At 50.1% G+C, this 139,783-nt stretch overlaps 7 protein-coding genes across 14 annotated transcripts in view; 1 reads left to right on the forward strand and 6 right to left on the reverse strand.

The window, feature by feature from the left end:
- Nucleotides 1-4,772: 4,772 nt before the first annotated feature.
- Nucleotides 4,773-12,151, reverse strand: TPI1 (triosephosphate isomerase 1). Its single transcript, XM_034787258.1, has 7 exons — nt 11,960-12,151; nt 7,211-7,334; nt 7,022-7,106; nt 6,766-6,898; nt 6,374-6,459; nt 6,160-6,247; nt 4,773-5,442 (listed from the first exon to the last, which is right to left on the reverse strand). The coding sequence occupies exons 1-7, from the start codon at nt 12,069-12,071 to the stop codon at nt 5,324-5,326; spliced, it is 747 nt and encodes a 248-aa protein (XP_034643149.1). The 5' UTR covers nt 12,072-12,151; the 3' UTR covers nt 4,773-5,323.
- A 2,042-nt stretch (nt 12,152-14,193) lies between these two features.
- Nucleotides 14,194-37,139, reverse strand: USP5 (ubiquitin specific peptidase 5). 2 transcript variants are annotated; one of them, XM_034787182.1, is made up of 20 exons: nt 37,007-37,139; nt 34,415-34,540; nt 34,030-34,096; nt 28,332-28,465; nt 27,958-28,103; nt 27,436-27,620; nt 26,027-26,121; nt 24,553-24,746; nt 22,936-23,007; nt 20,913-21,000; nt 20,591-20,716; nt 19,930-20,083; nt 19,300-19,474; nt 17,857-17,945; nt 17,475-17,597; nt 16,573-16,716; nt 16,271-16,416; nt 15,984-16,137; nt 15,034-15,118; nt 14,194-14,809 (listed from the first exon to the last, which is right to left on the reverse strand). In XM_034787182.1, the coding sequence occupies exons 1-20, from the start codon at nt 37,112-37,114 to the stop codon at nt 14,716-14,718; spliced, it is 2,505 nt and encodes an 834-aa protein (XP_034643073.1). In that variant the 5' UTR covers nt 37,115-37,139; the 3' UTR covers nt 14,194-14,715. The 2 variants fall into 2 exon arrangements, with proteins under 2 accessions (XP_034643073.1, XP_034643066.1); XM_034787175.1 differs by having other exon boundaries at nt 17,406-17,597.
- Nucleotides 37,088-43,531, forward strand: CDCA3 (cell division cycle associated 3). Of its 4 annotated transcripts, none has more exons than XM_034787234.1 (6): nt 37,088-37,225; nt 38,102-38,281; nt 38,562-38,697; nt 39,191-39,475; nt 42,372-42,493; nt 43,070-43,531. In XM_034787234.1, exons 2-6 carry the CDS (start codon nt 38,162-38,164, stop codon nt 43,211-43,213), a joined length of 807 nt encoding a protein of 268 aa, XP_034643125.1. In that variant the 5' UTR covers nt 37,088-37,225; nt 38,102-38,161; the 3' UTR covers nt 43,214-43,531. The 4 variants fall into 4 exon arrangements, with proteins under 4 accessions (XP_034643125.1, XP_034643108.1, XP_034643135.1 ...); XM_034787217.1 differs by lacking the exon at nt 37,088-37,225 and adding an exon at nt 37,462-37,596; XM_034787244.1 differs by lacking the exon at nt 37,088-37,225 and adding an exon at nt 37,462-37,596 and having other exon boundaries at nt 39,314-39,475.
- Nucleotides 43,532-44,385: 854 nt separating this feature from the next.
- On the reverse strand, nt 44,386-63,960 carry GNB3 (G protein subunit beta 3). Of its 3 annotated transcripts, none has more exons than XM_034787200.1 (10): nt 61,017-63,960; nt 60,306-60,407; nt 59,126-59,164; nt 58,834-58,940; nt 58,498-58,561; nt 47,441-47,603; nt 47,262-47,328; nt 46,228-46,429; nt 45,631-45,847; nt 45,116-45,254 (listed from the first exon to the last, which is right to left on the reverse strand). In XM_034787200.1, the coding sequence occupies exons 2-10, from the start codon at nt 60,360-60,362 to the stop codon at nt 45,148-45,150; spliced, it is 1,023 nt and encodes a 340-aa protein (XP_034643091.1). In that variant the 5' UTR covers nt 60,363-60,407; nt 61,017-63,960; the 3' UTR covers nt 45,116-45,147. The 3 variants fall into 3 exon arrangements, with proteins under 3 accessions (XP_034643099.1, XP_034643091.1, XP_034643084.1); XM_034787193.1 differs by having other exon boundaries at nt 60,541-63,960; XM_034787208.1 differs by having other exon boundaries at nt 44,386-45,254; nt 60,306-63,960.
- Nucleotides 63,961-68,553: 4,593 nt separating this feature from the next.
- P3H3 (prolyl 3-hydroxylase 3) lies at nt 68,554-95,928 on the reverse strand. The gene is made up of 15 exons (XM_034787272.1): nt 95,497-95,928; nt 91,487-91,639; nt 90,999-91,182; nt 90,715-90,846; nt 89,340-89,473; nt 88,975-89,064; nt 88,484-88,536; nt 87,868-87,926; nt 86,927-87,051; nt 85,697-85,792; nt 84,877-85,027; nt 84,523-84,640; nt 70,832-70,907; nt 70,167-70,307; nt 68,554-69,282 (listed from the first exon to the last, which is right to left on the reverse strand). The coding sequence occupies exons 1-15, from the start codon at nt 95,926-95,928 to the stop codon at nt 69,064-69,066; spliced, it is 2,163 nt and encodes a 720-aa protein (XP_034643163.1). The 3' UTR covers nt 68,554-69,063.
- A 2,634-nt stretch (nt 95,929-98,562) lies between these two features.
- GPR162 (G protein-coupled receptor 162) lies at nt 98,563-107,871 on the reverse strand. The gene is made up of 5 exons (XM_034787285.1): nt 107,410-107,871; nt 102,914-104,759; nt 101,541-101,730; nt 100,123-100,274; nt 98,563-99,875 (listed from the first exon to the last, which is right to left on the reverse strand). Exons 2-5 carry the CDS (start codon nt 103,778-103,780, stop codon nt 99,345-99,347), a joined length of 1,740 nt encoding a protein of 579 aa, XP_034643176.1. The 5' UTR covers nt 103,781-104,759; nt 107,410-107,871; the 3' UTR covers nt 98,563-99,344.
- Nucleotides 107,872-138,326: 30,455 nt separating this feature from the next.
- The window catches only part of CD4 (CD4 molecule), a 34,031-nt gene continuing 32,574 nt past the window's right edge, over nt 138,327-139,783 (reverse strand). For both annotated transcript variants that reach the window (XM_034787299.1, XM_034787306.1), the window contains one exon: nt 138,327-138,707. In XM_034787299.1, coding sequence (XP_034643190.1) covers nt 138,677-138,707 — 31 coding nt within the window. In that variant the 3' untranslated portion in view covers nt 138,327-138,676. The remainder of the gene's footprint in view (nt 138,708-139,783) is intronic.

Raw genomic sequence — 139,783 nt, forward strand, 5'->3', positions numbered from 1 at the left:
TAGCTGAGCTGAGTGGGCTGTACGCTTGCTGTGGTATGGCGAGACACAAGCAGGAGAGCAGAGTTGCAGCAGATGCCACGAGAATAGATATTTATTCAGAATGAAGAGAGGACCTGCAAGGTGGATTCATGGCACCAGGAGAGCAGAGTGGCAGCGGAAGCGGTTGTTCGATGACAACGGTTAGCAGTCCTACTGCACTGTCTGCTGAAAGCAGTATGGCTGTGTAGTGGGGCAGCTCCCCCACTCCAGCAGAAAAAGGGTTAAGTCAGCCCTGGGAGAAGGTTGTGGCTGAGAGCTGCTAAGCTGGGCTGATTAGGGAAGCCGCTGTAGTTGGGCCACGCCCCAATCAGGCCACAGCTGGCCTGTATAAAAAGGCTGTGAGCCAGAGGCCCAAGAGAAGTCTCTCTCCAGGCTGGGAGAGAGCAGGGCTTGGCTGCCAGCAGAAAGGGTACTGGGAGTGCAGGGCCGCCAAGAGCAGGTTTGGTCCCTGGTGAAATTTTTTTTTCGGGCCCCCCAGCAAGGGTGGACCGGCTAAACAGGGCCGATGAAGGGAGGAAGCCGGGCCCCCTTCCAGACCGCTGGGCCCCGGTAATTTGTACCAGCTCTTCCTGTGGGAGTGAAACAGGGCTGGGGAGCTCCAGGCTGGCAACTCCCCAGGCTGCAGTGCCTGGTCCAAGGCCTATAGGGGTACTGGGACTCTGGGAGGCAGAGGAAGGCAGCAGGTCTGAACCCCTTTGCCTGTGATGAGTGGCTTTTACACTGCAGTCTGCCCCAGGGAGTGGGGGCTTGGTGATGACTGGCAGTAGCCCAGACTGAGGCAAGGTGGGGATTAGAGGGTTGGGGGTTTCCCAGAGAGGGGAGACCCATAGAGACTGGTGGGGGGTATTGCCAGGCGGCAGCCCTCGGGTAAAGGGGCACCAGGGTCTGGGAGGGAGCTACAAGTGGGACACTGGCCTGCAGAGGGCACCCAGGCTGGAAAAGAGCTAATTCCCTGAGACGACCAGCAGGAGGCACCGCAGGGGTGAGTCCCGCACCTTTACAAGTGCCCACATGGAAAAAAGGCATGAAATGATTGTCTGCCATTGCTTTCAGGGATGGAGGGGTGACTGACATGTACCCAAACCCACCCGCGACAATGTTTTTGCCCCATCAGGCATTGGGAGCTCAACCCAGAATTCCAATGGGCAGCGGCGATTGTGGGAACTGTGGGATAGCTACCCACAGTGCAATACTCCGAAAGTCAACGCTAGCCTCGGTACTGTGGATGCACTCTGCCAACTTAATGCGCTTAGTGGGGACACACACAATTGACTGTATAAAATCATTTCCTAAAAAATCAACTTCTATAAATTCGACCTAATTTCGTAGTGTAGACATACCCTCAGCCATAACTCCATTTTAACTTAGATTTTGCCTGGGATTTCTCTCAGTGGTTGTCATTTTTCCTCTCCAGAAAGGCCATTCATTGTGTTGGTTACTAAAAAGAGGAATAAAACTTTTCTTCAGCATTCCCACTCCCCCCAATTTCCCTCTTGTGGTGCGCAGTGATAAAGGGCCTGAGTCTGCAAGCTGCTGAATGCCATCAGTTCTCATTTAAAAACTGTGGGAGTTGAAGATGCTGAATATCCCTGGGGTGTGTTTCTGAACAGTCCAGCAAGCAAAGACATTTTCTTTGTAGATATATAGAGAGCAGAATGCAAAGGGAAGGCCTGAGCCAGCTGGGTGAAGCTCACTCTGACTAATGCAGTGTTACTCCCTGTGAAGCCCAGAGCTCCGTTGCTTCTGGAATCATGTTTTTGGATTGAATTGGAGCTTTACACTGAGATTCGTGTTCAGGCCCTACCATCCATGTGGAAAGAAAGGCAAGGGGCACAAAACCTCCTAGGTAGAAGTCACAAACAGGTCTCAGTTACTGCCTCATGACCAAGGGGAAGCTGAAGAACTGTATGCGGGGAGCCCAGCACTGGGTCACAAGTGGGTATGAATCAGACACTAACTACTTTGTAGCAGAGGGGGATGGATATAGAATAAATGAAATTTGCTTTGTCTGCTTATCGCCCAGCCAAGGGCGCTCCAAGACAGGCAATCATCAGCCAGTTTAGGTCCACACTGGAGAGCCCATAAAATGGGGAGTGAATATAAAGGTGCATCCTGTCTATGTACAGCATTCCCAGCCCCTATTGAGCGGGCTGGGGAATGGAATGTATGTCTCTGACATGGCAGCACAGGCTCCTAACCCCCAGGTGGGAGATCCAGCTTCTCAGGGAGTAAGAGACCAGGACAGGGAATGGAACCTGGGTGTCCTGCACAGCAGAGCAGAATACCAGCCTCAGGGAGTGCTGGGTCAAACCACTGCAGCACTCCCAGCCCCCAGCTAGCAAGAGCCTGGGACAAGGAATGGAACTGGGGTTTCTTGCATGCTTCTGGGCATAAATACCCTCTTTCAAAAAGACCCATTGGGGTAGGGAAGGGGGAAATCTTACTGAATCATGTCAAAACCTTGAAGATTTAAGTAGATACCCCTTGTGGAAATGCAGGTGGCAGCAAGAAGAGAATCAGAAGAGGGTGAAGGAGCATACAGAGATTTCACATCAATCCTGACCCACAGAACTGCCTCTTATTCCAGGCCTGGGCTTCTTCCCACCTCTGCTAAAGCCCCCAGCCCTGCCCTGCAGCCCCAGATGCAGCTAGTGACTCCTCTTAACATAATGGTGCCTTCAGGACCTGCCACCAAAATGCCACCGAAGACCCGGAGTGAGTGAAGGACCCGCCCCTGAAGTGCCAACAAAGACCCGGAGCGCCGCCGGTGAGTACAAGCAGGCGCAGCTGGTGGCGCCTTTTTTTTGTCTGCCCCTCCTTGTTCAGAGTAAAAATTAAAAAGGCACCAAAAAATTAAAAAGGCGCCACTTGTGCTCAGTGGGGGAGTGGCTGCTCCCCCTGCTCGCTCCCTATGCTACTGGGTGCCTTCCAAATTCAGAGACAAGTCCAAACCTTTTACTTAGGGCTTGTCTACACTACAGGTTATAGCGGTATAACTTATGTCACTCAGGGGTGTGAAGTATACTGACCCTAAGTGCCGGTGTGGACAGCACTATGTTGGTGGGAGAGCTTCTCCTGCTGACATAGCTACCACCTCTCATGGATGTGGTTTTATTATGCCAAGGGGAGCTTTCACCTGTTGGCATAGAGCATCTTCAGCAGACTCCCTGCAGCAGCACAACTGCATCAGTGCAGCTGTAGCACATCTAGTGTACACTAGCCCTGAGGAAAAGGCTGGCATGCTAAGGATCAACACCTTCCTCTCCCCTCCTTTGGTACTAGATCCTGCCCCACCTGAGAGCACAGCCACTGCTCCAGCTAGAATTGGTTGCATCACAGTGAGGGAAGGATGGAGAAAGGGAACGAAGCAGTTGCCTCACTCTCCCAGCTGAGGACATAGCAGTCAGCCCCCAACTACAGCTGACCCAGGACAAGGAGAGGCCTAGCAGGGTAACACCCATGGACCAGAGGAGGAGCTCCTGCTTTCTCTTTAAGAGGTGCTGTGAAGTCTTGGAGTTCACCTGAAGGTGCGCTGCCTCCTGTTTTTCTCCAGACCCCTGAGTAAAGTGCACAAACATGGCTAAGATGTCAGAGCAAGTCCCTTCTGCCCATCATAGTGTGGGTGCTGAAAGGTTTTAAACACTAGGTGTGCACTTTTGCCTGTTTTCTAGGATTTCCCTGGACTCTTCCTCATCTCCACCTTAGATAGCACCACTCAGTTGAAGGGAACTGGGCCAGGTGGGCCTAAATATTAGTGGAGGTAAGAGGAACCCTACATTTGACTCAGGCTCCAGTGCAGGCAGCACTGGGTCAGATGGCAGTTGGTGGGGAAAGCCCCCAGCTCTCCCTGAGACTGGAATCGGCGTCATCCCTTGGGAAGGGTGAATTGGGGCAACTGCTCTGGACCTTGCGCTTTTGGGGGCTCTGTACTTTGACATCATGGTGTCAGATGTAACACTTTGCACACACCCATCAGAGTGAGTGTGTATGTGTTGCTTGGGGGGGTTTGGGGATCCCGGGAGCCATCCATTGGGGTGGGATCGTGGCAGTGGTTCTTGGGTTCGCCCCACAGCACTGGAGGTGGCAGCGATTGTCCCTGCATGGGCCCTATGGCCGGTTGTCTAGGAGATGGGGGAGGGCTGTGGTGGTGGTGGCGGGGATCAGAGACAGGAGGTGGCGCCAGAGGAGCCAGGGGTGAGTGTAGAGCTGGGGGTGGGGGCATCCCACAGGCTGGGACCTCCCAGCCCCATCTCTTGGGGGTCAGTGCTGCCTTTCTGGGGTCCCCAACCCAGGCTGCTGGCAGCAAGCTCAGGGGAAGGCCCCAGCTCAGGGATTCTGAGAAAACCAGCCATGAAGGGGCCTATTTCTGTGTGGGGCTGGTCCAGCCCACCAGGCCCTGGCTCATGAGCTCCCCGGAGGGGTGCGGAGCAGCTCAGGCACTGGCCCCCACCTAGGGGATCCATGCACAGCTCAGACGGGTGCCTGAGCTTCCCCAACAGCTGTGTCTCACCCAGTGGTAGTTCCAGCACTGGACACTTCTCACAGCAGTGCCTAGCTCACTGGGGAAGGAACGCAAGGGAGTATGAAAGAGCTCAGCACACTGTCCCTACCACATTCATCCTGCAGGAAGCCCACCCCCGAGCTGTGGCCTGCCTGAGGGAGGCACTCCATTTCTGCAGCACGCTCCTTACTCACCCCCCCCTCACCACAGTAATGACTGCACTGGGACACAATCCGGTGCCACATGTTTATTTCTATTCAGCGTTTGTTAAGGGACATGGAAAAGCTACAATGTCTCACAGGGATGTCAGCTGCCAGGCACTCCCTCCCATCCGGTCAAACCACAGGCTGCCTGGTGCAAGAGGTGGCCTTTCCTCCTCTCCTCTCCCCAGCTCAAGTGACCTCCTTATTGCAGCACTGGCACCACTGCAAAGGAAGATGGGTGGAAGGGAGGGACAGACAGGCCATGGACTCTGATTGGTTTACCAGGCACATGGGCACAGCCAGCCAGACCCACCCAAAAGCTTACACTGAATTTTGCCCACTTAAGAGGGTGGGAGGGCAGGCAAGAGGTGGAGACTAATAAAACCCTGCCTCTGGAAAAAGGCTCTCTGCCAATCAGAATCCAGCAGGGTGACAGCAGCTAGCAGCAGGAACAGTTACAGTGAATGGGGGGAGAGGAGTCATGGGTGAAGGGGCGAGGGGTGAGCTTCCTTATTAGTTTCTTTATTTCTCCTTCCTTCCCCTCCATGACAGTTTTCCCTTTTGGGATCTATGGATCGGTTCAGTGTTTTGCGTTGATAATGTCCAGGAATTCAGGCTTGAGGGAGGCGCCACCAACGAGGAAGCCATCTATGTCATGCTGGGAGGCCAGTTCCTTGCAGGTACCACCTGTGACTGAACCTACAAAGGTGGGCATGATTCCAAACAAGGGTTAGACACTCATGGTCAACACTGTGGGTGGGATGAGGAAAGGGACTGGTTAGCTAGGGGGATGGGGGCATAGGATACAAGAGCTTTTACCTATCTATAGGGCACCAGGCTGAGTGGCTAGTTCACTGCTGCCCCCCCTTACCCAAAAGAGGGGTCTTGCAGATCAGAACAAGAATGGGGGGGGGGGAGGTGGGAGTGGGGAAGGGAAGCATTTTCCTATCATTACAGTTCAATGGAAAGCTAGTTGAGATATTTAAGAGTCCTTCAAAGAACAGGGGGGCAGTTAATGATACAAGCTGGACTCAGAGTGTGCACTAATATGTAATAATAATAATATCCCTACCAAACTTGACTGCACTTTTCATCTGTATATCTCAAGTGCTTTCTAGAGGCAACAAGTTTCATTATCCCATTGTGCACATGGGGAAGCTGAGGCATGGGGTGAAGTGACCTGCCCAAGGTGACCCAACAGACCAGTGGCAGAGTGAGGAATTGAACCCAGGTCTCCTGAGTCCTAGACGCTCTGTCTACTAGGCCACACTACCTTAAGCAGCACAGTGGCCCCATCGGCCTGGCAGAGAACAAGAGAATAGCTGTACAAGTGAAGGGACAAAAGGCAGAAACGAGCAGGGGGAAGAGGGAGAATGACCAATGTTATGCACTGGAAAGGTGCCAGGGGCTGTTTACCTCCATAGATGATCCGAGTGGACTGAGCGACAGCTTCAGACACATGACTTTTTAGCCATCCCCTCAGCTTCTCATGAACTTCCTGAGCCTGTAATGAAACCAGAGCTGCATTACTGGAACACCAACCCAATTGAGGGAAGAGTGGTTTTTAGTTAGAGACCCTCTGAAAAGGGATGAGAGAGATGGACGCCTGGCTCCTTAACCCTGTTCATACCTGCTGGGGAGTTGCAGTTTTACCGGTTCCAATAGCCCAAACTGGCTCATAGGCAAGAACCACCTTATTCCAGTCCTTCACGTTATCTGGGTTGGGGAGAAAGAAGCAAGTGTTATGTGGGAGATGAGACATAGCACCATCTACTGGGGAGGGCAGAGCAGGGAGGCTATCCAGCACATACAGAGCTGTCTGTTATTGGAGGAACAGTTGGGTATTCAGACACATCTGATGCTGTTCACACAGGCCCCCAAACAAGCGCACACACTGTTGCCCTCCTGGCTTAAGTTACCAAGGAATAATAATATACTTACTTCCTTCTGAAGCAGAGGGAAAAGCGACAAAAAATATTTGGTTCCCCTGTGAACCAAAGGGAAAACCCCCACCACTCTTACCAGCAATCACTTTGGTCTGTTCAAAAACCACCTTCTCTGTGATGCCAGCTTCTCTCTCATCCAGTTTCTCTCCAATGCAGGCAATGACACCAAGACCCTCAGCCAGGGCATGGGCCACCTTCTGCCCAATCAGCTGGAAGGGGGGAGGGGAAGAGTTAGCCAGACACTCACAGGCCCACCTTGGAGCTCAGTCCCCCACCATGGGGATGTTAAAACCACTAAAACTGGTTTTTCCCTAAATTCCAAAGTAGCCCACCTCATCAGACTCCCCAAAAACATGTCTTCGCTCTGAGTGGCCCAGGATCACCCAGGTGGCTCCAATGTCTTTTATCATTGCTGGGCTGGAAGGGGAGAAAAGAGCAAGATTAGGGCCTTGTCCCTGTCCTGGGAAGAGCCCCTAAGGACTCTAGGTTCATTCAGCTCCCTCACCCCACGGTGGGCTCACCTTATCTCTCCCGTGAAAGCTCCCTTTGGCACCTTATAACAGTTTTGTGCTGCAACCGCAATCTTTGCATCAAGCTTCTGACGGGTGAAATCAAGGTAAATGGAGGGGGCTCCGCAAATAATCTCTGGAGGGCAAGAGAGGGCATTAACCTCATGGGGGTGGAGCAGATGTCACACCTGTTCCTCTTTCAACTGCTGAATCCTCTCTTCCCCCCCCCACTTCATCCCCGATCCTTCCTCTCCCTCAACTCCACCCCAAGTGCTCTGCCCAGCTGTAGGAACCCTTCCAAAAACAAACAAAAAACCACCCTTATTGAAACTTGGGGACCCACCAACACAGCAGGGACGTTTCCACTCTAGTTTAATCTTCTCTTAAGGGACCCATGGTGAGTATCATCAGAGGAAACTCAGTTCATTGTTTGTATAGACTAGAGGGGAGGGCACAGCTCTGGGATTCTACACCATAGTACAAAAGCAGAGCAAGGACCCCACAGAACTTTCAGACTGAGAAATTGGACATGGATTCTGTTCTTGTTGGAGCAAATTTAGATTAGCTGGGAATGAGAGGGGAGCAACAAATTAACTGAGTTTGTAACTGGGTAGGGCACAAGGTAGGCCAATGCAATTCTGTGGACTGCAGACCCAGAGGTTAATTCCCACCTCACATGATGTACTCAGCTCTGGGCTCCTCACTCCCAGAGAAGAGCCACAGAAATGCTCAGGGGGCTGCAAAGATTAAGCCTTAGGCTATGTCTACACTAGACCTTATAGCAGCACAGCTGCACCACTGTAAGGTCTCCTGTGTAGCCACTCTATTGCTTTTGGTGAAAATTGTGTCGGTCAGGAGTGAGTTTTTTTCACACCAGCAACTGACAAAATTTTTTTCCAAACAAAAGTGCTAGCTTAGACAAAGCCTTAGGGCAGTAGTCCCCAAACTTTTCAGGGTCATGCCCCCCTCCTTACCCATCTGCACCCCAGAGCCAGGGTTCATGGGCGGACGGGAGGAATGTGGGCAGGGGTAAGGGAACTGAGGCCGGGGCCACAGCTGGGCCACGGTCGGGGGCTGAGCGCAGGGCTGGGAGCAGAGTGCAGCTGAGTGGCGCTTCCTCCCCACCCCCCATGGGGGCTTGCTCAAGCCCTGCCGCCCCCTACCCCCGAACATTCCTCTGTCACCCCCTAGGGGGGCACGCTCCACAGTTTGGGGACCTCTGTCTTGGGGTAAATTCAAAGAGCTAAATCTAGCAAGCTCATAAAACCCACTACTGGGTTGTGTGTGCATGTGAGAAATTCATGAAGTGTCTGAGAAGGCAAGAGGCACAGTGAGGAGGGGGATTGTTTAGGAGGAGCCGTGATAGAGACCAACTAGGGAGACAAAGGAAAGTTGCTCAGGTGCTATTCCCCAGCACTGAGAGGTTTGGGAGACTGGGGGTAATCTCCCCATGAAAAGGACTTGGAATGCCACTAAGGTCACCAAGAACTAGGGACCCACCGTATTGGCCCCTAGGGAATAGACTAGAGGGAACCTTGTTAGGCTGCTTCACCAATCTTATAATTATAGGAGGTATCCACCATGGTGATGTGACAAGATACTGAGGAAATCAGTCTGGGAGCTCCCTAGGCATCAACTGAGGGCTTGTCTACACTACGGGGGCTACAGTGCTGCTGTGGCTCCATAGTTTAGATGCTTCCTAAAGTGATGGAAGTTTCTCCCATCACTGTGGTTAATCCACCTCTCTGAGCAGCAGTAGCTATGCCAATAGAAGCATTCTTCTGTTGACCTAGCCACAGCTACACTGGGGGTTAGGTCATCATAGCTACAGCACCCAGTGGTATTACACTGCTGAGCAACCATAGCTAGGTCAATCTAAATTCTAAGTGTAGCCCTCAGACACACTCAGTTCTGGGCATCCTCTGCACCCATCCTAGGCAGCTTGCCTGCCTGTCTCTGTCTTGGGCATGGCCGAGATAAGGAAGTGAGGGGACAAAAGTGATGCTGCCAAGTGAAGGAAAAACATGTAGAAATTAGGTGCAAACCAAGGCTGCTGCTTCCATTGAGCAGGTCTGGTCACATCCACTAAATGTACAGGCTTCCAAGCACCATTCCAGGCAGCTTAATCTATAAAGCCCTAGGGACCTGGATGCAGTAACCACATCATAAGAGCCTTTATGAACACACTCTAGGGCCCTGCCATCCTATTTGTGCATTGGGACTAGATGAGAGACCCCTCCTGGAGGGAGACTTTGCAGTCTAGCTAATGGCCTCCATTTGGAAGGGTACAGAACAATTTTAAGTCAAGAGGTTTATTTAGTTTGTTCATTTATCTGGTTAATGATTATGTGGGAAGAATTGTTGCATACTTGGTATGTGTGTGTTACTGAAGCTTTACCCTCTCTGCAGCAGGGAGCATTGTGACAGCAGAGGGGAGGAAGCCTGCAGCTGCTTAGTCTTGCCTCTCCAGAAGAGGCCACTGTTGTAGCTACTAGTACTCTCCCCTGCACATAATTATCTCATGACCTGGAGCTAAGCAGGGATGTGTGTGTGTGTGTGTGTGTGGGGGGGGGGGGGCACAGAGGGGCTGCCACCAGCACCCCTCCTCTCCAAGGCCATTTTGATCTTTAGTAGCCAAGGGAGATTTGGTTTCCAAAACCAAGTACAGTAGCTGGTATTTTTAGCCCAGTCACCACTGGATATATTTAGGTCTCAGCCTCCTGAGAGACCTTTGACATTTCTTCAGAGCACTTCCCCCAAAATAGCAGTTCCCCCTCCCACCTGCAGGACCTTCCAAGCCCTTTCTGAGGAGATGGGCAGCAGAAGATCCAGAGGCAGAGGATATTTCAATGGTGGTGGTGGCCAAAGGACAGCAAGGAGATGATGGTGGAAGAGAGCAGCTAAGCTGCTGCTGGAGGACACAGATACCAGCTGAAGCTGCCACAAAGGGAAGCTGGTGAACGTGAGATCCATCTGTAGGAGTACAAACTCTGGGGCAAGGAGAGATAACAAGGGCCTGGTCTGCCCAAACAAAAAGCTACACCAGCTAAAATAAGTGTGATTTTAAACTGATTTAGTTAAACTAGTGTGTATCTCATGTCAGTTTCAGTTACAATTTAAGGAGTCATGTTAAGCCTAGTTTAATTCAACTTGTGCAGTGCCCTTTCTTTTTCATCAGTTTTTAAACCTACAAGTTAAACCAGTGCAACTTGTGTGTTTAGACAAGCACAAGGGGAGACTAAGCCACCAGAAAGGAGCTCAGGGTCCATATCCTAGTACCTAGGTTCAGAGGTGCCTAGAAGTCATCTCACCTAATGATTGACTTGGAGGCCTACTGCTTGGAACCTAGAAGCTTCAGGGAATGGATAGAGATGTCTTCCTCTGCTGTCTGGCTCAGGTGGGGTGGAAGACCTCAGGTTACCCCCTCCAGGTTCCAGCTGGGAATCTCAGGAGGAAGGATCTCAGGAACTGTCACTTGCTCTGCTCCCCCCTTCCCCCCCGTTGGGGAGTAGCCATAATACACACAAAACTTGACTTTTCATACTCACCAGTGGGGAGCAGAACTGAGACAGAAGCAGCATGGTGGCAGACCAAGCAGTGGGGAGCACAAATGGGACAAGTGAAGTTTGGGAGACTAGATGGAGGCAGTGTGGGAGGGGGGGGTCACTTGCCAGGATTACCTGAGTATACCTCACTTAATCACGTCCCTGTCATTGCGGGGGGGGTCGAGGCATTAGCGCACCTTAGTCCCTCCTATTCTCTGCATGTGGCATACAATAGTCCTGTCTGCTGAGCGCTGTAATGCTTTGATCTCATTTTGGTATTGGGTGGCGCTAGTGGCCCATGATACTCCGGAGGGCAGAGTAGATCTGGTGGGTTCTGACTCAGGGGAGAGGGAAGAGATGCAAGAGCTCTAACCAAGTTCCCACCCCACTGTCTGGGCTCCTCAGAGAAACTCCTCTCCCATTTCTAATCAGTCTCCCGCCTTCCCTTCCTTGGTGCCTCGGGAAGTAATCTGCACCCCCTGGCCTCACCACACGAGCAGCCACCTCTCCCCCCTCCTTCCAGCGAGGCGGGGATCCCAGGCTGCAGCAGCCGCCCCATCCACATGACGCTTCCCGCTCGGCAAGCGCAGGCAGCAGCAGGAGGAAACGAGTCATTAGGTACGTGCAGGCGGGCACAACTGGGGGGGGTTGGGGGGGGGGGGGGGAGGAGGGGGATGAGCGGGGAGTGCGGGCAAACGACACCCGCCGAGGGCTCCCACAGCCCTACCCTAGGCGTGTGGCGCCTCCTACCCCCACCCCCCGAGCCGCTAACATCTCAGACGGCTCCACATGCGACTCCGCGTCCCTGGGCGGCCTGCAGGGCCACGCACTGTACTGTGGGGCTGCTGCAGAACAGCCTCTCGTTGCCCCGTCCCCTAGTTCCCCCCACTTTGGTTAGCGGATTAACTCAGCAGCCGCTTGTCCCCGCTCCTATAGCCTTAGCACGTCAGATTCCAGGGTATCGGAGGGGTCGGGCAGGTGGGGGCATATGGCTGCCGTAGTCAAACAGTATGCGCTAGCGGGGGGGGGGGGGGGAGCTATGCTCAGGGCTGAGCCAGGCTCCCACAATCTCCCTCATACAGATGCCAACCAGGGTAGCCAATAACAATGTCCACAGCAGGCAGAGACCCCGGAACAACCCCATGGAGACACTCTCCTACCAGCCTACCTCCCACTCCTCCAGTCCCGGTCTACACCCTTGCCCCCCTCCCCTCACCAGTGTCCACCGGGACCTTGCCGCTGTTTAGGGTGTGGATCAGCTCGCCTAGGCTCTTCTTATCCCCGTTCATCTTCCAGTTCCCCCCCACGAAGAACTTCCTTGGTGCCATGATGGGACGAGTACTGCTCTCTAGCGCAGACGCGAAGGAGACGAAAAGGTCAGTTCATCAGTACGCGAAACCCCCAGCTCAAGCCTTTTTATAGAGAAATGAGCCGGAGACACGCCCACATCTGTCTGAACGTTCCACATGCTCCGCCCCTAGAAGCGTCTCCGCGTTGCACTTGCTCCACCTCATGGAGTGACAACGTTCCTCTAGCTCCACCCCTCTATGTGTCACCGTTCCGTTGGTAGCGGGTCAAAGGGGGGAGGTCAAAACCGCAGTTGTGCTATCTTTACCCTTGCACCGCCAGGGGTAAAGGGACAGAGCAAGGCCACAATTGTCACTATCCTCCATGACGCTAATAGGGAGGGCAAATAAATACCTAATTATCTTCAATACCTGGCACCAGCAAGGGTCACAGCTGTAGGGTGACCAGACAACAAATGTCAAAAATCAGGACAGGGGGTGGAGGGGTAATAGGAGCCTATATAAGAAAAAGACCCAAAAATCAGGACCGTCCCTATAAAATCGGGACATCTGGTCACCCTACACAGCTGCCAAATATAAACTTGCCATAGGGCCACCTGCTGCCTGCTATTCCCCAGGTAGCCATGGTGAAGGGGCTGAGTAGGAAAGGACAGCCTTCCCCATCCCACCCTTTGTAAAGGAGCCTCCCATGAATTAAGAGAGAGGTGAGAGACAGGAAAGGGAGCTCCTTAACATCCATCGTTAAGCAGCCATGGATATTGGGAAATTAAGGGGGGGCTAAGAGGTTATGGCAGGGAACCCAGCATCCAGGCTTGGATTCTGCACTCAGCTCTACTACTGCCTTGCACTAGTCCGGCTCTGTTTCCACCACTGTGAAGGAGGATAATGACACTGTCCATGTCACGCTTATTATCCCAGCTAGAAGGCTTAATTATTTCAGAATTAAAAATATCTGAGCTGCTGTGTTCCACGGGCCCTGGAGCACCATCACCTCCAATGGAGCTCATGTTCCCTAAGGATGGAAGAGCAAGGAAAGTATCTTAGAGCAGATTAAGAGACTGTGATTTATGATCAGCTGCCTTAGCAATTCTTGCTGGGAAGCTGGTCTTTCCCTTGATGCCATGATTAGAATCCAGAGAGTGGACTTAATCCCAACTCTGATCCTAGCCATTTGCCTGCAACATAGAGGACAGGTCCCAATCTGCAGGAGATAAACAGCCTCTGTCCCTGCTCCGTGGGGCGTACACAAGAGGGCACAATGCCAGGAAGGAGAGGATAGCCTCATGTGACTTCCACAAGGACAAGAAACCATCCAGTATGTACTAGGCCGGTAGACCCATGACATTATGGGTAAGTAGAACACAGGAGTCCAGAACAAGTTCCCAGCTCCAAGTGCCTAGACCTCACTCCCAAAAAAGTAACTTGACTTTTTTTGTACTTTATTACGTGCACGCACCAGCACCCAGATAGCGCTTTCATCCTATAAAATGAGGAACAAAACAATCACATACCACCCCCAGCAACTGGTCAAGGAAGGGAAAGGGAATTGTTCAGACCCATCACATGTAGGACTTTAAATGAGAACAGAGGTTGACCTGGACCCTTTTCATTATCGCACCACTACAGAAAACAAAACCAGAGCTGTGTTCACCAGAAAGGCTGCTGCATTGTGCACCCAGTAATTGCTTAAGGGAATGCATTGTTACACCAATAATCAAGTGTGGAAAACATAAGTGAGTGGATCATCATAGCCAGAGCCACGTAGGATGGTTATTCGAGCCATGGCTATTTAGGCATGAACAACCCTAAGAGTTGCAAACTCACTGAACAATCCAGAGGCAGATACCTCCAGTTGATGGGATATTTATTAGGCACAGCCATCTTTAACCTTTGCTTTAACAGATACATCTCCTGCATCAACATCACTGTCCACATGCTAGGACAACAGGTGCTGACAAAGACAGGAGAGCATCTAGCTTTACAGTGAGGTCTCCCTCCAAGCTTCTTAGCACAAGGGCTCATATGCCAAAGTAGAGGAGAACTGCCATTGGCAGGGTTACATTGATCACTGCATTAGATGGGGAAAGAGTTCAGATACCCCAGCTGACAGGGCTCTCCACTAACATATGGGACAGACAGAAGCCAGGGGGTATTTAACTTTTATTTTATCCTTCGCGTATTTTGGCATTTAAGGGGCACACAAGGAGGAAGTGGTGCTACTTATGGCCCACATTATTTCCTGCACAGCCCCCTTGTTTGGGAGGGGGCATAAGGGAGAGAAGCCACCCACCCACCCATGATACACAAAGCCACACACACACACACACGCACGCCCCTCCTTCTCCCCTTTCAGCTTGAAAGGGGATGGCATAATTACACCAAGCAGCAAAGCACTAGAGGCTGTGCCTTGGAGTAGGGAGTAATGAGAGATTTTATGTTGAAACAAATCCATCTGCCCACCCCTCTTCACTCATGTCCATGGGGGCCCCAGCCCCCAGTTTTATTAACCAAGGAACACCTGCCCCCAGAGTTACAGCAGTGGCACAGGTGAGACATAGCAGGGAGTGGGGTGAAAGAATGTGCACTGCTTCTCTGTATTTGTCACTGCCTCCCCCTCCTCATGCCAGCAGCCTACTCCCCACTCTGCACACAGTAGGAGGGAGTTCTAGCTGGGAATCCGCTGATAGAAGTAGATGTAACCGAGATCCTTGGGTGGCTTCTCAGAGGCGCAGACTTTCTGGTCATTGTAAATCACCCACCTGAAACAGAGAGGGAGAGATAAGGGCCACCAGCTTGCAGCTGACCTAAAAGTCTGTCCCCACCATGTGGCACAGTGGCCTGTTCCTCTCTTTTCCCTCCCCCCGTGACAGTAGGTCCAGAGGGAGAATGGCACTAGACCACTGAAGTAAAGGGGGAATTATACTGGTTTATCTTAGAAGCTGCTGCCTTTAGGCTACTTCTTGTTCCCTCAAGCCCTTCTTACCTGCCATCCTTCTTGATGTGGCAGACATAATGGCCACACATGGTGGAAGTGCCCATGTGGCTGATGAAGGCAAAGAGCTGATACTCTGAGGGAGAGAGGAAAAAAGAGGTGGTAAGAGAGACACAGAGGTAGGGAGAGTTACATATCCTTGGATAACCCCATCCCGCTGAAGAACTCTTTAGAGAGGAGCTATTGTCCCATGACTCCCTAGAGAGGCCTTCAGGGGTCTGGGCCCCAATAATGGCTGAGAAGACATGTTTCATGGTGGAGTAGGTAGAACAAGGCAGCTGCCTAATCACAAGGCCAAGAGAATTTTAGATCCAAGCTCTGTGGAGATATTGGTGAAGCAAACAGGAGGAGAGATGATAGCTCCTTCAAGGCGGCCCTACCTGTTGCCTACCTCCCAGAGCTTGATGGGGGAAGTAGATGAGCGAGGAGGCCCTGGTTCACACATCTGCTGTGTGGGGCTTTCCACATTACAGCAAGTAGTGTAGCAGCTTGGGCATGAATTCCCACAAAGATTTAGCTGGCTAGAGCCCAGGTGTTTTGATAGGGAGACCAGAAAAGAACAGTCTCCGGAGGCAACACAGAGATGGGGTTCCAAAGAATGGGAGCAAAGTCCTCCTTATCTCCCTGGCAGGACACCCTTATTCCTCTCCTCCATCTGACTAGACACCACATCCCATTCATCCCTCTGATGATTCCCAGTAGGCACAGACCCTTTCCCCTTCCTCTCTGTTACATTGCCCCAGCAGCCAGATCAACTCTTGGGAGGTGCTAGAATCTCAGGGATCAGTGAGAGACCTGAGATTTTAGGGAGGCTAAAGCTCTGGGGAAGGCTGGGGCCCAACTGGTTAGAAACCACCACCACCACCATCCCCAGGAACTAAGCTGCCTCTACCGAAACCAGAGGAGGGCAGAACTCATGCCCTCCAGTGTCTGGGACTCACTTCCAGGCCCATCACGCACTTTGGGACCCACAGGGACAGATTCAGAGATGGACTCAGCCGCCGAGCGCCCCTCTGAGATGTCCATGGCAGCCTCTGCGTCCAGGTCATCAATGTGACTGAAGATCCAGTCCACAGCCCGCTCCAGACTGTTACTCTGCAGGGAGAGGGGGAAACTGTCAGGTCAGGAACCCCTCATCAATCTAAGCACCTCCCTTCCCTGAGGATGCCATTCCCAGCACAGCCCTATAAGGCTGCAATTCAACTGTAATCTCATCCTTGCTCCTCACCGTGGCTCTTAGGGCTTTCATAGCCTGATCTCGGGAGAAGCCCATAGAGACAATAGTGGCCACGCTGTCTTCTGAAGGGGGGTCTGGACAGATGATGGTGGAACCTGGCCCACTAGATCCAGAAAGAACCAGAGGGTTGGCAAAATCTGTAGCAGAAAACAGAACATAGTTCAGAGGGGCTAGCTCTGGTGGTGGGGAAACATTTTAAGGTCTCAGCCCTGGCTTCTCCAGCAGGAAGCGCTGTAGCATATAGCACATTGAACTGGGTGGGAGGGCTTTGTCATGGTCATGTGTTCTCATACCTGGATCATCCATGTGCGACATGATCCAGTTCATGGCAGCCTCAGCCCCGCTGTTCCCTGTGTAGTACACAGCTTTGCGGCAGGCATCCATGGGAAAGCCCATCTCCACCAGCTGGATAATCACCGATTCATCCAACATGGGGGCTGTGGGGGGGACAGAGATTAGAGGAGCCTTGGCAGCCCTGCTCCCACCCACCCCTTTAGTGTGATTTTTGTCCCCTCCCTCCCACACAACCTTATGCAAACCTCAAGCCTCCCTCCCTGGCTGAATCTCATGTAAGCCTTGCCCCTCCCTTAAGGCCCGGCTTGACAAAGCCCTGGCTGGGATGATTTAGTTGGGAATTGGTCCTGCTTTGAGCAGGGGGTTGGACTAGATGACCTCTTGAGGTCCCTTCCAACCCTGATATTCTATGATTCTATGAAGTCCTTACTCCCATAGCACGCAGGCCTCATGCAGGGGGTGGAGAGATGAAAGTCATGAGTCAGGCACTCCCTAGCAATGGCTCAGGAGCTTTGTCTCCTCTTCACCTCTCACCACGCCGCCAATCTTTGTGCACCAAACCTCTCTCCCAGCTAGACCTTCTGGATGCATTGTGCATACCCCATTTCCCACTCCTTCCTAATATGGGCCCACACAAACCTACAGCTGAAAGAGCTACTGGGGGTCAGCAACATCCTTGCACAATGAGCATGCAAGGGGGCACAGTCACTGGCAGAGGGACAGGAAGAGAGAGACTGAATGAGGAGGAAATCATTAGCCAGGGAGACAAGTCATGAGGAGAGTGAGGGAGTGAGTCAGGCACTAGGAGGAGGAGAGGAGAAGAGTCACTAACATGTTGGAGAGGAGAAGTGAGGGGAGCAGAAGGAGTCGTCGTCCTCGTTGCCATAGAACCCCAGGCTACCTTTGGGCTCGTCTGGCGTCACCAGTGGAGGCGCAATGTCTGGCATCTCCTCCTCACCAGCTTGCAGCCCTGTCCCCTGTAGCGCAGAGATGTCCAGCTCCTCTGGCATTTCGATAGAGACATCTGTAAAAAAGTCTGGATCAGACCTTCAGGGACGTGTTCAGTGAGCTCAAAGAGCGTGGATGAGTGGCCCTCAAAGATAAGCTGTTTGGGGTAGAGAATGCACATGGGATGTTCTGCAGCAGCAGTATAGCAACGCAGTATGGAATGCTCTCCCCTGTCAGTAGTGACCCCAATGCCTAAGCATGGGGGCGGTGCTACACAGAGCAGCATTGGGGACTCATTGACCCCGATGCTTCGTGCTTCACCTCACTCTCCTTACCGAGCTTTTTGGGTACCCAATCCAGGCCAAAAGTGAATTTCTTGATCTGGATCACCAGATAGTCTGGGAAGGAGGCAAACCGGGTTGTCCTGAAAGAGAGTGACACGTCATGTCTGAACAGGTTACCCTGTTGCTTTGTTAATGGGGGAGGAGGAGGGGGAGGGGAGACTGGCTGGCTCGGGGAGAAATCAAGGAAGGGGATGTGGAGTCTTGCACATTCCAGAGCTACTGCTGGAATACAGAGGGAATAGTCTGTATGGCTCTGGGTCTCCCCACTGTACTCAGCACTGAGCCTGCCAAACCCTGAACAATTCCCAGAGGAAGTGCTCTGACTGGAGGACAGCTTAACCTAGCATTTCCCAAACTTTTAAGGGTGGAGACCACCTCCAGGAAAATCAAACACTCCTCCCTCCCCTGCAAACCCTGCCATGTGGTACAGGCCACCGGAGATTTTAGAATTCTAATTAAATACAGGTAAAACAAACACGTATGGATGCATTTTAAACTATAGTTGAAGGAATGAGGTATATTCAGCACTGGATGTGAGGAAAGGTTTGAATATAAGTCATTACTCCAAACTGCAGTAGAATGTTAATAATGTCAACTTGAAAAGCAACATTTCTTTAGACCTGTTATTGCTAAGGGGTATCTTTCCGTTTTTCTGTAACAAAATATCTCCCCTCATGGGCTCTGCTAGGCTTCTTGGGCTTGAGTCCTTCTTGACTGGGAAAGGAGTGCCAGTGGCAGCAGAACAAACAGCCACTCAGCAGACATTGTAGCTCTTCATTACTGCCTTGAGTTACTATGATCTGTGTTTTGGATAGTGAAACAGTTAAAAAATCTGACATTCAAAGTATCACCACTGGCATTCGAGTTAGCCCTGCTGAAGTGACTGGGGCAGCTCATCCTTCACAACTATTGTTTCAGTCTTTCTGTAAACTCAAGGAAACTTTGGTGCACCAGTTGCGCTCAGTTCATGTTTTGAAAGTTTTGTTCAACTTTAATAACTAGAGACTTCTTTTAAAACGAAAGTCAGGGCTGGGGAGAACAACAGAGTGCTGTCCACATCTCCCTCCTAGGCTAGGCACACTTTAAAACATAACTCAAATTAAGAATGTCAGAACACTGATAATGGGGCATCAACACCACCGTTAATTTTTCTGGCTTTCCATTGCTTTGTTTTCTGTACCACTACAGAATGCAGTGTTGAGGACCCCACAGCCACCTTAACTCTGCCCACTGTAATCTCCATGGAAAATGGGACAAGACTGAGCCTAGAGGCTCAGGAACCACGCCCCAGGGCTGACAAGTCATGGATTTCTAAGAGGGGAACTAGCAGCCCTAGGAAACATTCCTGCCCAGTGTACTGTAGGAAAGGGGTTCCCAAGAGGGCTTTTCACACTCTGATCTCTATCCTAGATAGCGCCCCCAAACTACACTCACTTGAGAGCCACAGACTTGGCCTGCAAGGCTGTGCTCCAGAAGTCATCCACCTGCTCTGGAGCCCCGTAGGCCTCTAGACAGGAGCTGAAAGGCACCTTGGCTCGGACCAGCTCAGGCAGCGGCTGCTTCTCCTCTTCTGCCTGGTGCTTCCTCTCCTCATATTCCAGCAGCTCATCTGGGGACAAGTCAGAGGAGTCAGGTCCAGATTCCAGGTGCTCACAAGGCACCTGCTGTTGGCTACCTCCAGAGGCAGGACACCAGGCTAGATGGGCCCATCGGGACATATTCCCTAGAGTGGTGCATAGGGCACACAATCTCCTCCAGCCATCAGGATGGTTTCCATTATGCTGAAGTCCCACAGGCTAAGTCACAACCCTTGCCTTGGGTGAGGCAGGGGAAAGGTTTGATCCCTAACTTGAGTGACTGATACCTGTCCACAGCATCTCTGAGTACATCCACCCTGCCCAGCTCCATGGGGTGATGAAGGAGAAGGATTTGGCTCCAGAACACCTTGCTTCTTCAGGTCCTTGAGGGATCCCCTCAACCCCAGTAAAAGAGTACAGTAGGTAGAGTTTCCCCACTGATCCCAGTGCCTGCTGCCCCTTCCTCAGTCACCATCAGGCCACTGACCTTTGTTGAGTGCAGCATCCATGGGCACGGGCAGCTGCATAATGTAGTCCACACGCTGGGTGTATTTCACCTTCTCTGTGGCCAGGCACTTGAGCTTCTCCTCCACCAGGAAACGGAAGACCTCATTGGGATTTTCTGAGCTGCGGCAGTTCCTCTGGGAAGGGCAACATGGTGAAGATGTGTCATATCAAGGTGGCCAGATCAACCAATCACAGGAGCAGCAGCCCCATGCGGGACACAGACAAAGAACTGTCTCCACTGTCCCTGGTCCAAGTGTAGAAGCTGGAGCCCTTCAATCAGCACCACCAGTCTCCAGAAATCAATCCCATTCCCACCCCAAAGGAGAGGGTTCCATTTTTAGGGGGAGCTCTGGGTAACTCCAAGCTCCCCCAAAGTCTACACACAGCAATTTCATAGGGGCTAGGAGTGAGCCCCGAACAAAAGGCCCTGCAGTTGGGCACCCTCATCCCCTTTTCCCGAAGTGGTCACTCACTGATATCCTGAATGGTTAGTTCTGGTGAACCTGGTGCTTCAAAATACCTGCATGCCGGCCCCCTCCCTGCATTTCCATCCAGCCTAGGTGCCAACCCCCTACTTGCTGGAGCTCAGAACAGGAGCTGCCCCCTTCCCAGGATTTCAGAAAGTGTGGATCAGTCATTACCTCCACCATGTTGATGAAATGCAGGAAGAACTCCTGGGCATCTTGCTGCCTGTTGGTGGAGAATTCCGGGTGCCCTTTGCCAATGAGAGATTTAAACATGCGTGGAGCAATGCCATCCTGCATGCCCTAGAAGAAAGTAGGGAGGAGAGGAAGGAGTGAGCATGGCCTCCCAACAACTCCGCCCTAGGGTACATCTTTCCAAACCCTGCCTCTATTTAGGGTCAACGCCCTGTACAGTGTCTCCATAGAGGATCCCCACACCATCACAGACATGCTTTAGTGCATTCCCTCCCCATGAGGGTAGTGGGGCCCCAGTCCTCACCTTCTGGTTCTGGTCCGGTTGCTGTTCCCCGTCTCCAGAGGCTGGCTTCGAATACTCCCCAGAGAGTAGCCCATGGCCCAGCTTGGCTCTGGAATAGCAGATGATTCACCATCAAAGCTGTACCAAGCTGCTTCCAACCCAAACACTCCTGTCACTCCAGGAGCCAGTTCAATCACTCCAGCTTTGAAACTCACGTTGACTTGCCCCAGCTGACCTCAGCTCCCTCTTCCTACCCAGCCCCGACTCCTCTGTCTCATCCTGCTCTGCTGCCCCCAGCCCTGTCTGATATCTTCCATTTGAACACCTCACAGAACTTTAGAACTGAGCCTCAGCTCCTCCCTGGCCAATGGGTAAGGATTGTGGAGGGACAGCCTCAGCCATTCACAGAAAGGCAGCCAGCACTGGGCTGCGACAGTCGTTTACCAGCCACATCTCGCAGCAGCTTGGCACAGGAAGTGAAGCCCCGCAAGTGACTCTATACAGGAGTCTGAGGGAGGCAGAATGCAATCCCTCCAAATTAGTGATGGCTGCAGCCCAAGTCATGGGATAGCAGGAAGCAGACTACACCGCATTCCCACCAGCAGGTTGAACAGATTTTCCAAAGTGAGAGACAGACACTTTACTGCTCAGGGCGGGCAGGAGATAACATGAGATACCCACTATCAACCCTTCACTGTGCTCTCTTGGGCCCCACTTCTCCCCCACCACCTTCCTCTACTCCCATCTCCCCCACGCTCACATTCACACAGCCTCAATCACCAATTCACTCCCATTCCCTTGCACACAACCCTGCCAACCCAAGCCAGCACATCCCCCTCTCATTTTAGCAATTGGCCCAATCCCCACCTGCTTAGAAACATCCACATACCTATTCCTCCTCACCCCTAGATGGAGAACCTCTCCAGAGCTCACTCACCCCCTCCCCTGCCCCCCACAGCCTTTGAGGCTCCTACCCAAGACTGGGCTCAAGAATCACTTTTAATTGTCGCTGGCTCTGGAAAAGCAGAGGATACGTGCATACAATTAAAATATTCCCAGATAAGTCTGTATTCCCTGCTCCTCACACAGTATGCAGCCTCTGTGGGACTAGCCCAGCGTTTCTCAAATGCGGCCACCAAGGGGTTTTCCTGCAGTCACGACAGCCTCCTGGGCAGAGATGGGTGAGGGGGCAAAGCAGCGGCCGTTCCCTGCAGCCCTCTGCCCCCAGCTTCAGGACTCCGGTGGCGGGCTTCAGTCCAGGGTGGCGGGGCTTCAGGAGGGCTGGCTTTGCTGGGTGCGGTGGTCAAGAGGCAAGGAGCGGGATGAGCTTGGGGTGCTGCAAAAGGGAGCTTAGAGCAATGGCGGGGAGCAGCAGGGCCCAGGGACAGTGGGGGTCTGGGGAAGGCAGCAGCGGCTACAGGCAATGGGGGGAGGAAGCAGGGGCCAGATGCACCAAAATACAACTGTACATGATTTTTATTACTGAATCTGAAAAAAGCACCCTACATAAATCAATGACAATGATTTGGATGTGCGTATATGCATATTTATTTGTTTTTCCTAAAATTAGTTAAGTATTTCAGAAAAATTTGTCAGTTGGTGGCCGCACTCTCAGGCCACCACAATTTTTGTTATGAGAACCCCTGGACTACCCCCCACCTAAACCGGTATACTCTTCTCTCAGACACCTCTCTCTGGCTGGAAGTCTGTGCTGCAGAGCCAGACACCAGACACCCTCTGCTGACAGCTAGGGGTACTACACCCACCAATGGCAGAATGTCCCTGCAGGACATTTGCCACTCTATACAGTTGTGAGATTGAGGCTGGGGCTTAGACCCTTTAACCCATCAAGCCCAATCTCCTGGTCAAACCTCAACTCTTGGAAAGTTCCAGAGATCTTTAATGACTACAAGGGATTGGCATCTCAGAAGAAGTGGGACCTACTTGCAACACAATGCAATTTAAGAATGGTCTGGGACATGGGGCCCCCTACTGGAACACGCCAAATCTATACCACATCCCCTTTCTTCAAAGAACTACATACACTTGGGTGCTGAAGTCCTGTGTGGGGTCTGAGGGAGCACTTTGGAATATCTTCTCCAGCTTGTCCACATACCTGCAAAGCAAACCAGAGAGGCAAAGAGAGCTGCAGACAGAGCACCAGGCTGCATCCAGCAAGGTAACTGGCTTATACAAGCAGAAAAGAGTCCCATGGCACCTTATAGACTAACAGACGTATTGGAGCATGAGCTTCCGTGGGTGAATACCCACTTCTTCGGATGCATGTAGTGGAAATTTCCAGAGGCAGGTATAAATATGCAAGCAAGAGTGAGTCAGGCTAGAGATAACGAGGTTAGTTCAATCAGGGAGGATGTGGCCCTCTTCTAACAGTTGAGGCGTGAACACCAAGGGAAGAGAAACTGCTTTTGTAGTTGGCTCGCCGTTCACAGTCTTTGTTTAATCCTGAGCTGATGGCGTTGAATTTGCAGGTGAACTGAAGCTCAGCAGCTTCTCTTTGAAGTCTGGTCCTGAAGTTTTTTTGCTGCAGGATGGCTACCTTTAAATCTGCTATTGTGTATCCAGGGAGGTTGAAGTGTTCTCCTACAGGTTTTTGTATATTGCTATTCCTAATATCTGATTTGTGTCCATTTATCCTTTTACGTAGGGACTGTCCAGTTTGGCCGATGTACACAGCAGAGGGGCATTGCTGGCACATGATGGCGTATATTACATTGGTGGACGTGCAGGTGAATGAACCGGTGATGGTGTGGCTGATCTGGTTAGGTCCTGTGATATGTGGGCACATAGCTACACCAGCGACATATCACAGGACCTAACCAGATCAGCCACACCATCACCGGTTCATTCACCTGCACGTCCACCAATGTAATATACGCCATCATGTGCCAGCAATGCCCCTCTGCTGTGTACATCGGCCAAACTGGACAGTCCCTACGTAAAAGGATAAATGGACACAAATCAGATATTAGGAATAGCAATATACAAAAACCTGTAGGAGAACACTTCAACCTCCCTGGACACACAATAGCAGATTTAAAGGTAGCCATCCTGCAGCAAAAAAACTTCAGGACCAGACTTCAAAGAGAAGCTGCTGAGCTTCAGTTCATCTGCAAATTCAACGCCATCAGCTCAGGATTAAACAAAGACTGTGAACGGCGAGCCAACTACAAAAGCAGTTTCTCTTCCCTTGGTGTTCACACCTCAACTGTTAGAAGAGGGTCACATCCTCCCTGATTGAACTAACCTCGTTATCTCTAGCCTGACTCACTCTTGCTTGCATATTTATACCTGCCTCTGGAAATTTCCACTACATGCATCCGAAGAAGTGAGTATTCACCCACGAAAGCTCATGCTCCAATACGTCTCTTAGTCTATAAGGTGCCACGGGACTCTTTGCTGCTTTTACAAATCCAGACTAACATGGCTACCCCTTTGATACTTGGCTTATACAAGGCTCCCAACCCCAGAAGGTAAGCTCCCAGCATTAGGGATCTTTCATGCTGATCCCTGGCACCCCCATTCCTCTCAGAGTTCAGATAGGATTGGGGCAATTGGGATGGAGACCAGGACTAAATGGCCTAAGTAACCCACAATCCTGGAGCAGTGGTAAGTGGAGGGGGCCTTCCCTTAGCTCACTTACTTTCTCTGGAAGTCAGGGATGCTGAACAGCACCTGCACCACAGAATTGAGGTAGCAACTATTGCCCAGGTTTCGGATGCCAGTGTAACCAGGGCCATAGAGGGGTTTGAGCTGCACCCCAGACTCCTGGATCAGCTCCCACTCCCCAATGCGCTGATTCATGTCAATCTCCAGCTCGGTCATTGTCTTGTCTGTCTGTGGAGAGAAGAGATGGACCGGGGGAGCTCAGAGAAGAGCCACAGATACACTCTGGGCCATCCTGTTTGGTGAAAACTATGATGGGGGGGGGGAGGAAGAGAGAAAGATATGGAAAGGATGTGCAAATGTCTAAGGGATTCCAATTCCAAGGGCAGAAATATTTGGGGGGGGGGGGAAAGAAGGGGAACAGGGCAAGTCTGAGCCAAGGAAAAGGAGCTCAGGAACCATCCCCCAGCACTGAGGTGTCAGAGTCTGAGGAACCATCTCCCCAAGGGAGGTCCCATTGCTTGGAGTACGAATAGGAGCCACAAGGGAATGAATCTGGGGGGGTGGAGGAGAAGAAAGGGACACCAGTCAGCTTGAGAGGAAGTGGGGGCTGTGTACCCAATGACCTCTGCATAGTAACTGAGTTACAGCCCCACCCTGGTTGGTGACTGAAGACTCGGATCCAGCTGAGGACTCAGTGTGATAGAGGACAAATGCCTGCAATATCCTAGACAAACCTTATTGAATTAGATTTAATACATTTGGGGGGGTCCATTGTATTAAAAATGTAATTGATAGTGTATTATCGTAGGATTGTCTGTAGCTTGGGGAAACATTAGGAACTTCAAAGAACTGTTTTGGACAATATGTGAGAAGTGGGTTTTCTAAAAGGTACTTGGGTGTAGCTTCAAAAAAATCTCCCTAGGGAGAAAAACCCATTGTCTGCAGATTACCTACTCCTTGAAACTTCAGAGACCTCTGAACCGTATAAAGGCTGGACTAAATTTTTCACGAGTGTACTAGTTCTGAGCTGAGGTTGTTAAGAACTTGTGACCACAGATGACACCCCTCTGCTAGGTCTGAAGGGCTAATCACTGCCAGATCCCATGTCAGAGTTGGGGTGATCTTTGGTAAGCTTATTAGCCTGCGTACTGCTTCTTTTAGTGTTTTCTGAGTAATACTTTAGCCCTAAGAATAAATAAGCTTGCATAGAAAGAGCTGTGTGGTAGCTTAAATGGGGCAGTCACATTTATTAGTCTCTGAAGAGAAACCAAGCAGGTCTGCTCAGGCAGTTTGTTTTATGCTGGGAATAACACAGTGAAGGCAGGGAACTGTTCAGCCTGGAGATACCCCAGTCAGCAGGGAGAGAGACACGCATCTCCACCCAAGAGAGGTGACAGCTGGGGAGCCGGAACCCTGAGAGTGGTGCCCTTGCTGAACCCCTGAGGGGAAATACAGGTGCAATTGTGACATTCAGACCCCCTTGTTTTGATTGGGAGTTTCCCTCTCACCTTCTGCATCTTGAGCATGTCAATCCCAAAGTGAGCCAGGTGTTCAGCCAGGCTGGGATCCAGCACCATATCATCCTCATCATAGGAGTAAACGTCTGTGGGAAAACAGACGGGAAAGGGAAAGAAACTAGCTTATACCCCAACCACTCCCAGATCCCACCAACACCTACCTGTTCTTCCTCAAACAACCTGCTGCTAGGGGGAGGAAGCAACATAAAGTTCTCAGAGTTTTAAGGTCTAATAGACTAACTGTCTGAGCCAGTGGTTTTCAAACTGCAGGTTGCAACCCAATACTGGGTTGCGGTGGCTCTGATCAGCATCACTGACGGGCTGTTAAAAGACCCGGTCGGCGGTGCTGCCCGGCTAAGGCAGGCTAGTTCCTACCTGTTCTGACACCGTGCTGGGCCCCGGAAGCGGCCAGCAGCAGGTCCGGCTCCTAGGTGGGGGGCCATGGGGCTCTGCGTGCTGCCCCCACCCTGAGCACCGGCCAATGGAAGCTGGGGGTGGGGACCAGTGCCTGAGAATGAGAGCCGCGTGGAGCCGCTTGCGCACCTCTGCCTAGGAGCCAGACCTCCTGCTGGCCGTTTCTGGGGCGCAGCATGGTCCACGGTGCCAGGACAGGCAGGAAGCCTGCCTTAGCACCCCCGCTGACCGCTGACTGGGAGCCATCCGAGATAACCCCATGCCCCAACCCTCTGCCCCAGCCCTGAGCCCCCCCCAAACCCAGAGCCCTTCCTGCACCCCAAGCCCCTCATCTCTGGCCCCACCCCAGAGCCTGAAACCCCAGCCAAGAGCCCTGACCCCCTCCTGCATCCAACCTTCTGCCCCAGCCCTGAGCCCCCCCACACTCCTCATCCCCAGCTCCGTTTGGTCACGGTCATTAACAATTTTCTTCAACTGGGTCGCCAGAAAAAAAGTTTGAAAACCACTGGTCTGAGCAGTACTGTCCTAAGGTGGGAAGAATGGGGGACCCAAGTTCCCCAGAAGTGTGGGGTAAAGAAGAGGAGCAAACAACTTTGCCTTGGATTCTAGTACAAAGGCCCTGTGTGCCTGGCTAACAGAAGGGTGTTGCGCCATCCACCCCCCTTCCCTGTCCCAGACCACTAAAACAATGAGCACCCCCCATCCCAGGCTGGAGGGAAGAGGGAATACAGATAGTCTTTTCAAAGGCCCTCAAATTCCAACGAAGAGGGCAGGGGAAGCACAGGGTTTCAGCAATTAGCTCATTGCCCCCCTCCCCACAGGAAAGCCCAGTTGGTGGTGGTGGCAGCTATTGGTGCATGTCCTAGGCCACAGCATTGGCACACCCCAAAATCCCCCTCACTTGTTCTGTCAGGGGATCATGGTGCCCAGATTCAACCCATTCAGACGCCTGGCATCTGCAACTCCACTTGAGTCCCCCATCTCACCAGCCCCATCGGGGGTGATGGTTCCCAGTTTCACAGCCAGCGGGTAGCCAGTCTCCCGATAATGCTCAACTGCGTGGTTGTTGCCGCCACTGCCGTCGAAGTAGCGCCGGCCACACAGGATGGATCCATCAGTCATGTTGAGCCACAAGTTCTCACGCATGTCGCATTTGTTGCACTTCCAGCCACTGCCAGGAGGGGGAGAGAAAAGAAGCAGTCTATTCCCTGAAAGTACTCGCCCACCATGGCACAAGCAAAGGCTTTCGGGATTCCACTCCCCTCCTACTCCAGGAAGCAGAGGACCCGGGGAGACCTATAAGGCAGGAGTCAGTTGCAGTCAACCCACAGAGTTTTCAGGAATTTACCAGCTTGTATCACGGGCCACACCTTGATCAGGGAGAGGCCCACAGAAGAAACCCCCTCCACTGACAGAGCAACAGTCCCATCACAGCCTCAGAGAGGAAAGTTGTGTTGTGAAGTGTCCAGGGTGAGAGGGAACATGGCCAGGCTTGGTGCCAGACTCACCATGGAGGGATGCGGACGCTGTTCTGTAGCTGGTGCAAAGAGAAAGCATGTTTGGAAACACGTCGAACTTCTCCATCCCATGCCTGTACCTCCTGCTTTCGCGAGGCTGAATCTGCTGTCAGGATAGCCTCAACCGCACTGGCAATCTGGAATTGGGGAGCAGGAGAAATAGGGGGATAAGAGCTCCACAACACCTACCCTTGCTATTCCAGACCTGGGTTCCCCACAAGGCTCTGCTAATGCCACTCCATTCTGCTCAGCCACCCCCCTGCTATTCCAGTCCAGTCCCACAACATTACTGGATCCAATTTACAAAGTAGGAGAGTTCTACTCCATAAAAGCGCACTTCCTGCAGACAGAAAATAAAGACCTACCCTGTCTTGGACCATGTCTGGCAGCCCCTCCAGCCCATCCCGTGGGATCTCCAGGTGCTCTGGGAAAATAACTATTTTTACGTCTTCATCATATTCAAACTTCTCCTCTGGGATGTCAAACCCACCTTCTATGCCTACAAGAGAAGGAACACTGCAGTAAGAGAAAAGGCAAAGAATCTATAACCTAGCCAGCTTTCTTGCCTTATGGATGACAACCTGAGGGACAGGCTTTCCAGCCTTGGATATTATGTGAACTAGGGAACCGTAGAGCTGTGACTAGCTCTGTCTAAGTCTATAGCAGTGGTTCCCAAACTGGGGTTCGTGAACCCTTGGGATTCACGAAATGTTACAGGGGGTTCTCGGGGAAAAAAATTCCCTAATGGCGGACAGAGCTGTCCCTAGGGACCCCGGGCAGCATGGGGCCAGCAGCCCAGAGCCCCTGGACTTCCAAAAGCTAAGCAGATCAAAGCAAGCACATCACACTGAGATTTAAACTTCAAGATTCCTTGAAAGGAATGTAAAATTAAATAGGCAGCTAGTATTGTTTTTAAAATTATTATGAAGAACAAATTGAAGCTTTGTTGTAACGTGTGTTGTTTGCCTGGACTGCTCAAGGCCTGAATGCTTGTGTAGGAGGAACTCTTTGAGTTGGCTTCTTAAATACCTTCATGCTGTTTCACATCTGATACTTTTTGATGAAACATAGGAGCCTTGTCTTATAACATGCTTATTCAAAGTGATACAAGCTACTAAAGTGAGATCTTGGAAGAGTGTTGCCATTTTCATAATGTAATAAAAATACTGTAATGATAAATAATAATTAATAATAAATAGTGTGTAATAAGCATGTCATAAAAACAAACTTTATTTCCAAGATCACTGCTTTTATAATTTACACTCAGGTAAAGGAGAAAATCCCTGGAAATATTCATTTTTTAGGAGGGGTTTCACAAGACATGACATTTTAGTGAAAGGGGTTTTACAGGTTGTTAAAGTTTGGGAACCACTGGTCTATAGTGACATTAGCTAGGACAGAACCACTGGGGGGCATTCCTGCTTCTGATTCACAGATGTAAAGACAATTAACTGTAATTGGGGGACACAGGAAGAAATCCTTCCAAACCCAAGGGCCAGTGCACTCACTACCACTTCCAAAACACTTGGCTAAGGCAGAGTGCTCACTGCTCCTTGCACCCGCCACAAAGGGAGGCTTCCTGCTGTTCCAGTGTTTGAGGGCAGGATGTGGAAGTGCTTAGTTCAGGTCTCCCCCAGAAACGTTAGAGTTAGAAGAAGAAACCTCACAGACTTAGAGAAACTGGGAAATGCACAGTTCAAGTAGTTTCCCACACCCGCCCCTTTACTCCGTCCCCTTTGAGATGTCGGCAGACAGGCACAGGCACTCTGCATAATGGGGATTCCAGTGTTACTTTTGAGCAGTCACTGTCCACATATCAAAGAACAATGTTTGTGTGACTGAAAGCACCCCTGTATTCACCTTACACACTACCGTAATAATCTTTGTACAAAATATGCCCTGAGATATTTAAAAACTAGTAACATACTGATCATCAATATTCTTATGTAATGTATGTACAAAATGAATATTAAGAGTTATGCACATAAGCTGAAATTATGACTACAATGTGTTTACCAGACAAGTTGGCGGAGGGGAGCAAACTGATTTCTCTAAGGACAAGATGATGCTTCTAGCCAGTTGACATCAAAGTTGACTGGCAATCACTTGTCAAATGACCATTCTTTGGCAACGAAGGGGGCCAGGAACAGATTGATCTGCATTATAGCAAACAACATGGAACCTCTTACACCACGAGACTCCATGTCTCTGTCCACACAGCTGGAATGTACTTTATCTAGGAGTAACTGCAGGAAAATATTTTTCAAAGAGTGACTGGACTATAAAAGTGAGGGGCAAAAACACCCTGTGTGTGTGCACATTTTTTCCTCTCTCCCCTCCCGCCCCCCAAGATGACAAAGGAACCAGCCCTTTGACTTTTTTTTTCAGGGGGAGGGAGGGGGGGCAAAGAAGAGAGCCTGACTTGAGGATTTGGTCAGCCGTGTTGCTGGGAACCTGTGGTACACATTTTACCTTGAACCAGTTCTAGCTTGTTAAGTTTTAGCTAGGAAACGTTTTATCTGTGTCTTTTGTAACCATTTCTGACTTTAATACTTCATAGCTGTATTCACTTAAAATCTCTCTCTTTGTAATTTAATAAACTTGTTTCTAATCTAAACCAATCCAGTGCTGTGTTTAAACTCAACCGTTTGGTAACGCCAGTTAAAGTAGCAAACTGTTGAATATTGACCCTTTACAGGGGCAACAGACTTTTAATATCTGAACTGCCCAAGAAAGGGCTGGCCAAACACTTTTGGGAAAATTCAGGACTGGTAGTGTGTTTGCGTCACCTGAGATTAGTAACCAAGGCTGGTGGAAGTCAGAGGGTGACTGGAAGCCAGAGTGCTGACAGGCTGCTGGGGTCAGACCCACTGGATCAGGACTGCAGCTATACACAGACACTCAGGGTGTGACTTGCATGCAGTTAGGCTGTTTGTGAGCAGCCCAGGTTGGGAGCTACAACAGCAAAGCATTATGAGGCACCCATGGTTGCAGGGCACACAGTGACAACTCCTTACTGGTCTGAACTGCACCTTGGAATGTGACAGTTTGTTATGGAAAGATCAGATGGCCAAACTTTGACCTCAGCCCCCATGGAACTGTCATGAGGAATGTGCAGTTTGGACAAGGTGTGTAAGGGAGAAGTCACCCTAACTGAGCATTTCCTGGTTTTCTAACATTGGAGTTTGGGGATCTAAAGTCCTACATTCCCGAAGGGTACAGGGAGCAGACAGCACTTGGTTCAGGAACAACCTTAACCTGACCTTTTTTTGTAAGTGAATTTCCTTTGTTGTTGTTGTTTTTAAAGGCAAATGAGCTAGGCTGGTCGGGTTTCTAATGTCTCTCTCTCTGTCTCAACACAATGGTTCACTCTATTGTGACAGGGGCGTCTAGTCTTTGCAGTCAATACTAATTGTTACTTTGCTTGCCAGCAGGTTCAACTTCGCATCATCCTTGACCAGGACGGATTGATACAAAAAAAAATCAAAGTGATTTAAATCAGCAAGCAGAAAACCTTGGTTGAAAATCATCCATTTTAATCTTGTTTTTACATTTGTATTTTTTAGTTAATTTCCTAAAGAAAGATTGATTCTCATTGATTGGTAACCATTAGAAATATGTTCATTTGTAACTAAATATAACCTTTACCCTGAATTTGATACTTCTTTTTGCTAACCAAGAGAATACACTGTATCTATACATGTTCATTTAAGCAGTTATATAGCTTAACAGTTATTCAGAGTCTTAATTTTTACATTATGCATCATTTACCATTTTTAGCTTCTCTTTTTTGGTAGATTACTTTTTTGCTTGTGATTTCTGTCAAGTTGCATTTGGATGGAAGTTGGAATTCAATTTAATGGGTACAAAACCAGCATTTTAAAACTATTTTGTGCTAGTTAAATACAATTACCTTAAATGGATATATAAGAAAAAATAGGAAGTTTATCACAACACACTTTGCCTTTAAAACTGATTAAAGAAAGGAAGTATTATCTGTAGTTAATGAATTGAATGGACTGTTTTTGGTCACCATGTATAAGATTTTAGAACTAGTAGATCTCATAGACCTTAAGGCCAGAAGGGACCATCATGATCATCTAGTCTGACCTCCTGCACATCACAGGCCAGAGAACCTCACCCATCCATTCCTGCAATAGGCCCATAACTTCCGACAGAAATACTGAAGTCCTCATATCTTGATTTAAAGACTTCAAGTTACAGAGAATCCACCATTTGCTCTTATTCAAACCAACAAGTGACCCACCGTGTCCCATGCTGCAGATGTAAGTGAAAACTCCCCAGGACATCTGCCAATCAGACCGGGGGGAAAATTCCTTCCCAATCTCAAATATCCTCTCACACCATATTTTTATTCATAGATTGGAAGAGAGGAAACAAATTTTCTTGCTTTTTCAACTCACAATAAGTTTTTAAACTTTAAATGAAGTAGTTATTGAACTGGACTAGTTGAATAAATTGAAAAAGAAAAAATTCTCTCTGCACCTGCAGAAGAGGCTACCATGTCAAAAGCTGGTTTAGCACTTCAGCAAACTCTGGTCTAGGTGCTTAGCCAGTGACTTGCTCCAGTTCAGTGGTACGACTTTCTTTAAAACTTCAGCAGCAAATTCATAGTGCTTGAATATTTTTGTAATTTGAATTAATTTAAAAGATTATAGTACATTTAAGTCTTAACATAGGTTGCCAATTTAAAATTTAATTTGTAATAGGCATATTTTTAAAAATAACAAAATATTTAAATAAAATCTGATTTTTTTTTTAAATCATCCATTTTTACCCACCCTGTGGGGCAGGCCCTTTTACCCAGTGTTCTAGAAACAGCCACTATCTAAAAGAGCCTCCTTTCCACAGCGCTTCCAAGAGCCATCACCTGATTAAACAGAAGAGCCTAATCACTACTGACAATCAAAAATATACATTACAGTACACCAAGCACAATGCTTTCTCGCCCTCCACCTCCTCCAAATACCCCTTGAGTGCAATGATCTGATGATGCTGTTTCACCAGCATAGTGACAGAGAGCTACAAACCTTGGTGGGTTCAGAAATACTAGGAACATAGTCAACTGAAAAATACGAGAGTCAGCACACTATCCCCAGGCTCTCCACATACGCAAATATGCCTTCTCAGTATCTCTCCTGATGTATCTTTAGGGCTCCCAGTCCCTATAGAGAGTGCCATGCTCTTCCCCCACAACAAGGAGCGATTGGGAATGGGGAATCCCCAGAGCATTAAAAGTCCCCGAACCCTAAAACAAAATAGGCTACTAGGGTTTCAGGGTGGCCTTTCAGAGCTTCCTAAAACTCTGATGGGGTGGTGGACCCCCTGTGAGCTTCAGACTTGACAGGTGGGAGTGGCCCTCCAACAGCGTACAACAGGGATCCCAATGATCTACTGAGGTGCTTATAAGCCCCCACTTAGTACTGAACACCTCATAAACACTGATGGAATTATCCTACCCCCACTCCGTGAGGTAGAGAAGTCCTGTTGTCCCCCTGTAACAGATGGGGAATAGAGGCACAGAGACTAAGGCCTTGTCTACACTACGGGGGGAAATCAATCTAAATTACGCAACTTCAGCTACGTGAATAACGTAGCTGAAGTCGACGTACTTAGATCTGCTTACTGTGGGGTCCATACTACGCTATGTCGATGGGAGACACTCACCCGTCAACTCCCCTTGCGCTTCTTGTTCAGAAAACCTTTTGATCAAGCGACCTCAAAGTTTCCCCAAACTCTACCTTAGTCCCTAACCTTGTATAGCAGTGTTCAAGCTGATCTACGTATGCAGATTTTAGAGAGGATGCAAATTCCAACTGTCAACAGAACTCCATTGTTACAGACTTGAACATAAAGCAACTCTCATCACTGCAGCAGGTTTTTAAACAGCTATTCTTCTTGGCCATTCCCAGATACGTGGACATTGGACTAGAAGGGTCTCATCCAGCACAGGGACATGAAAGGCGAGAGTGAATGGCCGCCGGGCTAGACAGCTGATCTGGCACAGCAGGGAAACTGGGCTAGATGGAGTTGTTTTCTTACCAATAGCCAAGCGGGTGGGTTTCTTCCTGGGGGGGTCTCCAGCACTGGAGTTACTGTCTTCCTCCTTCTGTTTTAGAGGCAAGGAGAGAGAGGAGACAGTCAATAAGGAGGCCCAGCAGTATGAGGGTAGCCCAAAGCCTGTGGAACTGAGGCAGATACTGCAGGTGGAGAGAGATGGGGCAGGCAACCAAAACAATAACTAATTGAGTCAGAGTTCCAGAGTTGGGGTCCCATTGGGGGGGGGGGGGGAGAGGGACACCAGGTTGTGTTTCAGATGAGGGAAAGCCTCAGGTCTGAATGAACATGGAGCTGGATCCCTCTTCTCAGACTCAGAGCAGGTTTGGCAATGTAGTGTGTCCCCCAGCTCCAAGCACCCCATTCTTACCAGCTTGCGTGTTCTCTTGAGGTGCAGGTAGACCCGATGGCCTGTTTTCCCATAGTACTTCTCTACATATTGCTTCCCGAAGCCCAGGAACGTGTTCATACAAATATACAGGCCCCCATCTGACTCCTAGGGGAGAAAGACAGACTGATAGGGAGATACATCTCAGAGGGGCCAAAGGAAGGTGTTCAACAGAACAGAATAGACTTTTACCTTTAGTACGCTGGTTCTAATCCAGCTCCATTCAATGACTGCAAATCATGCCCATGTGTTAGCCATTCAGTGGCTGGTCTGAAAGGAGTTGTCAAGTCTCCCTCTAGTTGCCAGCAAGATATGTATCTCTCACCACTATGCATGATTTGAAAATCCACCTGCCCGTTTATCCACAGTAGGAAGCTGAATCAGGCCAGACCCTTAAACTTCTGAGGAGCTGTAGCCTCATTTAAAAAAGACTTTAGCACTTACAGTTGCAAAATATGACCCAGGCAAAACTGATGCAGCTATATCAACCTGTCTCTGCAGCTAGACGGATCTAGCTGCTACTGGTGCTGCCCGGAGTTTTGCCAAATTGTTGCAGAGTGAAAGTTAACTAGAATCTTGTTTTTGGTGTTATTTCGGAACCTTGTGGGCAGCTGTGAAACAGACCAGGACAAGAATCAGGTCAGTCTCACGCTGCTGTGCTTGGCAACCTCCCAGCACCTACAGCACTGATGCTATTTAAAAGTGGTGGGGGAGGGCATGAGAGACACCTAAACATGGAGGCCAGGAAAGAGACAGAATAGCAGAGAATACCCAATCTGTGTCTCAGCAATCAGAAGGCTGAAATGGAGATAGAAACAAAAAATGGGATTCCCAAACAGAATTCATATGCAGGGCTTGTGGAGGAAAAGAAGAGTCTTTCATTTCCTATTGCCTTGGACAGTGGGACCCAAAATCTTTTCATGTCTGTCTTTGATTAGTAGGTCTAATTCTTGTAGTGAAGTGAAGAGAAAAACAGACACTGAAGACAACATAAAAAGATCTAATTATATGAAAAAAAAGTGGAGTGAAGTCAGGAAGAGAGAAAAAAGGTAAAACAAAGTGAGAGACTGGCAGTAAGTTACGTTTAGGGTGTTAGAAATTTGGTTGACAATGTTACAATTTGATACAAGAAAACATATCATACAACTGTACTCATCCATGGAAACTGCAGTGGCAGTGGCAATGGCAATGCATGTATTTTTCATTCTGGTTAGTAGGCTTAGCTCTTGACCAGTGGTGTCAAGTAATTTTTGAAGCCCTGATAGTGGGCACAAGTCTTATAGCTGGAAGCCTCAACAGTGAGTGTAAGGATTGAATGGACCACAGAGGCTGAACTCCCCTCCCCAGGAAGTGTTTAGCACTTTATCAGGGTGTGTACAGGGAGAGAAACTTGTTCTACTGCTACTCGGGCTGTCCCCAGTCAGGGGATAGAGACCTCCAATTCCCAGGGGCTGCCAATCAAGCACTTTAACCAACACTCACTTCCCAATGAAAAAACTGAACCATGTTTAAAAATGCCTGAGGCTGTAACTCCATTGGGTGAATGTGGCTGGAGGGAAAGGGAGGGGGAGAAGGGACACTGTTCTTTTAATGACACAGTAAGTACTGGGGTATCCCTCAGCTTTTGGGGCCAGGGAGAACTTTGTGTTCCAAAGTAAGAGGATATAGGGTCCCTAAGACAAGGTGAGCCCAGGGAGGTTCTGAGGGACTTTTAATTTTGGAGCTTAGGGCTGGTTCAATCCCTTCAATTGCCTGGATGTATGTTCCACACCTTGGGAAAAGGACTGGTTGTGCCCCCAGGAGATGATGGAGACCTCCCCTGCAAACTGGGCCGGGGGTGTGGGTGTAAGAAACAGCAATAACTTCCTCCCCTCAAATCCCAGGAAGGAGAGCGTGCGCGTTCAAACCCGTCCTCCAGAGGGTGGGCAAGGGGATCAAGAATGAGGTCACCCCCTGTGGATGTTTCCGGGCCTGCGGGGTGGGGAGTGCTGGCAGACCAGCCGGGCTACGCCCACCAGCATGCACCGCGAGCAGCTCGGCCCGCCAGAGATGCCAACAGGGCAGCGGGGCGAGGAGCCCTCCGCGCCGCTTGTGGAGCGACTCTAGTCTCGGGGGCTGCAGCGCGGCTGGGCAGGCCCCTCGGACTCGCTCTGGGGAAGGGGTCAGCCGACTACAGTTCCCAGCATGCTCCGCACAGGAGAGCCGTCTCGGGTCTGCGCTCCCCAGCCCAGCGGGCGCTGAGGGAGCCGGGACGCCCCGCGGTGAGTCAGCAGGAGAAGCCCGCGTAGCCGCTGCCGGGGCGGCAGAACTCCGCGGGCAGCACTGGAGCGGAGAGAACTACAGCCCCCAGCACACCTCGCCCACAAACGGGGCCAGGACCCAGGGCTTGCTGTGAGTTGTAGTCCTTGCAGCCGCACACTCAATTGAGCCGAACAGAGCCCTTATCCGTGGAAGACTTCATGTCCCAGCATGCCCCACGCGGGCCGGTCCCTAGGGCCCAGGCGCGCTGAGGATCAGGCCAGAGAGCAGGCAGCCTCATGGGTCAAGGGGAGAACAGCTGCCGGGAGCGCTTACCGGTGTATCGAAGGAAAAGGCGCATTCCTCCTTATGGACCCGGTCCCCAGCCTTGGGCACGCGGATGGCCGGCAGTACCGATAGCAACGCCTCACTCAGCTCCGCCATGACAGCGGCTCCCTGCAGCACCGCCCGCAACCCCACCCTGACCAATCACAGACCTTCGTTGTCAGAGACTAGCTAGCCAATCCTATTCCACGCAGGCGCACAAGCAAAGAGGTAGGGCTACCGTTAACCGCTCCGCCCCCTTCGTTCCAAGGCCAGCCCATCTCATCCTATCAAAATTGCTCTTTGTATACGGACAGCCACCTGGGACAATCTAGGTAGAGACGTCTCAACCTCCAGCCAATGCAAGCGCAAGAGTCACTTGGGGCGGAGTCGCTTGGAGATTGACGGAGGGAAAGCCAATGAGCCCCGGAAGCCTAACGACCTCGCCAATAGAAGATGATAAAGTGCTAGTCCAGGAAATAGCCAATCAGATTGGAAAAAAATAGATTCCAGCGAATAGGAAACAGAGAGGAAGGAAATATGGTCTTTATGAATGATGTTGCACTAAGGTTTTGGCTGTCCCACCAATGGGAGATTAAGAGGTGGGATTACGGAGTGATTGGCAATAAGATTAGCCAATGAGCGCGCATCACAGGAAGCCTGGTGTATATTGGGGGCGGGAGTGCTACACCTTCGGGAGGCAGTGAACGGCAGCTGCTGGGGCCAATGGGGGTGCGGGGCTGGGCGCGGTTAGGGCGGGAGATTTGAATCACGGCGGAGACTGGGTCCGAGGTGAGGCTGGGCGGGCGTCGCCGGCGGAGTGTCAGCTCTTCCCGGGCTGTGTGCGGGTCCCCGCGGCGCTAGTGAGGGGAGGGGCCAGGCCGGTCAGCCGGCCCCCAGTAGTGGGGTCAGCCCCAGGGCCCGGCCGCTGCTGCCCGGCGTCCCTGCTGCAGGGTGGTGAGGGGAGATGTGGGAAGCTAGCCCTACCCAGCACCTGAGCAGGCGGAGGGCCGCCTCCAGCTCCCCTGCTCAGCAGCGCAGGGGTTGGTGTATCGCTGCTGCGGGTGGTGCCTGCCGGTAACTCCGCAGCATTTCTATTTTCTTCAGGGCTCCCTGCAGAAGGCGGACTCGGGTGTGGAGGACTCGTCACTCCTGGTGCCCGCAGCCATGGGGGCTGCTGAGAGCTTCCCTGTTACACCCACTTCGAAACCCTTCCTCAACAAACACCTGGCACACGTCAGCGATCCCCGGTCCCCCACACCTGGGATCCTGCGGACCCCCATTGAGGTAAGAGGCGATCAGGTTCATCCTGCCTCCCCCAGCCCTAGTCTGACTAAAAATAGGACTATCCAGTCTTGTGTCCTTACCCAGTCCTTCCCCTCCCTGCCCCTCTCACTCAGTATGTCTCACCCAGACCAGTGGGCCTGTCTAGTCCTCTGCTTTTCATCTGAGAAGGATCTGAACATCACAGTTCTGCTTTGTCTTTGCCCACTGTGCATCTGTCTCCCTGCTCTGGTCACAGTTTGTGAGCTATGTCCATTTGTGCCTGGCTCCATCTCTTTCTCAGGTGGAGAGCTCCCCTCAGAGAAGCCCCTTGGCTGAGTCCGAGGAAGCAGTGAGGGCAACTGAACAGATCCAGAGTTGGGACCCTCGATCGCCAACCCTCGGCATCTCACGCACCCCTATGAAGGCTGTGATGGCTGGTAAGTATATGTCTTCTCTTGGAATGTGGCTTGTTGTATGGACAGATCAGGGTTTCGGGCAGAATCATACTCTTCAGTCCATTTCTTGGGGGATCTGGACCTTTTCCTTATGGAGACCACTCCCCAGACTCCCAGATCCCTCAGGACTGGAGATGGTTCCTGAGCTCCTTTCCTTGGTTCAGTGTACCCTGTTCACATCCTGCCTCCTAACCACCACAATTCCCTCAGGTTTTGTGCCCTTCAGATATTTACAGATGATTCTTCTCTTATGTTCTTTATTCTTGGCTCTGGTGAGCTGGGTGAACTTAGCTCTTGAGGTCTCCCACCAGAATTTCACCACTCTGGCTCCCTGAGCATTTCTTAATTCTTCTCTGAGCACACTTCAGTTTGTCACTATCTTTCTGAGATTGTAGGCTCCAGAGCTGAGTACAGTATCTCAGGTGGGGTCTTGCCCAGGGTCTGATAAGGTGTCTTATCCTCGCCTTCTCCCTAGACACTATAAATTGTTTGGTGAAGCAGCTCAGCGAGGCCTTTGGGGCAGAGACCATGGAGCACGAGTCACTGCTGGAAAAGCCATTAGATCAGGGGCCAAATCTTGGAGCTGCCTGTGTTCCAGGGGAGGAGACAAATGGAAAGAACCCTCAGGGGGAAGGCTCTGCCAGGGATGTGTCTCAGGAAAAGATCCCAATGCAGGGTGAGGAGAAGCAGCCACCTTCCAACACTTGTGCTCAGCCTGTAATGAGACCAGCTCGCTTCACTGACCCACACCGCACCTCCGGTAAGTGTATGGGTTTGGGGCCTCCCCTGGTGTGGGGATTGGTGGTTCTGGGGAACTGACAGGGGCCTCTGTTGTGGTCACCCAATGGGGAATATGATTAAGGAGGTGAGAGGGGCCAGGATGTGAAGAGGGCCTCAGTGTGGGGTGAGGGGGGTCTAGAGCAAGTGAGAGGGATCTCCCTTAAAGCTCATAAAGGGAAGTAGTGTGTTTGCATGTGTCCTCAGGAAAAGTGAGTTAATTCTAGAAAGCAGCAGCATTGCCCCCCTCTTGCAGGCTGTGAGGGGCATAGGGAGTATGTGGGCAAGGAAATGAGCTTAAGGTTCAGCTGGAATAGTGGAGTCTTGCAGAGATATAAGAGTGGAAAACCCCAGGGTCCTAGTCTAGTTCTGAAAGGGGAGAACATGTGGACAGACAGACTAGTCCTGGACCCAACTCCCCCAGCCACCTCCCCAGAGCTTTTCTGGTTTGCTTCTCCAAAACAGTTTTGTGCATCTCACCCTGTCCTACAGACATCGGTTGCTGTCTTCATCACCCTACCCCTGCTTCCTTCCACCCCTTTATATTCCGGATGAAGCACACCCACCGTCTCCTTTCCCCGTCACCAGCTCCCTGTTGTTAATTCCCTGCCTCCCCTCCTCACTGTTGTGTTTTTAATTGACTGTTAAGTCACCAGGACCAGATGGTATTCACCCAAGAATTCCAAGGGAACTCAAATGTGAAATTGCAGAACTACTAATTGTGGTTTGTAACCTATCATTTAAATCAGCTTTTGAACCAAATGACTTGAGGATAGCTAATGTAATGCCAATTTTTAAAAAGGGCTCCAGAGGTGATCCTGGTAATTACAGGGAAGTAAGCCTGGCTTCAGTGCCGGGTAAACTGGTTGAAACTATAGTAAAGAACAAAATTGTCAGACACATAGATGAACATAATTTGTTGGGGAAGAGTCAACATAGTTTTTGTGAGACATTTACCAATCCCTTTACCAATCTACTAGAATTCTTTGAGTGGGTCAACAAGCATGTGGATAAGGGGGATCCAGTGGATATAGTGTACTTAAATTTTCAGAAAGCCTTTGACAAGATGTCATGGGATAAGAGGGAAGGTCCTCTCATGGATTAGTAACTAGTTAAAAGATAGGAAACAAAGGATAAAAATGAATGGTCAGTTTTCAGAATGGAGAGAGGTAAATAGTGGTGTCTCGCAAGGATCTGAACTGGGACCAGTACTATTCAGTATATTCATAAATAATCTGGAAAAAGGGGTAAACAGAGAGGTGACAAAATTTGCAGATGATACAAAACTACTCAAGATACTAGACTTCTGTCCAAAGCAGACTGTGAAGTGCTACAAAGGGAACTCACAAAACTGTGTGACTGGGCAACAAAATGGAAGATGAAATTCAATGTTGATAAATGCAATGTAATGGACATTTGGAAAAAACAATCCCAACTATACATATAAAATGATAGGGTCTAAATTAGCTGTTACCAATCAAGAAAGAGATCTTAGAGTCATTGTGGATAGTTCTCTGAAAACATCCACTCAATGTGCAGCGGCAGTCAAAAAAGCGAACAGAATGTTGGGAAACATTAAGAAAGGGATTGATAAGACAGAAAATATCATATTGCCTCTATATAAATCCACGGTATGCCCACATCTCAAATACTACGTACAGATGTGGTTGCCCCATCTCAAAAAAGAGATATTGGAATTGGAAAAGGTTCAGAAAAGGGCAACAAAAATGATTTGGGGTATGGAACAGCTGCCATATGAGGAGAGATTAATAAGACTGGGACTTTTCAGCATGGAAAAGAGACAACTAAAGGAGGATATGATAGAGATCTATAAAATCATGACTGATGTGGAGAAAGTAAATAAGGAAGTGTTATTTACTCCTTCTCATAACACAAGAACTAGGGGTGACCAAATGAAATGAATAGGCAGCAGGTTTAAAACAAACGGAAGTATTTTTTTTCACACAGTCAACCTGTGGAACTCTTTGCTAGAGGATGTTGTGAAGACCAAGACTATAACAGGTTTCAAAAAAGAACTAAATAAGTTCATGGAGGATAGGTCCATCAATGGCTACTAGCGAGGATGGACAAGGATGGTGTCCCTAGCTTCTGTTTGCCAGAAGCTGGGAATGGGCAACAGAGAATGGATCACTCAATGATTGCCTGTTCTGTTCATTTCCTCTGGGGCATCTGGCATTGGCCACTCTTGGAAGACAGAATACTGGGCTAGATGGGCCTTTGGTCTGACCCAGCATGGCTGTTCTTATGTTGGAGAAAAGGGGAAAGATGCATGATAAAAAGCATTGCTTGTTTTAAGTGGAGGGCATTTAACTGGTAAGGTTGACCAACTGCTACTGGGTTGAGAGGCACAGTTTGTGGTGTGCCTCAGCCAAAGATGGCAGTTTGCCCAAGGGAATGTCTATGGGGTGAGAGGTGAAGGGGCTGTAATATGGGAGCACAGTTTGGAGAGGATGTTTCTCCTATGTGTGGCAGGACCTGTGTCCTTGCTTATGAGCATGGGGAGAAGCTCTAGCAGGTGGCAATCACAGAGCAGAGGGACTCCATAGCCCTCAGGAGGGGAGAGTAGCAAAGGATCGGTGCATGTGGGAGATGACAGTAAGATTATTTAACCATTGGACCAATTTACCTATATGTGGGGTGGATTTGAGTCTTTTAAAACAGGACTGAGCTCTTTCTCAATAAGATGCTCGAGTTCACTCACAAGTCATTGGGTGGTGCAGGAGTCACTTGCAGAAATTCTCTAGCCTGTGCTATGCAGGAGGTCAGACTAGATTATCATAAAGGGCAGAAAGGATTATAAAATTGCTGAACCTCTAACTGAATTGCAGCTGCTATTGATTGCATCTTTCTCTCTCTAGGGGGCAAACCCACAAGACGCAAGGCCAGCAACAAAGTCTTGGCAGCCTCTGGTGGTACCGGGCGCTCTCCCCTCAGCATCCTACAAGACGACAATTCCCCGAGTACTCTCACTCCTCGCCAGGTGATGCTTAGTGGGAGTCTTGCGGGATGAGGCATTAGGACCCCATAAGGGGCAGAGTGGGGCTGGAGCCCCTTCAAGTTCTAAACATCCCATGAGCTCAGTTCAGAATTGTTTTCCCAAACAATGGGGCTCCAGGCCCTTTGGAGAGATGACTTGGGCTCACAAACCCCTCAGTGCTGAGGGTTGGTTTCTAAGTTCCTTTCCCCCTTTTCGGTCTTAACCTGCCATGCCCCCACCCCTCACCCCCCAGGTTTGAGCCTCCTCAGACACTTGCAGATGATCCTCTCACCATATCATGGCTTTGCCATGCTGGGTATACCTTCTCTTTGAATCTCTCCACAGACCCTGGCAAGGAGGTGATTGCTAGCCCCTGTGGGATGTATCAAGATGCAGGTGCAGCCAGGGGGATTTTAAAATGTTTGTTTTCCGCATGATCCCTGCATATTTCTGAGCTCTGCCTACCTTTAAAGGCCTAGAGCTGGGTGCAGTATCTCATGTAGGGTCTCACCAGAGCCCCAGAGAGGAACACTTCAGACTAACTTGCCTTTGCACTAAGTAATTTTCTCTCCTCTCCAGGGTAAGAGGCACCCATTGCTGGCAGAGAACCTGGGGGAGTGGAAGGAGGTGGCAGCAGATCCAGGGTGCAGCCTCAAATCAGGGGGCCATGCCTGGAATGATTTGAACAAAGAGAATCAACACTGTCATTTGGTGGAGAATTAAAGGGTTTGGGGAGTCCCCTTTCCCTTGGACTCCTGACAATAACCCTTTCTTCTATCTGTGCTTCTGGAATGGAGACTTCTAAGGACAAAGGATCCTGCTCTTTTGGGTAGGGACACCCTGGGCCTGTAGTCTCTTCTGACCCAATCTTTTCAGGCGGAGAGGATGAACAGTACTTCCTTTTCTCTCCCCTAATTTTATGCATATCTCTTTTCATGTACAGGCTTCTGTGCTATGTGGCTGTTGGTCTCTGAAACCTCACTTATACTGCCTCAATTTATAAGCCCATGCATGTGGTTAATAAACACACTTTAAAGACCATCTGGCTGCACCAGTGTCTTGCTGCATCCTGCCTGGGCTAGCAGTCACCTCCTTGCCCAGTGCCTGTCCAGTTCAGCTGTTGCTGAAACTTGGGCCCAAAACAATTTGGTTTGTATGGCAGGAATCCCCCACCAACCCTGAAGGGAAGCAGAGACTGATCTCCAGCATTCAATGGCATATGCCATTTAAGCCAGGGTCTGTGACGTGCTAAGAGCGGTAGTTACTAGTGGGGAGCTACACCTACTTTGAAGAGCTATTCTGGGGCTGGGGGGTACCTCCCTCTGGGACGAGAATATGGCATGCTGGGAGTTGTACCCCTCCACTCGTGAGCATTGCATGCTGGTTGTTGTCTCTTTGGTATGCTAGTTTCTGTTGTAAGTGTGGTCATAACCTCTTTATTGCTACCTCTGGCATCTCATATGGTTAGGTCCTTTCTTAGCTACAACAAACTGGGACCCCAGGAAGGTGTCTGCTGGCTCGCTGCTCGCTCAGAATTTCCTGAGCTTGATGGAGGGGCCTTCCCAAATCCTCAGCTCCCTGAGAGGCTTTCAGTGGCTGACGGAAGCAAATCTCAATCTCCTGCTCCCAACTTGACCCCTTGTGTACTCCAGAGGGAGCAGCCAAGTGTTTGGCATGGGGTGGAAGTAGGTGGGAGACTGCATAGTCCTCCCAAAGCACCAAGAGAGGGGGAGGCCCATGACTTCTCCCTCCCCTAGGGCCTGCCTCTGGGAGTGAGGTGCTAGAACTGAGTGCAGTAGACATGTAGGAGTTCCTAGATGATTATCCCCTGTGTTCCCAAGCATCATTTGCAGTAGCCTAGGCCAGTGTCTGGCTCAAATGATACAGCACATGCATCTCACTTGATCTTTTTATTTTGTCTGAAACTCCTGTATGATAGTTACATCTTGAAAGCAGGGGCTGAGGTGGTCTACAAGCTAATGCAAGAGCAATACACAGCACATGTGGATGAGGGGAAGGGGACAGCTACAGGAATATAAATAAAAATAAATTAACATTTCCCTGTCCTTGATGCCCTAGATGGGACAGTGAACTCCCCTCCCACATTTGATGCATAGATAAAACTGGGCTAACTGGTGGGGGGAGGGGGTCCCACAGAAATTAGCCCCTCTTAGCAAAGCTCAATGCAGAGTCCTAGCTGGCTAAAATTTCTCTCTACCCCCGTCTGCAAGCAGGAGGGTTTCTCTCTTTGGGAGGATTAGGGAAGGTGTGTCTGGAGCAATGGTTATAGTGGAGGGGGGTCCCTGCCTCAAGTAGAGGTCTTTTTCAGGGAACGGTGTTTGTCTTTCTGGTGGGTGACTGGGGTGGGGGGGGACAATGTAGGGATAAAATGGTGTGGAGTCAGTGGGTGTGCAATGCAAGGTCCTAAAGCTTGTGAAACAGTCTCACTTATCTGGGGTCCTACAACCTGTCCCAGGCTGAAAGCCTTATGCCATATTTAGGAATTGGGTTGGGGGGAACAGCTAATGGAGGGCTCCTTTCCCTCAGAGAGAGAGACATGCCTGTGACTAACAGGTAGAAATACCAATTGTGCTCAACTGACTGTGTTTGTTGTAAACACCCTCCTCCCAATAATCTCCCTCTCCCAATCATCCTCTTCAGTTCCAAATCTTGAGGAAGCTGTCCCAGGAGCCAGTAGCCACGGCCATGCCATCTGCTGTCACCCCCAGACAGCTCACCCTGTTGTCATGACCGGAGAGGATCCCTGAAGGGGAGAGAGAGCAGACATCATCAAAAGAGAAGGGCGGGGGGAGATGTGCTACAGTGTCTGTGGAAATGTGGCCTACATGCCCGTACACCACTATGCACCACGCCAGCTGTGCACGTCATCCTAGCAAGCGTCTTCTGCATACCTTAATGCCAAGAGGAGGCATTTCCCTCAGCAGGACTGTAACCTGCCCTTTCTAGGAAAAGGGTAACTTACATTCCACAACGGAGAGCCTCTAGGAGAATTGACTCCCCGGCTACTAACCTGCCCCTCCTAGAAAAGGGGGCTTTGTCTCCTATGGAGTGTCTTGCTGGGGTTCCCAGGCCTCCATTGCAGTAGGCAGCCTTTACAGGCAACTCCAGGACCCACTCACCCACACGCTCCCCCTTCAGGGAGTCCCAGATGTTGCAGTTGAAGTCGTCATATCCAGCCATCATGAGACGCCCGCTACGGGAGAAGGCGACTGAGGTGATTCCACAGATGATGCTCTCATGGGAATAGACGATGAGCTCCTGGTCTGCCCGCAGGTCAAAGAGGCGGCAGGTGGCATCATCTGAACCTGTGCAGATGGCTTCACCGTTGGGGAAGAACTGAAGAGGGAGATGGCACCATTCATGCAAGGGACCATAATCCTGCCCCACAGCACCTACTACACCAGCCTGCCCCCCCACCCCAGCTCTGTCAATGCCCCTGCCATTCCAGCCCAGGGCCCTTGTAAATGTTAGTGGTTTTACACCCCAGCGAGGTAGGGCAATGCTACTGTCCCCTTTACAGTTGGGGACTGAGGTACAGAGAGACTGAGGAGCTTGCTCTAGGGCAGGGAACAAAACCCAGATCTTCCAAGTCCCACGTTAGCACCCAGATGGGTAGGCTCCCCACACACAACTATGACAGTGCCCCCATGATTGTTTCAGTCCTGGGCCTAAAACACACATATTTGCTGTTCCCCCAGGCTGGACAGGGTACGTACACAGATGGCATTGATGTCTGACTCATGCCCTGTGAATGTCTGACGGCAGGTTCCCTCCCGTACATCCCACAGCTTGGCAGTGGCATCGCAGGCCCCGGAGATAAAGAGTTTGAAGTCTGGGGAGACGGCCAGGCTCATGCAGTCTCCAGTGTGACCCATGAACACAGTCTTCTGCTGTCCTGTTTCAATATCCCAGAGTGCGCTGTAAGGGGAGGAGAGAAGAGTCCTCAGGGCTACAGCAACAGAAGTGCTAGAGTCTTGTGGCCACGGGAGATGGACCAGCCTTAAGGCTACATTGGGAAGTTTACCCTATTTTAAAAGAAGGGGTGGAAACTACGGCCTAGGCTACTTTATGGAAAAAGATGTTTTTACCAATCAAGTCAGCTTAACGCAACTGGAGCCTTCTTATCACATTGTGTCAATACAGCTTACCACCTATACAGGCTACTGGTGGTGGTGTAGCCTAAGAGTAAGGGCTTGAGCTAACTCTGGCCAGGTCTATGTTAGAAACTTTTGGTAGCACAGCAATGTTGCCTAGGGGATGATTATTGTAATTTTACTGGCATAAACGTGCTGTTTGTCTGTGTAGCTTATTTTGCTCACTAAAGTGCTGTAAACTGTACCAGCTATACTAGCAAACTTTCTAGTGTAGACCTGGCCTCAGCTGGAAAGAAAAATACCAAGTTTATTATACAGAAGGAGAGAGGAATCAGCCTCCTCTTTGTAGCCCTCCCATACTTCTCTGTGCCTCAGAATTGCCACTACAAGCATTCAAAAATCGAGTCATGAGTTTCAAACATAAAAAACTTTGGGTTTATTTTTGTTGTCATCTGGTTTTTGAGCCTTTAAGATGCACTGGGGTCACATTTTCCAGTTTTTTCTGCAACCATCAGGGCTAAAAACTGAGATTCTGTCCTAATCCCATGACTCCTGGGGTTGGAGCTTTAAGATAAATGCCACATATTGGGGACTTGCAATAAAATCATTAGTTAGTAACACCAATGTCTGGTGAGAGGATGAAGGGAATCACTCACCACGTGGTGTCTCCGGAGCTCGTCACGATATTATTGTCATCCAGGAATCGGCAGCAGGAGAGGTAACCTGAGGGGCAGGAATAATAGATGACGAGAATAATGGGGGCAAGGGCGGGGGCAGGAAAGTGAGGCTCAGGGGCAGGGATGCCCTGGGCTGCAGAGGTGGGCAGGGTACTCACCTGTGTGGGCCGAGAGCTCCCTGCTCACTTTGACGTTGCCTTCACGAGTCTTGAGATTGTAGATAGAGCACATGTTGTCGAGACCCCCACAGGCCACAAAATTCCCTGAGGGTGCATAGGCACAGGTCATGACCCAGGACGAGCGGAGAGGGATGGCATGAACCTGGGGAGAAATGAAACAGTCCTGAACTCTCCCAGCAAGAGAAACAAGGGCAAAGGCAAGAGTGTTGCCTGTTAGAGGAGCCACTCCAGTCAGCCTCTCCCAGCAGGAGGCACTGTAGGAGTCAGGGTGAGTAAGCTGGCTGTAGGGGAAACTCCCAGTTTCAGCCTATCCCAGCAGGAGGAGCTTGTGGGTAATTGTACCTTTAAGAGGCTCATATTATGTAACTCAGAGGCAGTTGAAACTGAGATAGTGAATGAAGCAGATCTCTGTAAAGCACTTTGAGTGATCATTGAACACCAGGTGGTACTAGGAGTGAAAAAGCATTTAGACAATACCCTGAGTGGAAGAATGGAGTGGTTAAAAGCCCCCATCAGAGCTGAACTGCTCTGGAATTTGGAAGACAACTGGAGAAGGTTCACGCAGCCCTTCACTCCACATCTACAAGCCATGGGTGCCAATAGAAAGGAAACAGTCAGAAAGAAGCCTCATTTCTGACAATAGCTGGTTCTGAAGTACTGGATGTGTTGAATAGTTTTCAGTTAACTCAGGCAGAGGAGGCTAACTATGAAATCATAATACTGGCAGTGGCATTTGAGACTGCACTCCACCTAAAAATGAGACATACGAGAGATGTTTTTAATCAGAGAGAAGGGAACAAAAGGAAGATGAAACTATAGAAGAAGATTTTGTGTCTGATCTAAGGCTAAAGAGCCAATCATGCAGTTTTGGGAGCTTACCTGAGTCACTCGTAAGAGACCAGGTCGTGTTTGGGATCTGGAACAAAACACTTACAGATGGAGACTACTAGGAGACCAAGCAATTAGAATTTGCCAAGTAACAGATCTCACCCAGTCCAGATTGAAGCTCTGACACTGTAGACATGATAGAGAATCCAAAATACTGCAAGAAAAAAGACCTGAGGCCTAGAGGCATGCAGAACCCACAGTCCAAGTCAGAAACAAGAGATCAAAGCTAGTTCAGGCACCTCCATGTGCTGCAGTCATACCTCCCGACACCTTAGCATCAGTACACTCAAACAGAGGAGGCGGCTTTGGCCTGAGTCTATGGGGGTAAAAAGTTCCATGTCTTTATTTATGGGAGGCCAGTTTTAGCCGAAACTGACCTTAAACCATTTATTGCCATTATGAAAAAGGCCTGGCAACCCTCTTGCCCGACCCCCAAGAATACAGAGATTATTTTTTCAAATTGATTTGCAAATGGCATACAAACCTGGGAGAGATTTGGTGCTTGCAGACACTTTCTAGAGCATTTGGCTAAACTGGAGCTAGATTTTGAACATGACTGATAAAAAAAAACTTGCCTGGATGAAATGTGGCCAGTGATTGCGAGAGCCACTGCTCAGCATGAGCCCCTGCAGAAGGGGATTAAGGCTATTACCACAGGGTGCCTGGGATAGCATATGCCCAGATCCCCTATTATCAATTTAAAAATGTAAACATTTAATAAGTGGGCACTGGAGGCTGGAATCATGAGCAAGTGTCGGCATAGTGACACTGAATGAAAGGTGATAGGTAGGGTGGGGATTGATGGTGAAGGGCCTTGAAAGCAGCTTATGTTTGATGTGCTAGAGAACAGGGAGCAAGTGGAGGGATTCAAAGAGAGGAGTGACATCAGAGTGATGGGTTAGGAAAATGATCAATGCAGCAGCATTCTGGATGGATGTGGGTGGGGCAAGATTGCATTTGTCAAGGCCAAAGAGAAGGATGTTGCAGTAATCAAGGCACAAGATGATGAGAGTTGGGTGGATAGATAGGAAAAGCCGTATCTTAGGGCATGGCTACACTACAGCGGGGATGGACGCTATGAGATCAATCCACCAGCGGTCGATTTAGCGGGACTAGTAAAGACCTGCCAAATTGACTGCAGATCGCTTTCCAGTCGACCCCTGTACTCTACCCCTGATGAGAGGAGTAAGGTAAGTCGACGGGAGATTTTCTCCCATCGACCCCCTGCGGTGTAGACCCCGCGGTAACTTGACATAAGGTACGTTGACTCTAGCTACGTTATTCACGTAGCTGGAGTTGCTTAGCGTAGGTCGACTTACCGCAGTAGTGTAGGCATAGCCTTAGAGATGTTATGCAGAAAGAATCAGCAAGATTTAGACATAGCCTGGATGTGAGGACCTAGAGAGTGGTCTGTCACGGATCCACAGGTCCAGTGCTCTGGAACAGTCCCTGGGAGAACCCCTTCTGTGTGTCAGCCCCCTTAGGGTGACACTGTCACTGGGGTAGGCCTCTTGGCTTCACTGCCTCCAGGCAGGGCCATCCTTACCCATATGCAAAGTACGCAGCTGCGTAGGGCACCAGGGAATTTGGGGCACCACATTTCCTGGTGCGCTGCACAGCTGCGTGCTGCTCCAGCCCCTGCTCCGCCTCTTCCCCATGGCCCCCACCCCTGCTCTGCCCCAGCCATGCCCCCACTCCCCTGAGGACTGCTGCAGGGGATGGGCCTGCACTCACTGCATGGTAAGTGGAGCAACCTGGCCCCAGCCTACTCCGCTCCCCTGGCTCCCAGCCGTGCCACTGGCAAGTGCTGGGGGGCGGTTTCCCCCCTGCCCCCCAAGGCTGGGAGCCAGGGGAGCAGAGCAGAGCAGGCTGGAGCCAGGAAGCGGTTTCTCCCGTTCTCCCTGGCCCTTTCCCCATGGAGGCCTGGGGCCAGCCCCTCCCCCCCGGAGGCCTGGGGCCCCTCACAGCCCCCCCATAGGGGGGCTGCAGAGGCCACCGAAATGGCTAGGGACGGCCCTGCCTCCAGGGACTCAACCTTGGAGCCTTCAGCACTCCTGCTTCCCACCGTGAGCTCCCCTCAGCAAGTCCACCTGAATTGGACACCTGGGAAAGACTTGCACACCCAAATGGAGCAATGCACCCCCGACTTCCTGACTACAGTGACTCTCAGCCAGCGCTGAGTAAAAGCAGACGGGTTTATTAGCTGTCTGGAACACAGCATAGAAAGTCCTTAGTTAACACTGACACTGGCTCTCAACCTTCCTAGACCACTGTACCCCTTTCAGGAGTCTGATTTGTCTCATGTATCCCCAAGTTTCACTTCACTTAAAAACTCCTTGCTTCCACAATCAGACATAAAAATACAGAAGTGTCACAGCACACTAGTACTAAAAAATTGCTGACTTTTTCATTTTTACCATATAATTATAAAATAAATTAATTGTAGTATAAATAGTGTACTTAAATGTCAGTGTATGATATAGAGAGCAATATAAACAAGTTATTGTTTAGTTTGTACTAACTTTGCTAGTGGTTTTTATGTACCCTGTTGTAAAACTAGGCAAATATCTAGAAGAGTTGATGTACTCCCTGGAAGACCTCTGAATACCCTCATGGGTAGAGTACTTCTGGTTGAGAAGCACTGACAAAATGAAAAGTTACAGCAGAGTCCATCTGGGTCAATTCAGAGCTCAGAGCCCTCTGACCCCTTTGTAATCCGATTCTAGAAACTTCCCTCTGCCTCCAGCAGCCCTCACAATACAACCCCCGCCCAGCCCCTCCCCAGTTCTTTGTTCTTCAGTTCGTCGCACCCAGCTGGCTTCCTATGGAGGGTGGGCGATCCATGGTCATTTGTTGCTAGGTGCCAAAAATCCAGGCAATTGGAGTGGCCAGTGTCTTCTGGGACTCTCCACGGGCATGGGCCCCAGGCATTGGTCCTGCCTGTATCTCTGGGTTGCTGCAAAGAGTACACAACCTTTCCCCCCAACCTATTTAACTATGCACCATACAGGGGAAACAGAGGCACACACAGTAGTCATCCAAAATTAAAAATATGAAAAATTCCCACTCCATCACGTCTTCCCCCTTCGAGACAAACTGAGTGGGGGTCACTTCAGCCAGTGACCTGGCGAAGTTGGAACCCACCAATGTTACCCATAGGCAGGGCTGTCCCTAGACATTGTGGTGCCCTATCCAGCACCCCCGCGGAGTGGGGGGGGCTGGTCCTAGGCCTCCACGGGGGTGGGGGTGTGCCCAAGGACTGTGGGGGGCAGGAGCAGGCTTGGGGAGCAGGGGGGAAACCGCCCCCCAGCACGAGCTGGTGGAGCAGAGCGGGTTGGGGCCAGGTCGCTCCACTTCCTGCCACCCGGTGATTGCAGGGCAGGCCCGACCCTGCACTCACGGGGCGGTAGGAAGTGGAGTGCCCCGGCCCCAGCCTGCTCTGCTTTGCTTCCCTGGCTCTCAGCCTTGGGACTTGGGCGGCAGGGGGGACTGTCACCTGCCCCCCAGCACTCACCGGCCATGCGGAGCGGGTTGGGGCCAGGTTGCTCTACTTCCCGCTGTCCAGTGAGTGCAGGGCACGCCCAACCCCCAGCTGCAGTTCCCCAGGATGTAGCTCAGGGGAAGGGGTGGAGTGGGGCTGGGGCGGAGCAGGGGTGGGAAGAGGTGGGGTGGGGGCGGAGCAGGGGTGAGAGCTATGGGGAAGGGGTGGAGTGGGGGTGGGGCAGGGGCAGAGCAGGAGTGGGAAGAGGGGGGGGCAGGGGCAGAGCGGGGGCAGGGGCTTTGGGGAAGGGGTGGAGTGGGGGTGGGGCTGGGGTGGAGCAGGGGTGGGAAGAGGCGGGGTGGGGGCAGAGCAGGGGCTATGGGGAAGGGGTGGGGCGGGAGTGGGGGCAGCTTTCCTGGCCGGCTCAGTGGACGGGGGATCGGACTGGCCACTGGAGCAGCACACAGCTGCATAGGGCACCAGTGCCCTGCACAGCTGCGTAGTTTGCATATGGGTAAGGACGGCCCTGCCCATAGGTGCCACAGCATCTTTCCCAGTTCCTTGGCGGTTGTTCTATCAGGCACATCTGTGATCCTTTTAGCACCCTACTAATCCATAGCACTTACTGTTTCCAACACCCAGCTCAGAGCAGTTTCACATCCTCCCTTAGGACTGGTCTGTTTGATGGCACTCATAGGGTGCCCATGAGGAGCTCTCATGTGGCCCTCAGCCCTTTTGCCACCCCAAAACCTTTGGGTTTGAAACCGGGCTGGGATCCTGCCACTGCCTCCCCCCCTCATCTGCCAGGGAGTGAGGAGCACAGTGATCCCACATTCCTCTGTGTGTCAGCTGTCTTGGCCACAGTCTGGGGTGTCCTTACCCTTGATTGGAACCTGTTTACATTGGTTATTAACCCAGTCACAACTCTGTGGCTCTGGTGTCCCAGCGTCTGGTGAGGGATGCAGGATGCTTCTGCACATTGGCAGGCCCCCTCTGGAGTTCTGTCCCAACCTCAGTGCTGTGTAAATACAAGAAGCCCATCTCCCATCCCAGGGTCAACCCAAGTCTGAGTCCTCTCCCAGCCCCGTTTCATGGAGGGCTGTAATTTGGGCAGTGGTGCTGTTCTTCCTCATGCTTCTGTTGCTTCTCCTGGTCCTCTAGCTTCTGTTGCTCCAGCTGCAGCTCTTTTGCTCTCAGCTCCAACTACTTCAAATCTACTGATGGGAAACCAGGTTGTGAAGACCCGCCTGCTGGATGGGGAACCGGGTCTGGTGGGCACCCTGCTGCTGCCTCTGCTGCTCCCAGACCCTCTTGAAGCCCCACTTGGGCCTGGAACCTGCTTCTTAGACTAGTCATCCTTCACCAGCTGTGCAATCAGCTGCACCTTGTTGAGCTTCCCAACGCTTAGCCTGCTCTCCCTGCACAGGTTTGCAATATTCTTCTTAGGGAGATGGTTATACACCATTTCCTCCCTGTTTTCTTTAACTTCTCTTGTTTTACCGCTGCCAATACTTCTGGTGCCTTCAGCAGCCAATTGTCTACTGGTTGCATTCGCCAACCATCCTCTGCTACCACCTGTCATGAATCCATAGGTCCGATGCTCTTGAATGGCTCTGGAACAGTCCTTTCGAAGACCCCTTCTGTGTGTCAGCGCCCTTAGGGTCACACTGTCACTAGGGTAGGCCTCTTAGCTTCACTGCCTCCAGGGACCCAACCTCAGAGCCTTCAGCATCCCTGCTTCTCACCGTGAGCTCCGCTCAGTCAGTCCACCTGAATTGGACACCTGGGGAAGACTTGCACACCCAAAAGGAGCAATGCATCCTTGACTTCCTGATCTGCAGTGACTCTCAGCCAGTGTTGTAAAAGCAGAAGGGTTTAATAGCTGTCTGGAACGCAGTATAGAAAGTCCTTAGTTAACATAGGAAAGTTACAGCAAAGTCCACCTGGGTCAGTCCTGAGCCCTCTGACCGCCTCTTTAGTCCCAGACTAGAAGTTTCCCTCTGCTTCCAGCAGCCCACACAATACAATACCCCTGTCCTGCCGCCCTGCCACTCCCCACTCCCCAGTCCTTTGTTCTCCAGCTGGCTTCCTAAGGAGGATGAACAATCCATGGTCATTTGTTGCTAGGTGCCAAATGTCCAGGCAATTGGAGCAACCATTGTCTTTTGGGACTCTCCACGGGCATGAGCCCCAGGCAGCTAAGCGTCGGACTCACCTGTATCTCTGGGTCACTCCAAAGAGTAAAGGACATTTCCCCCAGTTAACTATGCACCACAGAAGGGAAATTGAGGCACACACAATAGTTATCCAAAATATTATGAAAAATTACCCTCCGTCACAAGCTCCAAATTAAAGATGACACCTGGGTTACAGGCCTGAGTGACAGGCAGGATGATGGTATTGTCCACAGCGATCAAGACAGGAGGTAGCAAAGAGGACTATTATTCTCACTTCCCTGAGATAGCTTTACTAGATTGAGTATATCAAATCTATTCTTAAAACACATGGTGTACCTAACCTCATGATATCTGACAATGGGCCACAGATTACACTGCTCTACAGCCAAAATGCTTCTGAAATAAATGTAGTCAAACTTTACTAATTCTGAGTCACTGAAAATGAAAATGATGCTTAAAATTGTTGATTGGCTCTAGTTTTCAAGATATGCTATTGGGTCAGTATATACGACCCTTGACTTGGGAATGGCAGAGGATAAGTGAATTATAAAGGGAAGGGATCTCAATTTAAACCAGAAATGACTAAAATACATCTTTGACTGGATCTATGAATAAATCTATGACTGGGTTTGGACAGTACTTGCTTTTTAGGCAAAACAATGAATGATACAATCTGAAGCTGGTATTGCGTCATACATGATATGAATTGCATCATATTATTCCTAGAAGTCATGGATGATGCAATCATAAGGAAGCTTACATCACTCTGCTGAACAAACTGCCCTATATCAGCTCTAGAAATCATACAGTGTCGTGCTCTCTTATTTGTCAGTGTTTGATTTTGCAAAGGGACACATTTCTGTTTAGCCAAAGTGAGCAGAGATGCCTCGTACTTGTGTGAACAGTGCAGATAACTTCTGCTCTGTTTGTGGTGAAGTGACTTTTGCATCACAAAAGCGCAGTATAACCACTATGGTTAAGAAAGCCTATCACCTTTATTTTGGCTGCAAAATTGGAGATCAGGACAAGAGGTGGGCCCCACACATATGCTGCAACACTTGTGCAACAAATCTTCGCCAGTGGTTGAACGGGAAAAGGAAATCTATGCCTTTTGCAGTGCCAATGATTTGGAGAGAGCCAACAGATCATACCAGCAATTGTTACTTCTGCATGGTGCCTCCAGTTGGGAAAAGTGTGTCAAAGAAGAAAAAGTGGACTGTGCATTATCCAAACATTCCATCAGCTATATGCCCAGTACCCCACGGAGAAGGACTGCTGGTTCCTGATGCACCAGAATCATTCTCACTTGAGTCAGACAAGGAAGAGGAAGAGGATGAAACTTCTGGTCCTGAACCATCAATGTCACAGGACCCACATTTTCTCCCATCCTCCTCCTCTGAACCACACCTCATAACACAAGGTGAACTGAATGACCTTGTCAGGGATTTGGAACTACCCAAGAGTAAGGCAGAGCTGTTGGGCTCCAGACTACAGCAGTGGAATCTCCTGGCAGGTGACGTTAGGGTTTCCATGTTCCGTGACCTTCAAAAGGGTCGTGTCCCATTCTTCTTCATGGAAGGTGATCTTGTAGCCTGCATCAACATCGATGGTGTGATGGCAGCCCTCAACATCGTTCACGATCCAGATGAGTGGAGACTGTTCATTGATGACTGTTCGAAGACGAGTCTTAAAGCTGTTTTACTGCATAATGGCAATGTTTTGTCATGCAGTCCATATGAAGGAAACCTATGACAACATGAAACAACTTTTGAGGTGCATAAACTATGACCAACATCAGTGGCAGCTTTGTGGCGATTTGAAGGTTGTTGCTCTCTTGCTTGGTCTGCAGACTGGATACACAAAGTACTGCTGTTTTCTCTGCGAATGGGATAGTCGTGCAAGAGATTCCCACTACATCAAGAAAGATCGGCCACTCCGACAGTCATTGGAGCCTGGGAGGAAAAGTGTTCAGCATCCACCACTTGTTGGATCAAGGAAGATTTTGTTACCACCCTTACACATCAAGCTGGGTCTGATGAAGAACTTTGTCAAGGCCATTGACAAAACACAAGCAGCTTTCAAGTACCTCCGTGGAAAATTTCCAAGGTTAAGTGAAGCTAAGATAAAGGAAGGTGTCGTTGGTCCTCAGATTCGTGAACTTCTTCGAGATGATGCATTTGACCATGCACTGCGTGGCAAGGAAAAGACGGCATGGAAAGCCTTCCAGTTAGTGGCAATAAATTTTCTCGGAAACAACAAGGCAGACAACTACAGGTTGTTGGTGGAAAACCTCCTCAAGGCATACAAAACCTTGGTTGCAACATGTCACTAAAGATACATTTTTTGCACTCTCATCTAGATTTCTTTCCACCGAACTGCGGAGCAATGAGCGACGAGCACGGTGAGCGATTTCACCGGACATTGTAACAATGGAGAAATGCTATCAGGGCAAATGGAGCCCATCAATGCTTGCAGACTATTGCTGGACAGTGACAAGAGATGCTCCATTTAATGAATACAAGAGACAAGCCAAGAATCGCCGAGTAGACACTGAATAGGACTAAACTATGTACATAATAGTTTTTTGCCTTTTGTTTCATAATAAATTTTATTTATATAACCCTTTTGCTGATTTTTAAAGTGTTACATAAACAGGACAGGTGAAATATTATCATGTAAGGCAACTATAAACACATGAAAAGACCTAGGTTTACAATTTATTATTAAAACTCTACTATCTACACAATATACATAGACATACAATGTAAAAACTTAAATATCTTAGAAACAGTAGCCACTCAGTTGTTTTAATTGTCATATTTGAATTCAGCACATCAAAATACATAATAAATAGCACATTTTATCTCTGAAGCAGACGACTTCTCAAAAATTGTAGACCAGTGTTAGTGGGCATAAGAGTAAGCAGTTTCAGTGAAGTATTTATTTAGACATAACTGCTAGTCCCCATCATCCCCATTCCAATGGGTTGGTGGGAAACAGTCAAAATAATAAAGTATCTACTGAAAAATGCTGAGGAGTCAGATTCTGATCCATATTTAACACTATTAAATTACAGAATGCCACCAATAAAGCACAAGTTGTTACCTGTTGACATTTATTTCACAGAAAACAGAACCAGAATGCCTGTAATGATAGAAGCTGATGTCAGAGAAACTGGGGACTTGCAGATGTATAAAGAGACAGAAAAGGCCAAACCAAAAAAAAAAAAAAAAAATCATTATGACCTAGGGTCCCAGGAGCTGCCAACACTTCAAGAAAATGACACCATGTATATCTATCATGGGAAACATTAGTTACAAATAGCAGTGGTTTCACCTGAGGTTGCCTCCCCAGACAGACACTTACTGAAGAAGAATAGGCAACACCTTCTCCAACTTCCACAAAAGAGGGAGATAAGGGGCACTGAGTTTGCCATTTTGCCCAAGGAGGTCTCAGACAAGTAACAAGCACAGCAGGTTAAGACAGATGAGTCCGAGCATTTAGCACTGACAGAATAAATGGACTCTGCCTTCTGACAATAGCAGTACTGATATTTCAAGGTAGACCTGCAAGTCCAAGCAGTGGTGCAAAGCATCTCAGAGATTAATTGCACATTGGTAGTAAATTCAGTCAGTAGATGGACTGTAAGTATTGGGAATTGTATGTTATGTAAATATTGATTGTAAATTGTTATCTTTAAATCTGGCTGGGAAAGGGAGACGTGGGGAACTGTACCTTTAAGAGGCTCATGTTATGTAATGCAGAGGCAGCTGGAACTGAACCATTGACTGAAGCAGATCACTGAACACCACAGTATGGCAGGGAGCATGGCAGAAGTTTGGCTGAGGGGGAGCTCCCAGCCATGGGCACCAGGTTTATATAATTTTTGGTGGTGCACAGAATGACTCCAAGCAGAGCCATCCTGTCCATAGGACAACTTCCCCGGGCCCCGCACTTTGGGGGGCCCCGCGCTTCAGGGGGTCCAGGGCAGCCTGGGCGGGTTAACGGGGGGCCTGGCGCCAGCAGAGCAAGCGACCTGGCCCCAGCCCACCCCGCTCTGCTCTGCCCCACTGGCTCCCAGCATCACTTGGGGGAGGGGGCGGAAGCCAGAAAGAGGCAGGGCGGGGGCTTGGGAGAAGGGGTGTAATGGGGGTGGGGAGGGGGCAGAGCAGGGCAGGGTTGGGACTGGGTCGCTCGCTGCTGCCGGTGGGGTGGATATAGTGGGGTGGGCCGGGTCGCTCGCTTCTGCTGGCACCAGGCCCCTTGCTAACCTACCCAGGACGCCCTGGACCCTGTGTCCCCCTGAAGCACGGGGGCCCCCAAAGTACAGCGACCCCAAACATTGGTGTAGCCGGGCCCACGTTTCTAAAAATTGGTAGAGCACAGGCACCACAGGCCCGTATAACTCGCCACCTATGCTCCCAGCTACTCCACTCCTGGCCTCCCCTAGCAGGTGATTCTGGCTACTGGTGTGTGCTCCTGACTCTTACCTTATTGGTTGTGTAAGTGTCCCACACGATCAGTTTCCCATCTTGGGAGGCACTGACCAGGAGTCTAAGAGAGAGGAAGCAGGCCCTGTTAGTGTCACCCCTCCCACTAGGCCACTCCCACCAGCATCCCCCTCCCCTCCCTGTCACTGCACCAGCTCACATTCCCTAAATAAGCAGCAGGGATAGGGTGACCAGATGTCCCGATTTTATAGGGACAGTCCCGATTTTGGGGTCTTTTTCTATTATATAGGCCCCTATTACTCCCCACCCCCCGTCCTGATTTTTCACACTTGCTGTCTGGTCACCCTAAGTAGGGGCAGCCAGCGTTTCACTCACTTGGAGTCCGTGCACCAGTGCATTGCATAGATCTTGGCCAGGTGCCCACGCAGGGTCCTCCGCGTACGCATCTGAATGCGTCCAACTACCTCCACCCCGGACACAATCTAGGGGGGTGGGAGATTCCCCCAAGGAGAGAGAGAGTTAAACCTCAGCCCTCTCCAACCCCCCACATTGCCACATGGCTCCATCCCTCATTCCCTCTCCAGGCTGTTCTGGGACGTGCAGCCTGGGGGTTGTGGCTGATTTGCACAGCCACACCCGGCTGAGGTTGGCTAACACCATCTCCTACCTGAGCAAGTGTAGTGTCAGCACAGGCTTTCCGTGCATCCTGCAGGGAGAGAGGGAATGGCAAGAGACAGAGCAAGCATGAGAGACGGGAGGCAAGGGCAAGAGAGACTCAGGTACAGGATTTGAAAACCTCTTTAGATTTACTTCCATTGTAAGCTCCTTGGGCCAGGGAACGTCATTTTGTTCTGTTTGTACAGCACCCAGTGCAACAGGCTCCTGGGCCGTGGCTAGGGCTCCTGGGCACTATGGTAATAACACAAATAATCATAAAGAATAAGTTGGGGCACAACCCCCACCTCCTCCCCCACCCCAGGCCATAGGCGCCGACTTCTGCTCCCGCCGGTGAGTGCTCAACCCCCCTCTAACCCCGGCACTGCCCCCACTCCACCCCTTCCCCCAAGTTCCCACCCCCACCCTGCCTCTTCCCACCCCTGCTCTTCCTCCACCCTGCCCCCATTCCACCCCCTTCCCCAAGTTCCCACCCCACCTCTTCCCCCCAAGGGCACTGTGTCCCTGCTCCTTCCCCTCCCTCCCAGATCATCCTGAGCACCACCAAACAGCTGTTTGGCAGCGGGCAGAAGTGCTGGGAGGGAGGGGGAGGAGCAGGAACACGGCGCACTCAAAGGGAGAGGTGGGGAAGAGGCAGGGGGAGCTTGGTTGCCAGTGGGTATTGAGCACCTGCTAATTTTTCCCCGTGGGTGCTCCAGCCTCAGAGCATCCATGCAGTTGGTGCCTATGCCCCAGGCTATACATCTACTTTTCTCCACACTAAGCCTCTCCACTGGGGTGCACCCCATGCACACCCCAAAGGACAGGGAGATTAAATCCTGGGGAGAGGAGAGGAAGGAATCAAATACTATGATGTGACACTCCTTCCCTGGCCTCGCAGACCACCCACCACCTGCCACTCATCCCTACCACATACCATACACATTTCTTCCTTATTTGGGAGGAGGGGAAGGAGGTTTAGTAGTAGCTTTCTTAGTAGGGGCTCTTGGGATTAAGGCAGGAGAGAGCTGAGCTCTCTCTGGGTGGGAATTCCCTGCTGTTGAGGGAGAGGCTCCTTCAGGATAGGATTATTTTGGGCGGAGTGGAGCAGCTCCCTTGGGCTGGGATTCCCCTGAGCAGATGGGAGCGGGGAGAAAGTGGGGCGCATGGACTGGTTCCATCTCCAGTGTTACCGCAATCTGCTTCTTCAGCTGCTCGGCCTCCTGCCTCATCTGTTCCATTTCACCCATCTCAATCCGCTAGTAATGGGTCCTCCACCCGGGATAGTCTGAGTCCTGGAGAGACCAAAATGGGGGTGGCTGTCAGAGGCCACTAGTTAGAAGGTCTCACCTTTCTCTCACACCTCCCATTGCTCAGCATCCCAAAGGGCTTTACACACTCCATGTGCACATGGAACACTTTACCCACCTGCTGAGATGCAGCATTCTCTGGGGTGGGACTTGGCAGCCATTTAACAGCTGCATTACAGGGCACTTTGGGACAGGAAGTGGAGTGCTGTATCTGGTTGAACCTGTGTGAGGACTATAGGAAGGAGGAATGGACTCATCTCAGTTGAGGTTTGGCCAAGAAAATGCAGTTCATTGCACAACTCATGGGGAGAGTGACAAATCTCAGGCAATCAGGACTCTAGTTTCATATTTTCTCTAAAAACATCTCTAGCATCACACAACACTGCGACCTGTGCTAACTCGGAGTGGAGAGGGAGTCAGCTACACAGCTCTCTGAAATCTACTTAAAATGTCCAGTTTTCCCCAGTGACTCTAGCTCCTCCCCCAGGCTGCAGACCCCATCCTGTCTCCCACACACCTGCTCTTTGTTAGTTCAACATTTCCCCAGTGATGGTGTTAGATTCCCAGATGGGCCCCATGTGATTTGCATCTCACCTGTTTGTCGGCAGAGATCAGCTCCCAGGTTTGGAGTTTCCTTAGGCCCAGCCAGCCCCGAGGTTAGTGACAGACCCTTCGCCAGGACCACAGCTTCCCAGGCGAGGAAACACGATGGGCTGTACATGCAGGATTTCTCCTTCCAGCACCTGAGGGGTTACTTTGGCCATTCCCACCAGGTAGGCAGGGGTTGCCTTAGCCCTGTTTGAGGGAATCCTTTCTTTCCACAGTCTGTGCTCTATCCATCCCTAGATCCCAGTTTCCCTGCCCTTGGGAGACAGCTCCCTGGGCTCACGGACCCCTCAGCACTAGGGAGATAGCTCCTGAACTCCTTTCCCTTGGCTCAGTCTCAGCCCCTTCCTTGTGGTTGCTCCTGCTCAGGCACATGCAGACAATTCTCAAGTCTCTCCTTTTATTCCTGGCTTTGCCAAGCCAGCTGGATTTAGCTCTTTGACTCTCTCCCCAGAACTCAACTCCACCACCCCTTGAGCGTTTCTGTGGCTGTTCCTTGAGTCCCCCCAACCTGAGCCACACTTCAAGGTTCTCAAAGCCCTGTTCGGGGGCGCCTTGAGATGCAATGCAGAATCTCAGCTTTCATTACACACAAGTTGGTTTCTTGCTCTTTTTCTTGCAAAGAGCCTTACAAATGCAATACAAGGATCGACAGGGGAGTTGTTCCTGGATTTCCCTAAAGCTTCCCCAGGACAGCCTCTGGAGTCCAGGAAAGCCAAGGTCACAAGCCCTTGGATTTTTGGGATGGCCAATGGCTGCATTTGTGAGAGTCAGTGACCCTTGGGCTGGCCCTGATGCTTGTAGGGGTGAGCCAAGACTCCTCTCTGCTAGTTGCCTGTGGCTGAGTGGTCAGGGTCACCTGTGGCCACCCAGAGGGGCAGCTCAGTAGTATTAGAGGCAGCATATTCTAGTGGACTAAGTGGAGTATGGCCAGCAAATCAGTAATCTCAACACTGATCCCAGCTTCCTCTGTGGCTGTACCCCAGGTCCCCCAGTTATGAAATAGGGTTAATAAGCATGACCCACCACGTGGTGGGGCTGAGACAACCAGCTGATGTTTGATAATTGAGGCACTAAAATCCCCTAGAATTCACAGGGAGGACTGGCTGCTTTCCCCCAGCTCCCAGCCTGCTTGGAGAATTGTTCCTCTAGTAAAAGTTGGCAACATGTTTCCTGTTCTCCTGCAGCAGCTGACTGAGTGGAGACAGGACCTAAAGATCCCTCCCAGCCCCAGCCCCACTAGTTCAAAAATCATGAGTCAGGCCCCAAGATCATGAGATTTAAACCAAAAATATATGTGCCTCCTTGTTTCTTTGCTGTCTGGTTTCTGGGCCTTCTCAATGCACTTAGGTCCCGTTTCCCAGCTCTTCTCCCCAGCAGCGAGGGCTAGAGCTGTATCTTTTTAAAATGAAAGCTGAGATTCTCAGGTAGTTACAGAATCAGGAGCAGGGGCATTAGGAAAAACATAAAATATCATGAGATGTGATAAAATCATGAGAGTTGGCAATTCTACCAGACACACTTTTTATAGTCCATTAAATTCTGAAGAAATGTTTTTTTTACCCACAAAAGCTTATGTCCAAATAAACCTGTTAGTCTTTAAGGTGCCACCGGACTCCTTGTTGTTTTTGTGGATACAGACTAACACGGCTACCTCCTAATACTTAAGTTCAGGGTGTATCCCATACTGCCATCCCCAACCCTGCAAATCCTCAGGCCAGACTGCTGAAGAACAATAGAGTCCCCCATAATCAGGAATCAATTACCTTTCAGGCATCGGAGGTAATCTTTCTGGACTCTGTTCTTCACCCTGCGTCCACCCTCCTGTGCATCAGCAATGTCCTGGAGACTGTGCCCAGCTCTGTTCAGCTGCCTCCACTCACATCAAACCAGATCATTTCCCTCTCACCTTGCATGGACCCTGTGCTACACTCCTGCCATTTGTTCTTGGTACCTCCTCACTGTCACCTCTAGGTAGTCCTCAAGCTGCACCTACCATCTTGCAGTGCGTTTCTCTCTGGCTCATCTCCTCCAGCCTCTGCTCCTGAAATCAAGGCCCCTCTTCTGAAATCCTCATCTCAGGCTCCATCTCCTCTGGCCTGGACAATTGCAGCCTCCCTACAGCTGTTTGGCTGTGACACCCCTCCAGAAGCTTGCTTAAGTTGACTTCACGGACTTCTCTCTCCCCCCTTTCCACCATGTGGGGCTGAGAACATCCTGCTACTTTGCAGCTCCTGCCACATTTGGAGCAGCCTCCTTGGATCCTCCACCTTACCCACTATCCATCCCATTTCCAGACTCACCCACACATGCCTTTCCTCCCTTGGCCTATTCAGTTCTTTCTCCCTCTCCTTGGCTGTGTTTTTAAACTCTGGAATTGGTTTGGGGTGCCAGAGTTGTAGGAAGCTGCTACATGGAATGAAGTTGCAGAAGATGAGGGGTTTACAGAGCTGGTAGGAGAATCAAAAGGATAGAGGCACACTGTTAAGGAGGGATAGAAAAGCTAAATATAGAGGGAGTGAGAGAAGCTATGTCTCAGCCTCAGGTCTCCATCAGAACCCTTAAATCCCTTTGAGGAAACAATCTAAATGAAGTTTGGGAATTGTTTCCAGCCTCAGACGGACAAGGAGCCACAGCTGAGAGATAAGAATAAGTCTACCTTCCCCATAGCCTCCACTGTGCCTCATCCCAAAGTGATTTGCAGAGAGTGAGTCACCTCCCAGCTCTAAAATGCAGCTGCCTCTGGGGAAGGACATGGCAGGTGCTTAAGAGTGATACTGCATGAAAATTTAGGACAGGAAGTGGAAGAGAATCCAGTCTCAGAATTGAATCAGCAAAGAAAACTAAAGGAAGCAGAATGGAACTACCCCAAGCTCAGTGGTTCTCAAACTTTTGTACTGGTGATCCCCTTTCACACAACAAGCCTCTGAGTGGGATTCCCCCCGCTTATAAATTATTTTATTTTTTTATTTTTAACAGTATTATAAATGCTGGAGGTGAAGCAGGGTTTGGGATGGAGGCGGACAGCTCCTGATCCCCACGTAATAACCTCCCCAGTTTGGGAACCCCTGCCCAAGCTGGAGATTGGCCCAGGACATGAGAGTTAACACCCTGACTTTGGGGGAAATACCCATGGATCTATCAAACCTAGCATAGATGAAGGGCCTATATTCTCAGAAGCAGCTAGTGATTCTGGGTACTTCCATTTTTGGGTGCTCAACCTCAGATACCTTAAAGGGACCTGGTTTTCAGAGGGTAGGTGCTCATCACTTTCCAAAAGTCAAGCCCCTTTAAGGTGTTTCAAGGTGGGTTCCCAAAAACTGAGGAACCCCAAGCCATTAGTACCTTTTGACAATATAGGTCAGTCTATTGATTAATGACTCAGCTGGAAGCTGATACCTTGAACAGCACAGCAACCCCTACCACTGTGCTAGGGCATCGGGGTCAGGAGTGATTTGGGGGAGATGATGCACCCTACTGAGTCACCCAGGCCACTGCAGCACAGCACCCCTAGCAACATGCTGGGGTATTGGAGCTAGTCTGCCCCCTTCGCTGAATCCCTCCGTTGGCTTCCCTCATTATACTCAATTTTCTTGTCTTCTCCACAGCTCTGCTCTTCCTGGTTTAACAGCTCTTGTCACGTTTCCCCTCCTCACCCCTGGGGCTTCAATGAAATCAACGAACTTTCCTGTGCCTCTTCCCAGGCTGCTCCTTAGCCATGAAAAGCCTCCAGCTAGGGGTGCTGGAACAATTTGCATAGTGGGGGTGCTGAAAGCCTTGAACCAACTGTAGATCCTGTACATGATGGGAACCACTTCAAGCCAGGGGCTGCAGCAGCACCCCTAGTTCCAGCACCTTTGCCTCCAACTGATCTTCCTCTGCTATAAGCAAACAGTCAAATCCCAGCAGGCATTTGATCTATTTATAATAAACTAAGCAAATGTATCTTTGTTTATAAAAAATGGGTCTATTCAATTATCTTCATGCCCTGCCTCCTTCATGTATCACTCATGTTCCTGGCCTGTAAGCTCTTCTGGCCAGGGCCTGTGTCTTTGTATGCGTTAGTACACCACTTAGCACCACTGACTGGGTATCTGGGTGCCACTGGAACAGGCGTATTAAACATATCATAAACCAACTGTAATGGCTGAGTGGAGAGCACCCCCCAGCCCTGCAGCACAGCCCCCCAGTACCACATTGGGGCACTGGAGGTCAGTGCTGACTCCGAGAGGTAAGAACGCCTAGGGCATCACCCACATCACCTCATCCTGTTTGAATGAGAAATGGAGAAAATCGTTGGGCAAGGGTGGCTGCGAGGGTGGGGGTTGAACCCTCTGGTTTATATCAGCCCATGTGGCCTCACCCATCTTGGAAAGGGGGCTGCAGCTCAGCTGGGGCTGGGGAGCCTTAAATAGAAAAGCAAAAGGCATGGAAGGGCTGAGGATTATCAAGGGATGTCATGGTCCCTGGGTAATCCATAGGCAGGTGCTGTGTACTTGCCCCGGTAACCCTGAGCATCTTCAGAGCTGGATAGAGAGATGATCCTCTTCCTCTGCTACGGAGATCAAAGGGCAAGGATAAAATTACCCTGATCTCGCTCTTTTTCTTCAAATGGGATAGGAGCTTGTTGCAAAGAGCCGGGTGGGGAGCACAATGAGTGTGTGGGGTCCTATTGGAGAGTCTGACTTCCAGTTCCCTACAAGGGGGGTTATACACCCCTGTGACATGCTGGAAACTGCTGTGATTTTGTCCTGCTGGGAAAGGGTGTCTGCATCCCATGTGCAATAGAGACAAGTTGATTTTAACCCCAACCTTCCTCCTATAGAAATATCCCCTTCCACGGTCTACACATCTATGTACAAAGTGAGACCCACACCCAGGGCCCCCCCAGACCTGCAGAGAGGGTCAGATAAGGCATCTAGGACCCACTTGGGCATACAGAACGCCCCAAATGCCAAGGAGAGGGAGGTAGGCATAGGGCAAGCAGCAGCAAAGGAATGTCCTTACCGTGGTCTGTGGGGAGAGGTGACTGCTGTCCCCTCCTGGTTGGCACTCCCTTGGTCCCCTGGGGATTTAGTCCCCCGTCAGGATGGGAGCCCCTGGTCACGCAGTCCTTCCCGTCTTGGCGCCAGCTATCCACACACTGTGTCCCTCTCTCACTCTTGGTGTGTCAGTCTCTCCCAAGACTGATCTCCCCATGGGGAGCTGGGAGGCTGTGTCGGGGGGGTGGGGGGAGAGGTGGGTTGGGGAGGGCTGATTCTAGGAGCAGCGTCAGGCAAATTAAATCAGACACCAGAGAGTTGGGGAAATCGGATTGGGACTTAATGCAAAGCAGGTGGTATGGGAGGGGATGGAGGGACAGGAGAGTGTGTGCTGCTTCTGAAGGGAAAAACACAGCATAAAGATTTGACTCACTTTGTTAGTAACAAAGTAATCAGATGAAGATTAGGCAGAAAGAGCTAGGATCATAAAATGGGGGGGCGGGGGGGCTGTGCCAGACACTGAATCCCAACACTCTCCTGAGAAAAAGACCCTCATAGGGATAGGGCTCAGGTCGTAACCCGACAGGCAGGGGAAGAAAGGCCTGTGCCCCTTGTGGTATCCTGGCCACCCCCAGATAGAAACCCTCATGTATGGGGGCAGGGCTGGGATCATGGCCCCAGGGGGATGCAGAGGTGGGATGGGGAATGGTATTGGGTGGGCTGGCAAAAGCATTTGCTTGAAGGCCTTTTGGCAGCTGCTTTTGCGGGATGCTGCTGCGGGGGATTATCTTGGCCTCAATCTCTTTTAATCTCTCCTGCAGCTTTGGCCCAATCCTGAGATAAATACCTTTTAACGGATCTCATCTGACGTCAGGAAGCATCAATCTAATCACCCGGGCCACCTCTGGGCCAGAGCTAGCCACCACAGCATTGCAGTGCCTGGTCACCTCAGACAGGACTATGGAGGCTGGTGAGAACAATCTGTCCCACAAGCGGTTTCCAAGTCCTCTCTGAATACAGGGAAGAAATTATATAGGAGAGATGTGACACTGCCAATGGATGGAGAGCGGGAACCTGAAACACACACATTGATTTTTTTTCTCTCAGCTCCTGGTCATAAAGTGAGAGTAATGGATAAAACAAGATAGGATGTTGCCAGGCGTGGTGGGGAATGAACAATTGGTTTCAGTAGATATGCATCAGAGCAACTCCTCAATATCATTAGAGTGTAAAAGGTGTGGTAGCATCAGCTCAACCTTCTCATCCTCCAAAGCTCACTGGGATGAGATTAACCATACACAGCAGCTCTGACTGAACAGAGTCTGAGAGCCAATGGCTGTGTATGGAACAGTGACCCAATCATTATATTACACTTGTATTTCTGTCCTGGGCTTCCCACACAGCTCTGCCAATGTCCCTCAGTCCTGCCCTGAAGCTCCCTGCTATTAGGCTGTCTCTGCCTTAGGCCTGTGCATTTCATGTAGCCTGGATTGTTCTCTGGTTCTAATCCCTCCCAGAAATGGGGTTATTGCTCTTTTCAATACTCCCGCTCTCTCAGCTCCATATAATCCCATCTCTGAATGCTAATACCCTGGGCAGTGACAGCAGATTGTTCTTATCCCAGCCTGGACAATGCTAAACGATACAACAGCCCTGCTCCTCCCATAAGTATTTGTGTGTGTGTGAGAAAGATGGTGGAGACCTTGTTTCAGGGCACCGAGCTCCCTAGAGGAGATCCTCAACCTCACAAGGGTCAGACCCAGGCCAAGCAGAGCATGGCTCTCCCTCCTGTCCACCATGTGTAACTGTTGGGAGGGGAGTGAGTCTTTGGAGCCTGGTTTGTTTTCCCTCTTCCAGGACTCAGTCTCTCTCCATCATTTGTTAATTAAATCCAGGGCTGGTGCAAGGATGTTTCGCGCCATAGGCGAAACTTCCACCTTGCGTGCCCCTCCCCGAGCCCTGCGGCAGCTTCCCACCCCCCCATCCTGAGGCGCCCCACCCCCCCACGGCAGCTCCCCACCCCCCCTCCGCACTGAGGCGCCCCCCCTGCGGCAGCTCCCCACCCCCCCAGATTGGGGAGCTGTGCGGCAGCTCCCCACCCCAGCTCACCTCTGCTCCGCCTCCTCCCCGAGCACGCCGTTGCTGTTCCAGTTCTCCCGCCTCCCAAGCTTGCGGCGCCAATCAGCTGTTTGGCACTGCAAGCCTGGGAGGGAGAAAAGCAGAGTGGGGCGGCGTGCTCAGGGGAGGAGGCAGAGCAGAGGTGAGCTGGGATGGGGAGTTCCCCTGCGTGCCGTCCCCCACCTTGTTTGCCGCAGGCGGCCCTCCCCGTGCCTCCCTGCCCCAGCTCCTTCTGCCTAAATGCTGGTGGCGACTGGGGCGGCCGAAGATCCGGCCGCTGCGGTGGCCACCGAAGAAAATGCCGCCCCCCAAATCTTAGTTGCCTAATAGGTTGCAATGGTCCTGATTAAATCTCCAATCCTTTCCCATCCACCAGGCAGAAGATTCTTCTCTCTCTCCAAATAGGCCCACAACTCCTGTCAGTCTCTGGTTGTTCATTCATCCTTTATTTCCTGCAGTCACACCCCTGACTCTCCTTCTCCCCATCTTGATCTTGGGACTCTCTGGTCTAGGGGAAGGAGGATGGCAGGTGGTTGGCCTGGGAATTCCAGATGCTTCTCTCATTTTCACCCAATCTCTGAAGAGTAAGAAAATCCCCCACCCAAAAAGGTCCCAAGAACCCTCCTTCCTCTGCTTTGCTCTTATATTAATATGGATGGTTCCACTGAAAGAAAGGACATGGGGGGAGCCTGGCTTCTTACTTCTGAGTGACTAAATAATTCTCAGGTCAAGGGAGTGAATACAGAGCTGGGCACCAGGGCCCTTCCTGTTCTGCTCATGATGCCATCATTTCGTTTGTGACGTCACTGAGAAGCAAGCTGCATCCCTCCCCGTTTTTGGGGCAAGTGCACTAATAAATTGCCCTAAAGACCTCCACCCCATGTCCCGAAGCTACCAGGTCGGTGTGTAGCCTGCCTCCAGCTGTCACGCCTTGCTCAGAACTCATCCCTGGCTCGCAGCTTCTGGGGTTGCTGCCCAGACTCTGAGCCTGACGTACGTCTCTGGCTTGTGGATCTGGCTCTTCCCTTGGGCACGGGGGGCTCTGGTGAGGCCCCACCACTGTGGTCAGTCCCCATATGCTCCTCGACATCTGTGTGTGACAGTTCCTGCTCCATGTCCCCCTGTCTCATCAGGTCCTCAGCCTCCATCCGCTCCTGCAACCAGAGAGTGAGAGAGATTTGGTACAACCCCTTTCCAATTGAGGTCTCCACCTTGCACCTCAGCACACATCCCTGCAATGGGATCAGGTACACTGTTCTCCCCAGTAGGACCCCAGCCCTATCCTGCAGGACTCACATATTGCCACCCTCAAGAGATCAAAAATCACGAGTAAGACCCTTAAAAATCATGAGATTTGCACACACACAAAAACCCAACCTCACAAAAACCCAAATCATAAAATTTTAAAAATATTTATTACGTTGTGTTTTTTCGGTCTTTTTGTTCTCTGCCTGCCCATTCCTGTGTGCATGTCACAAGCCGTGCTGCTCATTTCCCCACACGGATTGGGTTTTATCCCCTGCTGCAGGAGCTCTCACTCACACATCAGCCCATCCCCTCTCAGCAATTAACACTGTCTCCCACCGCACTCGGTTTAGCCTCCTTAGTCCCCATCAGTTCAGTCCCCGCAGCTTCACCTGTGCTCCTCCTGGGGTTCTTCACTTCCCCTTCCAGGCCTGGAGCTGCAGCAGGGTCCCCCTCCCCCTCCCCAGGCTGTGGGGGAGGCTCTTCAACCCCCCCCTACACCTTCCAAGGCCGGTTCTTTGGGGGTTGGGGGAGAGCCATCGGCCTGTCCTGCTGCTCCCTTCCCTGGGATTCCTACTGAGCTTGATAGGGCAATCCCTCTCCACTGCTCTCCCCAGTGGAACCTCACCCAGCCCTGGTGGGAGCCCTCACACACTGCTCCCAGCACTAGGCCCTGCTCAGGAGGAGGGGTGCGCTCACAAGCCATTCTCCACCATGGGACCTGACCCTGTCCTGGTGCAATCCCCCCAGGCTTCTCCCTCCATGGGCCCGACTACCCAAGGGGCGGCATTACCTGCTCTGCATGTTCCGGAGAAAGGGTATACCAGAGCGCAATGGCACAGCGCCTCCCATGGGTCACTGCCCATATGCCATGGGGATTCTCCCTTCCAGAGCTGAAGGCCACCAGCTTCCCACATTTGGGGCGCACCTGAGCCTGCCACAGAGAGGAGGAAGTGATAAATCCAGGGGTCTGATAGGCTACCTCCCTAGCCCTGTGAATGACCCTCCCCCCATCAGCAATTCACCTGGGAGGCTGAACTGGGGTATGGCTCCTGTAGCATTAAGGAAGTGGGCTTTGACAGGGACTCTAACTTCAACCAAAAGCTGCCCATGGACAAGATGGGCAGCAGGGAGGGGTAGAAAGGGAGAGAAAGAGGAAAAGGAAGAAAGAAAAGAGTGTTTGGGACAGAAAGAGAAAGACAGACACACAGAGGCTGGCAGAGGATGGGATACGGCAGCCAGGAAGGTGTTAACTTCTCCCCTGTCCTGAGATTTTCCTAAATTTGCCTTTGGCTGCCCCAATTTGAATCTGCTGAGTTGCTAGGGCTTTATAGGGATTATTTTGGAGTGGGTGGAGGGGCCTAGCACACAACTGGCTCCCCACCCCCAGCGTCTGCCCTCAGGGCTAATTCGCATCCCTTCAGCCACTCTCCTATCTTGGGCTAGACTCAGACTTACCGTAACGGTCACTGCATCCACTTCAGTGAAGAATAGGTCCCCACCAAGGAAGTCATCATTGAGGTAGAGGATCCCACTGTGGAAAGGAGGAGACAGCGGCTGGATAGTGAAGAGTCCTCATTCCCCAAATCTCCTGACCTGGCAAGGGGCTCCCTGCTGGGCTCAAACCTCCCACTCTCCAAAAAGGCTCTCGGGGTGATTGTGGAATTACAGCCCAGTGAGCTTTATGGCTCTGCCAAGGCAAACTGGTTGAAACAATAATTAAAAACAATAAGAAAACTCCTTGAAGTTCATGATCTGATGGGGTGCAACTTGCATGTATTCTACAAAGGAAAATTTTATTTCACTGATCTCCCAGAATGTGTCAGTAAAACAAAGGAGAATCAATGGACATAATTTATTTAGACTTTCAAAATGCTTTGATAAAGTTCCACATAAGAAGCTACTGAAGAAGTGAAGTCACAAGATGAGAGGCAGTGTTATCATGGAGCAAAAATTGGCTCCAGTATAGAAAATAAAGAGTAGGAATAAATGGTCAGTTTTCATCCTGCCTAAGGATTAAGAGCAAGGGCCTCAAGGGTCTGTACTAGGTTTAATGTATTTATTAATGATCTGGAAAGGGCCCTGGGTAAGCAATGAGGAAGCAAAATCTGCAGATGACACAGCGTTATTTGGGTCAGTGAGTACCAGAGGGGACTGGGAGAAACGTCAGAGACACCTAAACATACTAGGGGAATGAGCAACATGGTGGCAAATTAAATTCAGCATTGATGAATGCAAAGAAACACACAGTGAAGGAAAATAATTAACCTTGTATGGTTCTAAATTTACTGTATCACAGCTGAGTGACAACCTTTCCTCAATGAGGAGCTGTGGTCAAAAAAGCAACCAAGATGCTAGGATGCAGAAGGAATGGGATGGGTAATGACATGGAGAATACCATAATGCCTTTATATACATCACTAGTGCATCCTCACCTGGATACTCAGCACTGATCACCCCATCGCCAAAGGATACTGCAGAACTAAAGTAGTTCAGAGAAGAGCAGTGAGAATGATCAAGGGCTTGGAAAAACCATTGCATGAAGAGAGACTGAACAGACTGGAATCACTTGGGAGAGTTGCCTTAGAAAAGGGGGGGAATAAAAGGGGACTGGGATGGGGTGCATTCACCTCTTGCGAGCGCCCCCTGGTCGAGTGTGTGCGTGCCTGCACTTTTTTCTCAATTTCCTTTGCTCACAGTGCCCCCTGTTGGCAACTGCACTTGTCAGCCAGTTCTTCGGTGATTCAGCCCTCTGGCCAAGTCACACTCTGTCCATGTGTGAAACAAACCAACCCCTTCTGGGGTACACAATCCAAAAGTCCCCAGTGTCCTGCAGCCCTCCCTGGGCTCAGTCTTTATGCTCAGTCCAACAGGGCCCATCATGGTACCCTAGGTCGGTCCAGGCAGGTTGAAAGGCTCCTACTCTGGAACAGAACAGAGTCCTGAGGGCTTCTTCCCTGGGGACTCCTTGCCTCTACTTGAGTCTTTAGTGACCCCAGCCTTCCTGCTGAGCCAGCTCTCTTGGACTCAGTTTGCTGACCACAGCTCCCTGCTGGGTCAATCCCAGTAATGCAGCCCCCTTCCCTGGGATGCCATAGTTCTAATTCCCTTCCTTGGGGCATAGCCACTTCCCGCCAGTGGCTGTTGGGGGGGACCCAGTCCTACCCACTACTCCAGGTCCCGACCCAAGGACCCTTTAAGTATATCAGCCCTGTGATTGCTGCTCTATGTTTCCCTGGGCCACTTCCCTGTAGCCCATCTTAGTTGAGTCCCAGCAGCCAACCAGAAGCTCCTGCCTCACTATCCTGGTTCCTGCCAGTAACTACCTGCTTTGCCCCCTGCAGCCAGCCAGGAGCACCTCATGCTCCTCCAGTCCCTGTAATCAGACTGAACTCTTACGGCCCTGCAGCTCCTTTTATACGTGTCTGCTGGGCCCTCATTGGCAGCTCCCTTCAGTCCCTTTCCTGATTGGCTGCATCCCATGCAGCCACACTAGTCAGTTTGGAGGTCCTTTCTACTGCTCTTTTTTAGGGGAGGTGTGGCAGAACTCCTCCAGCAGGGGGCCTCAGGGCCTAGTTCACCCCCTCACAGGAACATTATGAAAGTCGATTCAATAGTGACTGGTCTAGTGAAGAGAGATTGAGAACTTCTGTTCTTCCTGTCTTGGAACACAAGAACAAGGGGACTGTGATGGTGTGTATAAACTTGGTGGAAAATGCGGGCATTTGTTCTGGGTCTGCTGTAAGACCTTGGGGGAAAAAATGGACATCAACAAATTGTTGTGCTGATGGACAGCCAACAACAGTGGGCGGCCCAACAAAAGCAGCAGTAGAACTAGCTGTTCCAGCAAACAGCTGCCCAACAACAAGAGCAGGCAGCCCAAGGGAAGGTGCCGGCTTCCTCTGGGCCCAGGGGATGCTCAACCCCTGCTCCACCCCAGGCCTCGCCCCCACCCGACCTCTTCCCCCAAACCCTGACCTCTTCCCATCCAGTTCTGCCCCCCCTGCATGCTCCATCCCCATTCCTTCCTCTCCCTGGCAGAGCCTCCTGCATGTTGCGAAACAGCTGATCACAGTGGGCAGCAGGTGCTGGGAGGGAGGAGGAGATGCTAATTGGTGGGGCCGCAGGCAGGCGGGAGGAGCTGGGCGGGGAAAGGAGAGACACTTGGCTGCCAGTGGATGCTAAGCTCCTACTGATTTTTTTCCATGGGTGCTCCAGCCCTGAAGCACCCATGGAGTTGGCACCTATGAACCCAACAACACCACCAGCAACATCAGCTCATCTGGGAGCTGGTGGTGTAACAGCAGGACAGCAACAACACTTGGTTCAACAAGTGGCAGCCATTTTACAACCCCACTGGGCAAGTGGGTGGCAACCTGTACAGCAATGACCATGAGATGGTCGAGTTCAGGATCCTGACACAAGGAAGAAAGGAGAGCAGCTACAGATGGTAGACTTCAAAAAAGCAGACTTTGACTCCTTCAGGGAACTGATGGGCAGGATCTCCTGGGAAGCTAATACGAGGGGGAAAGGAGTCCAGGAGAGCTAGCTGTATTTTAAAGAAGCCTTATTGATGGCACAGGAACAAACCATCCCAATGTGCAGAAAGAATAGCAAATATGGCAGATGACCAGCTTGGCTTAACAGAGAAAACTTGGGTGAGCTTAAACACAAAAAGGAAGCTTACAAGAAGTGGAAATTTGGACAGATGACTAGGGAGGAGTATAAAATTGCTCAAGCAGACAGAGGTGTAATCAGGAAGGCCAAAGCACAACTGGGGTTGCAGCTAGCAAGGGATGTGAAGGGTAACAAGAAGGGTTTCTACAGGTATGTTAGCAACAAGAAGGCCAGGGAAAGTGTGGGATTCTTACTGAATGGGGGAGGCAACCTAATAACAGATGAGGTGGAAAAAGCTGAAGTACTCAATGCTTTTTTTGTCTCGGTCTTCACAGACAAGGTCAGCTCCCAGACTGCTGCACTGGGCATCACAGTATGGGGCAGAGGTGAGCAGCCCTCAGTGGTGAAAGAACAGGGTAAGGACTATTTAGAAAAGCTGGACATGCACAAATCCATGGGGCCGAATCTAATGCATCCGAGGATGCTGAAGGAGTTGGCTGATGTGATTGCAGAGCCATTGGCCATTATTTTTGAAAACTCTTGGCTATTGGGGGAGGTCCCGGACAATTGGAAAAAGGCAAATATAGTGCCCATCTTTAAAAAAGGGAAGAAGGAGAATCCGGGAAACTAAAGACTGGTCAGCCTCACTTCAGTCCCTGGAAAAATCATGGAGCAGGTCCTCAAGAAATCCATTCTGAAGCACCTGAAGGGGCAGAAGGTGATCAGGAACAGTCAGCATGAACTCACCAAGGGCAAGTAATGCCTGACCAACCTGATTGCCTTCTATGATGAGATAACTGGCTCTTTGGGTATGGGAAAAGTGGTGGATGTGATATATGTTGACTTTAGCAAAGCTTTTGATATAGTCTCTCACGGTATTCTTGCAAGTATGGATTGGATGAATGGACTATAAGGTGGATAGAAAGCTGGCTAGATTGTTGGGCTCAATGGGTAGTGATCAATGGCTTGATGTCTAGTTAGCAGCCAATATCAAGCGGAGTGACCCAGGGGTCTGTCCTGGGGCCAGTTTTGTTCAACATCTTCATTAATGATCTGGATGATGGGATGGATTGCACCCTCGGCAAGTTCGCGTATGTCACTACACTGGGGGGAGAGGTAGATATGTTGGAGGATAGGGATAGGGTCCAGAGTGACCTAGAAAAATTGGAGGATTGGGCTAAAAGAAATCTGATGAGGTTCAACAAGTACAAGTGCAGAGTCCTGCACTTAGGACAGAAGAATCCCATGCACTGCTACTGGCTGGGGACTGACTGGTTAAGCAGAAAAAGACCTGGGGATTACAGTGGATGAGAAGCTGGATATGAGTCAAAAGTGTACTCTTGTTGCCAAGAAGGCTAATGGCATATTGGGCTGCATTAGTGGGAGCATTGCCAGCAGATCAAGGGAAGTGATTATTCCTGTCTATTCTGCACTGGTGAGGCCACATCTGGAATATTGTGTCCAGTTTTGGGCCCCTCACTACAGAAAGGATGTGGACAAATTGGAGAGAGTCCAGCAGAGGGCAACGGAAATGATTAGAGGGCTAGAGCACATCACTTATGCGGAGGCTGAGGGAACTGGGCTTATTTAGTCTGCAGAAGAGAAGAGTGAGAGGGGATTTGATAGCAGCCTTCAACTACCAAGGAGGATGGAGCTTGGCTGTTCTCGGTGGTAGCAGATGACAGAACAAAGAGCAATGGTCTCAAGTTGCAGTGCAGGAGGTCTAGATTTGATATTAGGAAATAGCTATTTCACTAGGAGGCTGGTGAAGCACTGGAATGGGTTACCTAGGGAGGTGGTGGAATCTCCATCCTTAGAGGTTTTTAAGGTCCAGCTTGATAAAGCCCTGGCTGGGATGATTTAGTTGGGGTTGGTCCTGCTTTGAGCAGGGGGTTGGACTAGATGACCTCTTGAGGCCTCTTCCAACCCTGATATTCTATGATTCTATGATAAGTGTGAACCTAGTTGCTGGGACCTTGAGCCTCACCATGACTATGAACCTCCCAGTCAAACTCATGAAGATGGGGCCAGGCGATGACCCTGAAGCTCTCCTAGTCACTTTTGAGAGGGTTGCCACAGCAGCTCGATGGCCAACTGATCACTGGTCTGTTTTGCTGTCACCAAATCTTACCAGGACAGCTCAAGTTGCATATCAGAAGCTTGGCACCACTGATGCCCAGGACTATGCCTACATCAAGGCGGCTATCTTGGATATTTTTGATAGCACGGTAGAAACCCACTGATAGCACTTTCACCAGGAAAGATTTCCCCAGGGGGTCCTGCCCTGAGCAGTGCCCCAGAGTGTTTAAGGAACATTGGTACCAGTGGCTCCAGCCTGAAAAGCAGACTGGGGAACAGGTGACCAAACAAGTGGCGCTGGGACAGTTAATGCAGATTCTCCCAGCTGGGGGGTCAGAGTGGCTGTTGTGAAACTGGCCCAAGACGTTGGCTGAAGTCATCAGGCTGTCCGAAAATTATTTAGCAGCTGCGGGCCTGATGGCGGGAACATCCAAGACAGAAAATGCTCGCCCCAGGGGATCAATGACTGCAGACCACAGTGCCTGCTGTGGTGGCACCCTCCAGGGAACCAAATGCCAGGTCCTCCCCAACAGGCGAGCAGCATTATGACAAAACCCCATAAGCCTGGCCCCAAGGGGAGGAAAGGGGGTGGGGAGCCCAGTCCCAAAGAAAGGCCCTCCCACAGGCATCCAATTTCCCCAGAGCAGGCCAGAGATGGAAAAATCCCCTCAGCCAGGAGTTGCTTCTCATGTGGACAATGAGGTTATTTCAGCCCACGACTGCACCTTCATGGATTGCTCCTATGGGTAGGCATTGCCAGCAGTCACCCGGGCTATAGAAAGAGGCTCAGCCAAGATGTTAGTCTCTATATGGATCCATGGAGTAGAAGTGCCAGACCTAACAGATTTGGGGTGCAGCCACACACTGATCACAGAGCAATTAGCAGGACTCAGAGATAACCCAGGGGAAACCATCTCCCTCCAGTGCGTGCACAGCGATATCTGTTCATATTCCACGAGGGAGGTACAACTCACAATAGGAAGCCACACAGGAAATGTATGGGCAGGGGTAGCCTACCCAGTTAATTTAGGCAGGGACTGGGAATTCTTCCAGGAGGTCAAAAAATTATGAGGTAACAAACCCCTGAAAGGGAAATGTAGTAGAAATAGAGAGCCTGAGACATGAGGCCTTGTATAAGGGTCCCTGGTATAAGGCGTAAGGCCTGAACTAAAGTCAGGCCCCGTTACAAAACATGCCTACTTGCAAGTTCACTGAATGTGGCAAGAACAGGGCTAGTATTGCAAAAACACAAACACTGGAAGAAGTGCTAGGTTCAGGACACTTGCATAAACATATTCCAGAAAGATTGTACCAGAACATCCCGATACCAAGTTAAGGTATAAACACTCTCCCCAAAGATGATACAGGGACACAGTGACCCCTCCTAAAGATAAAGTCAGGATGACAGGGTGATGAATAGAGATGTTTTGATAGAATCAACATGTAAAAGGTAAAGGGTGGTAACTAACCATGACAGAGGGGCAATACGTAACTTGTATGTATCAGTGTAGAAAAGAGGGGTCACAGAGGATGTGTCTTTGTCCAGCCAAGGAGGGAATGGAAAATCCCACTGCTCCCTAAGCTGGTCCATTGTAATGGCCATACATGTGTTAGTGTCCTGTAGACACTAGGATATTAGGACTGTGCTTCATTGACAATAAGTAGCCTTCGCTACTGAACCGAGTCTGTGGTCTTCTTGGGCAGTTCAATCAGAGCCTGCTATATGGGCTATCTGGCCAGAGCCAGTGCAGCACACAGACAGAACATACACCAGCCACTGACTGACTACAGAAATGACCCTCAGGGAGGGGCCCTCGAACCTCAAAAACCTGAAAATCTAGCCAGAGTTGGGGAAGATAGAAGATCCTGGTGAAGGGACTCAGACTCATAGACTTTAATGTCAGAAGGGTCCATCATTATCATCTAGTCTGATTATATGCACAGTGCAGGTCACAGAACCTCGCCCACTCACTCCTGTGATAGACCCCTAACCTCTGGCTGAGTTACTGATGTCCTCAAATAATGATTTAAAGACTTCAAGTTACAGAGAATCCACCATTTACAGTAGTTTAAACCTGCGAGTGACCCGAGCCCTAGGCTGCACAGCAAGACAACCCTCCATCCCCCACGGTCCCTGCCAATTTGACTAGGGGAAAATTCCTTCCCAACCCCACAAATGGCGACCAGTTAGACCCTGAGCCTGCGGGCAAGACTTACCAGCCAGACACCTGGCAAAGAATTCTCTGTAATAACTCAGAGCCCTCTCCATTAGTATCTCATCTCTGGCTGTTGAGGATATTTGCTACTAGCAATCACAGATTGGCCACATACCATTGTAGGCAGTCTCATCATACCATCCCCTCCATAAACTTATCAAGCTCAGTCTTGAAGCCAGTTAGGTTTTTTGCCTACAGTGCGCCCCTTGGAAGGCTGTTTCAGAATAGAAACTTTTGTCTACTTTCAAGCCTAAACTTGTTGATGGCCAGTTTATATCCATTTGTTCTTGTGTCAGCATTAGCTCTTAAATAACTTCTCTCCCTCCCTGGTATTTTTCCCTCTGATTTATAGAGAGCAATCATATCTCCCCTCTGCCTTCTTTGGTTAGGCTAAACAAGCCAAGCTCTTTGAGTCTCCTCTCATAAGGTAGGTTTTCCATTCCTTGGATCATCTTAATAGCTCTTCTCTGCACCAGTTCCAGTCAGAATTAATCTTTCTTAAACATGGGAGACCAGAATTGCATCCACTATTCCAGATGAGGTCTCACCAGTGCCTTGTATAATGGTACTAACACTTCCTTGTCTCTACTGGAAATACTTCACCTGATGCATCCTAGGACTGCATTAGCCTTTTTCACAGCTGCACCACATTGGCAGCTCATAGTCCGTGATCAATCAATATACTCAGGTCTTTCTCCTCCTCTGTCACTTCCAACTGATACATCCCCAGCGTACAGCAAAAATTCTTGTTGTTAGTCCCTAAATGCATAACCTTGCACTTCGCACTATTAAATTTAATCCCATTTCTATTACTCCAGTTTACAAGGTCATCCAGATCTTATATGGTATTCCGGTCCTCCTCCATACTGGTAATACCTCCCAACTTTGTACTGTCTGCAAATTTTATCTGGGATATTTATTATCCTACTTTTTGTGCCAAGGTCAGTAATAAAAATGTTAAATAAGATTGATCCCAAGACCGATCCCTGTGGAACTCCACTAGTAACCTCCCTCCAGTCTGACTGTTCACCTTTCAGTATGACCCGTTGTAGTCCCCCCTTTAACCAGTTCCTTATCCACCTTTCAATTCTCATATTAATCCCCATCTTCTCCAATTTAACTAATAATTTCCCATGTGGAACTGAATTAAATGTCTTACTGAAATCCAGGTAGATTAGATCTACTGTATTTCCTTTGTCTAAAAAAATCAGTTATGTTCTCAAAGAAGAACAGGTTAGTCTGGCATGACCTACCTTTTGTAAAACCATGTTGTATTTTATCCCAATTCATTTCTATGTCCTTAACTACTTTCCCTTTCAAAATTTGTTCTGAGAGCTTACAAACAACTGAGATTAAACTAAAAGGCCTGTAGTTTCCTGAATCACCTTTTCCCCCTTCTTAAAAATAGGAACTATATTAGCAATTCTCCAGTCATAGGGTATGACTCCCAAGTTTACAGATTTGTTAAAAATCCTTGCTATTGGGCTTGCAATTTCCTGTGCCAGTTCCTTGAATATTCTTGGATGGACCTCCTGACAGGAACAATGCCCCCCCACCCCCGCAAAAACAGGGGAAATAGACAACCTAACCATCTCCAGATGAAGACTTATTAACGGCTAATGTAGATTTCATAAGTGAATAAAAAGATGACCTGACCCTGAGCAGGGCATATGGACAACTTGCCAACATCAATGGAGAGGTGGTAGATCTGCAACGGTCCTGGTCTGAACTCATGGAAGAGAGACTGCACCAGCTGGCCAAAGATTATCAAACCAGAGAGGTAAGAGTACAACTTTTAGTCCCAAAGAAAATCCAAGGGACCGTATTACAGCAGGCACATGCGGTAGGTTGTTGGAGACACTTAGGGCGAGAAAAAACCCTTGAAAGATTTTACTGACTGGGAGTACATAGTGAGGTCAAGGACTACTGCACATTGTGCCCAGAATACCAATGGACAGGACCCCAAAAGACCCCAAAGGCTCCGTTAGTCCTCTTCCTGGTGCCTGGAGTACCCGTTGAGAAGATTGGTATGGACCTGGTGGGATCCCTGGAAAAGGGTGCATCCAGTACCAGTACATTCTGGTGATAATGGACTATGCCATGTGATATCCAGAGGCCATCCCCCTTTGTTCAACCACTGCAGTAACATTGCTACCAAACTGATGAAGGTTTTTGCATGGGTAGGGATACCAAAAGAGACACTGACTGACCAGAGGGCTAACTTTATGTCAAGATTAATGGGGGAATTATGCAACCTTTTGAAGATCAAGGCCTCAAAGATGTCTGTCTATCACCCTTAGACTGATGGGCTGGTGGAGCGCTTCAATAAAACATTGAAAGAGATGTTTAGAAAATTTGTGGTCTCAGACACCTGTCATTGGGATCAGCTACTCCCACCCCTCCTTTTGCCATCTGTGAGGAGCCCCAAGCATCAGCCAGGTTCTCCCCATTCAAACTATTACATGGGAGGCAATCAAATGGGATCCTAGACCTCCTTTGCGAGATGTGGGAGAAGAGCCCCTGAAAAACCAATGTGGTGCAGTATATGATCTGCCTGAGGGAGAAGCTGGTGACACTGCTTTTGCTGGATTGGTATCCATGGTGAAGAAACACAGCCTGAACAAAAATAACAGTTACTATGGCTGATGGAAGCTTTCCCCCAGTCTTCTCAGCACTGCCAGGATGCACCCACCTGGCCTACACATCATATGGACACCCAACAAGGAAAAAAGTTCCAAGAGAGCCTCCAATTCCTGCCACAGAAGATGTGGGAGATGGTTCCCCAAGAACTACAGGCCATGTTAGACTTAGGGGTGGTTGAGGAGTCCCATAGCGAGTGGTGGAGCCCCCTCGTGTTGGTGCTGAAATCTGACTCGTCAACCTGATTCTGTGTCAATTTCCAGAGAGTAAATGCTATATTGATGTTCAATGTTTATCCTATGCTTAGAGTAGATAACTTGCTAGACAGGCCTGGGGCTGCCAAGTACATATCCACTTTTGACCTTATGAAGGGTTACTGGCAGATACTTCTGACAACCATTGCACAAGAGAAGACAGCATTTTATACACTGTTTGGTCTCTACCAATTTCAGATCATGCCCTTCATCCTTCATAGAGCCATGGCCACCTTCCAACACCTGATGGACCATGTACTTTGACCACATGGGCAGTGTGCCTTGGCGTACATCGACGACATCGTCATTTATAGTTACGACTGGAATGATCACTGAAGACACCTCACCATGATACTGCGATCCCTCAAAGAGGCAGGGCTAATGGCCAACCCAGCCAAGTGCAGACTGCCAGCCAAGAGGTGATTTTCCACAGCTATCTGGTAGGGGGTGGACATCTGAAGCTGCTAGTGGGTAAAGTACAAGCCTTGGAGCAATGCCCCATACAAAAAAGCAGGTGCGTCAATTCCTGGGCCTTGCTCGGTACTACAGACGCTTTGTACCAGGGTTTGCCACCATTGCAGATCCCCGGATAGACCTGATAAAGTACATGAGCCCTAAGAAATTTTGATGGTCTGAAGCTTGCGACAAGGCATTTAAGCTGAAAGAACAGCTAAGCCGAGAACCAGCGCTCTCACTCCTGGACTTTTCCACATGATTCACTTTGCAGACAGATGCCTCAGATGTAGGTCTTGGGGCAGTATTTTCATAGGCGTTGATGGAGGAGAACACCCCATCCTATACCTCAGCCAGAAGCTGTTTCATTGAAAAATATCCTACTTCGTCATTGAGAAGGAAGCCCTGGCTATGAAACGGGCTGTCGACGCATTATGATATTATTTGTTGGGGAATCCTTTTAGTGACAGATCATGCTCCCCTTCTCTGGCTGAACTCAGTGAAGGATATCAACCGAATGATCATGTGGTGGTACCTTTGCTTTCAGCCCTATCGTTTTCAAGTACTTCACTGAGAGGGAGGGTCCATAAGAATGAAGATTTTTTTCACAGGCAGAGGGAAAATGAGAACCACCGGGGAGTACCCCAGCACCAAACTTGAGGGGGAAGGTGTGTGATGGGGTGTATAACTCCTTCAGTTTCAAGAGCAACTCTGGGCCCAAACGACCCCATGCTGGCGCACCTGCAGAGCATGCTCCACTTGGAGGAGGGAGCTTAAAAGGAAGCCAGACAGCTTAGAAGGGGGCTGACCAGGCAGGGAGAAGGACCTGCCTTGGGAGCCCCTGAGAAGGGGAGCTACAGGAGCCTTCTGTGACATTCTATACCTTGGGGGAGCATACTGTAACTCCCATATTCCTCATTTTCATATAATCGCAATCTTACATATAAAAAGCATGCCTTGTAAGGTATCAGGGGAAAGGTTATGATCTGCTGAAAGTCATTTCTCTATCCATATATGTGTATCATTAATGCATATGAAGTTATGAGAATTGTGTTGTATGGTGGTTACTAAAACATGCTGTAAGTTGGGGAATCAGCCAGATATTAGCTCCCCAGAGGCAACAGCAAGGAAAGTAACCAACGACCAGGTGGGGTGTCAAACCCATTGTCCAGCAAGGGAGCGACAATGCAATAACTCACCTGCATGAGGCCACACCAGGGGAATTGCTCAACTGCTTGGAGAGATTCAGCAATGCCCCCCAGACATGCCTGGACTTGTGCTCCCCAAGCATGTGGACTGAGGGTATAAAACAGACAAAGCGGACACATACTGGGCCCATCTCCTGCCCCCACCTATGCTGCAAGCAACCAAGACACTGAGAAGAAGACAAGACTCCAATACAGGAGATTGGCCCACGTTTAAGGAAAAAACTTGTATATAAAGGACTACAATATCCAGTGGGGTGAGAAAAACAGCTTAATCTAGTTGCTGCCCAGTCTAATAGGGTTGAGAGTTTAGACTGCGTGCTTATATTTTATTTCTTTTGGTAACTAACTCTTGACTTTTTGCCTATCACTTAATATCACTTAAAATCTACCTTTTATAGTCAATACATTTGTTTAATTGTTTATCTTTACCAGTGAGTTTGAATGAAGTGTGTGGCAAATCTGCTCAGGTTTGCAAAGGCTGGTGTATATCCACTTTCCATTGTTGAAGTGGTGAACCAATTAATAAATTTGCACTGCCCATCTTGAGCAGTGCAAGACGGTATATTCCTGAGGTACAGTGCTGGGAGCTGGGCGGATTTGACTCTGGTGCCTTTCTCTGTGTGATTCATGAGTAGCTCTGGGAGCATTCATGCAATATAGCTGGGTGTGGGGCTTCATATGCGGTTGTGCTGAGTGATCACAGCACCTGGAGGGGCTTGCTGCTGGTCACTAGCAAGGCATTGTGAGAGACAGCCCAGGCTGGAGACAGTTAAGGGGGCACAGTGGTCCCACAGTCCCAGGCTGCAACCCGGGGATCCCGTCACACCTTCCTCTGGAAAAGAGGAGCCTAACTGCTCGGCCCAGACAGACTGAAGGTGCTGTTAGTACCTTTCTCTGTTACCTGCTCACAGCAGACTGCAAAACTTGGACTAGACAGTGGGTGGTAGGAAGTGGCCCAGGGAGGGTGGCCTTAAGATGGTGGGTTTGTGGTAACCTTTCCTGGGTTCTGGGTTGGATCCCGATGGAGTGGAAGGCCAGGGCTCCCCTACCAACCCCTCTCCACAGTAAGGAGAGCATGGCCCAGTAACCATTAGGCAATGCTTCCAACAAGCACTGACCATCACAGGGACACTGTGACACTGAAAGGTGGGAAATTCAGAGCTACAAGAGGAAATACTTTCCTGCCCAACTTGGGATTACACCGTGGACATCACTGCCCCAGGAAGTTGGTGAGGCTATGCACTTAGCAAGATTCAGAAAGAGACTGGACATTCCTATGGATAACAAGCTATCCAGAGTTGTCATAGTTAATGACCACAAACATTTTGGAAGGGATGTTAAACCTCATGCTTCAGGGTTTACACCAATCCCTAACAATTAGAGACCAGAGTGAGACCTAACATGGGGGGGGCAGATTATCCCACATCTGCCTATGGGGTGTTCCGCTCTTCCCTCTGAAGAAGTTGGTCCTGGCTACAGTCACAGACAGGACACTGGACTAGTCAGATTCATAGATTCCAAGGCCAGAAGGGACCAGATGTCAGGTCTGCTCCAGTCTGGCAATCCCTCTATTCCTGTGTAACTCTGGGGTCCCTCTCCCCCTGCAGTGACCGTGCTCTCTGGAGCTGGGGAGATATTCTCACCACCCACATTCTCAGCTCTGGGTTCCCCTCTAGTCTTACCTGAAGTCCCTGTACATGTAGGCAGGTGGTTCTCTCCAGCATTCTTTCCCCTCAGGATCCAAGAGACAGTTATCAGCGTGAACTGGGTGACTGAGATCCATGCGACCATCCTGGTCCCCTAAAACGGGACATTGCAGAGGAACATTCACACCTTAGGAGGATACAGCAGGCAAAGTGCACTCTGAGTGTGAGGGGAGGGGACACCGCTGGGATTAGGGGTGAGCAGGAGCACGGAGACTGAGCATGAGGGGAAGGGACACAGCTTGGATTGGGGTGAGCAGGGACAGGGGGATCCTGAATGTGAGGGGAGGGGATTCTTTAGGGGGAATATGGCTGGGATTGGGCTTTCTTTACCCTCTACAGCCGTGCGGCACACGAGGTGCGTGAATGAGAAATGGAGCCTTTTCCCAGGGGTGAAATAGGACTCTACTATTTTCCGGGATTTCTCGCTGGCATGCAGGAGCAGTGTGGCATCTCTCCAGTTCACAATCCCATCTTGTGCCAGCTGGAAGGTAAAAACAAGCTTGTGAGAAACCTCAAGCGTAAAGAACATATCTGAGAGAAACAACATGTGTGTGCAAGGGAGCAGCATGCCTGTGAGAAATCCTGTGTTCAAACACATGCATAAGCAAGGATATGAGTGCGAAACTCCTGTGATTGTGCACTTGCAGGAGAGAAAAAAGCCATGAGAAATATCACCTCCATGCAGGTGTATACAATGGAGAAATAGGGCCATGAAAAACACCCACCTGTGTGCCAGTGGGAAAGAAGCACTCTGGGAAACAACAGAGGAAACAAAGCCCCTGAGACAGCCACCTGCAGAAGCAGGATAGAAACACACAACCTGTGCCTGTGTGAAACAGTGCTTCCACAGAAGCAGCCTGACTGTGCTCACGGGACGGTAAGGAGACCAAGAGAGGCGCCCCAAACGGACCCGTGGGAGGGGAGCGTACATGTGAGAGAAATGTGCCCTGGGAACCCCTCACCCCCACACGTAAGAAAGCAGGCCTGTGAGACAGCACATGGACATGGGCCAGAATGAAGAGAACACTCCTGTGAACTCTCACCCACCAACAGGCAAGTGAGCAAGCAGCTGGAGCCCTAGAAACTCCCTGAGACAAGCCATGCCCATGGGATGGGACCCTAACACATGCAGAGGCACTAAGCCGTTTACCTGCAAAGCCTTTAACACTGTTAACCCTTCAAATCTCTCATGGGGGGTGTGAGGGGACTGTCTGCCCCGGTAACCATCTCCCGTGCCGCCAGCTGCCTGAAATAGATTGGAAGGTAGTTTCAAACCTGGTGTCCCTCCTTCTCCCCTCCACCCTGATGTTGTAGCATCTCTGCTGAGGATGGCAGCACTGGGCTAGTGCCCCTGTAGGCTCCAGGGGTGGTGAGTTATATGGGCCCATGATGTCCAGGCTCCAACAATATTCAGGGCCCGGGGGCCCACCTCCACCAATGTTTGGGGCCCAGATCCGGCCCCATCTGCCGCCCCTACACATTCCCCCACGGGTCCCCCAGCCCACACTTGTTGCCCCCGCATGCCTCCTCCGGGTCCCGGAGCATCCCTGCCTCAAGCCGGTGGCTGCCCCCTGCAGCTCCTGGCATCAACTACCACCACAGGGTCCTAGCGCCGCCCCCCCATCCACTAGTGCCAGGGCAGGCTGACCCTAACTCTGCCTTCTGCCTGGGACCCTTCCGTTTTCTGGTGGGACCCTCCACCAGCACAGGGGGCCGCTCCGCCCACAGTCACCATTCCTGCCCCACGCTGGGCAAGGGGCAGCCCCACCCCCAGTGAGGCTACAGTGAGGGGCGGCAGCAGGGGAGGAGGCGCACGTGATGACAGACACCCCCCCCCAACACCCATCACAAGGGAGGCAAGGGGGCTTCCTGGACCTGAGAGGGGCCCTAGCAGCACGTGCAGTGACAGTGGTGTGAGGTGAGTGTGCTGCCGGGAGGGAGAGGGGGGCCCCTCTCCCGGAGCTCGCTGCTGCTGGCAGGGAGAGGGCTGGGGGGGAGTCCTCCTCTCTGGCCTGCCTCATCCCCTCATCCGCAGCCCTGCCCCACCCCAGAGCCCGCAACCCCAATCAGAGCCCTCACGCCCCCACACCCCAACTCTCTGCCCTAGCCCTGTGCCCACTCCTGAACCGTGAACCTCTCATCCCCGGCCCCACCCCGCAGCCCTCACCCCTGCACCCCAACCCTCTGCCGTAGCCCTGAGCCTCTTCCCACACCCCAAAACCCTCATCACCATCCCCACCCCAGAACTCTCACATTTTTACATTATTTAAAAAAAATACATTGGCTTACAAGGCAGGTGTGGGGGGCGGGACTTGGACTTGTTCTGGGCACCACCAAAAATTATACAAACCTGCCACCCCTTGTAGGCTCCTGTCCTCACCTTTGCCAGCCGGAGAATGTCCTTACATTCAGAATCAGTCAGGACTCTGTCAAAGACGACCCGCTGGGATCCATTCAGCTGGTGAGAATCCATGGCGACGGTGATGCCCTCAAAAGAGAATGGACCTGGGCGGGGGAGAGGGAGAATGGGCTCAGCCTTCTTGTGGGTTCTGCCTGGATCTGCAGAAGCAGCTGAAAATCCAATAAGGTCCCTAGACTACACCGCAAGGAACAAAATCTAGAAAACACTTAAATCACTCTCAGATCTTGTCCCCACCGCCTACTCCTAGAAACACAGTGTTACTGATTTCTGTTAGTAGTTTGCAGGGTCGGGGGGGAGGGAGGCCTTGTTTCAGAGTTATCAGCCCCCTTCATTCCCCATATCTGATCTCCGGACAGGAGAAATTATAAACATGCCCAAGATCTCCTGCATGTTACCACAGAGCAGCCTCGGTAGCCAGGCCTGGCCCAGACTGAGCCCTGCAGGAGCTGGGAATACAGGGGTCTGTGCTGGGCAGCTTATAGCTGTAGTAATGTAATAATATATTTCCAAGCTTAGCAAAGCCTCTATCTCCTCTTCTCTCCCCCCTGCAGAACTGATCCATCTGTAACTGAGCCTGTTGGACTGACATGGCTTAAGCTCAAACGATTCAACAGGTCCACACTAGCTGCTGAATCATGACAGGTTTGCTCTACAACTACATTCGCACTGTGCTAAGTTGTTCCAGCTGCAATGCCCTCAAGGCTCCTACTCCACAGTTCCCAGAAGGAGTGTATACTTGGAGATTGGCAACCTGTGCACTGTTGGGTAGTGATGGGAGGCAGTTAGTCTGCATCCCCACTGGCATTAAAATCATTGAGCCTGGAACAGTAGAGGCTGGGGTAATATTTAGCCCTGCCTTTCAGTGGTCTCTGTCTCCCATTCCAGGCTCTTTTACTCACCCCTCTGCTCCTGCTCTCCCACATCCAGATTCTCCAGCCTCTGCTTCTCCCGATTCTCCCTCGGGAGCAAAGAAGAGACACAGACAGGGGCTGTCAGTATCCAGAGATATAGTCCCTGTCTCCCTCCTCAGTCAGACACTCAGTAATAAGTTAGAGTCTAAGGCTAGGTCTACACTACCCGCCTGAATCGGCGGGTAGAAATCGACCTCTCGGGGATTGATTTATCGCGTCCCGTCGGGACGTGACAATCGATCTCCGAATCGGCGCTCTTACTCCACCAGCGGAGGTGGGAGTAAGCGCCGCCGACAGAAAGCCGCAGAAGTCGATTTTGCCGCCGTCCTCACAGCGGGGTAAGTCGGCTGCGATACGTCGAATTCAGCTACGCTATTCACGTAGCTGAATTTGCGTATCTTAAATCGACTTCCCCCTGTAGTGTAGATGTACCCATAGATTCCAAGGTCAGAAGGGACCATTGTGATAATTTAGTCAGACCTCCTGTAGAACACAAGTAATACACCCCCATCTCTGCTAGTTCACCCCTTTCCCTTCCAAGCATCATCACTCCCATACTCAGCACGCCTCCAACTCAGTCCCAGTAGGCTGGTTTGGCTCTTACCTGTGTTTCTGCTTCAGACTTCCAGGAATCAGCTCATCAGGGGTCCAAGGGTCCTAAAGAAACAAAACCAGGGACTCAGTCACCCAGCAAACCACTCCCATGCTGGATCAGACAAATGGACCTGCCTAGTTCAGTGCCCCATTTCTGCCCAGGACAGATTAGACCACTGGGCCTGTCTAGTCTGTGTCCCTGCCTCTGATGCTGCTCAAAGGGATGCATAAAGTCCCAATATTGCCCCACATGGGAATTCCTTCCTGCTCCTTCACCCACAGCTGGGGCTTATCTCGGGTCCCAGGAGCAGGAGAAAGGAGGGCTTTGAGGATCTTCTTTTCACCTCGGAGGTCATTCTCACTCACATCAGTGTCTAACCCTTACAGTGCCACGATAATACCTTGCTGTAATGAGTTCCACAGATTAATGAGCAATAAATTGCCCTCATGAGACTAGGGTAGGGAGAACTCAGCCCTCTGAAAGAAGATGCAGCTACTTACAGGGTCATTAAAAGTTCCTCCCAGATGCTCCACTGCATAGTAAATCAACTTCTTCTCCATCAGAGACCTCTGCACATAGTGATGAATATTCTGGAGATGCACACAACTGTCAAACAACTGTCCCACAAAGGGGATCCAACCCTACCCTGGGGAGACCCCCATCTATACCCCAACCCCACACAAGCATGCTGATTCTGCCCTGATGATCTGTATGTGGGGGAGTCACTCTCCATCTTCATTCAGCCCTGGGCTCTGCACACCCACACATAGAGGCATCTCTCCCCAATAGGACCGCAACGATGGCCCAGCCATAGGGGGTGAGAGGAAATTCAGAGAAAGCAGAATTGAAGGAGTGTTGCTGGTACCTCTCTGGCTGTCATTGATGCTTCCTCTCCCAGCTCCGCCTGATACCTTTTCATCTTCTCCAGCATCAGTTCATCCGAAGGATAGAAGAGCAAGTAAGAAGCAGCACATTCAGCAGCCAGTGCCTGGTTCCCAACTGGGACAGAGGCAGAGAAGGAGATGGGCATAGTAAGGCTCTGCAACTATGGCTCAGATCCTCAAAGGTATTTAGGCATTTAACTCCTATTGAGATCAATGGCCATTAGGCACTTACATACCTCTGAAGATCTGGGACTATGAAGCTATTGTTATTAGTAAATATTTTATAAAATGGCAGCGTCCAGAGGGCCCAGTCAGGATCAGGGCCCCATTGTGCCAGCTGCTGCAGATGCACAAAAAGACGCTCCCTGCCCTGACAGGCTTATGATCTAAAGGCAGAAACTGATGAAGGGTGGGCGATGGGGCTACAACAGACAAACAGTGAGCCTGGGGAAGAACTGGCTCAGTTTGCTAGCTCCAAGGAGCTTTCTCAGTGGGGTTAGAAGGTTGTGGGGGGAGGGGGAGGACAGGAGAAGGGAAGGATGGGAAAAGAGACTGCCACAGCTTGTCACCTGCCTGGCTGTGATCAGCAGGCTGGGTTTGGGAGGCCTCATGGCATGGGTCAGGGGACTGGAGGAGGATGAGGCAGTGGCTGTTTGGATTTTACCCGGGTGTTTTCCCCATGCACAGGGGGCAGCATGGGAGGGAGCATGCGGGGCTGAAGGGAGAAACTGACTGGTGGTGGTGGGAATACTGGCAAAGTGACCATGGGGATCAGTCTCACTAGATCAGCCAGGCAGGGCAGAGTTAATTCACAAAGGGCTTTACTGGGAAAGCCAAGGGGTTTGTATCTGACAGGGAGATGTAGGGGGAGCCGGCAGAGGGAGGCTGACATGGTCAGAGCCCCAAGAAGGTGATTTTAACAGCAGCGTTCTAAACAGACTTGAAAGAAGGAAGGGCTGGAGAAGAAGAGGTCACCATAGTCAAGATGTGAAATGAGGGGGGGTGGGGCGAGAGTTTTGGCCATGGGGACAGAGAGGAAAGCCCAGATTTTAGAGAAAAGGGGCCAGATTAAAAATGATCTGAACATGTGGGTCCAGTGAGAGCGGTAATTCAAAGACGGACCCTGGCTTACGGGCCTCAATGCCTGAGAGGATGGTGAGGCTGTCCATGGTGATGAAGAAAAGGAGCAATGGGGATGGGCTTGGAGGAGAAGAATCAAGAGCTGAGTTAGGCTTGCCCATCCACCTGGTATCACACTGCCCCAGCTGGGTACAGAAGAGCTGGGCAGCTGCAGGGGCTTCCTCTCTCTACTCGCTAGTGTCACAGCACCACCTGCTGGCCTGTGTCTCTGCTTACCTTGATCATAAGCAAACTGCAATAAATCCAAATGGGATGGTATGAAATCGTCTGTGGCTGAAATCCGTCCTGGCTTGGTGGCAACTTCAAGGACACAGTGCTGCCTGCACTTCAGGACCTGAATATAGTGGGCTGAAATGGAAAGAGAGGGAATGAAGGGCAGCACCTCCAGCAGTATAATAGTTCCCCCTCTGCCAGGCCAGGATGCTGGGAGATGGAATGTGTCCAGAGTAGGAAGAATGACATGTCCAGCAACACAGCACCCCTCAGTGCCTCTACATTACCTGCGATGGCTTCATAAAGGCCAGGTTGCATCTCCTCCTCTGTGCCATCCTCCTGGGGCCCCTCGCACAGAGCTCGACAATCCTCCAGTGCCAATAGTACCTCTTTGAGTGACTCCTCCAGCTTCACAGCAGCCTGCAGGTACTCTTCCACATTGTACTGCTGCACCCCAGTCTCGTATGCCTCCTGCAAGGAACAGTGCCGTGTTCCCTGGTTAATGTCTGGGCTCCACCCTTCTTGCTCAGTTGGTAATGGGTTACCCAGGACTTTGGGTCACTCAGAGGGCAGCGCTGCCATCTAGGGGCCTGTTTGGATAATACATTGTTTGTATTGGCTATGGAAACCCCCAGGTCTCAGGCTGTGACCCCTGTGGGGAGATGGAGCAGGGGTGGGGAAGCCAGGCTTTATCTTGGGCCCTGACCACTAGGAGTAATTTGGCAGGCTTTGCTGAGGTGTTCCCCAAGTGTACAGATCTCCATGAGGAACTCACCCAGTATAGCGTGGCCTGCAGGTCTCGGAAACTCTCTAGCTTCACCCCTGCCATGCGCTGATATTTCTCCATGTCCTCACGCATCTGTAAGTGCTGAGGATTGGCCACGAAAAACGTGTGAGCTGCTGACACCGCTTCATCCAGCTTCTTCAGCTGCAAAGACAAGACAGTCCAGACAGAGCAATTGCCATGTCCTGGGCAGACCCTTCACATATCTAAAAATCCCACCCCACCAACCGCTTCCCACATGCCTTTAGCTGTCCTTGCATTGGAACTGTTTTTGTAGAATAGGCCTAAAATCAATGTGCCATGTTGAACCCTTTGGATATGATGAGATGCGAACTCATCCACATACCTCCCTCATTTCCCCATCTGCCTGCCTGAGCCTCCCACCCTATTTTGTGCCCCATCCGTCTTCCATGTCCGGCATTGTAGTTATTATTGTAGGACCTACTTATAAACAGTGTCATGCTGTCCCTTGCTAGACGTGATGGGATGAAACCTCTACTCTGGTGTTCCCACCCATTCCTGATTTTCTTTCACTCTTCCCCAGCTGATTGCCTAATTCTCGAGGATCTACACACAAACAATACACTATCCTGCTTGCTGGGTGAGTGGTGGTGGGCCAGACACAGGCTGTTCCCATTGTCAGATTGGTGTCTCTTTGCTGGGTAGCCTAAAAATCACAGGGGGCAGGTGTGGGAATGTAAGAGTCACTAACACCTGTGCATATGCACAACCCTAGCTTGACAGTGGCACTAGGGCTGGAAGCTGGAGAAGTAGAGCCAAGACTCCAGGGTTTTCCCCAGGAATTGAAATTAGGGGGGGTGTTTGAATTTACAGGGAGGGGGTCAGGGCCGATGAGGGCTGAGACCGTGAGGGTGAAGGTGGGCTGTATGGCACCATAGTAAAAACTGAAAACTGACCATTTTATTAGATTTAACTCATGTTTTGAAATTATCACACAAATTAAAGTTGGCTACTCAAGCATTCTATGAAGCATGACATCTACATCCTTCTTGGTTTCTTGTTATCATTTTGTATAACTCTGTTAATGAACTTCTTGAATGCAACGCGTTCATCTTTGGTGGCTTCTCATGTGTCCAGTACTTCCATTCCTTCAATTGATATGCTCATTAGTTCATTCACATGATCAGGCAGAAGACGACTTCTTTCAGAACACAAAATTCTATTCAATGATGAAAGAGAACACGCAACTGTAGCTGTTGTGACTGGGAGTGGCAAGAGATGAATTCCTACTTCTTTCATCCCAGGAAACATAGCATAAAGATTGGGTCGAGCCACTAGTGATGACAAAAAAGAAGTTGAAGTCAAATCTTCATTCATTTGTCATATGATATTCCACTCTGTGTTCAAATTTTCTATTCTGTCCTGAGCACATGGCAGCCTCATTGCTGGTAGTGCCTCACTTCATTCAACTGTCAGTGTTTTATAGGACAGGGATCTGTAAAAGCTACGTAGAGGTTGAGTAGAATCTAGAAGTCACTGTTGTAGATTTTTAAGAATAAAGTCTGTGTACTTTTTCAGTTGTCTTAAACACTTCTTGTCCTCTTCACTTAAGGATTCAATATAAATGCCTTCATTAGTCAACTTCTGGACTGAAGTCTTTGCTTCTTCCAGTACTTTTTCAATGGATAGATCTCTGATTGATTCAAATGTAGCTTCTATTGCTGGACAAAGATCTACTACTGTTGTAGCAAATGCCTGGATGGCCTTGTTTAATAACCCAAGTGGTTTCAACAGTAGACTTACAGGAGAGAAAATGGCAATAGTCTTCTCTGAACGTAGAAGCAAAAGTAATCCACCAGCCTCACTACTTAGATCCATCCCAGCTTGGTAGATACTTTCAAAGCCAGTAATAACAGCTGGAGTAATTTTAAGACAACAGCCAAGGATCGCTCATGAGAAAGCCAGCGGGTTTTCCCAGATTGGAATAATTTGAACTTCAGTCCCAGTATATCTTCTATATTTTCCAAGATATTCAGTCTTTTTGGACTCTTGCTGAAAAAAGAATATAATGAAGACATTCAATTTATAGCTTTAAAAATGTCTTTTGAAGAGTCTGCAGCTTGTACTAGTGCAGTGTGTATAGGAGAGATTAGGGTTACACTTTTTTCTGAGCAAAATTTGTACTCCACCATGTCTTCCAGAGAAGTTTGCAGCTCCACCAAATGCACATCTGTTTGGGGTCCAGTTGACAAGCATTTAACTCTTCTAAGATGTGGGTTGTCACAGAGGGAGCCAATGTGTTTTCTATAACTTGAACATGTAGAAATGCATCTACTGGCCTACCACTGACATCAAGATAATGTACACAATGACTTAATACTTGCCCATTTGCATCAGTGCATTCATCAGCCATGTATGCAAATTTTTTGAATGTGGTGAGCGAGGTCTTCACTTTTTCAACTGTTGAGTCTTTCACTGTTGCACTATATGCTTCTAGCCCGTCAGTTGAGTTTCTTGCAGAAAGATAGTGAACATTTGCTGGTCTTGTTCGGAACCAGTGTTCAACTTCAGGATGAACAAGTGACAATGCACTTAAAATTGGCCTCCAGTTTGTAATGTGTGGTATCTCTTGCTTAAATAGAAAGTATGATGCCACACCCATGTTTGTTCACATGTCTCTTGAGGTTCCACCCAGCTCACAGTGATTTCAGCTGAGCTCTCAGTGAGGGAACCTTGCTACTAGTGCAGACTAGACCCTATCTTCCACTTAGACCTGATTATCAGTGATTTCAGGTGTAGTGGTCACTTAACAAAACAAAAGACAATCTATGGAGCCTAATCAGCTCTGTCTTTAAACAGTGGAGAGGGGAAGGTCAAATAGCACTTGTGACTCAGGCAGGGCCGGCTTTAGGCCGATTCCCCAGAATTGGGCCCCGTGGGTAAGAGGGCCCCGCGCCTAAGAGGGCCCCGTGCCTTAGGCTCACCCAGCAGCAGTCCGCTCTGGTGGCATTTTGGTGGCGGCGGCGGCGGCGGCGGCGGCGGCGGCAGCGGCAGCGGGGGGGGGGGGGGGGGGGGGTCCGCCCCGGGGTCTTCGGTGGCATTTCAGCGGTGGGGGCTCCTTCAGTGCCGTGGAAGACCCCCCCGCCGCCGAAGTGCCGCCAAAGACCCAGACCGCCGCCGGGTATTCAAATCGGGCACCACAGGTCCTAAAGCCGGCCCTGGACTCAGGCAGACCTTCAAGCAAAACCACCTGTCCCCACCCTCTCTCTTGATGCCCTCAATCAGCACAAGCTAAGTACAGTTCTACTGCCCTTTACTCATACAATAAGAATAACATTTCATTCCCCACCCCCACATTCAAGTGATTTGTAACCCAACCCCAGCCAAAATCTATCACTTGGGCAACACAGCTCTGTTTGCTGGATACCTAGGTAGGTGTGACTGTACATACAATCTGGTCCTGAAGCCTTTCCCCTCAGCCCCAGCTCATCACTAGCTGTCAGGGAGAGCTCATTTAGACTTTGCTTACAAATCATAATTTGGCCAATGTCACCGAAATGAATGCACTGACATCGTCATAAAAACAAAAGCTGTATAAGGAAGCTAGTCTATGTTCATACTTTTCAAATCTATTATACTTTTTCAGATACACATTTTATCATACACTTTATATGCTTTTAAAGTGTGTATTAAGGTTTCAATTTCAATTCAAATTTCCAAACAATCCCTAAATTGGCAACACTTCATATAACTAATTAAAAAAAAAGGGGGGGGGGAGCGTGTTGGGGAAATTCAGTGTGTGTGTGTGGGGGGGGGGGGGCGTGTAGGGAAATCCCTGAAAGACCCTGACTGTACCTGGGAGGCATGGGGACTCTGATTCCTCCCAGGGACGTTCCCCAAGCCTTCCTGTCACAGCGGCAGCCCTCCCACTGGGCCCCTCCCCAGCAGAGGGGTGCAGTCGGGGGAAGGAAACTAGGAGACAGAAGGATGTCGTGTAGCCACATCAGCAGCGGGGATAGGACCTTGCTCCCTCCCCTCACCTGGAATAAGGCCACCTGGAGGTAGTTGTAGGGCTCCCTCTGCTCGAAGTCCTCCTGGATCTCCCTGCTGGCCCTGTGAAGGGAGGGCTCCGAGCCCAGCCGGCGCCCCAGGCACTCCCCCAGGCACTCCGCGCGCTGCAGGAACTTGTCGAAGAAGCGGGTCTCCCAGGAGGGAGCGGCCAGCGGGTCCGCGAAGCCGGCCTCTTCCCTGCATCTGCCCTGGCAGCCGCGCCGCGCCACCAGCAGCTGCGAATAGCTGTGCAGGGCGCGCTGCAGCAGCTCGGCCGCCCGAGGCCAGTCCCGCGCGAAATAGGCCCGGACCCCATCAGCGTAGAGCAGATCGTAGGGGAGCAGCCGCCCCGAGCCTGGAGAGAAGACGGACGTGCCCGGGCCAGAGAGGGCGAGGAGGAGGAGGAGGAGGAGGGAGGCCATGACAGAGCAGGGGGAGAGGGCTGCAAAGGGCTGGCTGAGTGCAGGGGAGAGAGAGAAGACGCACCTAAAGGAAAGGGCTCGGGGCAGAGGGACCCCACCGCGGGGCTCGCTGGAAGAAGGAGGCGGAGGCGCTGCTCTCGATGCTGTTTGGCTCGGATGGGAGAGGGGAAGTTGGATGCAGAGACCAGGGAGGCGCTAGGGGTTAGAAATTCTTCCCAGAGCTTCCCAAGTGGCGAGCCAAGGCAGCGGAGCGGGGCCTGGGCCGTGTGCGTGGCTTGTTTGGAGGGAAGAAGTCTGTAGAAAGGGATTCCCCTCCCTGCTGGTCCCTTACACCCGGCCGGCAGGAATCAAATCTGGATCGAGCGGGGTCAAGCAGAGGGGGCATTTTAGCGTTCGCACCCAACCCACTGTAATGTGTAAACCACCGCCCCCTCTCCCCTGGACCTCCCACTCCCAAATCCCCTGCCTGGAGCAGAGGTTAAAGGCTGGCAGCCAAGCAATTACGGCGGACACTGGTGTCTTGATTTGCAAAGGTACCAAGTATCTGCAGCACCATTGACTGCAGTAAAGGTTGGCTCAGCACCTCTGAAAATCAGGCCAGCTCCATACTGTTGCCACCCCTCAATTTTATTCTGAGTCTGGGATGTTTGGGGCATTTCTCAAATCCCCAGCTCCTTGAGTCATGTGACAACAGGAGACTCAATTTTCATTTTAAAAAATGAGTAAATTTCTAGCCTTCATAGGCATGGAGAAAAGCTTGAAAATATGACCCTGAAGCCTCAATCCCCAACATTTATTATTTGTTTAAACTCTCATGTTTTGGGGTCCTAACTCATGATTTTTTAATGCTTGGGGTTTGCAATCTACTATGACCTGATGATCTTGTGGATGCTCAGGCCAACCCAATCCCCACTCCGTATGGACCAACAGACCTACAACACTCCCTCCTTCCCCAACTTGATTGTTTCTCGTGATCACATCCCAATATTGTATTTACCATGGTGCAGCCTGGCTTAGCAGCCATAAACTCATGGGCAGCTGGTGAATGAGCATTTGGGGGAGGCTAGCCCCTAGCCCCTTCCCGTCTGCCCAAGGCCCTGCCCCTCCACTTCTACACCCCTCCCGCACTGGAGCCCAGAGCACACACACCCCCATGGCCACCCTCCCGCACACTCTCAGCCCCAGGCAGGCGGTGCAGCCAGAGCGCGCCCTGCTCCAGAGCCCTGGGTGGGCAAATTGGTCCAATGTCAGGTGGGTGGATGGGTGGGCAGGCAGCATGGCATGGCCCCAACCGCGGGCCTTTTGCACACTGGCTGCAGCCGACCTGCCCCAGCCTCTTGGCCACAGAAGAGCGGGAAGGGAATTGGAAGTAGACAGGAGGAGGTCTGGGGGCAGAGTGTGGGTGGGGCCACGCAAGACTGTTTGGGGAGGCACAGCCTTCCCCTGGGCCCTGCCTATGCTACCCACTGCCCATGAATAAACTAGACCAGATCTGTAAGGCAACCTCTTCTCAGGCTGATGCCCCTTTTGTTTGAACTGATGCCCCATGTTCATTCTCTCAGAATACACCTGAGAGACCGTCTAAGCTGTTACTGGTTAACATACTCTTTGGATTCCACTGCTGCAAGCAGTGCCCCAGTGATAAAGGGCCCTGTATCCTATTCCCCAGTCCCTCTGGGCTAGCCAGTCTCTTCAATCTGGGGCAGAATTGGAATGATGTCCTACAGGTGAAAGGCTCCATGAATATAAGAACGGCCATACCAACAGTCCATCTAGCCCAGTATCCTGTCTTCTGACAGTGGCCAATGCCAGGTGCCCCAGAGGGAATGAACAGAGCAGGTAATCATCAAGTGATCCATCCCCTGTCACCCATTCCCTTTGATCCATTGACAGACACACTAGTCCACCTTGGTATGAAGGGGAAACCAGCTATGGTGTGTTTTGGTTTCCATCATGGATGAAGTTCAGCAAGTGCTGTCCCTGGGGTCTGCATACAGTAGAGGCTTCTTTGTGCTCCTCTCCAGGATACCCTGGTTTTGTTCCTGAATCTGGGAGAAAAGCATTGGCAACTCTGTGAAGTGGGAAGGTCTGCAGCAGGTGCTCTACAGGCAGTAGGTGAGGGTCAGCTGGATGGATGGAATTTTGGTGTCAGGGTTCAATTATAAAGCCAGGTTGCATTATATGTCTAGGACAGCTCCTGCTGTTAACCACTGGAATGCGTTACCTAGGGAGGTGGTGGAGTCTCCTTCCTTGGAGGTTTTTAAGGCCCAGCTTGACAAAGCCCTGGCTGGGATGATTTAGCTGGGAATTGGTCCTGCTTTGAGCAGGGGGTTGGACTAGATGACCTCTTGAGGTCCCTTCCAACTCTGATATTCTATGATTCTATGAACCCCCATCTTTGAACCTCCTTACCTGTCTGTCCTTCCCTAATGTCCCCTGAACACCTCGATCTAATGCTGTCATGACAGTATCTTTACTCATTCCTGGGGGCTGAGAGTCCAGGCAGCCAAGATTAATCCTAATGCCTGTAAACAGGCTCCATAAGCAAAATATTTTTTTCCTTGTCTTCATTCTCATCATCTCCAGCAGATTTAACCACTCTCTGAAACAGGACTGGTACAAGGTGGTGGTTTTTATTCTAGTTGAGATATAAAAACACAAGCAGCCACCGGTGCCTTTTTACACTAACACTCCCATTCTTGGTACCCTGGTGAAACTGAACCAGTGGTAGAAAGGGTGGAAATTTTAGGAACAAAGACTAGTGTGGATAAAGCCCAAGTCACCCCTGAGACTGACAACAGAACTATCCCTCTTGTGTCCTGAAAATCCTCCCTGGTACAGGACTCGCCTTCACTTCCTGCCCTGTTGCTGTTAAATATCTGCTGCCTCCCACTCTAATCTGCGGCACTGTTAAGATGGGTGGCAGTGGGAGCTTTGCCTGTTCCTTATGTCCCTCCCTGGCAGCCTGGGAAACTTCATTAAACATTTTGTCAATCACTTTGTTGCCATGGAAATGAGGTTATTATTAATACAGCATTTTAAAAACACACACATTTGACACTCCAAATATAGAATTTTAATACTATTCTGTCCCCACTTCTGCTCTCAGGGGCATTTTCAGTGATGAGTGGAGCTAATGAGAGCGTGGACCTAACAAGGGGTGGAGCTAACAGAGGGCAACCCCCAAGTCATATTTATAACCTGTGAGCAGGCACAGGCTGCTCATGTCCCTGGCTCCTTCGTGCAGACCTGTTGCAGTTGTCCCCCAACCACTGCAGCATACATGGAGGGTGCCTTGTTTCTGCCAGCTGTTGAGAAATATGAGAACATAAATTATCCATTGGGTCCCAGGAGCAAGGGAACATTGAAAGTTTCATTTAAGAATCCCAATGGCAGTGTATGTCTTTGATGCAATCTCATAGGTTGAGCTCCCTGAAGGTATGTGCCTCACAGGCTTCAAGGGTCCTTTCATGTGCCTGCTGTCTGTCCTGCAGATGCCAGTCTTCGCTGCCAGACAGTGAGCAGCGTCGTGCTCGATCAGGACCCTCTTCCTCCTCCTCAGCACCCCCCAGGGAGAGGCGGCGGTCCCGGCGCAATGTGAGTGGGAGGCGGGAGTGGCGTGGACTGCAGGCTGGGGAGGGTAGAGGTGTCTCATCGATGAATGTGGTAATCTCATCCCTGAAGAAGCAGGCGCTGGAGCTGGATCCTCTGGGGAGCAGCCCCCCCTCAAGAAACTGCCGGAGAGTTGTTAGCTCATTTTCAGGGGGCCGCCGGCGGTGGTGGTAGTCACGCAGTTCAGGAGGAAGGAAGCCAGGGCCCCCAGGCTTGCGGGGAGTGGCGACTCGGATGTCATCAGATGATGACCACTTGTGAAGAAAGGATGGAGTGGAACGGTGGGAGGAGAAGATGTTAGTCTCATCATGGGACATTCTCCGGGAGATGGGGACCTGAAAGAAGGTAAGAGAAGATGAAGGTGAGGGAAAGGGAGATACTGCGAGGCTTGGGGAAAGCCTCAGAGATAGAGTGAAAGAAGGAAAGAGTTTCAGAGAGGGGAATCCTTGGGTTATACACATATGGGAGGCTAGTGACCCCTTAACACCCCAATAGAGTTCCAGGGAGGGGAATATCTGGGTGCGATCCACAAGGGAGATGGGACTGGAGGGTATGGTGCCCCTTGCAGTCCCTACAACTCACCTGCAGATAGTGCACCCTGTCGTGGGGCAGCAGCATGTGATTCATGGGCAGCAGCTTGACGTCCCTGGGATCCCGTTTCACAGCCGCAGCGCCATTGGCATCAAATCGCACCTTACAGATCCGCCCATCGCCGTACTCCTCACAGGCCCCATCTTGATGGGGAGAAATGGTGCACAACACTGTCAGCTGGGAATCTCCTGTCACTGCATGTTCAGGGAGCCTGCATACCCTCCTTTCAAATGCCCTTGTTTTCAATGTGTCCCATAGCTCCTGCTGTCTGCCCTCTTCCCACATGACAAACCCCTCTTTCCAGTTATCCCCCTCCACACTGATCTAGGGAGTATTGGGTCTACCCTGTCCCAGCTCACATCCCCAAATGTTTTGCCACCAGAACAGAGAGAAATATGGATGCTCAGCTCACAATGTGGGGGGTGGGGGGGGGTCTGTGGCAGGGCAGAGACTCACCAGCACGGCACCTCCTGCTGGTTGTCCAGGGAATTAGCTCTTTTCCAACCCAGAGCGCCCTCTGCAGACTGGTGTCTTCCCTGCTGCTGGCCCCTGTGTCCCTTCTGGACCCCAGTGCCCTTTGCCCAAGGGTTCTGCCCACCATAGCAACCCACAATCTGGGTCTCCCCACCCCAGGGAACCCCCAATCCCCTATCCCCACCTTGCCTCAGTGGCTACTGCCAGTCTACATTTAGCCCCCGCTCACTGGGGCAGACGGCAGTCTGTAAACCACTCATCATTGGCAAGGGGGGTTGGACCAGCTGCCTCTGCCTATTCCTGGGCTGCCCCTCTGCAGCCCTACTACCCTCTCATGGGCCCTTAACTCGGCCTGCAGCGTGGGGCTTTTCTAGGCTGGAGCTTCCCAGCTCCCGCTGCCCTTCCCCAGCACTGCTCCACCCTAGGTACCCTGCTCAGCTCCCCAGGCAGCCAGCTAGAGAGAGAGTGTTTTTCTTCCTGGCCCACCGCCCTCTTATAAGGGCCAGCTGGGCCCTGATTGCACTGGCTACAGCTGTGGCTGCTTTCCCAATCAGCCCAGCTTTTCCCCTGCTACAGCCCTCTCCCAGGGCTGTTTTAAGCCCTTCTGGGCAGGAGTGGGGTAACCACCCTGCTACAGGGTCCCACTGTGGTTTGGAGGTTTACATCCTGTGTCTTGCCCCACCATCATAATTTGGGTGTCTGAGTAATTCTGTTCATCCTTTGGTTAGTGTGGGAGGGTGCATGTATTGCTCCAGCACCCACAAAAGGTGTTGTCCCTTTCCCATTTGTAGAACCCCAGCTACAACCCTGAATACATCCTAGCCCTGCCAAAAGTACTCTGGCCGGACACTCAGTGTTGCCAGGCCCACTTTGCTGTCTGTCCCAGGGGCAGGGTTTGTGATTAGGGAGATGGTGGGAATATTGGGGGGGCTCACCATCATCCCCTTCTTCCTCTGTCATGATGGCCACACACTGCTCCCACACGGTGCGGACATCAGCTCGGTAGCGCTCACAGGACCATATGAAGGAGGGGAGCAGCAAGGTCTGCACCATGGAGCACCAGAGCACTGCCAGCACCATCCAGGTGGGGGCGGTATCATAGCGCAGGCTGAAAAAACTCACCACCTTGGGGGTAGGAAGAAAACAGACAGTGAGTGGGAGAGAGACATACATGGTCACAGAAAGAGAGAGGGGGAAGAGACAGACCGCATGGGAGTGAACTGTGCAGTCAAATGACTGATTGGCAAAGGGTTCTTAAAATAATTGGTTTGGGGTTTTTATTTTTTCAAAGTCTCCTTGTTTTGTCCCTTACAGATGTCATGAATGTGAAGGCTCGGCTGCCCTGGGTTTGCGGGAGGACTTGGGGGCTCTGAGAGCACCTATTCTGCACTCTCATATGTTAACTGAAGGTCTGAGCCCTATAACAGCCATCCTTTCTCAACAGTGCTCATTATGCACTGGAGTTAAATAGGTGTCTGCAAAGAACACAGAATTTGAAACACTCCCTTCTCTTAATTGCTCCCTTTCAGTTTTGTGAATTTCAGCAGTTTGTCACCTGTCCATAGAATCTTCCAGGATAGACCAGAACTGAATTTCTACTAAGAAAATACATTCAGATGGAAGAAACCAACCCAACCCAAAAACAAACCTTCAACCCCCCTAGCAACTTTCAGGCCTTTTGTATCATCTATACATGAGCAAACAATGGACACAAACCCTGGTATTTATTCCTGTGCAGGTCACCTTTAAGTTTGCAGCACAGTTTCTATTCCAGCCCCTTGGTCTCGGTAATTCAGAGCTTTGCAAGCCTTTCAACTGTGGGGTTAGCATTTTTTAAAAAAAGTTTGAGCAAAAAATAGCTTGTCCATTTTGAGAATAAGGCAAACATATTCCTGCTGCAGAAGAAGCAAATTCCTGCACCCTGAATGCCTTTAGAAACTACACAGAGCCAAATATAGAGACCTCTTGTTTGGGGAGGGAAGGCAGGTGAGAGAGTCTCTTATCTAAAGTCTCAAGCAATAAGGAAGCTGGATTAATCGTAGGCTGATCTCAGTGTGGAGCTAAAGGGACACAGAAAGGGGCTTCCATATCCCTTCTCCAGTGGCACTCAGACTAGGGCTAAACCACTCCAAAAATGCAGCCTGCAGTGGGGCAGACTGAAGGGGCTAGCTGAGCACTGCACTAAGCTGGAGACCTCTTTACTACATTCTCCACCCTCTCTTGGCCACACCCACCAATCCCTTGAGAAGAGGATTGGGGAGTGAGTTGGTGGCCTACTGGGGTGGAGAAGGGGCAGCCTGCTCCTTACCAAGATGGGTACCCCGGTGAGTGTGTCATACAGGAAGACAATGGCGCTGATGAGGTTGGTCATCTGCATGGAGGTCTTGGCTGACTCTGAGCCATCCAGCGATGACCTCCTCTTGCCCCTGACATCCTCTACAACGATGGCCGGCACATTGAAGGTATTGTGTGTTGAGGCGGGGAAGGAGGAGGAAGCTTCCTCTGTCTGCCGGTGACGACATCTCTGGTGCCTTTGGTGCGCCCACAGGGTCTGGTAGAAGGTGATGCCCACACACACCAAGCCCATGACGATTCCTCCCAGGAGCAGGAGGCTGAAGCAGACACCAAATCCCAGCCCAATCTTGCTGACGATGAACTGGCAGCCACGGGCATAATAGCGCTCACCATTGTTGTGCCAGCCAATGGAGGGCAGAGTGGAGAGGATGAATGATACCATCCAGATGCCCATCACTGCGTGCAGAGCCTGCTTCTTGGCATTACTCAGCCGGTAGTTTACTGGCCACCTCACCATCCACATACGGTGATAGGACAAGGAAGCCACTGTGAAGCAGGTGGCCAGGGCGAGGGTATAGTATGTGGAGACAAAGACTTTGCAGATGCTCTCATTCCAGTCATAATCGGAGGACTCACGCCGGAGCTGCACCACGGCGTAGGTGGTGAGGGGTACAGCTGCCATGAGGATGTGGGTCCCAGCTAGGAAGCACAGCAGCAGCTCCAGGGGTTTGTGCTTCTGCTGCTTAGCTGTGATGCTCAGGATAATCCAGGAGTTGGCCAGCAGGGCTAGCAGTCCACATGCCAGCCACCACAATGAATTGTTGTGCAGGGTCGACTCTGACAGGTCACCCACGCTGCTGCCCCCGCCACGATGCATCATGCCTCCCACCTTGGGAGCTGGAGACAGGGTAGGAGGATCAAGCACAGGGACCCCGTACAGGGGCAGACAACTCTCACATCATCTGCTCCAGACAGGAAGCAAACGGCATGCACAGAAGGGGTCACCAAGAAACATTGCTACAGGGCATATGGGAAGAGCTCCCTCTTTTTCTCTATCCCTTTCTTTGTGCAACCCTTTTAATCCGTCGCTCCTGCCCTCTTTTGCTCTCTTGTTATGTTTCTTTCACTCTTTTGATCACTTCCAATTCTTACTCGCTCCCTTGTTCTCTTTCCCTTCTCGTTCTTTTCTTTCTGTCTCCCTCCTTTTCTCTGTCTTTCTCACAATCACTTGTTAGAGCTTCCCCTCTCTCTCCCACACATGCTTTCTTTTATTTCTTCTCCCTGTTTCATCCTCTCTCCCCCTTTACTCCCTCCGAGATGGATCCCCTGCCTCATGCTCCATCCATATATGCCCCATCTCTGAGTGAGACCTGCTTTTTCCTGGGGCCACCAAGGCAAACAGGTGTCTCTGGGGCTCAGACCTGTCCAGATATTTCAGTGGGATGCAACTATGTGCCAGATCTTGGCATCTCAGTTCTGGTGTCTTAAGGGTTGGTGAGGGGGCTAACAGAGGGGTTCAGAGAGGCTGTGGGTGTAATGGTGGGGTTGGCACATGCACAGTGCACAATCCCCCAGTCACCAAACACCACAGTCTCAGGGAGCTAATGATTTCTGCCCCCCAGCCCTGTTGAATCTGTAAAAGGGTGGGGGGAAAGAGAGGCAATGATCTAATCTGTCCAGGATGCCCCAACCACCAGGCCTGCACAGTGTCCTTTCTGCCACCCCTGGATCCTTGTTCTGTTCCTACAAGCCCCCTCTTCTGGATGAGGTGCAGGGCTCAACCAGTGAACAACTGGGGGACAGTGAGAAGGGAAGATCCTTTTCTCAGACTCCCTTGGAGATTCAGGGATCAAGATTCACTGCAGAAGGGTGAGAAAAGAGAAAAGGCAATTTAAGATATATCCATCTCTCCAACTCTCTCAACACTCACACACACAAATAGAACATTCTGATCTAGGCTATGCAGGGTTCTCCCCAGTGACTTTAGATAATAGACTATCCAGATGCATGCCTGTCCTGACCTGCAGCCCCCGTAGATCCAGGTTTGGCTCCCCTGTACTTGATCTCAGTTCTGCTGACTCCTGACCTGCTGCCTCCCTCAACCCCTGCCATCCTGGTCCTGGATCCCCACACACAACACTTCTGCTGACACACCTCATTCCTGATCCCTAAGCCCCTGCCCTGTGCTTCCAGTTGTGAACTCTTTTGTACAAAGCTGTAAAGCACCTCAAGTATGTCTTAAAAACCCTCTCCCTCCTGGATTTCAGGCCTCAGATCCTCACATCTCTGCAGGTGCACTTCTGTTGTGATCCACAGGACCTATGCTATTTCAGACTTGGGTTCTCCACCCAAAGCTTTGCTAATGCCCCTCATTTGAGATGTATCCTCCCATCCCCCTAATATTCCAGTTCTGGGTCCAGCTATGCCAGTGCCCTCCTGACCCACAGACATCCTGCTGTTCAAGACTTAGCCCAAAACATTTCTGCCATGGCACCTCAATTCTGATTACTAGCTATTCCAGGAGGCCTGGATCCTCACGCAAAACTCTACTCATGGCCCTCAATCCTGACCTGGAGGACCCACAGCTATTCCTATCCTTAGTTCCCTGCATATCTCTTATGGTGGCCCCTGGTCCTGCTCTGCACTAGCCTCATACTATTCCAGCCCTGGGCTCCCCACAAAGCCCTGCCAATGCCTCTCTGTCCTGCCCTGCAGCCCCCCTGCTATTCCAGTCCTTAGGTCACATTATTTCTCTGCCAATATCCCCAAATCTTAATCCATAGTCCACTGTACCATCTCTGTTCACCTCACAGAGTTCTTATGATGCATTTAAATCTTGACCCACACATCTTAAATTCAAATCCTAAGCCAATATACACAGCTCAGCTAGTGCACCTAAATCCTGACCTGCATCCACTTGCTATGCAAGTCCTAGACTCCTGATACACAGCTCTACTGATGTACCACAATCCTGACCTGCAGCACCCACAGCTATATCAGTCCTGGATTATCTGCACATCTCTGCTGCTTCTCCTCAATTCTGACCCACACAAACACCTACAGTGCCATTCCAGGCCTGGCCTCCCACATTGCCCTGCCAATGCCCCTCACTCCTGTCCTGCAACCCCCCTGGCATTGCAATGCTGGGCTCCCCACACAGCTCTGCCAATGCCTCTCAATCCTGACCTATTCAGATCTGCTTTTCCAGTTCTTAGTTCTGCGGATGCTCCTCAATTCCTGACCTGCAGCCTCTCTTTTTATCCTCAGCCTCACATTTCATCCTCCACTCTTGCAATCTGAGGCCCTGTAGCTCCTTTCACTCTGCCAAGGTGCTGAGGCATGTTACTGGACCAGCCTGTCCTCCATGACTAGATTTAAAGAGCCCCAACTCTGCCCCACTTTGTGGGCTTTTTTTAACATACCATCACCCTTGCAATTAGGCCTGTGGCCTTTGGAGACAGTTATGAAACTAAAGACCCCCTAGTAATCCAAGGAGACAGGAGGGGGAATTCCCAGCCCCTACTGTCTCACGCACCCACCCACACCTGTCACTAAACCAGCCAGGACCCCTCCTGTTTTCCTTGGGGTCCAAATCTGCTCCCAGGCACTGGGTGGGTGGTTCATGGTGTCTGGGTCTCAGAAGCTTTCTGCTGGCTGATCCCTGCCCCTGTTCCTTCGCCTGCCTGGGCTTCCTGTCAAAAGGCCACCCTCCCACCATCCATCCTGCCAGCTGGGAAGTTCAGCTCATGGACTCGTGACTCAGGGAAAGGCAGAAGAGGAAAAGGTCTGAGATGAAGATGACCCAAAAGGAAAGAGAGTGAGTGAGAGAGCCCTAAAGCCTAACAGAGATGGAGCAAGGAGGAGTATCTGTCTGGCTGCGCTGTCTGGGCTAGGGGAGGAAAGGTGCAAGGGCCGGAGCTGCAGGGCCTCTTCCACCCACCTTGTTCTTTTGTCTCCTGTCCGAGGCACAGAAACTGGAAAGGGTTACAAAGAAGTTGCCATGGTTATTACTAAGCAGTGGAGGGGTACTGGGGGCAAGGGATGAAGGGAGCAGTGTGGGGACAGGGCAAGCTGGTTTCCTTTTCCCCTTGCCTTGCTGTGTGGGCAGGGGGCAAAGCCATAAGGCAGAGGGATGCAGGGGGGAGCACTAAGGAAAAGAAGGAAAAAGTGGTGGCTGAATAGAATAAGAGCCAGGGAAAGAAGGATAGAGAGGGACAGGGACAAGGTGCAGAGGGCCCCATGGCCAGGAGAATGCTGACCAAAAGAGTGATAAGGCCTTAGAGCACAAGCCTCTGTATGTGGAGGTGACAGTCACCTCAAGGGCAGGAGATGCATCCCTATGGGCTGAGAGCGAGACGGGGGAGTTGGAGGGGGCGACACTTATTGATCGCTAGAGAAGAGGGAAGGCCGAAACATGGGGAAAGGAGGAAAAGGCGAAATGCAGCGAAGGGCCAGCCCCCTCCCCCCGGGCCACACACTGGCGTCTGGAGCTGAAGGGACCCATCTTACCTCTCGCTGGTGCTGGCGCTGCCATGGCGACCGGAGCATCTCTCCTTGTGTGTGCGTGCGGCTCTGCCGTCGCCCGCCTAGCTCCCTCAGCCCACATGCCCCAGCCACAGGGCGCCGCAGGCAGCGGGGATCGGCCCCGCCAGCCGGAGTGACAGTAAGCGAGCGCGAGATGGAGGGAGCGAGGCAGGGAGGGAGCAGAGAGCAGCCCGTAGCGCTGGCTCCGGATCAATGGTGCTGGGATCTCTTGTGCTCAGCAGTGGGGGGCGGGTGGCGGGGCGAGGAGATAAAGGGCCCAGGCTTAATGGCTGAATCGATCGTCTATTAGTGTGTGTGTGTGAGTCCCTCCCCTCCGCACTCCCCGAGGCGGGTGTTGTTCTGCTGGGCTTCCGAGCGATTTGTTTCCTGTTGGGAGTAGGAGGAGTGTGTGTGTAGGGTGCTGTGTGTGCGCGTTAGCCTGGGAGAGGCCAGGCTGGTGTCTGTGTGCCCTGCAGGTGTGCGGGCATGTCTAGATTACGGAGCAGACAGGCTGATGCGTTACAAGTGTCAGTTGTGTGTGTACTCAGAGAGAGTAGGAGGGTGTGTATTACAGGTGTGAGATCTGTGCATGTGTGTAAGGGAGAGGGAAGACTGGCCTGTGTGGGTGACAGGTGTGTGTGTGAGGCAGAGGGTATACTGGGTGTGAGTGGGGCATGTGGACAGGAGAGGGCAGGCTGGGGTGAGTATGTGTGTATAGGCTGGGGTGTATGTGTTACAGCTACAGAGCAAGGTCCAGCCCTGGTTTCTGAGCTGGTTCTGGGCACTGTTCAGCTGTAAGGGTAGCTAAGGACAGGCTGGGTTCAGCACTCATTCCATTGCAAATACTGAAGACACCCACTGTCAGCAGCAGGTAATTTCCCAGGTGCAGCCAAAGCATCCCAGTCTGGATGGTGGGGTCAGTTAGCTGGTCTGGGGCCTTCCCCCACCATCATTCAGCAGCCTGGTTCCAGGTCAGGGGTATGGGGAATGCTGGGATAGAGGGAGACTGGGGCAATGCCCAGTCAACGTCACCTCTCAGACCAGAAGTGCGAAGCTCCAGGCCCCATTGAATCCAGTGGGACTAGAAGGTTTTCCCAGGACAATGGACACCCACAACTCCCTCCTCAATGTGAGGGCCCCTTACTGAGGTGACTGCACCAGCCAGAGTCCTCATGTATGCTATTTTTAGAAGCTGGCATCTCCTTCTATTAGAATTATTATTATTTATGCAGGGTATTTCCAAGACACCAATTTAACCATAAATTCTTTTATTAAATCCAATGGCTGAACCGTATTTATACATTTGCTTTAAATATGCCTCAAAAGCCTAAATAATAAGCAATTTATTACATCCAAACAGCAACAAAACATTGATAAGCATTTGATCAAGATACTTTAAAATGGGCTAAAGCAAGTGGTGTTTAGACCCATATTGGTCATCTCCAACTTGGCCAGGCAGCTATTACCAATGAACCTTTTAAGAGTTTATTTTTTTATACCGTTTAGCAAACAAGTGACATCATTAGCAGACCTTAACTAAGGCCAGATAAAGAAGTGTCTTAGATAGCCAGTTATTTACTATACCTGGTAGATAGACAGAGACAAACACCTACAGAATCTCCTACAAATACCAGACAGAGACAAACACGTACAGAATATCTATCAAGCGTTCTTAAAACTGCAATACCCACCTAGTGAAGTGAAGAAACAGATTGACAGAGTCAGAAGAGTACCTACTACAAGACAGGCCCAACAAAGAAAGTAAGAGAACGCCACTAGCCGTCGCCTACAACCCCCCACTAAAACATCTCCAACGCATCATCAAGGATCTACAACCTATTCCAAAGGATGATCCCTCACTCTCACAGACCTTGGGAGACAGGCCAGTCTTTGCTTACAGACAGCCCCCCAACTTGAAGCAAATACTCATCAGCAACTACACACCACACAACAAAAACACCAACCCAGGAACCAAACCCTGCTACAAACCCCGGTGCTAACTCTGTCCACGTATCTATTCAAGGGATACCATCATAGGACCCAACCACATCAGCCACACCATCCGGGGCTCGTTCACCTGCACATCTACCAATGTGATATATGCCATCATGTGCCAGCAATGCCCCTCTGCCATGTACATTGGGCAAACTGGACAGTCTCTACGCAAAAGAATAAATGGACACAAATCTGACATCAGGAATCATAACATTCAAAAACCAGAGGGAGAACACTTCAATCTCACTGGTCACTCAATAACAGACCTCAAAGTGGCAATTCTTCAACAAAAAAAATTCAAAAACAGACTCCAATGTGAAGCTGCAGAACTGGAATTAATTTGCAAACTAGACATCATCAGATTAGGCCTGAATAAAGACTAGGAGTGGTTGAGTCATTACAAAACCTAAACTTAATTTTCCCAATACTAATTTCCCCCTACTGTTACTCACACCTTTTTGTCAACTGTCTGTAGTGGGCCACTCTCTTACCACTTCAAAAGTTATTTTTCTTCCCTTGGTATCCTGCTGTTAATTGATTTATCTTGTTAGACTGATTTAACACTTGGTAAAGCACCCCACATCCTTTCGTGTATTTATACCTGCTCCTGTATCTTTCACTTCATACATCTGATGAAGTGGGTTTTAGCCCATGAAAGCTTATGCCCAAATAAAGTTGTTGGTCTCTAAGGTGCCACAAGGACTCCTCGGTTTTTGTTGTTGCTGATACAGACTAACACGGCTACCACTGAAACCTGTCACCTGGTACCCCGTTAACCATGTTTTATTTCTGTTACTTTAGACCAGACCTTAAAAAGATAACACTGGTATTTTGAAAGGTCCCTACAAGTTTAACACAACTCTTCTTTCTCGTGATCTCATTCTTTCTGGTTCCATGCTTTGAGTTTATATGCTCATGCTAATATCAGAACTAAATTTAAAACTATAATTCGCCCATATCTAATGAGGGCCTATATGTCTACATCCTTCCTCCATCTGCGCTAAGGATGGGATGGGAGTCAAGGGTTCAAGATACATAGAGATCCTGTGGTCCTCCTAGCTTTGCTGTGCTAACTCAAAATGCAGTGCTCATGCCTGACATGAGACCAGGGCACCAAGGGATTTCATCTGAGCTCGACTGGCTGGGGAGGGGTTGGGTCCCAGATATAGCCATCTGCTGTGCTATGGAACCTTGTGGCTTTTGGTTGTGTAGAGTGATGAAACAGCAAGTTAGGGGAGGCGGGGCTGGTAATTTCATAAGAACCAAAGAGATCCGCTCTCAATCAAGGCATTTTTGCATCTCATTAGCGCCTGGGAATGTGGCCCATTTCAGAGGACGTGAGCAGATATAGGACAATATCAAGGTAAAAATGGCTTCACGTCAGGCAGAGAGACATAGACAGAGTGAGATGAGCAGGATAGAGGGCCCACTTCATTCCTACCCTTTACTCCAAAGAGTCTGTCCTGGTTCCTGGCTTGATACCAGGTTTTCTCAGTTGGCATTGGCAAAAGGGATGTGCTAGGGGCATTCCCAAAATGTGAGAGTGGCCACAAGGCCACTGTGCTCTAGTCATTTCTAGGGACATAGGAATTGCCAGACTGGATTGGTCCAGAGTGGTCCATCTAGTCCAGTCTCAGACAATGTTCTATAGCAGATGCTTCAGAGGAAGGGTCAAGAAATCCCACGGGGACAAATTATGGAATAACCTGCCCCTGGGATTAATTTTTTCCCAGTTGCTGTCACTTAGTGGTTGGTTTATGCCTTGAATTAGGAGGATTTGTATCCATAGTTGCCAACTTGTGTGCAGATCTATTTGTAACATTTAAAAAAAATATTTAATGAGACAATTTGCATAATTTCAAATAATTTGCATATAACCATATACTTCATCTTAAAAATATGTGTGTGCTTAGTGCTGGTGAAAGGTGTTGGCTTGACTGTTCTGTGGAACGAAAGCCTGTTTATCTACAGGATATCAGCAGGGGAAGCTTTCCATCCACATTGCCTTGCCAGCCTACCTCAACTCTCATCTGGGGTAACTTCCTCTAGGGGTAATGAGTATTTCATGGTCCATGCAGCTTTTGGCCTTGCTGCTGTGCCTGCTAATCAATGCAAAGCACAGTGGTAAGGAGAGCTGGGCAGGGAAAGGTCATGCTGTTTCACGGAGAATTCTGATATTTCCAAGTATGATTTTGTTCCCATTTGGAATGGAACCGCACAATTTCAAAATTCTCTGTAAACGGGAAGGGAGTTCCAACTCCAAGGCAGTGTGCCTGGCAGGCTGCCCTGAAACCCTGAGCTCTGTAACAGCCTGATGGCTGAGCTGCCAAGGAGCTAGGCAGGTGAGCTGGCAGGAAATAGGCAGGTTTCTAATGGGACCTGGCTGGCAGGCCAGAACCCTGCCTGGATTCCAGAGGAACATGGCCAAAATTGAATCATCTCCACAAAATGTTTTGATTTCAATGAATTGGCAAATTCTGACAAAAAATATTTCATCAGCATTTTTCCGACCAGCTCCAGTTGAGTTTGTAACAGGAGAGCTGGAAGTCAGCTCCTTCAAACTCATCTCCTAGAGGGGCCACCAAACATCTGTTAGTTAGGAACAACTTAATTCCTACTGAGCTGGGCTGGGTTCAAGTTGATGATTTAGATGCAAAAGGCTCTGTAGTGCATTAGCAATGCCGAGAGACATCCAGTCCCCCAGTAAGTGTTCATGTTACACTTTCAGGGATAAAGCTTGCTTTCTGGAAAAAGAAGCGTCTTAGTTCTGACTTTTCGGGAACTGACACACAGGGTATGTCTGCACTGTGATAAAAAACCTGAGGGTCTCAGTGCCCAGGTCAGCTGATTCAGGCTTGGAGGGCTGGTGCTCGGGGCTAAAAATTGCAATGTTGATGTTCGGATTCAGGCTGGAGCCCAAGCTCTGAAACCCTTCTCCCTTGCTGGATCTCAGAGCCTGGGCTGCAGACAGAGCCCAAACATCTACACTGCAGTTTTATAGCTCTGCAACTTGAGCCATGTGCACCTGAGTCAGGTGGCCTGGCCAGCTGTGACTGTGCCACAGATCTTGTATTGCAGTGTAGATGTACCCACAGGCAAAATCTTCCACACACTGCTCTCAATCTCCTTCAAACACATGCTATTATGAAATGCCCTATCTTGTTCTTAAGGGGACAAATCCTATTAACAATTATACGAACATTAAAAATACAACAAATATTGATGCAACGTCCAAATTCACATCTCAATATAATCTTTTGCTAAATAAAATAATTTTAATAATTCTCCAGGGCTCCCACACTAACTCAAAGAGGGTCATAGGTATAGCTATAGCCAAAAGTCATCAATAGGCCTTGAATCCATGACCCTTCACTCCCCAGCACAGCTATCAGCTATTTGAACAACTGCTAATGGAAGCAGGCTATTAACTTCTTTATGGAGCAGGTCACAGAGGTTCCCTACAACACACACTCTGCCAATGGATTACACAACTATTGTGAGACAGCACTAGGATGCTGAATATCAGGATTCCTGGGTTCTCTTTCTGCCTCTGTGAGCAGAGTGTGGTGTAATGGTTAGAGATAGCACAGACAAGCACGTGATTTGGCATGTTACTTCTAAAAGGCCGTGTAGCTATAATGTGGGCCTGTCGTAATAAAGATTGAGAGTTTATTCTCAGCTCTGTCTGAAGTGATTGAGTGAAGCCACTCATTTCTCTTATTTGAAAAAATGGATGAATGATAGCTGCATAAGGTAAGAGGACACAAGGCCTTGATTAATATGGGTTATTATGACCCGCACAGAAATACTAACAGCAGGTAGTGCAAGAGTTAGGATTAAAACTTCCATATGCTTGGTTACAGGCTAACACACATTTTCTTAGACAACTGGGTACCTTATGAAAGAAAGATTTTCTCTTTCTCTCTCTTTTTCTCATATTATGTGTGTGACATTTTCCTTGAGATAGGGGAATATACGACAGTCCTGCCAAATGCGTGAGTGTACATGACGTGGCAGATCTGTACTTCCCTCCTGCTTTTCTTCTGGTCTAATATAATGATGGGGATGTTTTCATCCTTTTCTGAATCCTAGTAGCTCTTGACTCCATGATATCCTGGAGCAATGAGTTCCACAAGTCGGGTAATGGTTAAAGAATATTTCCTTTTAGCAATTTTCAATGTGTTCTGCTTTCAATTTCATTGAACAGCCTCTTGTTCTTGTATTAGTAAAAAGAGTAAATAGGAGCCCTTGATTTACCTTCTCTTGCTATCCATTATTTAGCATTCATCTCCTCTCTATACTGAATGAGTCTTTTCCCTGATTGGTTACAGTTAATGTAGCACCCAGTAAGGTGTAGGGGGAGTTCAGATTATTCCTTGCAATGTGCATCACCTTGTATTTGTCAGTCCAGAAATCTACCTGCCATTATGTTGTCCTAGAGGTGACACAGGGGGCGTAAGGGGGGTGGGAGGGGGAGATGGAGGTTTCAGGTGACTCAGCTTTTGGGAACACTACTTATGACATTCTGGCACATGCAAAGTTGGTGGTGTGAGCATGTGGAGTGTTTTGATGGGGTAGTGTTTTATCTCCACTTTGCACAGGTGTAAATGACCAGGCAAGGCCCAAGACTGAGATTGCTCAGTAATTCATGAAGCTCTTTTATGTTTTCCTAGTGAAGCAGGAGCTGCAGATGTCAGGAAACAACCTCCTCTCTCCATTCTCCTTCCCTCTCCTTTGCCAGGACAACAGCTGTGCCCCTTGTCCCACTAAAGAACCTGCTGGAGGGGTGGAAGGTCCCTCAACTCCTCTCTGTTCTCTAAACCATCCCAGCCAGGGCTGGACTCTGGCCCTGGCCTTCCCCCATCACAATTCTACTTAATGCAGAGACCCCCTCAGTGGTGTAGCCCTCACCATGCAAGCACTACTCTTATTCACTTCTGAGGCCACAAAGAGTTCCCACCCTGAGTTGCTTTGTTGGATGGAATTCCAGGCTTGGACAGAGAATGATTCAGTTCCTTGCTAGCCTTTCAAGGGTCACCGTGGACTGTGAAACTAGGGCACAGGAACAAAATGGATCCTCCAAATCTGAACACGGCCTCTGGCAAGTTGGGGTCAGAGAAGGGACCTCATGAGTCCAGCGCAAAGAAAATTGGAGACCAGTTGGTCAATGGGTGATGAGTAAGGGAGCTGATATTCCTCCTCTTTCCCCTCTTGATTTACTCCTGAGGCAAGTTCTACCTCTGTCACAAGACCTTGCCCTCCCAGTTCTCTTGTCCTCTTGTCTTGCATCTGAAGAAGTGAGGTTCTCACCCATGAAAGCTTATGCTCCCAGTACTTCTGTTAGTCTCAAAGGTGCCACAGGACCCTCTGTTGCTCTTGTCCTCTGTATCTTGAGGACCTCTGGAACTCAGCGCCTCTAGGCTCAGCTAAGCTGGTACAAAGTTAACAGCCATGACTGAGAAATTTGTTCCAATCCAAGGCCCAGCCCTTGCCTTGGGATTTAAAGCAGAGCACTTTCTAATGGTGAACAAGAGGAACAGAAAGAAAAGAGTGAGTGGGGAGCTTTAGAGAGAGGCCTCTCTGGGGCATACCTACAGGAGATCTGGCAATCCTATAGAAAAGGGCTGAGAGCTCTGGAGCAGAGATTCCTTGAAAAATATACGCAAAGGGGATTTAGGGGTACTCAGAATGACAGGCTCCTACACCCCTATAGAGAGGGGCTTAGAGTTCCAGAGAAGAGACATCACTAATGATAATTGCAAAGCTTTGGGGAGCCCTGTTCCCCTCCCTCTGTTTGGGGGATACTAACAAACCAAGGGAGCAGAGGTACTGGAGCAGACAATGGAAACCTGTGTGGAGGAACCCAGCTGTTCCAGATTCCCATAATCATGGGAAGAGGGTTGGATGCAAGCACACGTACAACCTGGGGGTTTTCCTAGCAAATCCCCCATTTGCAGACATTCCCCATGATAGGTGTAAACCTTAAGAAAATAGCCAGTGCAGAGCTCCCTGTCTCATGCACCATCATGGTGCCCTCTACCACTGTGGAGGCCAGAGCTGGGCAGCAGCAGGCTGCTCCTTCATCACTGTTGAACTTGGCTGATGAGCCAGTAAAGTGGAAAGCAACAGCTGGAGACATTAAAATTTATCTGTGAGATAAAGAGAAATGAAAAGAGGTGTTGGGTGCCTTCCCTCAGACCTCAGGAATGTAGGAAGAAATTAACAGGACCAGAGACACTGCTGAGGAACAGGACCACTGCCTTGCACAGGCCTTAGGGAGGATGAGTCATGCTGGGCAACTGAGCAGATCAGGTCTGACAGACTCCACCAGAATCACAGCCTCACGTTGTTGAGTTGAGGGACAGAAATAAACTAGGACGCAGAAGGGACCTGGAGAGATGTGACCATGAGCTGGGGTTATCTTGGCACACATATTTCTAGCTCAGCAGGGCTGGGCAGCACAGTCTAGTCACAGAACACACAGCACTGCCAGTGCCCCTAAAGCTCCTCCACGGTGTTCCAGCTCTCTCCATGTTTCCTTCTGGAGCTGAGGTGGGGCACAGTCTCTGGGGCCTCCCAGGGGATGTGGGATGGGTCCTGGGGCTTGACCCAGCTACTAGAGGAAGGGATATGAGTGTGTTTATGGAAATGCTGGTTTCTCACTATAGCCCAGGAGCTGCATCGATAATAGTAATCCAAACAATTATGGAAAGCCTACAACACGTCCAGCTTTTTTTCAAAACCATTGCCTTTTGTGGTCATGTGGCATTGGGCAGCGTTCTAGATGTTGTAATTGTTTTTTCATTGCAGATACTGTTGTGCGTTGTTTATTTGGGTCCTTTTGTGCAATTTCATATCAATGTGGTTTCATTTTGCTGTTATTCCTATTTTTTAGTGGTGTGTTATCAGTGTGGTGCCGTCATTCCGTGTGATGGTTCATAAATTGTGGTGGTTTGTCATTGTATGTTGCAGCTTTTCAGAGTTGGGTATAATGGTTGTTATCACTGTGTTTGTGGTTGTGTACTATTGTGGTGGTCTGTCAACTATTTTACACAACTATTTGGCCATTGTATGTCAATTTGTTTGAGTTTTATTGTGGATTATTATGGTTGTTTTAAACATTGTGTATTGTGTTTTTAATTTACTGTGGTTGTGTCATGTATTTTGGTGTAGTAACGTGTATTTATGCTTGTGTTTAGTGTTGTGGTTGTTTAACATCACTATTATGATTGTTAAGGTTGTAGTCAGATTTTCATTTTAAGAGAGGTGAAAACATTCTATAAAATCTGTTTTTGGAGTTAGAGGAGCAATTTCAAATACAACATTGCAGTTTGAGAACTGCTGAATTTTCTAAGGAATCTTGAAAGTGGGGGGGAAACCCAACATGAGATCATTTTGAGGTCAGTGTTAACCATTTCAAAAAGCACTATGTGACTAAAAATTTCCAATGTCTACCTTTTTTTAAAACATCTTTTTACAACGTACCAGAGCAGTCTGAGATATGAAGTTAAATACATTTGAGTCGGCTTTGAATAGTTGGGAAGAAAGTGAGTTAAAAGTTGCTACATATTTTGTATGTTTATAGAGGAAGGATTGGGGAGGTAGCTGGAAGCTTAGTTGATATGGGTTTGATTCCCTGATCTGCCACATATTTCCTGTATGACCTTGGATGAATCATTTAGAGAAAATTTTCCAGAATGATTCAGGGTACAGTTACACTGCAAAAAAAAAAAAAAAAGACCTGTGTGAACTAATAAGGATAAATTATGTTCCAAATAATAGAATTTTATTCAGTAACAAGATCAGTGAAAAGAAAAATCTGTACAATTTTAAAGCAAATAACATTTTTACTATATTAAGTTTTTAATGTGTTATCTGGCATGTTGGGGGAATGGGGGATGCCAGTTAGTCAAAAGTTCCTGTTAACTAAGAGCGGGTGAAGGCTTCAGCTGGGGGTGCAGGCTCTGGGGTGGGACCCGGGATGAGGGGTTTGGGGTGCAGGTGGGGGCTCCAGGCTGGGGCCGAGGGGTTCAGGGGTTTGGGGTGCAGGTTGGGGCTCCAGGCTGGGGCCGAGGGGTTCAGAATGTGGAAGGTGGTGTGGGATTTGGGCTCTGGGAGGGAGTTTGGGTGCAGGAGGGGGCTCAGGGCTGGGGGTTGGGGCACGGGAGGGGGTGCAAGGCGCAGGCTCTGGGAGGGAGTTGAAGTGTGGGAGAGGGCTTGGAACAGGGAATTGGGTCGCGGGAGGGGTTTTGGGGTACTGGATCCAGGCAGCGCTCACCTCGGGCGACTCTCCTTAAGCGGCAACATGTCCCTCAGCTCCTAGGCAGAAGTGCGGCCAGGTGGCTCTGTGTGCTGCCTCTGCCTGCAGGCGCTGCCCCCACAGCTTCCATTGGCCGTGGTTCCTGGACAATGGGAGCTGTGGAGCCAGCACTCGGGGGGTGGGGGTAGTGCATGGAGCCCCCATGCCGTTCCTCCACCTAGGAGCGGCAGGGGCATGTCACCACTTCTGGGGAGCCACGCGGAGCCAGGTAGGGAGCCTGCTGGCCTGGCACCAACTGAACTTTTAATGGCCTGGTCAGCAGTGCTGACTGGAGCTGCCAGGGTCCCCTGGTCGAAAACCGGACACCTGCCAACCCTATTGTATTGGGAGATACCAGAAATGCCCGTTTCTAGAGCTTTCCGGTGGGTAAAGTACTGGATAATACAGCTTTTACTGTAAAATAATAGAACAGAATTATCAAGGGGAAAGAACATTCATGTCCAATTTAGCTACACGCACCCCAACCGTGGCTCTCGAAGGTCAGCGTATGTGGAGCTGTGGTTGTCCTTAATGTCCCGCAGGGTGGAGTGTTGGGGTGTTGGTCCCTGATGCCACATGGTATATTGCTGGGGGTGTAGGGAGGTGCTGCAATGGAGTTCTCCATGGACTGCAAAGGATTGTTGAACTTGTAGGTTCACAAAGAGTCCCAGCACCTGTGTTTGCTGCCAGAGCTGCCCCATTACGTCCAGATGCATCTCCCTCTCCTTCTGGGACTCCTGGGCTTCTCTCTTGTCTGCTCTTTCCTTCTCCAGGCTGTCTGCAATGTTCACCCTCTAGGCTCTGTGCTCATGGGGGGGGTGGGCTTTAAACTAGGTTCACCGGGGGGAAGGAGACCAAAGCCCTGAGGTAAGTGGGGAAATGGGATCCTGGGAGGAAGCACGAGCAGGAGAGCGCAAGAGGGGAGGACTCCTGTCTCATACTGAGAAAGAGGGATGATCGATGAGTTATCTTAAGTGCCTATACACAAATGCAAGAAGCCTGGGAAACAAGCAGGGAGAACTGGAAGTCCTGGCACAGTCAGGGAACTATGATGCCATTGGAATAACAGAGACTTGGTGGGATAACTCACATGACTGGAGTACTGTCGTGGATGGATATAAACTGTTCAGGAAGAACAGGCAGGGCAGAAAAGGTGGGGGAGTTGCGTTGTATGTAAGAGAGGAGTATGACTGCTCAGAGCTCCGGTATGAAACTGCAGAAAAACCTGAGAGTCTCTGGATAAAGATGAGAAGTGTGAGCAACAAGGGTGATGTCGTGGTCGGAGTCTGCTATAGACCACCAGACCAGGGGGATGAGGTGGATGAGGCTTTCTTCCGGCAACTAGCAGAAGTTGCTAGATCGCAGGCCCTGGTTCTCATGGGAGACTTTAATCACCCTGATATCTGCTGGGAGAGCAATACAGTGCTGCACAGACAATCCAGGAAGTTTTTGGAAAGTGTAGGGGGCAATTTCCTGGTGCAAGTGCTGAAGGAACCAACTAGGGGCAGAGCTTTTCTTGACCTGTTGCTCACAAACAGGGAAGAATTAGTAGGGGAAACAAAAGTGGCTGGGAACCTGGGAGGCAGTGACCATGAGATGGTCGAGTTCAGGATCCTGACACAAGGAAGAAAGGAGAGCAGCAGAATACGGACCCTGGACTTCAGAAAAACAGACTTTGACTCCTCAGGGAACAGATGGGCAGGATCCCCTGGGAGAATAACATGAAGGGCAAAGGGGTCCAGGAGAGCTGGCTGTATTTTAAAGAATCCTTATTGCGGTTGCAGGAACAAACCATCCTGATGTGCAGAAAGAATAGTAAATATGGAAGGCGACCAGCTTGGATTAACAATGAAATCCTTGCTGACCTTAAATGCAAAAAAGAAGCTTACAAGAAGTGGAAGATTGGACAAATGACCAGGGAGGAGTATAAAAATATTGCTCAGGCATGCAAGAGTGAAATCAGGAAGGCCAAATCACACTTGGAGTTGCAGCTAGCAAGAGATGTTAAGAGTAACAAGAAGGGTTTCTTCAGGTATGTTAGCAACAAGAAGAAAGTCAAGGAAAGTGTGGGCCCCTTACTGAATGAGGGAGACAACCTAGTGTCAGAGGATGTGGAAAAAGCTAATGTACTCAATGCTTTTTTTGCCTCTGTCTTCACAAACAAGGTCAGCTCCCAGACTGCTGGACTGGGCAGCACAGTATGGGGAGGATGTAACCAGCCCTCCGTGGAGAAAGAAGTGGTTCAGGACTATTTAGAAAAACTGGATGAGCACAAATCCATGGGGCCGGATGCGCTGCATCCGAGGGTGCTAAAGGAGTTGGCGGATGTGATTGCGGAGCCATTGGCCATCATCTTTGAAAACTCATGGTGATCGGGGGAGGTCCCGGATGACTGGAAAAAGGCTAATGTAGTGCCCATCTTTAAAAAAGGGAAGAAGGAGGATCCGGGGAACTACAGGCCAGTCAGCCTCTCCTCAGTCCCTGGAAAAATCATGGAGCAGGTCCTCAAGGAATCAATTATGAAACACTTAGAGGAGAAGAAAGTGATCAGGAACAGTCAGCATGGATTCACCAAGGGGAAGTCGTGCCTGACTAACCTAATTGCCTTCTATGATGAGATAACTGGCTCTGTGGATATGGGGAAAGGGGTGGATGTGATGTATCTTGACTTTAGCAAAGCTTTTGATACGGTCTCCCACAGTATTCTTGCCACCAAGTTAAAGAAGTATGGGCTGGATGAATGGACTGTAAGGTGGATAGAAAGCTGGCTAGATCGTCGGGCTCAATGGGTAGTGATCAATGGCTCCATGTCTAGTTGGCAGCCGGTTTCAAGCGGAGTGCCCCAAGGGTTGGTCCTGGGACCGGTTTTGTTTAATATCTTTATTAATGATCTGGAGGATGGTGTGGACTGCATTCTCAGCAAGTTTGCAGATGACACTAAACTGGGAGGCGTGGTAGATACACTGGAGGGTAGGGATTGGATACAGAGGGACCTAGACAAATTAGAGGATTGGGCCAAAAAAAACCTGATGAGGTTCAACAAGGACAAGTGCAGAGTCCTGCACTTAGGACTGAAGAATCCTATGCACTGCTACAGACTAGGGACCGAATGGCTAGGTAGCAGTTCTGCAGAAAAGGACCTAGGGGTCACAGTGGACGAGAAGCTGGATATGAGTCAACAGTGTGCTCTTGTTGCCAAGAAGGCTAACGGCATTTTGGGCTGTATAAGTAGGGGCATTGCCAGCAGATCGAGGAATGTGATTGTTCCCCTTTATTCGACATTGGTGAGGCCTCATCTGGAGTACTGTGTCCAGTTTTGGGCCCCACACTACAAGAAGGATGTGGAAAAACTGGAAAGAGTCCAGCAGAGGGCAACAAAAATGATTAGGGGTCTGGAGCACATGACTTATGAGGAGAGGCTGAGGGAACTGGGATTGTTTAGTCTCCAGAAGAGAAGAATGAGGGGGGATTTGATAGCTGCTTTCAACTACCTGAAGGGGGGTTCCAAAGAGGATGGAGCTTGGCTGTTCTCAGTGGTGGCAGATGACAGAACAAGGAGCAATGGTCTTAAGTTGCAGTGAGGGAGGTCTAGGTTGGATATTAGGAAACACTATTTCATTAGGAGGGTGGTGAAGCACTGGAATGCGTTACCTAGGAAGGTGGTGGAATCTCCTTCTTTGGAGGTTTTTAAGGCCTGGCTTGACAAAGCCCTGGCTGGAATGATTTAGTTGGGAATTGATCCTGCTTTGAGCAGGGGGTTGGACTAGATGACCTCCTGAGGTCCCTTCCAACCCTGATATTCTATGATTCTATGATTCTATGGTCTGATGCAGCACTGCATCCCAAGTCCTCTTTTTTCTCTTCCTTGCCTGGCTCAGGCATTCCACAGGTGTGGAGAGGGAAACCCTCTGCAACCCCTGCTGCAACAGCAGATGTAACACAGAGAGTGTCAATATAGTCACAACAGAAAGCAAAACTTAAGATTCAGAAATCCCTTCTGCTGCTCCCCTAAAATGTTAAACAAGACATGCTTATTGACACTTCTGCTTCGGAGTGATTGTGCCTGGCACCACTCACAGCTCCACCTCCACCTGCCCCTGGAGGAAGGAGGACAGGCCCTGCAGAGGCTCCTTTATGGTGCAGGTAGTCCGGCACGGAGCGTACTGGTGCACACCTTCCTGCGCCGCTTCCGAGGGCTCTGATATGACTGGCAGCTCTTTTATCTCCATCCGAGAGGTCTTCCACAAGACTTCTCCGGGCTGCCGGTCTTCTACCAGGACCTCCTCTCGACCTGGAAACTGGTTTCGGCAACCAGGTCTGTGGCGGCCACCGAGGGGGTGGATCTCCTCGCGGAGCCCCTGCTACACAACCTCCAGCTCCGTGTGCAGGCAGTGGAGTCCCCCTCGGTGCGACAGAGGTTGGTCCTGGCAGAAGTCACCAGACTCAGAGACCTCCTGGACTACAACCGGGGAGACTGGCTGGACCCCCTGACGCTTGCTTAGCGCATGGGGCTCTCCAGCCCTCATACTCCCCAGCGAGTACTTCAGGAAGTGAGGGCCGCATTACCGCCCACTGCCAGGGCAGGCCAGAGGATTCAGGGGGCCTGGGGAAAAGCAATTTCGGGGGCCCCTTCCATAAAAAAAAGTTGCAATACTATAGTAACATGTATTTGGAAATGTAAAAAATAACTAGTGAAATACATTCAAAAATTAATTTGTAATAATTTGAAAATACACTAAATACATTATTTAAAAACATTAAATGCTTTAATAGTATGTATACATTTGCATTTACATAATGGGCTGTTGCTGGGTGATGGTGATGGTTGGTGCCAATGGGCTGTCGCTGCCTGGGGGTGGTGATGCTGTTGCCCAGGGCTGGGTGGGGAGCTGGGCTCTGGGTTGGGGGGTGCCCGGCTCACAGGGGCTGGGCTCAGGGCTGTGGGGGGAAGGGGGGGGGGGGGTACCCAGCTCAGAGGGGCTGGGCTCAGAACTAGGGGTCAGGGCTGTGGGAGGGATGGGGTCAGGGGGTGCCCGGCTCAGAGGAGCTGGGCTCGGAGCTGGGGGTCAGGGCTGTGGGGGGATGGGGTCGGGGAGTGTCTGGCTCAGAGGGGCTGGGTTCAGAGCTGGGGGGCAGGGCTGTGGGGGATGGGGTCGGGGGGTGCCCGGCCCCAGCCCCTTACCATGCCGCTTACCCCCTCTCCCGCAGCCTCAGCGCGCCGCGTCCAGCGCTGCAGCGGCATGATGTTTCCAGTGGGGCCTGAGCTCCTGCCGCTTGGCCGCAGCTCGCAGCCCCGCCCCCTTACCAGCTGAGACGCTGGGGATGGGGGAAGACAGAGGCAGGGGGAGCCTCCGACATACTCGTGGGGGCCTCTGCGGGGTCTGGGCCCTGGGGCAAATTGCCCCACTTGCACTCCCCTCTGGGTGGCCCTGCCCTGCCCCCCGCCCACCCTACGCCCCAGGCCCTCCGGACCTTCTCATTGGGCCCCTGCCCCGTGGACCCACCCGGCCATCCCATCCCTTCATGATATGCAGCCAGCTCATTTCTGGACCGCGCCAAGGAAATATCTGTACACACTAGTGCGCCACATCCTTCACGTCCTCACTCTCATGTCCTGCCCTGACACGAAGAGGCAGGACCTCCTGCCACCTCTGGAGGGTGAGGAGCCTTGGTGGGCCAGCCTATACTCCACCCTGATTCTGAGGCCCGAGTGTCAATTGGTGGCTCCTTCAAGGAGCCATGAGCACGGGCGAGTTCTTGGCATGGTTTGCCCCCATCCTGGCCACCTGCCCCTTTTGCAGCCTGAGGGAGACCCTGGCACACGTGTATCTGAAGTGCGCCAGGTTGCAGCCCCTGTTCTGGCTCCTCTTAAGAACATAAGAACATAAGAAAGGCCGTACCGCGTCAGACCAAAGGTCCATCTAGCCCAGTATCCTATCTACCGACAGTGGCCAATGCCAGGTGCCCCAGAGGGAGTGAACCTAACAGGCAATGATCAAGTGATCTCTCTCCTGCCATCCATCTCCCCTCTGAAAAGACAGAGGCTAGGGACACCATTCCTTACCCGTCCTGGCTAATAGCCATTAATGGACTTAACCACCATGAATTTATCCAGTTCTCTTTTAAACTCTGTTATAGTCCTAGCCTTCACAACCTCCTCAGGTAAGGAGTTCCACAAGTTGACTGTGTGCTGCGTGAAGAAGAACTTCCTTTTATTTGTTTTAAACCTGCTGCCTATTAATTTCATTTGATGACCCCTAGTTCTTGTATTATGGGAATAAGTAAATAACTTTTCCTTATCCACTTTCTCCACATCACTCATGATTTTATATACCTCTATCATATCCCCCCTTAGGCTCCTCTTTTCCAAGCTGAAGAGTCCTAGCCTCTTTAATCTCTCCTCATATGCGACCCGTTCCAAACCCTTAATCATTTTAGTTGCCCTTTTCTGAATCTTTTCTAGTGCCAGTATATCTTTTTTGAGATGAGGAGACTACATCTGTACGCAGTATTCGAGATGAGGGCGTACCATCAATTTATATAAGGACAATAATATATTCTCAGTCTTATTCTCTATCCCCTTTTTCATGATTCCTAACATTCTGTTTGCTTTTTTGACCACCTCTGCACACTGCGTGGACATTTTCAGAGAACTATCCACGATGACTCCAAGATCCTTTTCCTGACTTGTAACTAAATTAGCCCCCATCATATTGTATGTATAGTTGGGGTTATTAGATATTCTATTGTGGTTTTGGCTGCACTTTTCCCCTCACCTCCTTATCTACGCATTCCCTATCCGTGGACCCACAAAGTCGCGGGACCTCCTTGTCAACCTCCTCCTAATGCTGGCCAAAATGACCACCTACAAGACCAGGGAGAGGAGGTTGGCTGACGGGGTTTCCTGTGACTGCAGGGCCTATTTCCGATCACCGTCCGCTGACGCATCCGGGCAGAGTTCCTCTGGCCGGCGTCCGCTGGCTCCCTTGACACCTTCGAGGAGCAGTGGGCGCTGTCCGCGGTTCTCTGCTTGGTGTCCCCTTCCGGTTCCCTTCATTTAGCCCTGTGAGCTCACTCCTGTCCGTTATATCTTTAGTTGTCCCCCGTAATTAATTGAGACCTCGGACCTTGTAGAGCCTCCCTTTAGGCTGGAGGAGGTCCTTTAGCAGTGGGTGGACACAACAGGACCACTCACAGCTCCAGCCATGGTGAGTGTGGGCCACCAGGGGTGAGGGAAATGGAGAGAATTGCTTGGTTGCATGAAACTATGAGGATAGGGCACTGGCACTGTCATTTTCCACAGGCACTGGTGATCTGTTATCTCACTGCTGAGGGTAACAAAGGCACAGAGAGCGCAGCTGCTGCTAGCGTCCCAAAGGTGCCTGGGCTTGTATGTTGCTGGCCTGTGTACTGAAATGGTGCCTGCTGAAGTTATCACTGAGTGGTGTGGGAAAGTGTCCTACTGTATAGGAAGAAATAAGGCTGCCATCCCTTTAAACCTTTGGGAGAAGATTGCAGAGTACCTCAGTGAAAGTTTCATCCAGATCTCTCAGAAGGATTCAGGGGACATTCCAGTGTACATAAACTGCCTCACATGGTCCCCCTTGCCTAGGGGAATGAAAAGCAGATAACAATGCTATCTCCCTTTGTTGTACTGCTACCTCTTCTAGCATGAGTAAATTAATGCAAAGTCGATAGCTGTGTCCAGTTAAATTGCGGGTGCCATCACTGTAATGAGAAATACATTTACACACTTACCTGAGGATCCTTCCCCTACACTGGGCTCATCTGTGCTTAGCTGCCAGGACTGACTGGGCCGTGGTGGAGTCTCAAACTGGTCCTGACTCACGGCATAGCTGGACCTTCCCTCCCCGATTGCATGTCCCCTATCCTCCTCCTCCTCCTTGTCCTTGCTGTTCAGGTCAGTGATCTGTGGCTTGGGCTCACTGGAAGCAGGGGTGGCTCCAGCTTTTTTGCCGCCCCAAGCGGCGAAGAAAAAAAAAAAAAGCTGCGATCGGCGGCACTTTGGCGGCTTCATTCTTCGGCGGCAATTCGGCGGCCGGTCCTTTCCTCCAAGAGGGACCGAGGGACCTGCTGCCGAATTGCCGCCGAAGACCCGGAGGTGCTGCCCCTTCCCATTGGCCGCCCCAAGCACCCATATGCTTACGAATGTATATATGATATAACGGGAATATGTTTTATGCTACATATGCCATGTAACATATCTATGTAAAGGTTATGATCTACTGAATACATTCCTCCTATTTGTATGCATGTATCATTTTTGTACTTTAAGTTAGGAATATTGGCTGTATACTTGCTTGATAGCCTTAGTAAAGCATTTGGTCAGCTTCTTGAGAAAGTAATGTGCAAATTAAGTGCCCAATCAAGAACCACTTAAGCCAACAATGAACTTGAAGACACCAATTCACATCAAAGCTTTCCCAGGAATGTGGCTTGGCTGGTAAGAAACTCAGTCATGCATGGACATGTGGCTTGCCCACGTGACTTCAAGACTCCATCTTGGAGCTGGACTTTGCATAGGAGAGAGGAGGGGGTCTCCACCCACAAGAGAAGGTCTACTTAAACACCTGGGAGACCCCTCCAGTTTGTCTTCAGCTGGCTAAAGAGATGGCCTCTCCACCCCTAAGGATACCTGAAAGAAACTGGAACAAAGGACAGTAACTACAGGGGGTGTGAGTGATTGCTGGACCCAGACTAGAAGGAGACTAGTCTGTAAAAGGAAGCTTACTGGGTGAGGTCTTTATCTCTGTTCAGTTTTCTTAGACATAGATTTGCGTTTTTTATTTTATTTTATTGGTAATTCACTCCATTGGGAGTTGGGCATCTGAGTGTTAAAGATGGGAACACTTCTGTAAGTTGCTTTCAGTTAAGTCTGCAGCTTTGGGGCACATGGTTCAGACCCTGGGTCTGTGTTGGAGCCAGGGGCGGCTCCAGGCACCAGCGGACCAAGCGGCCTGACGGTTGCTGTGGGGGCGGCAGTGAGGGAGGCTTTGGCGGCATCCTTGCAGGAGGTCTCGCGGCTTTGGCGGCAATTCGGCGGTGGGTACACCGAAGCCGCGGGACTGGCGGACCTCCCGCAGGCATGCCATTGAATCCGCGTTACCAGCGGACCTCCTGCAGGTGCGCCGCTGAAAGCCACCTGACTGCTGTGCTTGGGGTGGCAAAATACATAGAGCCGCCCCTGGTTGGAGCAGATTGGCATGTCTGGCTCAACAAGACAGGGTGCTGGAGTCCCAGGCTGGCAGGGAAAGTAGGGTCAGAAGTAGTCTTGGCACATCAGTTGGCAGCTCCAACGGGGTTTCTGTGATCCAACCTGTCACAGGAGTTACCCAATCAATTCACAACACCGGATTGGTTCTAATTAAAGAACAAAACAATTTTATTTAACTACAGAGAGATAGATTTTAAGTGAGTACAAGTCATGGGGCTTTAAAGTCAGAAATGGTTACAAGAGAAATAAAAATAAAATGCGTTCTGAACTTAACAGACTAGACTTTGTTCAAAGTGAAATCCCTTACCACATGTTTTCAGTACATTGCTCAGGCCAGGATTTGTTCCCAAAGTCCATAGGTTGTTTCTTTTGTCCTCTTTTGGGGGAAAGAGAGATAGATAGGCAGGGATCACTTTGGGGTGTTTTTGCACATGACTTTTATAGTTCAGTCACCTTTTGAAATGCATTTTCTTGAGTGTTACCTCTAGATAAAGTTCATTCCTTCTGTGAAGTTGGAGTCAAGGAGTCTGGTGGTGAAAGAAGTTCCATGCTGTTGTTTGCTAAGATGCAGATCTGTTTGTTCCTGCCTCCCTCCTTCCTTGCTAAAGAATGACCACTTGATAAGTGATTGCCCATCAGCTTTGATAACACCTGATTACAGGCATCAGCTTTGTCCATTGTCTTTGAGAAACAGGTTTACCCACTCTCCAGACTTGTCTGGTAAACACACTTCAGTCATGATTTCAGCTTATGTTCATAACTTTAAATATAATATTGCTACACATATTTCACTATAATATTATTGACCAGCGAGTTATTAGTTTTCAATGATACCGGTCAAGCATATTTTGTACAAAGATTATTACAATAGAGTGTAGGGTGTGAATACAGGGGTGCATTCCGTCACAGAGGCCTAAACCAGGTCCACCATTTTATAAGAAGGAGGAGATGTAGTGTCAGGAGCCCAATGGTTAGGTGCCTTCCTCCAGCATGTAAGCAACATGGGTTCAAATTCCCTTTCTACCTACTGTGGAGCAAGCACTTGAGCCTGAGGCTCTGAGGAAAGTGGTCTAATTTTTGGGTTGGGGGTGTGCTGGGGTAGAAATCTAGCCTTGTGTAGCTGCTCCACTTTATATAAAATACTCAAATATTGATGTTGCAGAGAGAGACTGACTTTTCCAGGGCAAAATTTTCCAAACTGACTAAGGGTACGTCTAAACTGCAAAAAAAAATAGACCCATGGCAGTGAGTCTCGCAGCTTGGGCCAACTGACTTGGGCTCATGGGGCTTGTGCTTTGGGGCTAAAAATTGTACTGTGGTCATTCAGGCTCGGGCTGGAGCCTGGGCTCTGAGACCTTCCCGCTTGCCAGGTTTCAGAGGCGAGGCTTGAGCCCTAGCCTGAATGGCTACACTGCTACTTTTAGCCCCACAGTGAAGCCTGAGTCAATTGACCTGGGCTCTGAGGGTATGTCTACACTATGAAATTAGGTCGAATTTATAGAAGCCGGTTTTATAGATATCGGTTTTATACAATCGATTGTGTGTGTCCCCACATAAAATGCTCTAAGTGCATGAAGCCAGCGGACCGCGTCCACAGTACCGAGGCTAGCGTCGACTTCTGGAGCGTTGCACTGTGGGTAGCTATCCCACAGTTCCCGCAGTCTCCGCTGCCCATTGGAATTCTGGGTTGAGATCCCAATGCCTGATGATGCAAAACAGTGTCGCGGGGGGTTCTGGGTACATGCCGTCATGCCCCTCCCCCTTCATCTGAGCAACGGCAGACAATCGATTCACGCCTTTTTACCTGGGTTACCTGTGCAGACAACATACCACGGCAAGCATGGAGCCCGCTCAGCTCAGCTCACCGTCACCATATATCATCTGGGTGCCGGCAGAGGTGGTACTGCATTGCTACACAGCAGCAGCTAATTGCCTTTTGGCAGTAGATGGTGCAGTATGACTGGTAGCCTTCATTGGCTATCTGAGTGCTGGCAGACGTGGAGCTGCATTGCTACACAGCAGCAGCCCCTTGCCTTTTGGCAGTAGATGGTGTATTAAGATTGATATCTGTCATTGTCGTATTCCAGTTCAATCAGAGGCACCTGGGCAGACATGCTTTGTCTCCTGGAGACTCAGTCCTGCCGGCAGTCCAATTAAACCATCTTGACGATGATGGCTAGCAGTCGTAGTACAGTATCTTCTGCCAAGCACCCAGAAGATACCAAGGGCTATTAGTCATGCTGCACCGTCTGTTGCCATCTTAAGATGTAAAAAATAGATGTATTCATTTGCTTCCACCTCCCTCCGTGAAATCAACGGCCTGCTAAACCCAGGGTTTTGAGTTCAATCTTTGGGGGGGCCATTCTGTGTGACAGTTGTTTGTGTTTCTCCCTGATGCACAGCCACCTTTGTTGATTTTAATTCCCTGTACCTGTACGCCATGTTGTCAGTCGCTCCTCCCTCCCTCCATCAGTTTCGTGCCTTTTTTCGGATCAGACTCCATAGCACTGGGATCATGGAGCCCGCTCAGATCACCGCAGCAATTATGAGCACTATGAACACCACGCGCATTGTCCTGGAGTATATGCAGAGCCAGGACATGCCAAAGCAAAACCAGGACCAGCCGATGAGGCGATTGCAGCGCGGCGACGAGCGTGATGAGGAAATTGACATGGACACAGCCCTCACACAAGGTACGGGCCCCAGCAATGTGCAAATCATGGTGTTACTGGGGCAGGTTCATGCCGTGGAACTCCGATTCTGGGCCTGGGAAACAAGCACAGACTGGTGGGACTGCATCGTGTTGCAGGTCTGGGACGATTCCCAGTGGCTGCGAAACTTTTGCATGCGTAAGGGCACTTTCATGGAACTTTGTGACTTGCTTTCCCCTGCCCTAAAGCGCCAGAATACCAGGATGAGAGCAGCCCTCACAGTTGAGAAGCGAGTGGCGATAGCCCTGTGGAAGCTTGCAACGCCAGACAGTTACCGGTCAGTTGGGAATCAATTTGGAGTGGGCAAATCTACTGTGGGGGCTGCTGTGATCCAAGTTGCCAGGGCAATCAAAGACCTGCTGATATCTGGGAAATGTGCAGGCCATAGTGGATGGCTTTGCTGCAATGGGATTCCCAAACTGTGGTGGGGCAATAGACGGAACCCATATCCCTATCTTGGCACCGGAGCACCAAGCCACCGAGTACATAAACCGCAAGGGGTACTTTTCAATGCTGCTGCAAGCCCTGGTGGATCACAAGGGACGTTTCACCAACATCAACGTGGGATGGCCGGGAAAGGTACATGATGCTTGCGTCTTCAGGTACACTGGTCTGTTTCTAAAGCTGGAGGAAGGGACTTTCTTCCCGGACCAGAAAATAACCGTTGGGGATGTTGAAATGCCTATTGTGATCCTTGGGGACCCAGCCTACCCCTTAATGCCATTGCTCATGAAGCCGTACACAGGCAGCCTGGACAGTAATCAGGACCTGTTCAACTACAGGCTGAGCAAGTGCCGAATGGTGGTGGAATGTGCATTTGGACGTTTAAAAGTGTGCTGGCGCAGCTTACTGACTCACTCAGACCTCAGCGAAAAGAATATCCCCATTGTTATTGCTTCTTGCTGTGCACTCCACAATATCTGTGAGAGTAAGGGGGAGACATTTATGGAGGGGTGTGAGGTTGAGGCAAATCGCCTGGCTGCTGATTATGCGCAGCCAGACACCAGGGCGGTTAGAAGAGTACAGCAGGGCGCGGTGCACATCAGAGAAGCTTTGAAAACGAGTTTTGTGACTGGCCAGGCTACGGTGTGAAACTTCTGTTTGTTTCTCCTTGATGAACCCTCCGCCCCCCCCCCACCCGGTTCACTCTACTTCCCTGTAAACCAACCACCGCACCCTCCCCTCCCCCCCTTCGAGCACCGCTTGCAGAGGCAATAAAGTCATTGTTACTTCACATTCATGCATTCTTTATTAATTCATCACACAACTAGGGGGATAATTGCCAAGATAGCCTGAGAGGGGTGGGGGAGGAGGGAAGGAAAAGGACACACTGCAGTTTAAAACTTTAAAACTTTAACACTTATTGAAGGCCAGCCTTCTGATGCTCGGGCAATCATCTGGGGTGGAGTGACTGGGTGGCCGGAGGCCCCCCCCACCGTGTTCTTGGGCATCTGGGTGAGGAGGCAATGGGACTTGGGGAGGAGGCCATTGGTTACACAGGGGCTGTAGCGGCGGTCTCTGCTCCTGCTGCCTTTCCTGCAGCTCAACCATACGCTGGAGCATATCAGTTTGATGCTCCAGCAGCCGGAGCATCGACTCTTGCCTTCTGTCTGCAAGCTGACGCCACCTATCATCTTCAGCCCACCACTTGCTCTGTTCATCCGGCGAACAGCCCGCCGCTGTGGGTACACTCTTTCACGTTAAATTCTGCTGTTCACATTACACAGCACATGTGCTTTCGTTACAAGGTTGCATTTTTCCTCTTATATTGAGGGCCTGCCGGTTTGGTGTAAGAGATCACTCACGCGGTGCCAGGCAACAGAATTCGGCTTTTTTAACCCTCATAACATGTGGGAATGGTTTCAAACAGTAGCGCCCTCATTTCCCATACCAAGGACCCGTTGGGTTGGCCATTTAAAATGGGTTTGCAATGTAAAAGGAGGGGCTGGGGTTTCCAGGTTAACATGCAGCACAAACCCAACTACCCGCCCCCCCACACACACCCAATTCTCTGGGATGATCCCTTCACCCCTACCCCCCACCACCGCGTGGCTAACAGCGGGGAACATTTCTGTTCAGCCGAGCAGGAACGGGCATCTCTGAATGCCCCCTTAATAAAATCACCCCATTCCAACCAGGTGACCGTGAATGATATCACTCTCCTGAGAATAACAAAGAGAGATAAGGAATGGATGTTGTCTGCATGCCAGCAAACACTGGGACCATACGCTGCCATGCTTTGTTATGCAATGATTCCAGACTACGTGCTACTGGCCTGGCGTGGTAAAGTGTCCTACCATGGTGGACGGGATAAGGCAGCCCTCCCCAGAAACCTTTTGCAAAGGCTTTGGGAGTACATGAAGGAGAGCTTTCTGGAGATATCCCTGGAGGATTTCCGCTCCATCCCCATCCCCATTAACAGACTTTTCCAGTAGCTGTACTGGCCACAATTGCCAGGGCAAATTAATCATTAATCATTAAACACGCTTGCTTTTAAACCATGTGTAATATTTACAAAGGTACGCTCACCAGAGGTCCCTCGTGTGCCCTCAGGGTCTGGGAGCACGCCTTGGGTGAGTTTGGGGGTTACTGGTTCCAGGTCCAAGGTGATAAACATATCCTGGCTGTTGGGGAAACCGGTTTCTCCGCTTCCTTGCTGTGAGCTATCTTCATTGTCTTCATCATCATCATCATCTTCCGCGTACCCCGAACCCGCTTCCCTGTTGCGTGTTTCTCCATTGACGGAGTCAAAGCACATGGTTGGGGTAGTGGTGGCTGCACCCCCTAGAATGGTATGCAGCTCTGCGTAGAAGCGGCATGTTTGCGGCTCTGCCCCCGGACCTTCCGTTTGCCTCTCTGGCTTTGTGGTAGGCTTGCCTTAGCTCCTTAATTTTCATGCGGCACTCTGTTATGGCCTCTGTCCTTCATGGCCTTTGAGACCTTTTCTAATATTTTGCCATTTCGTTTACTGCTACGGAGTTCAGCTAGCACTGATTCGTCTCCCCATATGGCGAGCAGATCCCGTACCTCCCGTTCTGTCCATGCTGGAGCTCTTTTGCGATCCTGGGACTCCATCATAGTAACCTGTACTGATGAGCTCTGCGTGGTCACCTGTGCTCTCCACGCTGGGCAAACAGGAAATGAAATTCACAAGTTCGCGGGGCTTTTCCTGTCTACCTGGTCAGTGCATCTGAGTTGAGAGTGCTGTCCAGAGCAGTCACAATGAAGCACTGTGGGATAGCTCCTGGAGGCCAATAACATCGAATTCCGTCCACACTACCCCAAATCCGACCCGCAAAGGCCGATTTTAGTGCTAATCCCCTCGTCGGAGGTGGAGTAAAGAAACCGGTTTAAAGGGCCCTTTAAGTTGAAAGAAAGGCCTTCGTTGTGTGGACGTGTCCACGCTTAATTCGATTTAACCCTGCTAAAGTCGACCTAAACTCGTAGTGTAGACCAGGCCTGAGACTCACTGCCATGGATCTTTTTGTGCAGTGTAGACAAACTCTAAATGACCGAGGCTTGTGGTGCACTCCAAAATTTTGCTGCCATAGCGATATCAGGAAGGAGTGTGAAAAAATCACTACCACCCCAGCTCCAGCCCAGTGCTTAGGGCAAGCCCCTAGAATGTAGAAGACCCAAGTTTCAGACCCTGTTTCTATGCCTTGTTAAATATTTTGTACACAGTGGAACAGCTTCAACTTGAGAGAGTTCCACCCTAGCATACCCTAGAGTCCAGTGGTGGGGGCATTCACCTGAGCAGGAGAGGATACGTGTTTTAAGTCCCTGCTCCACATCAGGGTGAGTAGGCTGGGGAACCCTGCTAGGGCTTAGAGAGCTCAGTTAGGTGCTGAGCCGCTTGATGTCAGGACTGAGGTGACTGTGCGTGTCTGCTGGCAGAAATTTAGGCACCTAGGGGACTTTGACAGTGGAAACGTAAGCATCTAGGGAGTGTAGGGGGATTACGCAGCAACACAGTAGTGGTTTGAGGAGCTAACTTTAGAACTTGGGCACATAGAGTGGCAGCTAATTCCCCCTTTTGCCACTCAGGCACTTTTGAAAATTTCCCCCCATGTGTAAAATGGTGCTAATAGCAGCACTTACCTCACAGGGGAGTTGTGAAGACAAATGCACTGTGAGGGGCTCGAACGCTATCACAATGGGGGTCAGATGAGTGCTGTAGAGAGCTAGACTAGTTATTACGTTTTTCCAGGTTACTGGGTGGAGTGTCACAGAAGAGTTCTGGTGACGCAATGTTACTGATTGCATGCTAGGAGACAGGTATACTGATGCACACTTGGGAGCTATGTCAAAACAATGGCAGAGGGTTTAGTGTGCTTCTCATTATGATTCTGTCAGAGGTGCAGCTGTAACCCATGTAACAGTGGGACTCTGTGCTCCTGCAGGGATGAGGCCACAGACAGTGATTTATAAGTTCCCTCGTAAAAGGCTTCTTCCCTTAGCTCAAATGCTGGCAGCTAACACTTTTAGCTCCAGAGGCCCGAGAGTCAAGCTCCACAGGTGCACGTGGGTATTTTAAACACTGCGGCTCTCTGACACTCGGGACCAGCTCCACTGGCCAGCAGCAGTGTGTCAGCCACACTAACGTGGGGTGTTTCTTTGAGCCTCTCCAGTGATGAGACCATATGTAGAGGTTTATGTGTTTGCTACTGCCCCTGACCTAACCAAGCTGGTCCTTTAGCTCAGACAGTTGAGGCTTGTGGGTTTTTTGTGTGTTTTTGTTAAGCTACAAAGATCTTGGGCTCAATCACCCCAGAGCCATGGAGGAGCTGTGAAGCGCTGGGGACCGCCAACGCTCAGCATGAGCTTCCCAGCCCAGCAGGCGTATGTAACCCACAGTGTGTCTTTCTTTGGCCTCCTCTAGTGGCTAGGCCCTGTGGAAGAACACCTCTAAATAAAGTCATCTGCACACTAACCTCAGCTGCTTGAGCTAATGGAGTGCTTTAGCTAACTCACAGGCAGAAGCAGACTCCTGTTCTAGCCATTGTAGGGGGACAAAGCACTGTAATGCAATTGCATGGGTTACAGAAAGCTCTCAGGTTTCAGAGTAGCAGCCGTGTTAGTCTGTATCCGCAAAAAGAACAGGAGTACTTGTGGAACCTTAGAGACTAACAAATTTATTAGAGCATAAGCTTTCGTGGACTACAGCCCACTTCTTCGGATGCATACAGAGTGGAATAAATATTGAGGAGATATATATACACACACATACAGAGAGCATAAACAGGTGGGAGTTGTCTTACCAACTCTGAGAGGCCAATTAAGTAAGAGAAAAAAAACTTTTGAAGTGATAATCAAGATAGCCCAGTACAGACAGTTTGATAAGAAGTGTGAGAATACTTACAAGGGGAGATAGATTCAATGTTTGTAATGGCTCAGCCATTCCCAGTCCTCATGTCGTCATCATGAATAAATTGGAATATGACCAAGAGGCGGCTAGACAGCTCTCTAACACCACATTCTACAGGCCATTATCCTCTGATCCCACTGAGGATTACCTAAAGAAACTACATCATCTGCTAAAAAAACTCCCTGACAAAGCACAGGAACAAATCTGTACAGACACATGCCTAGAACCCCGACCAGGAGTATTCTATTTGCTACCCAAGATCCATAAACCTGGAAATCCTGGATGGCCCATCATCTCAGGCATTGGCACCCTAACATCAGGCTTGTCTGGTTATGTGGACTCTCTCCTCAGACCCTACTCTACCAGCACTCCCAGCTATCTTCGAGACACCACTGACTTCCTGAAGAAACTACAATCCATTGGTGATCTTCCAGAAAACACCATCCTGGCCACTATGGACGTAGAAGCCCTCTACACCAATATTCCACACAAAGATGGACTATAAGCTATCAGGAACAGTATCCCCGATAATGTCACAGCTAACCTGGTGGCTGAACTTTGTGATTTTGTCCTCACCCACAACTATTTCACATTTGGGGACAATATATATCTTCAAGTCAGCGGCACTGCTATGGGTACCCGTATGGCCCCAAAATATGCCAACATTTTTATGGCTGACTTAGAACAACGCTTCCTTAGCTCTCGTCCCCTAACGCCCCTACTCTGCTTGCGCTACCTTGATGACATCTTCATCATCTGGACCCATGGAAAAGAAGCCCTTGATGAATTTCACCATGATTTCAATAATTTCCATCCCACCATCAACCTCAGCCTAGATCAATCCACACAAGCGGTCCATTTCCTGGACACTACTGTGCTAATAAGCAATGGTCACATAAATACTACCCTATACCGGAAACCTACTGACCGCTACACTTACCTACATGCCTCCAGCTTCCATCCAGGACACACCACACGATTCATTGTCTACAGCCAAGCTCTAAGATATAACCGCATTTGCTCCAATCCCTCAGATAGAGACAAGCACCTACAAGATCTCTATCAAGCATTCTTAAAACTACAATACCCACCTGCTGAAGTGAAAAAACAGATTGACAGAGCCAGACGAGTACCCAGAAGTCACCTCCTACAAGACTGGCCCAACAAAGAAAATAACAGAACACCACTAGCTGTCACCTTCAGCCCCCAACTAAAACCTCTCCAGCACATCATCAGAGATCTACAACCTATCCTGAAAGATGACCCTTTACTCTCACAGATCTTGGGAGACAGACCTGTCCTCGCTTACAGACAACTCCCCAACCTAAAGCAAATACTCACCAGCAACCACACGTCACTGAACAAAACCACTGACCCAGGAACCTATCCTTGTAACAAAGCCCGATGCCAACTCTGTCCACATATCTATTCAAGTGACATCATCATAGGACCTAATCACATCAGCCATACCATCAGGGGGCTCGTTCACCTGCACATCTACCAATGTGATATATGCCATCATGTGCCAGCAATGCCTCTCTGCCATGTACATTGGCCAAACCGGACAGTCTCTACGCAAAAGAATTAATGGACACAAATCTGACATCAGGAATCATAATACCCAAAAACCAGTGGGAGAACACTTTAACCTGTCTGGTCATTCAATGACAGACCTGTGGGTGGCTATATTACAACAGAAAAACTTCAAAAACAGACTCCAACGAGAGACTGCTGAGCTGGAATTGATATGCAAACTAGACACAATCAACTCAGGATTGAATAAGGACTGGGAATGGCTGAACCATTACAAACATTTAATCTATCTCCCCTTGTAAGTATTCTCACACTTCTTATCAAACTGTCTGTACTGGGCTATCTTGATTATCACTTCAAAAGTTTTTTTTCCTCTTACTTAATTGGCCTCTCAGAGTTGGTAAGACAACTCCCACCTGTTTATGCTCTCTGTATGTGTGTATATATATCTCCTCAATATTTATTCCACTCTGTATGCATCTGAAGAAGTGGGCTGTAGTCCACGAAAGCTTATGCTCTAATAAATTTGTTAGTCTCTAAGGTGCCACAAGTACTCCTGGTTTTTTTGAGAAAGCTCTCAGTAGAGGAGGAGGTTCAGGGCACCTTGCAATAACCATTGTATTTTATGCTGGTAGTGTATCAAATGGGGTCAAATGTGACAATGCTTGGACACCATCATTGTCATTTGCTGCTGGCCTTGGCTATTGGGAGGTGGGTCAATGTGCCCCATAGGAACCCTCCATCCACATGCCCTCCCTGCAAATCAACTCTCCTCCAAATGCTGATGCCCATCCTTTTCACCCCAACACCCCCTCCTCCAGCAGATGGCAGAGCTTTGCTCACACGGTGTGCTGGCAATCTAGGGAAAGGATGCCTGCAGCAAGGTGTTTTGTTTGTGTGTGTGGCTAAGGCCTCTCACAAGAATAAATGTTATACTGCGTCCACACAAACACCTGGGGAGGCTGAAAGAAAATTGGATTATTTTGGGCCTTTGTCACACATTCTGAGGGCTCGTATCACACACTGGCTGGTCAGAAGGTGGAAGAGTATGCGTCACTTGGACCCAGGAGGGGCAGCCCTGCTACTGGAGTGCAGGCACAGACCGTGCTGCTGCTGCAGCCACTCATGGGCGTATCCAGTTTCCAGAAGTGTGGCTGAGGCTGGCTGGTGTTTCAGGAAGTAAGGGTGACAGACACCTTCCTGGAGGTTCTTTCCAGATCACACATTATGGTCACTGCTAAATACAGCAGGTTTACTTGTCATGTTTACGGCCACTATCCCTTAGTGGAGACATACATGTTCTGGAGACATAGACCTTCCTGGGGCACCTCTCAGAAGGGTCAGCACAACCAGGGGCAGCTTCCACTGTGCAGCTCCTGTTTAATCCCTCTCCCCAGGGAGCTACTCAACCTGGTAACCAATCTTCTGTAAAAACCAGTAAATTAACAAACAAAACCTCTGGTTAGTGACAATAAGGCTACCTCAGGACCCACCTCAAATCCTTGGAAGCATGAAAATACCAAGTTAAGGGAAAGTCTCCAGCATTCCTTGTCACTGGCTGGAGGTCTGGATTGGGAAAGGTGGTGGCTGGGGTGGGAAGGGGGAAGGGGATCACAGGATGCAGGAATCAGGGCAGGCTTCTGGCAGCAGGGGAGGTGGGTTGTGGGAGGAGGGCAGGCTGGGGTGTTTGGGAAGGCCAGTAGTAGGGGTTATATTAGAGTGAGATGTTTGGTGCATCAGGCAAATAAAGTCAGATTTTGCAATGAAAACTCTAAAGTGATTTATTGCATTTGGAGCAGATACAGGAAACATCTGAGAAAAAATCCAAGAGGTCAAATCAAGCATATGCACAGAATACATCTGTGTATACCTTACATTCAGTACATTCCCTGATGGAGTTGGGGCTGAGCCATCACTGTGGGGTGGGTGCTTGTCCTGCTCACTGTATCCCATCCACACCCTGATAAGATCCCTTTTTGGCAATGAGGCTGGGAGAAAGATGAAAGAACAAAGCATTGCACGGGAGGAAGGAAAGGTGAGTTGGATCCAAGCAAGCAAGGTGGGCTGCCAGATGGCTTATCACTGGCAGAGACTTCATTCACCCTTCTGCCTCAAGCATTGGAATAGTCATTCTTCAGCTGACTGCAAGAGAAAGAAATTAAACAGCATGAACTCTGGTATTGTAGAGGTGAAATGCCCCCTACTCTATGCAGTGAACCCACTGAGCCTGACAGTCTCCTGACCTCTGGCCAGATTGGAAGGCATAGAACACAGAATACTTTACGTAGCTGGGGGGAAGTGCAATATTTATACAACGTTGATTAGGCATTTGTGTGACTTAATGCACTTCATTTCCAATGTGGCTGCACTGAGCTCTTTAGGGAGTTACAGAGTGATTGTATTGCTTCATGTTTTGCACAGCTTGTTCTGTTTTCGGATGTAGTTGTACTGTTTTGTAGGGCTACTTTTGAATCATAAATAACTGTGCTACTTTTGAATCATAAATAACTGTGCTACCTGCACTCACATAAAAACAGATGAAAGCAGAGCTACGTTTCTGTCACCCAGCACATAATCACCACTATGTTTCTTCCACTCAGCCCTCACTCCCGCCTAAAATAACATTTACTAGGAACTTAGTAATATTTAATGACAAGTGATAAGAAGGCAAATAAAACCCTTAAAGTTCACTAGTGTACTCTGCATGTAAATCCAGCATATGACAGCATCTCTTATGTTGTTGGCAACAGTTTTCCTATTATGGACTTCAAGAGGTCTTATTTTTGGCCACCTAAAGACTGAAGCAATTCAATCTTGGCAATCCAGGCAGGCCTAGAAAGCTCTCTGCTGCTTTTGCAAATGTGAAAGGTGCAACCATAATAGCAATCATCTTCCTCACAGAGCAGTCATTGTGCATAAGGAGGCATTTCCCTGGGCTTTCAGAAACATGGACTTCCTCGACCGGACGTTCTACGGCCACCATTGATCATCCCAGGACTGGAGAACAATGATGCAGCCCCCACCCCTCTCTGCTTATGGGTTTGGCCTAAAATAGCTTGTGGACACTGAGTGCTTTGTCCAGAGACTCTACACCACTCACTAGTACACGCCATCTCCTGGGCAGTTCAGGTATATTAGGTATATTCAGATATATTTACGGGGATCAACACACAACATGGCTCTCTGCTAGTAATGACTGCACAGCTGCCTCTGTCTCT

Source organism: Trachemys scripta, chromosome 1 (genome assembly GCF_013100865.1).
Source record: "Trachemys scripta elegans isolate TJP31775 chromosome 1, CAS_Tse_1.0, whole genome shotgun sequence".
NCBI lineage: Eukaryota > Metazoa > Chordata > Testudines > Emydidae > Trachemys > Trachemys scripta.

Bases quoted from the DNA above. Each gene is read 5' to 3' on its own strand.
- USP5 (XM_034787175.1), bottom strand. From the start codon at position 37,114: ATGGCGGAGCTGAGTGAGGCGTTGCTATCGGTACTGCCGGCCATCCGC. The intron at 34,097-34,414 runs GTAAGAATGGGG...CCTCTAAAACAG, and splicing joins TCAAGAGAACACGCAAGCTG to AAGGAGGAAGACAGTAACTC. The intron at 16,417-16,572 runs GTATGAGAACAC...TTTCTGCTACAG, and splicing joins GTCGCACATGGATGATCCAG to ATTTTGCCAACCCTCTGGTT.
- CDCA3 (XM_034787234.1), top strand. From the start codon at position 38,162: ATGGGGGCTGCTGAGAGCTTCCCTGTTACACCCACTTCGAAACCCTTC. The intron at 39,476-42,371 runs GTAAGTGTATGG...TTCTCTCTCTAG, and splicing joins TGACCCACACCGCACCTCCG to GGGGCAAACCCACAAGACGC. The intron at 42,494-43,069 runs GTGATGCTTAGT...TCTCCTCTCCAG, and splicing joins GTACTCTCACTCCTCGCCAG to GGTAAGAGGCACCCATTGCT.
- GNB3 (XM_034787208.1), bottom strand. From the start codon at position 60,362: ATGGGTGAAATGGAACAGATGAGGCAGGAGGCCGAGCAGCTGAAGAAG. The intron at 47,329-47,440 runs GTGAGTACCCTG...CCTGCCCCTCAG, and splicing joins GGAGCTCTCGGCCCACACAG to GTTACCTCTCCTGCTGCCGA. The intron at 46,430-47,261 runs GTGAGTGATTCC...CTCCCCTTACAG, and splicing joins AGCTCCGGAGACACCACGTG to CGCACTCTGGGATATTGAAA.
- P3H3 (XM_034787272.1), bottom strand. From the start codon at position 95,928: ATGGCCTCCCTCCTCCTCCTCCTCCTCCTCGCCCTCTCTGGCCCGGGC. The intron at 89,065-89,339 runs GTACCAGCAACA...GTGCATCTCCAG, and splicing joins CATCAATGACAGCCAGAGAG to AATATTCATCACTATGTGCA. The intron at 70,308-70,831 runs GTAAGTCTGAGT...TCTCTGTGGCAG, and splicing joins TGGATGCAGTGACCGTTACG to GCTCAGGTGCGCCCCAAATG.
- GPR162 (XM_034787285.1), bottom strand. From the start codon at position 103,780: ATGATGCATCGTGGCGGGGGCAGCAGCGTGGGTGACCTGTCAGAGTCG. The intron at 100,275-101,540 runs GTGAGCCCCCCC...CTCCCCATCAAG, and splicing joins AGAGGAAGAAGGGGATGATG to ATGGGGCCTGTGAGGAGTAC. The intron at 99,876-100,122 runs GTGAGTTGTAGG...ACCTTCTTTCAG, and splicing joins ACAGGGTGCACTATCTGCAG to GTCCCCATCTCCCGGAGAAT.
- TPI1 (XM_034787258.1), bottom strand. From the start codon at position 12,071: ATGGCACCAAGGAAGTTCTTCGTGGGGGGGAACTGGAAGATGAACGGG. The intron at 7,335-11,959 runs GTGAGGGGAGGG...CTTGCCCTCCAG, and splicing joins CAAGGTCCCGGTGGACACTG to AGATTATTTGCGGAGCCCCC. The intron at 6,460-6,765 runs GTAAGAGTGGTG...TCCCCAACCCAG, and splicing joins ACAGACCAAAGTGATTGCTG to ATAACGTGAAGGACTGGAAT.